The sequence below is a fragment of the Primulina tabacum genome, chromosome 11 (assembly GCF_025594145.1).
Source record: "Primulina tabacum isolate GXHZ01 chromosome 11, ASM2559414v2, whole genome shotgun sequence".
NCBI lineage: Eukaryota > Viridiplantae > Streptophyta > Magnoliopsida > Lamiales > Gesneriaceae > Primulina > Primulina tabacum.
This window is the reverse complement of record NC_134560.1, coordinates 1,197,488-1,300,334: the sequence shown is the minus strand read 5'-3', so window position 1 is coordinate 1,300,334 and position 102,847 is coordinate 1,197,488. Positions and strand designations below refer to the sequence as shown.

Sequence of the window (102,847 nt, the reverse complement as noted above, 5' to 3'; positions counted from 1 at the left end):
ACACCAGCGAAGTAAAACATTTTTTACTTCAAAATTTAAAAAACACGGATTTCACTTCTAATTTTTTGTAACATTTCACTTCAACAGAGTAGTTTTGATGAAGTAAAAAGTTAAAAAAATTAAAATTTATATTTAGTGAAGTAAAAAAATGAATCATACTTAACTTTTAATTTCTTTTAATTACTCTGTAAAAGATGAGCCGATATTTAACTTTTAATACAACTCAATAATTGTGAAGTAATTCTTTATTAATTACTTCACTATAATACAAAAAAAATGAAGTCTTTCAAATGGACTACTTCGTCAATAAATGTAAATTGTGAAGCAACAAAATACCAAATACTTCAATAAATAAAAATTATGGAGAAGTTATAAAATATGTTTAATTCATTATAGTTCCATAACAACGAAGTCATTCGCATCAATTACTTAACCAAAATACAAAACCTATGAAGTTATACAAAACATTTACTTCAATCAATGTAAACTATGAATTCACTAAAAAAAATTAGGAGGTAAAATCGGAAAATTTTACGACGGTTGTTACTTAAACCGTCGCTAAGTAGCGCACTTATCGACGATTTAACTATAAATAGCGAAGGTTTTTGAAAAAACCGTCTTCATTAGCGACAGTTTATTATAATCGTCGTTATATTTAACAACAATTAATTGAAACGTCGTTATAATTAGCTATGGTTGTAATCGTTGCTATATTTAACAACAATTAATTGAAATGTCGCTATAATTAAATGTCGCTAAAGGAGCAACTGTTTAAATAAACCGTTGCTCATTGCGACGGTTTGGCCAAAAACCGTCGCTAATCGCGACGATTTTTTCGAAAACCGTCGCAAATTGTCTATATATACCCCACTCGATCTATATCCTCCACACCACTTCACATCTGTGATAAATATCTCTTTAGGCGATTTTAGTTTCGATTTACGATAAGTTTTTTTTAGCTTCAATTTTTGGTAAATTTTTTAATGTTGGGATCATGAATTTTGTTAGCATGTATCTACAAATAATTATAAAACTAAATTTTTTTATTAAATTATAAAACAATATATATATATATATAAATATTTTTGTTTTATAATTTAATAAAAAAATTCCGTCGCTAATGAGCGACAATTTTTGATATATTCAGTCGCTAATTAGCGATGATTTATGTCAAAACCCGTCGCCAATTAGCGACGGTTTATATCTCTAAACCGTCGTTAATTAGTGATGGTTTTTGAAACAAAACCGTCGCAAACACTTTAATGTTCCGTCGCTAATTACAATTTTTTTGATATTTTTATATAAGCTATTACTTCTGCACTTTACGAAATCGATAAAATAAAATATGTTGTTGTACTTAGCAACGGTCTAATTCTGGACCGGTTTTCTCTCATTGAACCGGCCAAATACTTCGCTAATTTCTTGGATACGACTTCGATTATAATGCGAAGTAAAATGGTACCATATTACTTCACGTGCGTCTTTTTTGAAAATTATCTACATATGACTTCATTGAATATGCGAAGTAAATCAAGGAAATTCTACTAGTTCCCGGGGAGATAATGTCTCGGACATTCACTTGCTCGACTATTATCAGATTAGCCCAAAACTTCTTATAACCTGATCCATGACCCGGACATCTCCGGAGGTATCAGTAAATTATAAATATCTTGCGATAAATATATTGTAGTAACTAATACTCACTGTCACGTATTATTTAACATTTATAACTATCACTTCTTATTTCACTAGGATAAGATAATATATGGTATTTATTTTGCGATAGATTAGGTTGTGTATGTATATAGAGATACCCATTCCAAGTTTGAATAACTTTGATAATATTTTTAGTTAACCTGTTTACAAGAAAATCAAAACATTAATGCAAAAAACAAAGTATACATGAAAAATACATAAAATTAGCTCACGTGAACAAAAAGAAAAAAAGAAAAAAGAAACAGAAAAACAGAAATCAAAACGTAGCCGACCAAGTCAAGGATTACTGCAACCAAACAAAAGTCAAACTAAGCTTAAAAACTCACAAAGAGTTCATATAAAAATACAGATTTCAATAGTTCAACACATAATCAACCAAGTCAAATATTTAATCAACCAAGTCAAATATTTAATCAACCAAGTCAAAGATTCAATCAACATACGAAGAGAAATGGAGAAAACAATACACACCTTAACAAGAATTACCAACATAATGAAATAGTCATATAACCTTCAAACACTTGGGAATATGCCACTTTTATCCTTCATATACTCGTGTATCTCGATTTTAGCTTTTGTCCATATCCCCCTTGCAATCCATCCCGGCGTAACTCTTACTGTATCCATATCATTTCTTGCTCCAACAATTTCTAGGCTTCGTAAATATGGGGCATTTTTTAAGAATAGCCTGGCCATTGATACATGCATCCCCTTGAGAGTAAAGCCCTTTATTTTGACAGATCCGAGGAGTGGAAATGTTGGGCCAAATGACATAAAAAAATTCTTCCCATGATGCTCCCAAAATACACTCTCCGCAAAAGCATATTTTCCAAGCTGCAAAATAGAAAATCAATTAGAAAAATGATTTTAGAAATGGTCAAACATTATTATTTTCGTAAATTACATCAATTAAAACCCTCTCAACACAGGGGCATTTCTTGAGAAAAATGGCAATATCAAGAGGGTTAATGTGGCTATCTCCTCCAACAAACAACTGAAATTCTTTCAATTTCCAAAGCAAAAAGTCCATTCCCTCGTATCCATGCTCCCCAAACCTCGCACAAAGAGCCTGAATATCGATTTGGCACACAGCAATTATCTTTAGTATTTAATATAAGAAATATATGAAAAGAGATTAATAAATTTAAAATACCATGATAAATTTATACCTCAAGAAAAGTATGGTTGACAGCGAGCGTTGTGACATTAGCAAGAGCATTGATCACATTGTTTCTATGAGGAAGCAACTGGAAAGCTCGGGGAGAAGTAATATTAAGGACTACATCACTCAGATTCGGCAGATCACTCTCAAACTTGAACTCGCACATTTTGCCTTCATAATGAATTGAATGAAGACTAGGTGCATTAATCCTCATTAACAGAAGACCGGTACAGTTTTTCACAACCAACACAGTAAACCCTTTTAAATCTTGAGCCAAAATCTTCAAATTGTAGAGAATTTCGCAATTTGTCAATTCTAAGGTCCTTAGCTTTAGACAGTTTGAAAATATTGCTTCCAATGTAAAGGAGGGGACTCTAACATTTTGCAACGTTATTTGCAGCAAAGGGCACGAACCATCTGGCTTAGGTATGAAATCTAGCTCACATTTATTGAGTTTCAAAAGTTTTAAATTCTCAATATTTGTAAGGAAAAAACTTAGCATGTAGGTCTGCTCCGCTACGGTGAAATCTAATTCTAACTCAGTTATTCCACATTGAATTGCCTTGTGTACCCAATTCTGCACCAGATCGATTTGATCCGTTGGATCAAAATATAAAGAAAATCGATGCATGTTTTTTTCGGAAAAATTGAGCACTAAATTATTAATAAATTTTACGAATTCTTCTTTTGAAAATTTCCTTGAAATCTTTTTTGTGAAGGAGAGATTGCGGCATAATTTCCAAGAATTCACAAATCTTTTTGATAAATAGATAGACAAGCCGCATCCTTGATCGGCAAATAAGCCAAGATTTCTTCAATGACTTCTTCAGGGACATAAAAATATTTGGTTCTCTCTTGGCTTGATGGTGAATCTGTACGACTTCTTGCTTCTTTAGAAGCCATTTTTTAAATGGTGTAAGGAAGAACTATTATATGGTTTGATTTTGGGTGGGTTGATCTGCTGAAAAGAACTGCGACGAGATTCAATATCTCTGGTGGGCATTTATAGGAGGTGAGACGGCAAGTTTGAGATTGCGAGATTAGGTTTTTGAAATTGCAACAATCATTCAGATTTCGTAGAATTTGATTTAATCTTATTTTCGTCATAGGATTCCACTTTGTATTTTAGGCAAATTGGATTATATGTTATACATCTACCATAGAAAACCATACTTTCAATTTTTTTTAATAATTATAATTTTAAAATATAGTTTACAATTTTGAATAGAGCGGTCAAAAGAACTTTATTAGAAAAAATGAAAAAGATCATATTTCAAATAATTAGCATAAAGGTACACACGTGGCGTGTTCGTTATACATATTAACTACTAAAGTTATCATCTATCTATTACTATTATTAAGAAGAATATGTCTAATAGAGCCAAAATATTGATCTGTTTTTGGATCTTTCAACTTTGCCCTTGGTTTGTTTGTTGCTTTCCCAATTTTTCTCTCATTTGGTATCAAAATTACATTTTTTTTTTAATTTCAAAAAACATTTTTGTTTTTATTTTTTTTAAATTACAACTATTCAAATAGCACTTTAGTCCCTCCATAATTTGTCAAATTTTACATTAGTCTATAAAAATTTATAAAAAAAACTGTAGTGTAAATTAAATATCCGATTTAGATTGCATAAAAAAATACATAAATCCAATTTATTTATTTGTTTTTGTTGTCGGTATTATTAACATAAATAATAATAATAATAATATTATTATTAAATCGGAAAACATCAGGGGCGGGAGAGGCCGTCGGTGTCCGCATTCAACAACCTGTTGCCTGGTGGGTGTCATTACGTTGTCACTTTATGATGCTTTCCACGTAGAAAATTGAGTTTTAGATTTAAATCAATTTTAAAAATTAGATTAAGATAAAAATTGTTCGAGTTCATATATATAATTCTCAATTAATTAATTTAGTTTATATAAAGTTTGAGTAAGCTATAAAAAAATTAATGGCAATAATTACCACTTAATTTGTAAAGTGAGATGGAGATTATGAGTAGAATAGGACATTGTGTGTAGTTTAAAAATAGGTACAAAATTACAATATAACCAGTTTTATTTATTACATCTTTATTATTAAGGTCTAATTTTGTACTACAACTTAAATATATAAAATTGTTTTCTATATGACACTCTTGATTTAGTAAATAATAATAAATAATAAAAATATATAAATAATTTTATTTTGGTGCAGTAAGTCGTCCAATTTATTTTATTTTGGTCTATTAACTAGTCCAATTTTTTGTTTAGTCAATTAACTTGTCAAACATTGGTTTGAGTGCATCAAATTTTGATTCCAGCTATTTCTGGTCCAATTACGTCAACATTTTCCGACTTTGGCTTAAGCAAATTTTCAATGTCATGCCGATATTTTCTCTCGTTATATTAATATTCTTTGGTGTCATATTAGCTTTTCGACAAAATAAGATTAAAAACAAATAAAAATTCAAAGTTACATCACCAACTTTAGATCAAAACAAAAAATATAACATGTTAGTGGAAAAAAATAGATATGTAACACTTATATATCGTGTATGCTGTAAACAAGTGTTGTTACAATTCGAAGAATCTATGTTGATAATCCCAACTACCACTGCCATATATTGTTAATTCAAATAAATGTTATAATTTGAAGAATAGTTGTGATAATCCGACTACCATCATCTCTACTGTTGATTTCAAAATTAATGTGGATAAAATAAATAAAATTAATAGAAACTAAAGTAGATATATTTGTGGATTCTTGAAACAACGTTTTAAGTACAGTCAAACTATAAAAAGAAATAAATGAGGATGATGAAAAAAAATCAGACGTCTTGTGAACTAAAATTCCATCTTTAAATGAAAAAAATCCCACGAAAAAACAAATTAATTTTCACAAGAAAACAAATTTTTGTATTTTCATCACCTAATTGTTGTAATGAGTCGAATATATGAAAAATTGCAATTTTAGTTCTATAAGTTTGTATGTTTTTTGTTTTTGTACTGGTACTTGTCAAAATTACTTGGATTTTTTTGTTCGAAACCACCAAATCCAATTAATATTATTTATTTTACAGCGATACTCTCTTATGTGACTCATGTGATAAGAATAAAAGAATATTTTACAGATTAAAATCTACCAAAATAAAAAATAAAGAAAATGACATTTTTTCCTTTCATTTTGAAATATTTGGGGTTGTTCTGATTTATTTGCTCCTTACGTTTTGCTTATAATTTTAATATGTGAATATTGATTTTATTCTCACGACATGGGCCAAGCAAAGAGTATCAGTAATAGATAAATCATATTCGATGTATCTAATGATTTTTATAAAAAAAATGATCAAAACGATAAAAATCTAAGTTACCAAATGAAAACCAACCAGATTCACATGTAATACTATTACCTCAAATGATACACGACCAAAAGGACATCATTCACGGTTTGTACATATGAGACTGGAGCAAAAGTAAAATTAAATCTTGTAAAAATGCACAGAAAAGGTTTGAAGTATAAATGGGAAAAATAGCTGAGTTCTTGAATGCTATATAACCCGAAACTAACGACTGTAGGAGTTAAGACACATGCAAACTTGATAAGAAAATTTCATACAAAGCTAATTGCCGTTGTTTGTTTCCAAGAATAGTTGAATGTTGATCAGAGTCTCGACCAGGGCGATCGATCAATGAACCTCAAATCTTCTAATAGATTTGTTGAATTTTGCACATATACACAGATACCGAGCCAAAGGGGCTGGTGGATGCGACTGTCTCCCTCAATTTTTTTTAATTTAATTGATTAAAGGTTTAAGATTAATTAATTTTTTTATCTTCTCTCCTAATATTTGTGTTTGCCCCCTAAAATTTTTAAAATTGTTTTTGGCCTCCCAACTTCTATGTTCTGTCTCCGTCCCTATATATATATATATGTTGGGTGCAATAATTGTCCCTGCTTGGTAGAGCGATCGAATCGTGGTGTTTGAGCTGTTGTGCGGTTTAAAAGCTTTGAGTTGCACCATTATCACTAGCTATAGTTTTTGGTAAAGCGGTAAGCACTCGATCCTATAATACATATATTTTATATATATTAAATTTGGGAAAATTATTCACTACAATAGTGAAACATATATAAGTACTTCTTGCATCGAAAAACAAAACAATTAATTAATTAATGAAAAACACGAGTGAATTACTACGCAAACTTTTAATTCAAACAAAGATGGTATTCAAAATGCCAAGTACCAGAACGTAAAGTTCACAAACTCCAAGGAACCTCAAAAAATTTAAAAACCATAGAGAAACTTGGTTTATTCAAGATTCTGGAGAAGGCAACGGACTATCATTAAAAAAACTAGTGAAAATTAAGCTTTTTCTATATGATTTTTCTAATAGTTATATTGAAATAAAAACTTTATAAATAAATATCTATGTGATTTTTTACTAACTAATTAGATGATTATCTAAGTAAGATAATTTTTAGTATTTTTAACTTCTGTTTTTTAATAATTATTTTTATAGTAGGAATGATACGATTATATCAAAGTTTTTTTTAAAAAAAAAGTTATTTTAAGACTAATTTGATTATTTAATAATTTACAAATAAAAAATAAATAATTGAATTATCTTAATAAATAACTAAAATAATTATATTTTATATTTTTATTATTTATAAAACTATAGAGATAAATTTTGTATTTTATCAATAATATTATTTTTATATTTGATATAAAATAGATGTTTTATTTAAATTAATTACATAAATATTGTAAATATACTAGAAATGATTATTCTTTTATAGTTGAATTTAAATTTGATGAGTTAGAGATAAATTTGTTTTTATGCAAAAGATTTATTAAGTTTGTATTTGATGCTCAAATTATTCTTTGTTAAAGTCATTAATTAGAGATGTAAAAGAGTCGAGCCGAGTCGAGTCGAATCGAATCGAGCCGAACACTTTCAAGTTCGAGTTCGGCTCATTTAAGATATATATCAACTCTAGCTCATGCCATATAAACAAGCTCGAGCTCGCGAGCTTACTAGCCGAATACTATTAAGTTCGAGTTCAACTCGATAAAATTGTCAAGCTCGATTCGATAAGTTTAACGAACGATCTCGAGCAAATTTTTTATCGAGCTGAGTTTCGAACAGTTTGCGAATGATTTGGTTTGTTCACATCCATATCAATGGTGAGAAATAAAATAAAATGATGAGTTGGAACACAACGGTAAATATTTTTGGAAAAATTATGTTGAAATTTCCATCTTCTGTGCCCACGTTATATTTGGTAACTGCCTAACTGATTTTATATATATAAGAAAATAGCGAGAATAATCAATTGCCCTAAATCCCTAATGACTATCATCTGGTCTCTCGTCTGTGGCCTTTTCCTCTCCCGTCACCCTCCCACTGTGGCGCTCCGTCTTTTCGCCGTACCGACATCAATTATTCTATTAAGGTTTATAAATTGATTTCTTCTAATTCGATCAGTAAATTATCTGAAGAAATCAAGATCAGTTCATCCTGAAAGGTTAGACCTTCGTTTCAAGAAACAGCAATTAATGAGAAGTGAACTGATTATTACTCCTTTTTGTTTATGTTTCTTTGACTTTTGAGTTTAAACGTGGGTTTCTCTCTTTTATTTTATTTTTTATTGTAATTGTGGGTTTTGGTGAGGATTTGCTCTTACAATTGTAATCGATTGATATATAATTATGAACTCAGGGCTTCTTCTGATTTACTGCAATGGCTAATTTTACAGTTATTGCCCTTTTTAACGGAAGGACTTGTCGATATCTGAAGTCATCCAGCGGGTGTAGGACAATCAGAACTTGATGGATGACTGGGGTAATTTAAGTCGATCTTATCTGAATGTCAAAGTTTGTATTTTGGGTCATTATTTTTCTTGATAGTTCCCTAAACTATCATCTGTGCTTTTTCCTCCCTAAACGCCCCCTCCCTCGGAAACTATTTAGGGTGTTTTTTGCAAAGATGTTTTAATATATAAAGGTTAAATATACTAGACAAAAAAATATAGACAATCTACTTTTTGTAGCAAAATATGTGCATTAGACAAAGGCCGTAAGTTTAGTAATTTTTCTTGTTTTTCCTGTTGATTGTATGGGCCAACGATCAGTAGTAATAAGTCAGCTGAAGTCCCTCTGACCTATTCATGTAATTCTTTGGACTGCAAAAGTATATATGAGGTCTCCCTCCTTTTTTACCACTTACTGATTTCTGCAGCGACGATGATAAGATTCATCCTCATCAGTTATCTTCAAATGAATATGATAGCAGTTTATTGACGATTTTTGGTCTTTCAGAAGATGAAAATGTTCCAGATCTTATAAAAAAGGAGCAGCCGAAGAATAATTGGGATGATGAAGATTTGGAAGATGACGACGTGAAGGACTCTTGGGAAGATGATGATGATAAGCCTGCTGTGGTATATATAACTTTGTTATGTGATACATTTTTAAACACTTTTAAATGTTGATGAAAAGTGATCATATTGTTTTGTTTTTCACTCAGTTCATGATGTGCTGTCTGACACTTGTATATCCATTATTTTATTAGTGATGTATGGATTGTGGAATTACACTTCTGCCATCATCATTGATGGGTAAGGTTGTGCAGTTTGGTAATTCTGTATGATTTTTGTTCATGTAAAAGATGCATAACGTTGATTAAAAAATTGTTATATCATGACACTTGCTTTACTAAAAAGTTGAATTTACGGGGTATCTTTTGATTAAATGCAATGGAACAATGCTAGAAGGGCCCTTTGTATTTGCTTGGTTAGAAAGTTATTTATGTTGGATATAACATTTGTGGGGACATTTTTTTAATATAATATGTCATGTCAATTCATACTTTGTTGTGAATCATTTGAGAGGATACATTACAAATATAAAGATCTCATGGTATTCTATGATGTTGGACTATTTTTAGTGCATGTTTGATGTATTGGCCCATTGAATTGGATTCTCTTTCACTGAATGATTTTGTCAGGCACCTAAAGCTGAGCCTACTCCTGGAAAGGTCCCTAAGAAGGCACCATCTAAATTGGATGAAAAGAAAGGGAAAGTCATCGAGAAAGTTGTTGAAACTGCAAAGGAATCCTTAGATCCTATAGATGAAAAATTTCGCCAACAGAGGTATGGTTTTTCATATTTCAGTGTTGCAAGATGTTATGCTTTATAAAATCATCATTTGTAAGTTTTTTGGGTCTAATGTTGACATTGGGGCGAAGCAAATTAGGCTGAACGGTTATCTTATCATTTCTGTTTCATTACATGTTACTAGTTCAATTGCCTGTCAGGCTGTCAGTCAGAGCCATTTATTTTCATGTCTACACGGTTGGAGCTTGGGTTATTAACATGCCTGACCTTCAGTTGATTTGTCCACTTTGGATCGGTTCACCCTTGAAGACTTTCATCATCTGCTGCATATATTATTTTGTCACAGTCCTAAGCCATTCATTTAATGCTTATTTCCTTTACTATTGGAATGGAAGGCACGTGTGTTGATATAGTTGACAGGACCTTTTTAAAAATTCTATGATTAAAAATGGGATATGATGGTTTTTACAGACTTGTTGAAGAAGCTGATTTCAAGTCCACTGCAGAGTTGTTTGCCAAAAAGGATGATGAAAAAACACTCGATAATTTTATCCCCAAAAGTGAGAGCGATTTCTCAGAATATGCAGAACTTATCTCTCATATGCTTCGTCCATACGAGGTTTGTGATGTTTCTTCATTCCTTTTCATTGATTTGCTACTTAGGAATTATAACCATGTATTTTCTCATACGTCAGAAAAGTTATCATTATATTGGATTGCTGAAAGCTGTGATGAGATTGTCGATGACATCTTTGAAAGGCGCAGATGCCAAGGAAGTTGCGTCTTCGGTTACAGCAATTGCAAATGAAAAAATTAAAGCAGAAAAAGAAGCTAATGCCGGCAAAAAGAAGACAAGTATACCAATTTTCAGTTGTTTGATTCTAATATTATTGTGATAGATAATGTGATCGTTTCTTTTAACCAAGTATTCTCTTGTTTATAGCTGGGAAGAAGAAACAGCTTCATATTGGCAAAACAGATGATGAGGTGGTTGTCGATGATTATGATGGTTACGATGACTACGATTTTATGTGAAAAGGCTGTCATTCCCATATAGGAATCCGGGTAAAAAATTTCCATTACTAAAGGAGTCAGGCAAACACGAAAATGATTCTGCGGCTTGTTGTGTCCCTAATTCAGGAATGTTTTTTGAGTGTGAACTATTTTATTTTCTTGATGAACGAATAAGCATGTTTAGATCTTCAAATATGTTTAAAACTTCTCTTATTGGAGATTCATATTCATTTTTCTTTTTGGGTTTTTGGCTTATTGAATACCAGAGGTTTTTACTTGATCTTGGATTTTTGTAATATCAAAGAGTGTCAGTGTTGGCCAGATCCTTGTTTTTCCTTGCAACCATAGAAATGTTGAAGTCCTTTCTCCAACAATATCGGTAATGTTTTTTTACTGACTGCCTTATTTGCAACCACAGAAATGTTGAAGTCCTTTCTCCAACAATATCGGTAATGTATTTTTTTACTGACTGCCTTATTTTGGAGCACGGATAACCTACTGCATTTGATGATACAATTATTGCTTGTTTAACCCAAAATAATATAGGAAGAATTGTATCTATTACCTTGTGAAATCTCAGAAGCACTGAAAATTTTCATGAAAAATTATCTTTCAACTCTCGTGTTTGCAAACACGTATGAATAAGAGGGTGTGTTATCAAGATTTAAAAACATTAGAAATTCATAAATCATTTTTGTAATGGGGTTTTTTGCAATTAACCCAAAAATATAAAACAATATACCCCACATTCCTCAAGCATAAACATTTTTGGGTATGCGTTGGTTTAAAGGTAAAATCAGTTATTATATTTTCAGTGAAATATATTTTTTAAAGTTCCTCAGAAATAATTTTTTTTCCATATTTTCGGTGTAAATAATATTTAGAAACAGTAAGTTCTAAGAAGTAATATTTACTCTCACACTTCATTTTACTTTTTCATTTTACAAATCGACAATATTATCTTTACGTGTTATTTATTAAGGTTTAAATCATTTAAAATTTAAACACTTTCCTATATACTTAAATATTTTGACAAAATCATACTTAATATAAACTAAAATCCATAAATAGAAAAAGAATTTTACGATAGATAAAATCATGTTCAAACTAGATTTTTTTAATCATAAAAAGTCTTCAAATTCCATCGTGGAGAATTTTAAATTTTTTTATGCAATTGCAAACTGATCGAAATTTAAATGAATTTTATAATTATTGACCTAGTACAAAATTTTAAACATTTTTTTACCTCAATTTACATAATTAGGTATTTTAATTATCAAAGTAATAATATTATTTCGTAACAATATTATAGTATAACAAAAAAATATCGTCATATTATATTATGTAGAATCATAATATTTTTATTAAATATGCCGTAAATTCGTCAAATTGGCTTCGAGTATAAAAGAAATATGCCGTAAATTTTGTCATAATTTGTGTTTTGGGTAATTAAGCAGATTAAGATAGCTGAATGGAATCCAGAAAAGGATTTGCTAGCATTGGTCACGGAAGACTCGAAGCTTCTTCTTCATCGCTTCGTCCTAATTGCACTGGCATTTCTTGCATCATAGAAACAATAGGTTCCGAAACATTGTGTGCTCAATCCTGAAGGCCGCATTTGTTGCATTATGAATCATCGAACTGTCGATCAAAGTCTTACTGATTATTCATGACGTTTCTAAACATTACACGTTGCATCGGCATATGTAGAGGGATCATGCGTGATTTAGACAATTTAAAAGATCATCATACTTCGCTGGAAGCTGCATTGTTACGAGCTCCTGATGGATATGGCCGTGCAGATATTTCTCTGTAGTAAGTAAGTACAATAATGTTCTTGTCATCTACTCTAAATGGACTTCTCATGTCTCACTTATTCTATATAATCAGGATGCACAACTTGTCTTGTTGCTGAATGAAGCAACTTCCACTTCTGAGAGCTCAAGAAATGCTCGGATGATGATCATACAAGCAGCCGGCCTTCCGTTTGTGCGTATTTCAAGACCCTATTCTCTCAAATCTTGGAATTATTATGAACTTCAGGTATACTTTTCTTGTAACGTCATGGTATTTTTGTGATCGTTATAGACAGAAATTTATGCTGATGCAATGGTTGATGAATTCTTAACTATTTCTACAAAGAATCATATGACAGTTAACGTAGACGCATGCGTTGTGTATCTTATGCTAGGACTCTGTTGTAAGACCTGCAACTAGAGAATGAAAAGGTTCGAGAAATTCCTCATTCTGTGGTTGCTCCACTTGCAGTTAGTGGTGAGTGTCTTCTAAAACTGCAATTCATCTTGTGTTTTGGGCTTATTTTCAATTTCCGGATACTGGTATATTTTGTATATTTTTACACTGAAAAATGTTCCCTAAACACCATTAATTTGACCTGGATGGCATAATTCTGTACACAATTCATCTAGATTTTAGTTTTAATTCCCCACCAAAATGCGCATGCACTAATGTTTCTAGGTTTTAGCATTTATTTTCATATAAATCGTTCAAATTTACAGGTGCATGATATCCTGCACTCAAGCTTTTTTCCCTTGATAATAATAATAAATTAAGTTGTTGTATGCTCTCCGAAGACAGAGATATTGCTTTCAATAAACAATTAAACATAATGAGCTATTTGATGAATTAGTAACTAAAACTTTCTAGTTCATATCATGGAATCTACTAATAGTAGTTGAAGGATGTTCCTAGTGTTTGATACTTAGTGCAATTTAACGTTTCAGCATCAAGAGTTGTGGCTTGTGTTTTTGCTGCGGAAAAATGTGCATTGGTGTATATTCTAGAGGAAGACGAAGGTGAAATTACAGATACAGAATAAATGTCGAATCCGTTAAGTTCAGCTGGTGACATGTGGGGTATGAGCTACCTGTGCCTTCTATTAGTGTGTGTTCGTTCTTACTTTTTTGCACTATTTTGTTTTTATTTATGGTGGTTAGTTTCACTGGCTACCTCTATAATTTTAAACTCAACACAAAATTATTAAAAGTCGAAAACCAATACATTAATAATCTTCATCAGCTGTGGCAATCGGGTAATTAGGGTTCCGATCCGTCCCAAATCCTATTAGTATAAAAAAAATTGGATAATTTATAAGATAGTTCAGGTGGTACCTGATTTTAAATATTTTCAAATGTTTTTTTAACAGATAATATGATAAATTATTGAAATAGAGCTGTTTTTTAGTTATATTTTTGTTGATAATCATTCTTTTGTTTCGAATATATTTTAAGACAAAACTTGTGTGAGACGATCTCACGGATCGTATTTTGTGAGACGGAGACCGTCTTCGGGTTTGGCTACAGAAATAATATACCCAAAAATCGAAAATTTTATTAGCGTCCACCTCTACTCATCATTTAAGAAGAAAGAGAAAAAGAAGAAGACTTTTTTAACCTTAATATTGTTTAGACATTGTCCGATATAAACATTTTGTCTGACCTATAAAATATTACTTCGACTAGTAGGATCAGCATTGGTGGCATCCGCTTTATTTTCATTATTTATAATTCAAAAGAGTTATATATAAGTAATATATGAGGAAACAAAATTAGAAATGTTTGGTAAGAAGTTCTAGGAACATTTAACATGTCACGGTTATATATTTCTATTTCTAATCTATTAAAAAATGTACTCTTTAAAGTAAAAAGTATGGTAAATTTTGGAGTTTAAATGTGACCAAAGTTTAAATAATTTAAATTAAATGGAAAAAGTTTTGAGATTTGACATCGACGTCAATTTTATGAGATATATTTTTTAACATCATTGAAAAAAATCAAATCGAATTTTACCGATATAAATAGATAAAGACTTTCCAAAACACGAGCACCCCAGGTAGCACAAAGCAGCTGGTCTCACCCTCTTTTAGTATACCCAAAAATAATAATATAATATATTTAGAATGCTAAGCTGTGTTGTTATATTTTCACTCTTCGCTTCGTTTCTCCCTAAAATCTCAGTCCCCGGCTCTCTTCCCTGAGATTAATTTCCTATCTTTTCATGCTGTCATTGAACTCTCCGTGTTCAGTTGAATCTAGGGTTTTGCGTTTCAATTTGTTTTTTTTACGCCTCAGCATGAATATTTAACGATGGCTTTGTCTCAGAGTGCAAAAAAATTCCTTCTTGTGGCTATTTTCTGGAGGAAATCCTTGAATCTCATAGTTTCTGGTTAGGGACCTGTTTCTTGATGTCTTCTTCTTCGTGGAAGAATGTTTGCTTCAACTCAAACTGCAAAGAGGCATCTGAGAAGTGGAGAAATGGTTGGCGTCGCCGCACCGGCGAGTACGCCCACCTATGCGATCGTTGCGCGTATAACAATTGCCTTTCTTTTTTCTGTTATTTTTTTCCTGAATTCTCAATTTCTAGCACCGGTTTAAATTTGATGTTTTTTTGTTTAATTTCGTCGACCATTTCTTTTGGTGGTGGGGTGGTGTTTGACTAGTTAGCTTTACTTTGCGCAAATTTTTTTACTGTTTTCTTTTCTGCGTGATGGAGGTTTTGGATTGGAGATTGTAATGCAGTTAGCATTTTCTGGATTTTTTGGTTTATGGTACCCAACTGTATTCATGGTGTCTTGGATTTGGATTGTTATACTTCCTCGTCCATCCTTTGATTACATTTACATTCACGTGAAGCATTTTAGAATAGGAAAACGAGGATTGAGCTTGAGAAGGAGAAAAATCTTGAACTTTGGAACGGACATCGTGGTTAATTTGAATTGTTTGTTAAGTTTACATGGCTGTAGGATGGTCCAGAGTCGAAGCTCCGAGTTTGGAAATCTGCATTGAAAATATATCCATGTAGATTGCAAATTTCAGTAATTGAATATCGAAGTTTGGTGTCAGCATAGTTTATTTGGCATCACAACTTATATAATTAATTTACTTTAGTTTTTGTTAACTGCATTGTGTACCCAATTCTTATTGTTTGAAAGAATTTATTTGGAATATTCTGTTATATTGCTAACGTGGGGTTCAGTTTTGGCTTCCAGAATAAATTAATTGAAAACCTAAGATTATAGGTTTTGTCTAATTTTGATGATTCACCAACTGTGTGTAAATCTGTCACTTATTTGTTGATTTGATTTTCCCAATTAATGGAACATCTGCTAGCAATTGAAATTTAAGCTAGGTTTTGACTTTTGAGTCGTACTTCCTTCTCTCATTGTACGTGTGGAAGCTGCTTCTTCTTAACTCATTTTATTTAGTTTCTTTGAAAATTGATGTAGTTTAATTGAAATTCAGTTCTGCTTATGAGGAAGGAAAATTTTGTGAGGCTTTTCACTCGAGTACTTCTGGTTGGAGATGCTGTGAATCTTGTGGAAAGGTAAGGTAGCTTTAGGCTTTACCAAGAGTTTCGTAGAAAATTTTCATTTTCTGGTGTGTACAAATTGAAATTCTAGTTTCCTTTTTTTCATATAAATTTCTGAGAATGTGTACATGTTGAATGTCAAATCCTCATTGCAGCAAATACATTGTGGTTGTATAGTGTCGTTCCATATGTTCGTACTCTTGGATGCTGGAGGGATAGAGTGCCTAACATGTGCAAGAAAAAGTTTCGTTTTGGTAAGAGTGATTTGGTTCTTTATTTAATGGCTTTATTTCTCAAGATAGGATTATGTACACTGTCGTGGATGAATTTTTATTATATCTATGAATCTTGCATAAAACTTTTGATAAATTGAAAAACCCTGAACAATCTTTAGTTGTAACGACCTTTATGAATAGCTAAGTTTAATACAACCACTGGAGGAATAAATCATGCTTCACCAAACTAGGTTGTTCTCTTTCATATCTTTTAGCTATCACGTTCAGGAACATAACTTTTCCTTTTCCATTCTTCCAGACTCCAAATCCGGCGTGGCCGCCACCTTCACAATCCCTTCCTTCACAATTTGAAAGAAGGAAGGGTTTCTCGGTGAAAACATTAGGTTCCATAGTTGGCTCGGGCCCAGTTCCATGGAGAATCGCGCCCAGTTTGTTCAAGGAGTCTAATATCCAATCTGAAGCACAGACAAGAATGCCCTTCGAAATTGATGTATTAGGTGGCATTAATTTATTTGGCACTTCTGAGAGATTACCTACTGCTTCACCAGATAAAAAGCGAGAATTGCCTGATGAAAGATGTTTTAATGGAAAGTTGATAGTTGGCCCATTTGACACGTTTCAGAATGGGCATACTGGTAATTATAGTGGACTATTGAGAATTTATCATTTCCTGTCACTTCCTGAATTTGCATGGAATTTTTCTGTCACTCAGTTATGTTTTTTGTCTTGCTGCAGCACTTAATCCAAAAGAGCATCCATTTCTCTCCGTAAACAATATCCAGCCGATAATATTTCCCATAGATGATTCTTCAAATTTCAGTTTAACCACGGCATCTTCATCCAAAACTGAACAAGATGATACTGGACAGCTTTCTGCAACTTTTTCAACACAAAATACCATTTCAATTCCAGTGGATAAGAAGGTTGGCGGTCACTATCGAACGGATTCATGTGGCGAGACTCAGGTTCGTAATGGTAAGGTCCAAGGAGATGGTCGGAGCAGAAATCAGTTGCTTCCTCGGTATCGGCCCCAAATAACTGAGGAGGAACTTCTACAAATTTCAAGCTAGTATCCTATTGCGTCGAAGGGTTCATGTCACAGTTTTGTTTCCCAAGAATAATCATCACTAAATTCTTGAAGTCCAGTTTCTCTTTGTTATTCAGCTAATTTATTGTGGCATACCCTGCGATACTTGCTTAAAATCCATTTGAATATTATTAGGCAATTGTACTTGGTATTTCACCGATCTTTCCCTTGATTTTGCCTTAATTTATCATTAGCTCAAAGTCAGTTATTACCCCATTGTTTGAGAAAACTTTAAGTGCTAGTGATGCTGGACGTATCGGCCGCCTAGTGCTGCCAAAAAAGTGTGCAGAGGTCAGCCCTTATGTCTTACATAAGAACCGTTCTGATTAACTTACTTATTGCTTTTTACACTTTTGCTATTTATACTGTATACACGTGTAAATGTTTGAATTTGCTTTGTGGTTTGGTTTCTGAGTCAAGATTAGGCATGTGCTAGGGTGTCACAAAAACCCAGTGGACTGGATTCCTCTGAAGAGGGCTATGAAGCTAAAATGTTGGAGTATAGGGACTTAGATATTAGAAATTAGACATATGATGTGGATATGAGGAGTGTGTTTTCTTTTATATTGTTAAATTTGTGTTGTGGGTTTCTGTTGACTGTCTGGGTTGGTATCATCCCAGTAATGTCATTGCATAAACAAGGAAGACACTTGTCACGTGAGAGAAGAAATCCATCTTTCAATGAAGCTATTGGCTATCGTTTGTAATTTTTCCTGAAATTGTTACCCTGTAAACGGAAGCAAAGGACAGGAGACAATAATAATTTTTCATCTTTTATGATTGTATGATAGCCTGTGGTATTTTTAGCTTGATCTGATGTGAGGTCAGTGTGTTGCATCTCTCTTCACCTGGTATATCTTTCATTTCGATAGTGAACAATCTTTCCTAGTTTTCAAATTTTAAGAACTGAAAGAAGGTGCTTCATTTGTGGTGAGACAGGCCTATTTTCCACCAATCGCTCAGCCAGAAGGTTTACCTTTGAAAGTATTGGATGTGAAGGGAAAGGAATGGGTATTTCAGTTTCGATTCTGGCCAAACAATAATAGCCGAATGTATGTCCTGGAAGGAATCACTCCTTGTATACAATCTTTAAGACTGCAGGCTGGTGATGTTGGTAATTAATTAGCACCACTGTGTCCTGCATTTTGATCGAGCATATTCTTTCATCTTTCCGTTGCTTATGTGCAAAATCATTCATGACATTTCTTGGCAGTAACATTTAGTAGGCTGGAACCTGAAGGAAATCTGGTCATGGGGGGCAGAAAGTCTTCAAGCGTTCCATCCCCAGATCAGGTTTATTTTTCAATCAAACAGTATAATGTCTTAATTAATATTCATGTCAAAATGTGTTTCATGCAAAATTTTAATCTTGTCACTAATAAAATAAACATAATTTAACATTGATACATAAGTATTATTATTTTATTTATTTATTATCTTTTTATAAGATACTTGGCTTGGAATTTGGGGTGGTACATAATATGACATTACAATAATTTGAAACAACTCCAGGGTATCTTGTTGCATAAGTATGCTTTCTGCATTGCAAGCTGATTTATATTTATTTATTATGAGCGCTTGGATGGAGAAAGATCCATCTGTAATTACGCCCCATTGAATTTTCGTATGCATTTATACTAATGACATCGATTAAATATATAAATATTTCTTATTTATTTTTTATTGGACATTCATCATTATTGAGTTCAGTTTTGCTGTTCTGTTCAAAGGGAGACGGAGCTGTTATAAAAGGAAATAATGTTTTGATCCCAGCGAACTGTCAAGCTAAAAATAAATGTGTGGAAGGGATAACAGTAAACGGTCACATGAAAGGTAAATCACCTAGTAGCTTCCAGCCGATCAGCCATGTTTCCAAGGCAGATATAGGAAGCACCACTTCTGAAATACATGAAATTAAGCCTATTTATAGCAGCAAGGGGAAGGGGAGCATTTTGGTCTCAAAGTGTAAGCGCCTTAGAATTGAGAATGATATAGAGCTCAAGCTCAGTACGGATGAAGCTCAAGGATTGATGCGTCCGCCTGCAAAAATTGTTCCCTCAGTTTTTGTTGTAGACGGATGTGAATTTGAAGAATTCGAGGTACCAAGATTCTTGTTTGTAAAAGTACCATTGCTGCTCGGTATATAGCTACCAGTTTGTTTGGTATGGTGTAGCTCTTGCTTTACTTCTAGGTACATGTTGCACCTTCAGACTTGAGATTCTGACGAGCTGCATTTCTTGTGGAGCATACACAACCTCTTATATGAAATTAATTATCTTTTCAAACCCCGTGTGTTTAAAATCAAGCGTAAAGTCCCTGCAAATGGTATATATGTGTGTGATTTTTAAAAGCACATGGTTGTAAAATACCTTTTATTTATCATATGGGGTTTAATGCTTTTTGATATTTTGCCTTTCCTTGTGAGTTGGCATTGTAGGATACAAGGAGGGTTAATGCAATAAGCCACATCCTAGTTCTTTCTTTTTAGATATGGCATGTGCATGCAAACCTAATGGGGAGTGAGCTCCACATGGGAAGTTTTGATTTAATCTGCAGTATCTCTACCACAGTCTCCAGCTCTTTAGTTTTCTTTCCTGTAAATTTGTGCCTTGTCATGGGGTGCGTGTTTGAGATTTGGCATGTGCATGCAAACCTAATGGGGAGTGGGCTCCACATGGGACGTTTCGATTTAACCTGCAGTATCTCTACCATAGCCTCCAGTTCTTAAGTTTACTTTCCTGTAAATTTGTGCCTTTTCATGGGGACAAGTTTTAGATGTCTGATGATCAACTGTGATCATCATGCTTCGCCGGATTAGCAAGACTGAATCACACACACAAGTTTTTTCTTTGGTTTCATTTATTTTCTTCTCCAGCATCCTCATAGGATTCTCTCTTTAGGGAACTGCGCCAATTATTGGAAGGCCAACTATACTGGCAATAGATCCTTTCGGGTGCGTTCCTTTTTATTGGCGTAAATCTCTCTCTCTCACTCGTTCATTCACACTCATGTGCACATTCATATCCAGAGGAATGCTGAAATTGAGTCCTTTGATTTCTCAGAGAAAAGGTAAAGTGGGTTCAATGTGAGGACTGTTCTAAGTGGCGTAAAGTTCCCGAAGATGTTTTTCTTCCTTCTGGATGGATCTGTTCAGAGAATGTATGGGACCTTGACAGGTATAGTGGATTTCCATTTTGATTGTGAACCTTGAATTTTCTGTTCATATACTACAATGCTAAGTCAATAATTGCTCATCTGTTCCTTTTTCGTTGTAGACTGTTTTAAGCTTTTTCTAGTTTTTGTGTTAGTTTACGTTATTTCAATTTTTATATGGGTTATTCTACACCAGTACTGCAGTTTCTAAACCTGCCAGTGCCCTAGTTTTTACTACCCCAGCTCTCATTGGCAAACAAATACATCAAACTAAGCTCAAGGAAGAAGTTTGCTTTGGACTTTTCAGTCCTTTAGAACATACAAATCCACCTAGTTTAGTTCAAGGAAGTTTGTCTTGGAGCTTTTCAACTAATGTTTACCTGTCTTAGCCAGTTTACTGATTCCTTTATATCTTCCCATCTTTTATCCATCAGATCTCGATGTTTGGATGCTGAGGAATTAGCTGTAGAAAAGCTGGAAGATATTTTACCTGCCATCAACAAAGGTGCAACTTTTGTCTCTGAAATTGCCATAGTTATATATTCTCCTTCTATATTTCTTACATTTACATATTGTTTTCTTGATGTCATCTAGTTTCTTCGAAGAGAGGGGAGATAACCACAAAGGATGCAGATATGTCTGTCACTCAGGAAAGACTCGATACTCTTGCTAATTTGGCCACCCTAGGAGATGATGAGGGCATTTCAGCTTCATCGCACTTCAGGTCAAAGCGCCCATGGTTTCCCACTGAGGAAAGCTCTAAGCACAAACAATCATGTGATTGTGCGATCTGCAGTTCATCTAAACATCGTTTTCGAACTTTGATGGAGAGGTACGTGAAGCATCAATTGGAAGAAATTGGTGAATCTGCCTCCCAGAAGTCGCAGCCGCAACAATTCCCTGAACAAGTGTACAATGTTGACACACACACAGTCACTGACGCCAGAAATATTACCCCGACTCGGGGAGAGGTAAGCAAGATAGTCTGTCTTGACTATCATAATGGGCGAAAGTCTTCACCCTCGCCGTTGAAAAGTCAAATAGACCTTAATATTCATCCAGAGCGAGAGGAAGACTTTTCGCCTGTTTCAGAGTCTGGAACAATGAAACAGTTGCACCCACACGTCACAGAGAAATTTTTCATGCAGCAGATGCCATCAGGCTCAGGCATTGGAAATTTAGTCAGGACACGGATGCAACAAGATGGTATTGGTGGTGCAAATCTGATTAGTTTAGCTGCGGATGGAGGTAATCAAGAAAACTGACTAGCTTTGGCTTGGAGCTTCCTCCGAACTATGTATATAAAAAGGTAGGATGGATACTTGGTTTTTTGCATGACCATTAGTGTTAGTTTCGCAGATAGCAATGCACATTATGCAGTTAACTTATTTTTCAAGTCCTGAGTAATGATTTAATGCGCTTCACTACATCTTGGAGAAAACAAAATTGATGCCAGATGTGATTGATTCATAAAATTCCCTTTTGATTTGATAGGGTAGTTGCATTTATTTGGGAGTTAAAATTTGAGAAAATTTAATCTCAATTAAAAATAAGATGCCAACATTTGTCTGGTATGCTATGTCCAGGGATGAGTCCTATGGTAGTAACTAGTAAATTTATCAAATTTCTTGTACCATTTTCCCGGGCTCTGCTTCAGACCATAAAGTGATTTCTTTAGCAAACACAACTTATTTCTGTTGCTTGAGGATGAGTACCCTTCAGGTTGTTCCATGAAAATGGTTTCCTCAAGATCACCGTGCAAGAAGGTTGTCCTTTCCTGCCATTTTCATTGCCTGTTGAGAGGAATATCGAGTAAGAAATGAGATAATTATGATAGTGGTAATGAATCAATATTCCCATTAAATTAAAGGAGCTAGCTAGAAAGATTGACAATTAGTTATGCAACTGGAAGAAATAAATCGTTCATAAAGTTCTTTCTGTTCTAACTTCTGATCAGTGACAAATTTTCCATGAAAAATTCACAAACGTCTCGATCTAGCTGTGAATAATGCACTTTCATTCATGAAGGGTGAACAGTGCAAAAAGGATATACAATAAGAGAATAGCCCGAGAAATCTTGTTTGCATCCATGATTTGTAATTTAGACTATATGAAAATATATGTAGATGGGTTGTAGTATTCGGAATTTATTGCTCCTCTCAATAACTTGATATTTTGAGTAAGGTGTACAATTGAGGATTCATGGCCAATATTTTGGTACTCTCTCTAAATCTATTATCAAATTGTTTTTTTTCCCCGCAATCATGCATGGGCAAACTTTTAGATCAAAATTTAAGTAGTTCGATTGAGCGAAGTAATAATTTAAAATTGTTTGGCATGCATTACTATAAGAGAATTCACTTGAACTACTTTATTTGATTTTCACATTCAGCTTGATAGCTCATGCCTCATTTCTCTTGGACCAGTTCAAAGTAAATTACACGGGTATTATATCTGAATGTATTATACGATATCTTACTCATGTATTATAAAGTTTACTTAATTATATATCTATATAGATTTTATTTAATATTTTTAACATATTAAAATATACTGCAAATTATTTTTACTCAATTTAGAAACAACTTAAAAAAATATAAATTACAACTCATTTTATATAAATTTAATAATGAACAAAAGAAATGAGAAACGAGTCAGAAAATCATCATATTTCTCAACCAAAGATCTATGTTTATAAAGTATAACTGAATGATGCATATTTGGAAGGATGAGTTATTACACTAAGATAGTTATTTACATAAATATCATCAATCATAATCATCTACAATCTAACTATTTATAATATTCTATCAGATGATTATTCATTTTAGGACCGAGCGCTTGCCGCTTTACCAAAAGTTATAGCTGGTGGTAATGGTGTAACTCAAATCTTTTAAACCTGCATAGAAACTCAAGCAACATGGTTCGATCGCTCTACCAAGTAGGGACAATTATTGTACCTAACAATCTTTCTTCCAATAATTGCACTTCTTGCAATCAATAGGAATCGAACCCGTGACGTTGGCTCTGATACTAATTATAAGACCGAGCGATTGCCGCTTTACAAAAAGTTATAGCTGGTGGTAATGATGCAACTCAAATCTTATAAACCACGCAGCTCAAGCACCACGGTTTGATCGCTCTACCAAGCAGGGACACTTATTGCATCGGACAGATGTTATTTGGGGAATACACGGAGATCCAGATTTTATGATCTAGTTAAAATCTTGACAGGAAAATCCCATAGGAAAAATCTGACGACCATGCTAAAACTTTAATCGGAAAAATCCAATGGGATAAAAACTAGTTTAAGTAAAAGAATATGACATCCTCGCTGATAGTTGATTGATCCCTTTGTTGCGTTAACCAGCAGTATCCACCACCATTGTTGAGGGACTTCTTTCCTGAATCGGAAATCATGTGGTTCTGTATTGGAATGGCTAGATCGTAGGTGCCTTCAAGTATGTAATCTATAGCCTCCAGCAAGCTGAAAGTTCAGAAACAGTTCGTAATGGTACAACTCAGAACACTATAGTCAAGTAAAATGCTATTCTTGTTTTGATGATTGACAGCAGTAAAACGATTTGAATGGAATTTTTTCCACAGTGAAATTATCGTATATTTTAATGATAAACCAAGTGAAAACAGAAAAGTCAACAGATCTATAGCTTGCTTCAAGAACTCATGGACCCGTTGCATCAATGATTTTAAAAAAAATCAGAAACGGTTCTTCTTGAATCAAGCTATCGTATAACTCCTTAGAAATGTCATCCTGATCATATCAAAGAAGGAATTAATCACTTGTGTACCACAAATTAACCTGGAATTTGAATCCATGATGCTGATTGAGGAAACTCCTTTGTATAAAATTTGAGAAACAGGTGCCTCAAAAGCCTAGAATGGATTTCCTCTCTACAAAGGAAGAGAATGACATCCGTCATGCAAATTTTCCCTAGGCACGTACAGGAACGAATGACACACTCGTCGCCGCTTTTCCACACGCTGACGTATGTATCTTCGGACCTCATTAACACCTCAATGCATCGTAAAGGGTGGCGTCGCCGAACAGCTCCTGCTTTCCTAAACTCAATTATTTATATAAATTTTTTTTTTACATTAAACAAGATTCAATAACGTACGACCTATTTATTACACATAATTTAATAATACCACCAAATACAACTCATTAAAACCAAAAACTAATATAGTAGACATAAAATCACATGCGTGAAACTTGAACTCAATATATATCTATTCTAAAGACATCCTCTTCACTAAAGGTGTAAATGAGTCAAGTTACTCGTGACTGACTCGTGAATAGCTCGATCAAAATTTGACTCACCGAACTCGAGTCGAGTTCCAATTCTTTGTTCTTGAGTAGCTACTTGAATACTAACAAAAACATGAAAAATAATTGATATTTTTGTCAATATATATCCAAATTTGAGTACGAGTTTGAGCTCGAGATTTAAATGTTAGAATTTAGACTTTAGAACTTGTCGAACTCGAAATCAAGTAACTCAATATATACATGAGTTGAGCTCGAGTTTGAGTAAACAGAAAATAAATCGAGTCGAGTTCGAGAAGTATGATACTCGAGTTCGACTCGATGCGTTTACGCCCCTGCTCTTACCATCTAACTATGATATTCTTGTGTACTATTGTTGTTTACTTGTTTTTAGACGTATATAAATGATATAAATATAATACTCGTTTAAATAGTGTAATGAAATTTAACATTTAAGTGACATTCATAAAAATTTATTTAATAAAATAATTACGTATTATCCTCGTTCGAATGTATATTATTTATCACTAGAACAAATATGATTGATTTTCTAAATAGATGAACCTAGCTCTTATAAATAATCCCATTCACAAATTAAAAAATAATTAGAAAATAAAAATTCACAAAAAAAATCCCCATTTACCCCATATTTAATGAATATTTTAATAATTAAATGAATAAATTAGTAACTAAAAAAAGTAAACTAAATAAGAATAGATTGGTAAAAGAAAATATGAAAATTGGACTTGACAGATGAAAAAAAATGTACAATAAATACTTATGATGACATTCATAAATATCATTATATTCAATATTTAGTGACATTTAAGTTTTAGTGACACTTCCAACAAATGCTCTATATTCCAATGTCGTCTTAAATTTTCTGACATTTTTTATTGTCATTATAAGATGTTAATGACAACTTCACATGTCTTATTAATTATTCATGTAATAATAATTCATACCATGACAATTTTAAACGATAACTTCGTACTAGTTAACGATGATACCGATGTAACATATATATTTGATAATCAACAGATCGTTCACCCACGTGTATCTATGGTGTTGTATATCTATATAAAATAAGGAAAAGATGAGACTAAAGGGGATTTGCTGACTCAGCTAAGTGTCAACGGTCGCCTGAATCTAAGGTTTGTGGATAAGAAGCGTCCAAATTTGGACCAATTCCCATTTGTATTCATTTTTCCCAACAAATTGCTTTCTGAATCTTCTAATCTCAAAATCTTTTAATCTAATGGTTATTGGGGTGTGTGTGGATAAGATTGCCACGTAATTTTACTCTGCTACTTGTGCCTATAAATACTCGACCTCCCACCCAAAGTTTCCATAACCATTCCTACATTTCGCACAAGACCCTTCGTTTTCTACGTTAATCCGTTTAGATCTATACTGTTAGCATTACTTTTTTTTTCGTTAAAAGAGAGTGAAGAAAGGAGAAGGGAAGTGAAAGTAAGGGGAGAAAAAGCAAGGAAAAATGTTGTGTGCATTCAAGAATGGCGTGGTAGATCCACCAAAGGAGTTGCATAGCCAAGCCTCGTCACAGGCTTCTCGTAAACCCAAAACTCCGGAAGAGACTTTGAAGGATTTCTTGGCTTCAAATCCCAATAATGGCTTCTCTCTTGCATTTGCTGACAAGGCCAGTTTGGCCTACGCACCACCTCAAAGCTCAGTCATGTCACACAAAAGGTAAAATGCATGAAATTTTCGTCGTGAGAAATGGAGATTATATTGATATTCATTGAATCTGATTGGAGTCATTTATCGATTTACATCATGGGCGAAGCTTATCTTTTGAATGTTGAAGATTTTTACGTGTTTTGCGATAGGATATGTGATCCAAGATTGTATTTTGCAGGATGTTCTGTTCAACAGACGATATATACTGTATTTTCCTGGGGAATTTAAATAACTTGTGCACACTCAACAAACAATATGGGCTATCAAAGGGTGGCAATGAGGCCATGTTTGTGATTGAAGCTTATCGGACCCTCCGTGACCGGGGCCCTCTCCCAGCCCACCGAGTCATTAAAGATCTCGAGGGCAGTTTTGGATTTGTGATCTATGACAACAAAGCTGGATCTGTGTTTGCTGCGCTTGTACGTACAAACACGACGTGCAAAAATTTCTTTTTCTTTTTTATAATTTGGTGAGAAAAATATGATGAATTTGGGTCAAAATTGTCTGCAGGGTGCTGATAAAACAGTGAACCTGTATTGGGGCATAGCTGTTGATGGCTCTGTTATGATCTCAGACAATGTGGATCTCATAAAAGCAAGCTGCGGAAAATCATTTGCACCATTTCCTGCTGGTATGTCAATTTATTTCATGCTACTACACAGGATCACGATAATTGGAGGAATATAAGAATTGTCGAGCCGTTCGTTCTAAAACAAAGACAATTTTCTTGAACGTTTTCTAAGCAAAATGTCCAAGATTTAGGGTTCGATTGACATCGAAATAACGATTTCTTGGCATTTGATCTTGATATTGATTGGAATATTCGGGTGAAATGCACAGGGTGCATGTACCATAGTGAAGGAGGACTAATTAGCTTTGAGCATCCAACGTATAAAATTAAAGCAATGCCAAGAGTCGATAGTGAGGGGGCGATGTGTGGATCATATTTTGCAGTTGATGCTTATTCGAAAGCTAACAGCATGCCAAGGGTTGGTAGTGCAGCTAACTGGGCAACCTGGGGCTGACAGCAGCCTTCACGTGTTGCTTCACATTACTGACACGACAAGATTGCTGCTGTTTTTCCTCTGTTTATTGGTTTGTGTTAGTTTGATGTTATGTTCTGTTATTTTCTTGGTTTTATCTTTGGCTCTTTTCCCACTCGGCATGTAAATATGATTGCTGGGGGGTTTGGAGTTTGTAACTAAACAAGTGGGTTCGCAATTATGGTTGTAGTTTGATTGCGTTGTTGACATTATCTTTTACCGGAATACGTTTGCGTTGGGGCTTATACATAAAAATTATATAGGATTTACAAATATTCGATTCTGAGAGGATTTTAATTCATGAATAAAGGCTAAAGCTCGAACTACATCACCACCGTGTACATGATTCATTGTGTTAAATATTCAGAAAAATCTTTCGATAACTACGATGTTGGTCACTCATCATTCAGTACTTGGTGCTTGTAACACGCACCTTGATTTATCATATTTTTTTTGTTGCAATTATGGATACGATAATAACCTTTATAAACACATTAGGGGTACCATATCAAAAAGATTAAGTACTGGGTGGTATAACTTCATGAGTTAATAAGTTATTTTTAATTTGTTTTAATATTCAATATGAGACATTTGTAGAAGTCGAAATCCGCGGTGGCCCACTGTAAATGACTTTCACTTACCTTTCAGTATTTAATGTATTCAACATACACCTTAATCAAGCCTATAACACTGTTCTTTTTTCGATAATCGACATTGATCCGATGTCTACCCTTTTTATAGTTCGTCATTTCCTTTATATCGACTCTCAACGAGAACAACATTGTTAGGTTATAAATAAAGGGATTACAGATTAGAAAATTATTACTCTAAAAAAAGTCAAATAAATTTTATTTAAACATATAATTCCTAGTTAATAACGAAAAATAAAATAAAAAATTAGAAAATTATAAACCTAAAAAAAAGACATATCACAATGATCTTTTACAATATTTTATTCAAATAATTTATAAATGTAAACAAGAAAATATTGGTTGCAAAAAATATTTTTTTTTAAAACGCATAACCAACGTCACAAACAAAGGATTAGAAAATTAGAAACTCTCAAAAATGCATATAACAATGATCTTTTACCATGTTTTATTAAAGTGATTTATAAATATAAACCACAAAAAATATTGGTTGCAAATAAATTTTATTTAAACACATAAATTCTAGCAAACCAAATAAACAATACATAAACTAATTAATGAAGACACCAAAAAAAATTAATAAGAGACCAGAAAAAGCCACAATTTAACAATGAGTTAGTTCTAAATTTTAATTAATATAATTTACATAATGAAAAGTTAAATAAAAAAAATCAAAATCATTAAATAAGAAATATCATATTATAACGTGAATAGACATTAAAAAAACCAAATATTAATAATCACACGTATCCAAGCCATTAGTAAAAAGTTCAGAGATATAATACGACGTTTACATGTATCAAATAGACCGTCAACACGAAAATGTGTTGAAAGGGCTTTATAGTCAATACCCGACAGTCAAATAAATACATAAGCACGTGGATAAATAATATAAGAGTATATAATTATACCGAAGTTTGAAGGAAGCTAGCTAGAATGTTAGCTCATGTATCTTCCTCACACAGTCTCCCTGTTTCTCTCTCTCTCTCTCTCTCTCTCTCTCTCTCTCTCTCTATATATATATATATATATATATATATATATATTAATATTTCACCAAACACCATAGCAAGAAATGCCGCGGTCTGATAGATCATATGAATAAATGCCTCAACTCTCTAAAATTTGCGTTCATTCTTGAATACACAGCGTGTGATTAGTGATGAGGATTGGTTTCGATTTCTTGAGCTAGTTCTCTTGTCAGCTTATCAGCACGGTCATCATGCCCACCGGCAAACGAATAAACTCGGAAAGCGAATTGGAAGGCTCTCCAAAGCATTTTCGCGGATCCTTTTCTTTTTGCTTCATTTTCATTTCCTCTATCATTTGCATTTCTCTTCTCCTGCATTTGAATCCGATATAAATTTAATCATTGTTTTAGGATAAAAAAAAACGTAATGCACAATCTGAATGATTAAATGATGAGCTACCTTAATAGCAAGTTCCATGCAGCTTGAAGAGACATCGACCATAAGTTCTTTGATATGTACAATGATGTTGAAATCAAAGTTGATCTTGTGAGCCTTGAATTTCTTGGATTCTTCATCTTTAGTACGCTCCAGGGCATCCATTTCTCCCTTCATCTGGGTGCCATTGAGAAAAGTACTCAATCAGCGAAATGAACAGGGATTTTTCCGAATATAGTAAGAAGATGGATTCATTCGGTTAACAAACGTTAAGGCTCACCTTGTTGAAGTATCTCTCTGCCTTGTCCAGGAGTTGGGAAACAGGTGACAGTATTGGCCAGTTTTTTAAAGTACTGGCAACAGAATCCAACTTTGAGTAGAGAGCTGCTGCCATTCTCAAAGCTTCCAATTTCTTTGAAGGGAAATCTTCAAATCTTGCTAGAACCTACAAGATTTTGTAACTTTATAAGATATGACTGTCGAATGAACAATCGTGTTTCTGTGAAAATAATGAGTATGGGTAAACCTGAGTTTCATCGGTGAGTTTTTCAAGATGAGATTCTACATATTTGTGGAATTTCAGGAGCTCGGTCATGTCTGATGTTTGGAAAGAATTTATTGCTAATTTTACCTCCTTAATTGTTTTCTCGTAGCTCTTGACATCTTCTTCAATTTGTTGGAAGTATGCTGACCTGTTCATACATTTACACAAGAGTTGGGAAATTTTTTTAAAAAAATTCGTGTCTTGGAACCACAATCATGAATTCAAAAAATGATTTTGTGTCGTAAATGGATGAGAACAGAGGATTATACCTCTTCGTTATTTCTGCCAAAGCATCAGCCATTCCTTGCTTTCCTCCAGAGGCTGCTCCAACTTTACCTTTTTTCCCTGATGATTTAACATCTAAACTTGTTCCTTCTACTTTTCCTTTGAGAAGCCGATAAAGATTGCCCATCTGGGACGATCTCTTCAGTTTTGTCACAGCTTTCTTGGGACGGAGGTTTTTTGCACCAGCAAGCCCTGGAGGGGGTGGGGGAGCAGCCACATTTGCCATGTGCATTCCAGGTGGTGGTGGTGGAATTGGCCCCTTTGATCCACCAATAGGTGGGGGAGGGGGCGGTGGTGCTCCAGTCCTCACTACCATTGGTGGGGGAGGGGGTGGTGGTGCTCCAGTCCTTATTGCCGAGGGTGGAGGAGGAGGTGGTGGTAGCGGTTGTGATGTTGTGGTGGAAAACAATGGAGGAGGCGGAGGAGGCGGAATCGGTGCAAGCACAAAATGTGTTGGCGGCTGGGGTGATGGTACTGGTGGTGGTGGTGGTGGTGGTGGTGCAGGTGCAGGCACAGATAATGCTTGTGGGCAGAGTGTCACTGGTATTGCTTTCTTTCGAGCCTGTGGCTCTGGTATTTGAAATTTTACCTCATCATTGTGCAATGATGTAGGTGGAACACATACTACAGGCGTAACAAATTCTGTTACATTTGATCGTAATTTGGGAAGTGATGGCGGAGGCAGGATCACATCCATTTTTTGCTTTGTCAGCCCATCATGAGTAACATGTGCTTCATTATCCGGGATAGTAATCCAATGTCTGCCCTTATCCTCTGTTTTCTCAACCAACCCAGTTCTCGTGATCTTTGGCATTTCAGTTTTCTTATCATCTTCTCGCTCAACTTCCTCGATCTTGTCCATATGGTGTATCATCTCATAATCTTGGTCTCCTTCATTGATACTAAATGTTCCCTTCACTTCAGAACGCTTCCTTTCTTCTAACTCAAGCTGTTGTGCTCTCTCTGCCTTTTGGGTTTGAATATAATAATTAGAATCTTGTACGACAGCATGAGGGAACATGTGAAACGAAAGGCGTTTTACATCAATGGGGTTCAGTTTTTCAATTGCTTGAACCCTGAGTGGCAAGAGTAGCGGTGGAGAATAAGACCCTGTTTTCCCTCCTTTAGTCGAGGATTTCCATGCTTCGGGAAGAACTGAAGTAGGGGTTGCTGGAGAACCAGAAAGAGAATTCTTGTTATCTGAATATGATCCAAACGGAGACTTTCCAAATGCTTGGCTTGCTGGAGGACTACACTGTCCCATCTCTTCGTCTTCATCACTTTCGTCGAACAAACTCTCTCTTGCTAGCTTTATCATGTCCTCAAGCATCATCAGAGCTGATTTAAAAGCGCAACATTTCAAAAACCTTGGATGAAGAAAAATTACATTTAATATCTGAACTTGATTAAGACAGCATAAACAACATACTGATTTGCTCCAATTCAACGTGTCCCAGTTTCATATTCGAGTCATATTTACATTTGACCATCCACTCCTCTGTCGTCCACAAGGCTCCCAGTGATTTCATAGCATCACAGAAGAATTTAAGAGCCTGTTTTGATGAGTTCAAATTTGAAAATTATCTATTACCCCGATATAACAGTTAATCCCTTCAGTGTCCAAATATTTTCAAAAGTATTGATAACACAGCTAACCTCATGCATCGATGCACCTTCAACTTTTGAAACTGATAGGTCAGGTTTGATTCTAGGATGGAGTTTAAAGATATCGTTCAGGGTCAATATCAGCAGCTGTTGACGAGGAAACACCCCACAATTCCAATATGATTATTTACCAAGAAAGATACTAAAACTCTCAAAATTTAGAATTTGAGTTACCTCAGTTACGGTGGCGGAACCGCTGCAAGGAGCAAAATCAAGTAAGTCTCTAAAGGTGGAAATCTTGTTCTTGAGATCCGTCATTGTTACAAAGTTACCTGCCACCCCGCATGAATTGCTGATTTTTGAACCTTTTAGGCCTTTTATATTCTCTGATGCATCAAAGATTTTATTGTTCTCTGGTTGTGATTTCCCCTGCCATTTACAAAGTAACGTCAATATTTTTTGGCCTTTCTCATATCTATCTGTAACATTTTATTATCGTCAAGAAATGTCCGAATTAATTAAAGATGAAACAATTTTCGTGAAGCAAACATGCATACCTTCAATCCAGAAGCCTTCTTACGTAAAAAGAAAGGTGCCACCCCACAAAATGCCCTCGTCGCCATTGTCAACTGTACAAAACTTTTATAGAGTCCTCAATAAAAAAAGAATTTACCTGGTATATTTTAATGATTATTATCAAACCACTTGATAATCTGACAATTTCCGAGCATATACACAAAATATAAACAAGAAATACAAGAGGTGTTATTTTGTTGGAGACCATCAAATTCAATATTCTAAAATCAATAATAATGTACAACGTGCTTCCCAGTTCTTGATTTTGTCTCTTAAAGGTTCCTCAAAGGACAACTTCTTCTTCTCCCCTTGTTTCCAAAAGAGGGAGAGAGTGAGAGTCGAATTGGTGAGAAGGGATTCTCGATTATTTTAGGACAAAAACCGCGTGGTGCCGTTTTATGCGGGGATTCGATCATCTCTGAATCAGTCAAAAATTACGAGATAGGTTGAGGTGACAAGCAACCCATCAATCCCATTAAAAGGGGAGCATTAGCGACTCTAATTAATTCTCAAATATATATTGATTGCAACCACCATCGCCATATTGGTTCACTACATCGCCGGCGGAGATGGTTAATGTAGGATCGATTACATTAGACTAACAACAATATCATCATTCAAATGTCTTTAGTTTAATTCTTAATTGTTGTTTGTGATTGAGAAGGGTTTTCATATATGGTATGATGACCAACAATGTATTTTAAACTTTGCAGTACGTAAATTGAAAGGTATGTGGTCGTAGATACTTGAAAATAGAGACACGGCTCTTGATCTTGATATTCCCAGGCGGCGATCTGAAAGTGTCAAATTTCCGTATTCCTCAAACGATTTTAATTTGGAATTGTTTTCTGAAGCACTTTCAAACCAATTTCCAGTGGCTTTACTTGTTTCCCCGACAAATACTTTTTTCCCACACTTTTCTTGATGGCCAAATTAACAACACAAGTACGATTGAAGTTGAAATTACAATTTATGTGTTGATTAATAATATTCAACCTCACACAAAATCTTTATACAATAATAAATGAAAACGATATTAAATTCGACGCCTTAATTGTTATAATTTTCCCTGAAAATATGTAATGTAAAGACCGGAGAGAAATCAACCAACCAACCATCCACGTTGTAGTACTTGTCGATATATCGGTCAAGATTTCATTCTCGCTGATCAAATTCCGGACTTTTCTTTTTGTTTTGGAATAAAACCGTCGTTACTAATATTAATTAAATAAAATGTTGGACTGTTTCTACTTTGAAAGATTATCAGTTTCAACACAAATTTCAATTAAAGAAAAACAAAGACATGAGTAGTAAATTAGTTAATTCAGAATGTTCTCAGAGACATTCCTCTTTTACCTGAAACGAAATAAATAATTCACAGATATATTGACCTTGATATGTCTTACATGTAAATTAAAAAAGTTTGCTTGTAAACTTTGATTTTAACAATAAACTAGCATTTCACCCGTGCGATGTACGAAGTGTTGTTATATATAATTAATGATTAAAATTAGTAAGTATTAATGTTTGAATAATTATTTAAAATAATTAATATAATATAATGAATATATTTAAATTTTAAATATTATTATAAAAAGTTGTCATATCAAAATATTTATGTCATTTGAGATAACACTCAAATGATGATAACAGTATTCTGTCATTAAATTGACTTATTTATTTTGTTTAAGTGAAACTGTTATTAATAAATAAAAAATAAAAAATATTTTAAAAATCACATATTATATGTTTATCAAAATTTTAAATAATAAATAATTTTTTTTGAAAATTAAATTTTTATGTCACTTATTTAGATGAATAAATTTATTTAATTTTTGAAAATGGTAAAAATATTTAAATTAAATTTTTATTAAGATACATATATTAAAGTTCTATTAAGATATATAATAATAATAACATTTCACATGCAGTTAATATACCAAAAATTAATGGCACTTTTAAAAATAGTTGGAAAACTTAATATTATATTAAAATTTGATATTTTATTTAATATGATATAGCGTAGTAAAAATTAACTCTATAAAAATAACACACAACTAAAAAAACATAATTAGAATTAAATAGAATGATATAATCAATTCAAATACTTAAATGTAGTTTATCTTTTCAAAGAACATCAAATTTAAATTTAAATTTTAAAAAATAAATTGAAAAAAAAAATCACATTTCATTACATATTTATTTCTTATTTGTTTCAAATATTTAATATGATATGTCAATATATTAATAATTATCAACAATTTTTTTTATAACATATTAGTGTTGGCGGAAACTTTTTAAATAGAACAAAAACTATGTTTATATATATATATATATATATATATATATATGATATTATTTGAGAATATTTTTCACTTTTTTCATGATCGGACACTTGATTATTTCATATATGTGTGAACCCCATAAAATAAAGAAAATATAAATAATACATCTATATCAAAAAACTAAAATATATGGAAAAATTTGTAGCCTCTTGGTAATGAAAATAATAAGTTACATTTAAATTTATATAAAAATAATAAAATTCAAATTTGAATTACTAAAAAAATTGATATAATCAATGCAAATAATAATTGAAGTTATCATTTATTGCAGTACACCTATTTCGAGATTCATTATATCTGTATTTTTATTTTTTTAGCATTGTCATTTTGGCGAGAACTTGCTATTTTAATCAAAACTTGTTTATATATATATATATAGATTTCGAAATAATATGTATTTGGGATAAAAAATTTATGATTATTAAATAGTAAATTAATGTCCATTGGAAAACTTTGTTGTAATGATATTTTTTAACACTCAACAAATTTTATTTTTAGAAAATTTAAATAAACTAATTAAATATTGTATTTCTTTTTTAGTAAGTAATTTGGGCAGTAAATTACTTAAAATAGCAAAATTTATTTTTGGATGATTTACCTCATGAGTGATACTGAACATTGCAATCATTTTTATTTAAATTTATTTATACAATTTTTACTTAAAATGATTGATATAATTAATGCAAAATTTTTTAATATAGTTAACTTTTTCAATATAGTTTAGTTTTAATTTGAATAAAAAATAAAAAAACATATAATACATAAATTACATTTGAATTAATATAAAAATAAATTAAATTCGAAATTGAATTAAATAAATTGATATAATCAATGCAAACAATAATTGAAGTGATCATTTATTGCAGTGCACATATGTCAATATTGATGATAAATCTTTCCTTTTTTAGAAATGAAATTTTGGCGGAAAATTATTATTTTTGGCAAAAACTCTGTTTTTAAACATACTAGTTTTTCACTCGTGCGATGCACGGACAATTATTTTATCTAATTGATTATTAAAATTAGTATGTATGATAATTTGTCTACTTTATCTATAATGTGACTTTTTATCAAAGTGAAATGTTTATTGTTTTCATATACATATAGATCTTAACAATGAAATACTGAATAAAAGAGCCACTTTTGTATTTCGGTTGAAAATTAATATCACGCTTGTATTAGACAATGAATGACATAATGTGTTTATCAATTATATTGTATTCATATATAAATTTATGTACTATGTAGAAAACAATAACTGTAACAAAATAAAATGATAAACATGATACAAACTTTTAATGTGGTTTTAATTTCAATAAATAATTTAAATTAAAATACAAATAAACTAAATAGATTATAGATCATACAATTAGAAAACAAAAAGAAATTATAAATTTTGAAAAACTTCCTTAAATATAACATTTGTTGTTGAATTTTTCGGGTTGCTGTCACTATCACATATCAAAATTTTTAGATTCTTAGGATTCATAACTCTGGATACAGCAATGTACAACTGATCATGACTAAAAACAGAGTTCTTAAAAAGAATCATACATGAGACAATGATTGCCCCTGACTTTTGTTGATTATCATTGCATATGATACAATCAAAGAATACTGAACTGTCTTTGTTTTAAAAGGAAGCTTTAGATCAGAATGCGTCAATGACATTCTTGAAATAAACACTTTATGACATGCATTACTTCCAGTAAGAATTTATCCTACCAAAACATGGTTTCCGAGCCTTGTCACGATCAATCTAGTGTCATTGCATAATCTAAGAGAATGATATATCTATGTTGGAGATAAAGTACTTTATTTAATTAAAAGAAATCATACCATTTGTAATATCATTTAACTCTCAAATCCATATTTTCTGCTTAAATATTTACAACAAAAAATAATTAAAATAAATGGAACTAATTCTAAAAGAAACATTTATAATGATAACTCACAAGATAAATGTATTCAAGTATAAAAAATAGTAATTGGAATTTAATATAAATTTATTTAACAGTGATTATTAACAATATCCTACTAACAACACCATAATCAATTTTGGCATTGAAGTAAATTAACTAACAAAATTTGCCTGTTGAGTATGTCAAATATATTTTAATTCTAAATATGTTAATTAACAATTTTTCCTTGTTTGTATTATTTTGCATAAATAAAATAATAATAAAAATTGTAGTTTATATTAAATTGGCATGCTATTATTTTTTAATAATCTATAATAATTCGAGAATTGTTGGTCTAAGATTAAAGTTAATATATTGAAGAGAAAAATGATTTTATACTATCGTTGAAATAAATATATTAGATCTCAAAAATAAAATCAAATTAAAAATTAGTTCATCTAAAATATAGATGAAAATTTTTAATTATAATTACCTTACATATATATATATATATATATATATATATATATATTTCTGGATTTGAAATTTTAAATGTAATTTAATTTGGTTTGTAATTCCTAGGAGAGATTCAATTTTCAAGCAGACATTTATTATAATATATATTAGCACATTTTTCGTTTATTTTTTTTTAGAATGTCATTTAGGCGGGAACTTACTAAATTTAGCAACAACTCTGTCTATATATATATATATAGATTTCTTAATTTTTATGAAAAAACAAAAAAGGGATATATATATATATATATATATATATATATATATATATATTTGTGACATAAATTATCTAACACGTAATAAATGCTAAGATCTAGCCAAATAATAAATGTTGTGGCTATATGATGACAAAACATTTGACAACCTCTAGCTAGCTAGCTCCAACTATTAAATAAATTTGATTAGTCCTAAAAAATAAAGAAAAGGACACTATAAATTATCTAACACATAATAAAGACCGTTTGTTCTATAGTTATTACGTGACCAAGAAAGTCGTGCGGGTGTCCGAGATAGAAGGGTTCGATTTCTCCATTTGGGGAAAGACATCACATTAATTGATCAAAAGAATGCGTCTCTGCATCACATAGTCATTATATATCATGTACTTTGTAAACCCCATAATTTTAATTAAATTCTAGCTAGCAGTAGCACCGCATATATCAAATCGATCTGTTTAAAATTATATATATATTAAGACACAATACGTTTTAATTCAAAAATCGTATACGGCTATTGAAGATATGGGTAAATTAGCTAGAGTGGTGTATATTTTAGATATTAAAAAAGGCAAAAAAATATCATAGACGATTAGTGTATATATGTGTGTGTGTGTGTGTGTCAATTACTCAGGAGAGAGTTTATATTAATTATGAATGGACGTAATATATATGTGAGTTTGTGAAAATATTTGCATAATTTCAACTCTCTGAATTCTGATATATATGTTATTAAAATGTCAAAAAGCTCGTCCAAAAAAGATTAACTGAGCGTGTTTGAAGGATTACAAGTTCTGGACCTGAAGAGATGAAAGAAAGGCCTGTGGAGTCAATCTTTTTATTCAATTCCTTCATAATTTGTCAAAATATATGCCCCGTGGTTTTCATACAGTCCAACGTTCTGATTAGTACGTGCACAGCTAAATTTTTTCCATTCAAAATCAAACCCTAGACCTTTCTGCAACCCACTATAAATAACCTTCCCTTTCAGCGTTAAAAACAAAATTCATTAATTGATTCTAGCTTGCTAGCAACTTACAATTTGAAAACAGAAACTACCAACTTCTTTTTTGGGCAATGCAGCGTTCTTCAGCCGCCAGGATCAACGACATTTCCCGCCACATTCTGCGCGAGTTCCGCCGAAGAGCTCAGCCTTCTCTCCCGTGCAACGTTTTCATTAACCACCGTGGGGTCGACACAAAGAGGAACGTGGCGGGGCTGTTGTACCACCACCTCCACCGCCTAGGGCTCTGCCCGTTCTTGGATAGCAAGAGCATGAAGCCGGGGGACAAGCTTTTCGACAAGATTGACACAGCAATTCGTGAATGCAAGGTGGGGGTGGCCGTCTTTTCTCCCATGTATTGCGACTCCTACTTTTGTTTGCATGAGCTGAACCTCATGATGGAGTCTAGGAAAAAGGTCATCCCCATATTTTGTGATATAAAACCCTCGGAACTTCGGGTCAAGAATGACGGATCTTGCCCCGCTCACGAGCTCGACAAGTTTAGACGGGCCCTCGAAGAGGCAAAATATACTGTCGGGGTAACGTTTGACACGTCGAGAGGGTACGTATTGTATATATAACTGCCGGGCTCTCAAATTATGCATCTGACATGCTTCAATGAACTTTTTGTGATCTAACATTACATATTATATATGTGTAAATTAATCAGGGATTGGCCGGAATTTCTCGCAAGTACGACAAATGCGGTGATCGAGAATTTAATTGAAGTGGAAGAAGAGAGCATAATAAGGAAGACGAACAACCTTCATCGTTCTCCTGATCAAGAAAGCAATATTAATTCCACAAGATACAATGCGAAAGTGGCCAACCAACCAGCATAAACTTGGAATGAAATGAAAAGAAAATAAACGAACAAAAGCTACCAATAACAGTTTTTTATAATTCATTCATTCATTTGTTGTTAAATATTTTCCCTAAGCTGAGTTAGCTAGTGGTAGTTTATCCATAAATGGATTTCTTTGGACTATCTCTAGCTAAGCAGTATATAATACAGTTTGCTACCTGACACAGCTTGAAATATATATTCAGAATGAGTTCTATCCAGTTTCATTGATGAAATGGCAGTACTTGTGTGTACCTCTCGGTTGGGTTCCCAGAGAAGAAATGCTTTTATATTGGATCGCATAGTATGCCGATTCCATGCAATTTTGCGATTCTCTTTGGTACATATATTTTGCTGTGGTATGATATTTGCTTCTGATTGGCGCTGTGTTGTATTTTCGAACAATTCCGTTTTACTCCTTTAGATGATTTCATTATTTTAATTTAGTTAAGTTTTCGTTATTAATAATTGGAATGGATTTCAAATATTCCTAATAAATATTTACACACACATACATACAGAGGCGTAGCCAGAAAAAATTTTAACAGTGACATGAACTAGATATAAGCTACTGAAGATGTATCATATTGTTTTTCATCAAATAAAACTCGTCGATTGTTGATTTCTAAAATGAATATTTAAATCAAATCAAATTTTATTAGCACATGTCTAGGATGAGAAGATCACCACCAATGAAAGATGCAGAAGCTGTCACCAAATATTTTAAATGAGCATCAAATTTAACTTTGATAATTAATAACATCCAAGCACCTAAATAGGATAAATGAACACATATTGAGAATTTAATAACATTAAGACAATGATATAAGCATTTCACTTTACTAAAACCCTTGTAAAACCATTTATTATCGTCTCAAAAACTCAAATTAACTCAAAAATAATATGTCGTTGTCACTTAACAAATCATTGAAAAATCATTTATTAACTTCTGCGTGTGCACAAATTTAACACGATTTTACTTAAAAAAAAAAACAAAAAATCCAGAAACAACTAAAAATATACATCATACGAAAGTTAATATCAAGCTCTGTACATAACAAAAATCTAATCTTCTATGAATTCATCACTACATAAGCTAAAAAATAACTACAAACTCAACTAAACCATATTTTGAATCTTTCTGCATAATAAATGGAATAAACCAATTAAGTCGCAAAAAACAATCATTTCACCTTGTGCTAACTCAATCGAGGTCCACCGCCGTACAATCTTTTTCAGCTCAAAGTCTTTGCTTCCAAAATTATAGTTTATAGAGTAATTTGATTTTTCTTATGATTAAATGGGTTGAAAATTATTTTAGTGGGCTATGTTATTAAATATAATTATTTTATGGGTCCAACAAAACTATAATGTAGGTTAAAATTACATATATATTATAATTACTATTTTTTTTATCCAGGGCTGGCTCCGCCCCTGCATACATATGAATATGTTGTCGCCCCATGAGAAAAATTGAGGTAAGACTGCTGCATGCAGGGGGTGAATATGGAGTAATTTGTATTTTCTCAAGAGAATTACTACTACTCTACGATATAGTTTTATAATTAAATAACAATTTGTTTCTGAATTAATTCGGTTTGATTCAAAGTACTCTTGGGTGTTTGAATGATCGATTTTTTAATCAGGACTGATAAGGAGATTGAAGTTGAGGTTTATACGAAGACGCGAATTTATAGGCTAATTAATAAAGACTGTTGCCGAAGATTTGACCTAAAGGTTTAAATGTGAAGAAGTTATAGTAAATAAGCAAAATACATAATAATAAATTGATGAAGTTTGAAACCTCATAATTATATTGGCATGTTGGATTGCACGGCCGCACGACGATGGTAATATGCGCATGCGAAAATCTTGTGTTGAAAGACTACTAGTGAAATTCATGATTGAGCAAGAAAATGTGTCACTCGATAATTTACTTTCCCCTCATTGAGAGACTAATTATCATCTTCCATCGATGAAACAATTATAAGTTGGGACACAAACAAATTAAATATGCAACTTAAACGAAGTTGAGTAGCAAAGGAACAAGAGGTTCGTGTCGTGGATTGAAAGTATTTGGTTCTTGATCATTTCTCAGCAATTACAATTTCATTTTTAAAACTAGGAAAAACTAATTACATAAATCTCAGTTTCAACCACTTTCCTAAAATTATGTTTCCCATTACCGTAACAACGAATTTTCTTTAATGGTTTTTTTTAATATTGTGGATTGAAGAGTATAATCACACGGTGAGACTTTTTAATCACATAACAAATGATTCAAAAGTGTACAAATCTTTTATGTTTGAAAACGGCGAAAGAGATTCACTCTGTTTTCTCCTTATTTTTTTGCCACTGCTTTTGGTAAATCTCATGCTGCAAATTAACGATAATAATACGAACAGTTTAACTTATAAAATGAAGCATCCATTTCAAGAAGTCTTCTCAAATCTCTACAACTCAACCCATACAACATAAATCCAAATGCAGTTTTTGGACATTCCTGAATTTCGATCAGATGAAAAACTTTCGCTTCCTCCACTTCTTGACGACACCCATCGTCAAAATTCAAGGAGTAACTGTGAAGATCATACTGAAATTTGGAGTGCCGACGATTGTTGCCCCCATTTCTGATGGCCTTCTTCAATATCGCTTTCGTTCTCCAATATAAGCTTCTGCAATGTCTCGTGCCGCAGTTCTTCAACCACGGGAACCTTCTTATAAATCCCATTCTTCTGATTCTCTAGTGGGTTCTTCCAAGAATCACATTAAATGGTTGATACTTGCGCAATGAGAGATTCTTTGTATTTCTATTTTTTCTTTTTGGTAAATGAAAGAGTTGGGTATCCACAAATCTAAAAATAAACAAGGAAACAGTCACGATTTTTGCATAATGTAAATGGGGAGACACTCAAATACAGACAAACACCACAAATCACAATTCTTTTTGGTCTTTTAATTTGGCGAAATCTGCTTCGCTCTACTTTCTAGCTGCAGCCTTCTCGCCAGTAATAGTACTAGCTGCTACACTTTCTTTTTCATCGCCTAGGGGGATTCAAATTCCAACAATCCTCACACACTGTGCGTGAGAGAGGAGAGCAGTGGGAAAAAGAGCCCACATTTCAGGGTTACGTCACCATCAAATTTGTTACTATATATATATCTTGAAAGCTCCTCCGTTTCGCAGCAGTAAATGTGAAAACTCCCAATGCTTCGTAGTACCTTGTTTATCAACATCGTCATCATTTAATGCTGTTTTTAGCTTAGATTTGTGTACGCAGCTTTGGATCCACTGCATGCACAAGCCACTATCATGTATCCCTCCTAGTACCAACTTAGGAATGTGCTTTCTTGGTTGAATAATTATAATATAATAATAATATTAAAAAAATCAGTTAATATTGTGCTTAATAATTTTTTTGGCAAAAAATTGTGTAAGACGGTCTCACGGTCGTATTTTGTGAGACAAATCTCTTATTTAAGTCATCCATGAAAAAGTATTACTTTTTATGCTAAGATTATTATTTTTTATTGTGAATATCGGTAGGGTTGATCCGTCTCACTGATAAAAATTCGCGAGACCGTCTCACGAGAGACCTACTAAATTTTTTTTTTTAACATATTATGTGTTGATGGTGCATACAAGTAGTAAGTTGTATTTGATTGATCGAAAAAATTTCTTGTTCTTTTCAAGTTAATGATACAATATTCAACCGCATGAAACATAGAAAGATATAAAGTATATGGCTCCATCCTTTGTTGAAATAATGAATCAATGTTGTGATACATCAAATCAAATAACTTTTCTTTTTTCTTTTTTTGTATAGAACTTGTTTTCCTTAAAAAAAAAGGGTAATGCAGCAGAGAAAATTGCAAAAGTGGATTTTTATGTATCTCTCATTTTGTCTTTGAGCGTAAAGTCATTTATGCCTTCTATATATTCTCCCTCATTTCTGTCACGTTCTTATCAATTGAAACCACACCCCCATTTTCAGCATGGGACCCATCTTCCTCAGTTCTTAGCCTTCTGTAATTTCATATTTTAATAAATATTAAATAATTCGTTATAATTAAAAATATAGATTTAGTCCATTTTAAGTGTATGTTAAAAAAGAAATTTTTTTTATGTTATGCTTCAAGTATCAAAGTCTCCTACTTGGGCCAATACTTGTACCTGAGACTAATAAGATGAATTTTTTTAGTTTTTACAATTATTTTTTAAAGTTTATTTTATGATATACTTCTTTAAAAATTATGTTTTTTTTATTTACAATATATACTAATTATTAGGTTAGCATGTGTTGTGATACACAATATATTTTTTTGGCTGACAAGGTAGATTCAGAAGATCTAAATAATGTACTTTAATAACACAAGATAAAATAATAAATGGGACAACTTAGTACGAAACATATGTTTAATTAGCGCCGAATTAATGTTGGCTGAAAGAAAACAAAGTAATGAAATCCGAGATAAACAAATTATTGATTTTAATTAATAATATCTCATTTGGATTTGCTCCCACTTTTCAAAGTGGTAAATCCATGAATATGCATGCACGTGCCAGCAGCCTTGCCTTGGCTTGTAGTGTTAATTATCGTTCATTAACTACTTGTCTTAATTATATGCAGCACTCATTGCTTATATTTTTTTATTTATTTTTATTCCCTCTAGGTTAAATATGAAAAGTTACTGCATATGGGTAAGTATGACATCATTTCATCGCACTAAACATAGATTATTTCTTGGGGTATATGAGGATTTAACTAATTCTTCTTGAATTTCCCTTCATACTTGAATACCTCACCAAGTGTCGGGAGATGACATGACAGTACATAATCAATTAATTAAATTTTATTTTTAAACTTTTTTTATTTCATTTTCGAATTCAGTTTCATCCCAAAAATATAAGGTTACTGCTGGATAATGGATGGGTTCCCCGGGGTTCAACCTATCCGGTTTCACAGTAAAAACCGGTCTACAAAATAATTCTTCTTCTTCTTCTTTGGTTATTATGTAAAAAACGTTTGCGAGGCTGCTTCAATGTATGTGGGTATATACCATATGACCAGTGGGATTGTTGATGGTTTCATCAACGGTTGCAAGTGGTTTTAGGTAATTGGAGCAACGAAAGCCATTGATCAAAGGAGACAGTGAGGGGCAGATACGAATCCAGAAATTTTGTCGACAAGGCAAAGAGCCAGATATTGCACATATTTAATCATGCATAAAATATAATAAAAAAAATATAAATGATATATTTTTTAATTTCATATTGAACTTACAATATCCCTATAACTTACAAATGATTCTACCCGCTCCATTTGAATGGTCAAAGATTTAATACTAGAAAATATAGAAGAATTTTAATATTAGGCAAAAACTTGTGTGAGACGGTCTCACGAGTCGTATTTTGTGAGATGAATATCTTATTTGGGTCATCCATGAAAAAATATTACTTTTTATGCCAGAGTATTAATTTTTATTGTGAATATCAGTAGGATTGATCGGTCCCATAGATAAAGATTCGTGTGACCGTCTCACAAAAGACCTACTATTAATATTATTGTTCATCCGAAATTAAAGCAATCACATTATTCTTATCTATCTTTCTACAACTTCAATTACCACAATAAAACTTATCATTCAATGATTGTTATATAACTATCACTGTCCAGATTATATAAACTTCTTTTTTCATTGGAAAAACAAATTATATACAAATGTTTTATTTTATTCTTATTTAATACATTAAAAAATAGTTGTACGTTTTTCAAAATGTAGCTGATAGATGTATATTAGTATAAGAATAAAAAATAATTATTAAATATAGTATAAATTTATATATTTGATTAAAGAAGACAGAATTAAGAGTGCCCTGGATTCAAAATTGAGGAGGAAAGTAAAAGCAAAAAAGATTGGTAAAAGACGTCAACGGCATATAGCCTCTAAGTGAAAACCGAACCCTCTCGCTCGCTCAAATATACATAAGCGGAAGAAGGGTCCTCACTGAAAAGACGTTTCTTTCAACTGTCAGAAAACGGAGGTGAGATCATTTCCAACCCCTTTCTTCTCCTTTGTACACTTCATAAAGCAAGATTTATCCTATTTGTGGCAATCGATTTTTTTCAACTCTGGTCACGTCTTTCTCTACGTACTAAAGAATCTCGCGCTAGCTTCCATTTAAAGAGACTTGCTTTGATTACATTGTCGTCGAGAAATCCTACGGAAAAAGTTCACTACTGTCTTATAATCCACGATGAATGTTTCTAAATTTGTATTATGAAGTGTCCGTTTGTTTTGCTTTTTTCTGGAGATTGAAACTTGAGCACAACTCAATCTTAAGAACAAATTCAAAATAGAAGATTGTCGAAGTTTATATAAGACTCACAGAGATTTTATCCAATTAATATGAGACAGCTAACATATGTTCTGACGTCCAAAAATGAACATTTTATTAGACTGTGGGTGATCCAACTATGGTTGGGTCCAACATATAACGGCAACACTTTAGCTTTGATTAGGGATGTAAATGAACCAAACCGTTTGTGAGCTATTCGAAGCTCGATTCGATAAAAGCTTGTTTGAGCTTGTTTAATGAGGCTCGTTAAGATAAACGAACCAAGTTCAAGCTCTACAATATTCGAATCGTTAGCTTGTGAACATGTTCGTTAGTAAATTCACAAGTAATATCTTAGATGAAAAATAATAATTTTGATATTTAATTTATTGATTTAACATATTAATTATGAAATATATAGAAAAATTTATTAAATTTATTTATTATAATAAATTGACAAATTTTAATAAGAATATTATATTTTTTTAAATGTATAATTTATTTTTTAATAAATTTAATGAATATTTAAATGTACAATTCATATTTATTGAGCTCGTTTATGTTCAATAAATGCTTGAATAAGCTTGTGAGCCATGCATATATTCGTTAAATAAAGCTCGAGCTCGGCTCGATTATAAACAAGCCAAGCTCAAACCACTACAAGAAAAAAGCCATACGACAAAAACCGTTGTCGTAGCCCTTTTAAAACTGTTGTTAAAGCCAATGTTGTTAAATGGTTCGCTCAAAAACAACGGTTTTTCACCGTTGTCGTAGCTACAATTTGCGACGGTTTTCAAAACCGTCGCAAATGAAAAACCGTTGTCGTAGCTACAATTTGCGACTGTTTCAAAACCATCGCAAATGATATTTCCGTCGCGTCGCAAATGATATTTGCGATGGAAAGCATATATAAACCGTCGCTAATTAGCGACTGTTTGTTACACCGTCGATAAATTTAGCAATGGTTTATTAATCACCGTCGCTAAATGTAGCGATGGTATTCATGTGCAATTCGTCGCTAATATTTTAGGTAAAATAAAAAAAATTTAAGAATTTAATAAATCTGTGTTGTGAATTGGTACAATCGTATAAGAGATAAAAAAATTTAAGTGTCGTGAAGTGATAAAATCGTGTAAGAGATAAAAATTTTAATTGTTTTGAAGTGGTAAAAAAATCGTGTTAGAGATAAAAATTTTAAGTGTTGTGAAGTAGTAAAATCGTGTAAGTGAGAAAAATTTTAAGTGTTGTGAAGTGAAGTGGAAGAAAATGGAGCGAATTTACAGTTATTTATAGAGAGTAGTGGAAGAAAATGGAGGGAATTTTAGGCGGGATCGAATTTTTGAAATTTGCGACGGTTGTCTTTCAACCGTCCCGTCGCAAATATCAGCAACGGTTTTAGCTAAACCATCGCTAAGATTAGCGACGGTGTAATCTAAACCGTCGCTAAGTTCAAATTAGTGACGGTTGTACATGATACTGTTGCTAACTTTAACGACGGTTCAAATTAAACCGTCGCTAATGTGAAATTAGCGACGGTTTAGATAACACTGTCGCTAATACACCCTAATCGACAACGGTTTTCTAAAACCGTTGTCGATTGTCCAAAAAAACACGCTAATAGACAACGGTTCATGAAACCGTTGTGAACCGTTGTCATAAACGTTCAAAGACAACGGTTTTACAGAACCATTGTTATTGACCCTAAAAACCGTTGTCTTTGACCTCCAAAAGACAATGGTTTTATAAAAACCGTTGTCTTTTGCTTAAAAAATGATCTACGACAACGATTTTAACTAAAATCGTTGTTAAAAAACTAGCTCAAGGGGGGAGGATTGTCCAAGACCATATATACAACCCCCAGGTATTTTATCCAACCGATGTGGTACAACTAACACACCTGTCTCACGCCCAGGAATGAACATCTGGAGCGTGAAGTTTACAAATGACCTAATTATGGGTAGAAAAAGGTGACCCAACTATGGACAGTCCAAGACATAACGGTGGAACCTGAGCTCTAATATCATGTTAAGATTGAGACTTGGACCTAACTCAACCCCAAAAGCTAGCTCAAGGGGGGAGGATTGTTCAAGACCATATATACAACTCCCAGGTATTTTATCCAACCGATGTGAGACAACTAACACTAACATATAAAATCTCTTGATGTTACATATATGGACACGGTCAATCATCTCTTTGAGCTAGTTTTTAAAGTTGAGTTTTATTCAAATTTTAATCTTAACATAATATTAGTGGTCAAATTCTATTGATAGATTACTCATAGTTATATCACTTTAAATTTTATATTCCAAATGTTTATTTTTGGACGTTAAAAATATGTTAATTATATCACGTTAATAAAATAAAATCATTGAAAATTATATATAGACAAATAATTATTTTTTAAGATAGATTTTGAAATTAAGTTAGCTCAAATATTTTTTCAACACAATCTTTTAACACGTGAACTTGTGGTGAAATTTTTATCTTGCAAAGGGAATTTGTCATGGGAGGGGAAGGCGAGGGGTTGGGGGGTTTGCCACCAGCACCTAGTGGTTATCCGCTGTACCTGCAGAAAGAGGATAATTGGACGCAGTTTGATAACTCTGTGAATGCTATTTCTTTTGGGTTTGTAGCCACCGCTGTTCTCATTTCGATGTTTCTTGTCATGGCTATTTTCGAGAAGTTTCTTAGAACAACCTCGCCGGCGCTCTCTTCATCCGGTGGCCGCCGGTTACAATCAGACATCGAGGCTCATAATCGTGTTGGTGGCAATGCTAAACTTGGGTACCCATCTCAGAAAGTGAGTATTTTATCTTCAATTTAATCATTCATGTTAGTTATCGTGGTTTTTCCTCTCTTTTATTTTTTTCTTCTCCCTCTTCATTTTATTTGGGTCTTTCTTTATAGTTTTGCTCCATTTTTTGGCAATTTGGATGAACGATTTGTTTTTGCAGGCTGTGGTGATTGCTGTTCTGACAAAATCCAATAAATTCTTTATTATTCCTTTTTCTTTTTCAACTTTCTACACTGCAACTAAAGCATTTAGACAGTCTAGTTTTACGGGAACTTGATTGCAATAACATATAAATAAAAAATTCATTGAAAAGAGGAATTGTACATGTCGTTTTCTGCAGCGTAAATTTTAAAATAATTTAGTAAAGATAACAGCATGTGCTTGTTCCTGGGATTTTGTCAACACGAACTCACGAAGAATAATGTGTACTATAAAATTTTAAAACTTGGCTCATTCAAGAAGTTGTTAGTACCTCCATTGATGAGAAATCAAGCTGCAAGCCTAAATTATATATTCTTCTCTATTCCATGTTTCTACCCCACCCCTTTGTTTGTGAGCTCTTTTTGTCCCATCATAAGAAATATTGATGACTCTTTGCGTGGCAAATCCCTGGTCCGGGAACAGGCTGCGGGTCTTGAAATTCTTTGTTTTTGTGTTAGTTCATTGTCTTTCTTCCAGCTTTAATCATGTGCCCAGATTGGTTGGTTATGGGGAAAATCACTTTGGTATGAAAGTTGTATTTTTTCCATTTTTAGTGTGAATTTGTAATTTCTGTAGTGTAAGTTGATTGTCTTTTTTTTTTTTTAATCATTTTTGGTCTGAATTTTAATTTTTAGTATTATAACTTGTATATCTTTTTTTCATTTTTATCGTTTCACTTGTATGTTTTTTCATTTTTAGTCATTTTGACCGATAACCATGATGTAATTCGATCAAGATAGGACCAAAAGTGAAAAAAGTTACGCTACTAAAAATAAAAATTCATCGTAGGACAAAAAAAATGCCAGTTACATGAGTGAAAATTTAAATTAATTGTTAAAAAGTGAAAAAATTGTATGTTTTGCTTTTTTTCATGAATAACGACTTTGTCGACTTATCTAATACTTTCTCTAGACAATCTAAATTAGTTTATGCTATGCTTTTAGGGAGGAGTTCACTGAGATTTACCATGTCTAGAGAGAACTCCATTTCTCTGAGCGAAAAAAGCAGTACCCCAAAGTTTGAGCTTTAATCCCAAAAGCTTGGGCTTTAGCCTTTAGGTGTTATTCATTGAGTGGAGTGAGGTGACTTACGCTCGACGACGAACGTTTTAGAGGCATCTGATAGAGGCCTTGATCATATGATCCATAGTTATTTAAAAAAGTGTCACAATTGTCATTTGGTGTTTTTTTGTGACTATGAATTGTTATTCCGAGGTATAGCAGCTAGGAAAGGAACGTGGTTATAGTCTCATAGACATTCGCTGGGAACGTGTCTGGTGATCGTTACATACTTGTTATACATTTACTTCCCCCGATAGATAGTATATATGAAGTTTGGAAGTTTCTTGTTGCCTTTGCAACGGATCAAGTAGGGGTTATCACCTATTGATTGGTCTTTGAATAAAAGAATGTAATGGTTTCTCATTTATCTTCTTTATGCGTAGAAGTCAATAAGCAACCAACAGACATTTGCACTGCTCTGTCCTCGTCTAGGATATTAGAACAATCGAAATGATTGCTAAACATTCATTTCCTAGTTTTTGTCTCTATTTACCTGGCATTGTTTCGGATCAGATATTTGGTGAAACATGATCCAACAAGGGAATAAAGCTCAAGAACGTTGCTTTTTTTTTGCTCAGATAAGAGAGACTGGAGATTTTCCTTTGGTGATAATATGAAAAAGGTTAATTTGAACCACCCCCCCCCCCCCCCCCCCCCCCCGGGTTATCCTAAAAAAATAATTGATTTCATGTATCCATCGGTTATCCTAAAAAAATAAATTGATTTCATGTATCCATCAAAGGATAAATCCCTCATAAAGTTGTGAGTCGACTCCCACTGAGGGTATAAACAAGATCATGAATGTTTGGGACTTTAGAATAATTGGCATCCACGCACACACTAGGAATACTTTTTAGAGTGTTAGATTGACTGTTTGGTTGGTATTTCACTCCAAAAATGCTTGCTTATTTTTCTTGTCACACCAAATCATTTCACTTCATTTTCTCAGAGGCCAGTCAACGCCAGAGAAGTTTCGGTACTAATGCCGGGCGATAACGTTCCCAAATATATTGCACATCCAGCACCCTTTCCTTGTCCTCTGGAACGCATGCATTGGCCTTCACATCAGCAGCCATCCAACTTACATGAATGTCCCGCCTCTACCTGAACTCTAGAAGTCGTGCCATGCAAAACAAAATCAAACTCTTTCGTGACCATGCCGCTGGAACTAGTAAATTGAGCAGAAGACACACAGCTGGCACAGATGCGCATATTCAACTGGAAACCTGAAGGAAGGCAAGGGCTCCCGTGGTCTCTGAGTGTGGTGTGTATATGTTTGCTATGATCTTTATGCAGGATTTTGTAGACATGTATCATCGTTTGAAAAAACATATCTCCTTGTTTGAAACATATATTAAGGAGAGGCGAGGGCCATCTTGCAGGAGTAATTTTTTGCCAAAAGCAATGCAATTCGATTCTTTGGTCCAAAGAAGCTTCGAAGTCCTCTGTGCATACATATGGAATCTTATTTAAATAAATTGTAACAGCTCATTTGTTTCAGTTAATTACTATTTGAGTTACAATTGTACCAATTAATTTATGGTTGTTATGTACGTGAAATCAATGCATGTTTAAGGTAATATTGAACCAACTATTGTGGCACAGTCTGTGATTGGTAAGAGAGCATTTTAAATCTTTTAAACATTATCAGAAAATCAAATGTTATGTTGATCTATATAATTTATCACAAAATCTTTTGTAAAACATGTTTTTAATTTATCAATTTTGTAGATAGGTTTTCTGTTTGGGTCATTCATAAAAAAAAATTGTGTTTATATTAAAGATATTATTTTTATTGTAAATATGAGTATGATTTATCAATCTCTTAAATAAAAATATGTTACACTGTCTTATAAGATATTTACTCATAACATATTATGAAACGAGTGGTAAATGAATACGAGATTTTTGAAAATATTCATAAAAGGAAGCAAGTGCATGTATTGAGTTTATGTGAATAATTTGCTAGCCAAATTAATTATGTTTATGAATTTTTATTATGTGGTTTTAGAAATATATACATGTATTCTTCATATTATGGGATAAGATAAATTTGATTTTTTTATTAATTATTTTAAATATTTTCATGAAGTTATGGTGAGTTGAACAAGAATGATATATTAGGGCATCCGCATCCGTTGGAATTAATCCATGTTAATAGCTCTCCATCTCATAAAAAATGATGGGGTCCACGAGCCACATTCATTACATTAACACTTCCCCATTATTAACACACACCTACATTTATTTAATTTCAACTTTCATTACTTATGAGTCCCACTGTCCACTTATTCATTTTTTTTTATTTTTAATATTTCAATATCTTTCTAATATTTTTAAAATTTTACAACAAATATTACTAAAAATAAATAGTATTATTATTTTAAAAATAACTTAATTCAAATATTCATTAAAATATTATTAAGAAATGAAAAAAAAGTTGGACTCTTTTATTTAAAATATTATTCAACACAATCTCTTTAAAAAAAACACAAAATACAAAGAAAACGAATTACGATAATCGAATATAGCCGTTGGTGCATAATTTTGCCGTTTGAAAATAGCCGTTGGTAATAATTAGCGATGGTTTTTCAAAAACCGTCGCACATAGCGACGGGTGTTAAAAAACCGTCGCAAATAGCGACCTCTTTTTTAAAAAAAACAGACGTTTTTCACTTTGCGACGGTTTACGAAAAACCGTCGCAAATTTCGAAATAACGCCGTTCATTCTGATGAATTTCTTGGCTGCCATGTCAGCCAAGATTATTAATTCTTGCACCCACATTGGTGGGCGAAAATTAATGGATGTTATTAACACCCATTAACCAACCAACGTGGGTGTCTTTATATAAATTAAGTCTCCGTCTTTAATTTTTTCATCCTTCGTTGGATCTCACGTCATGGCTTAAATTAAATCTCAATGCGGAGGCGTCGAATCTCAATCCTTGACATACCTAAATTACTCTTTAGTATACTCGAAATTACATCCCAAACCAATCTTTTCTCTACAGAAATACAAAGCATTCCAAGAATATAAGTGGATTTTCAAGCGACTCGTCGCTCCGATTGGCCCCTGGTCTTCTCCAATGTCTTCCCCTCCATCCAACTTACGGATCTTTCCCCCTGAAACTGAGCCGGCCTGACCGGGAGACCTACTCATCTTCTTCTCATTGACTCCGAACAATATCATTTTTTGATGACCCAGAGTGCTGCTGCTCTTCTTACTGCTGCAGGACCCATGTCCTGATACAGGCCTGACCCGATCAGGTGAGGGCTCGGATATAGCACTTGGAGATCTCCCGATGTTTTTTGTATAACAACAAGTGCCGCAGGCTGCTCCTCGTTACCGGAAACCATTGAACATTTCTTGAAAACGTCGCCGTCTCGTTGTTTCATCTCATCTAGGGTGGTCTTGGAAACCATATGCATTAGCAAAGGCGAACACTTTATGAGAGTCGAGCTCGTGTTGTTTTCGAGGAAGGGAGGAATGTTTGAGAGGGCTTCTTTCACTGTTTTGCTTGTCTGAGGTGGAGATTTACTGGTATGTTTTCTTGCACTCTTTGGTGGAGTGTTATTCGTGCTGACACAGCAACCCACTGGCTTTTAAGGGTTGCTTTTAAGGTTAGTTATAACAAAAGACAATCTGTTTAGATTTCCTCAACGAGTTACAGCTCTGAGCCAGTTTGCATGGAACGATGGCGGGTTTACAGGGAATCGTTAATATGAGGAGTTGTTTCCAAGATGTTTTCCATAATTCACATGCATCAACGTATTTTTCTGGTCAACCACATCAATGTTATTGAATGGCTTTTATAGATTTGGATTATCAAATTCAAAGCGTGCATTTGCCTCTCTCTTCCTGCAACACACTGTACATACTCTCGCTACACGTGTCGGAGGAGCAGGTGAATCGAAACACAACTAAAACCAACACTAAACAATTTCACTTGCGTTTGGTCTATTGTCTAACTTGTTTAGATCGATGAAACATTTGAGAGTTATATATATGAATTTGGACAATTTTTCAATTTCGAGCTAGCTTTTGAGTATGATATCAGAACTCAGGTTATAACTTGTGTGCTGAATTGTCCATAGTTAGGACATCCGTTCTGTCCATAATTGGATCATTTGTAAACTTCATGTTTTAAATATTCATTCTTCCTGAGCGTGAGAAATGTATGTTAATTGTCGTGTAAGATGAGTATATGAACTTGGATAATCTTTTTTTTTTAATTAGTTTGTAAAATTAAATTAAATCCAAGTTTCATTTTTAACATGTTATATATTATAGACGTTGAAACTTGTTTTTCAACAAAAATTGCGGTAATAATAAAATAAAATAAAAGTTATTCAAAGGAAATCAATAGCGCGTTTTGTCTGACCAGCTGCCTCGCTTTCTAGAAGCTCTGTTCAACCTTTGAATCATAGATTGTCATAAATTTCTTCGTCCCCCTTCACCCCAAGCTTCAAACTTTTCTTCAAAATTTTCTACGTAAGTAGATTTTGAAGCTCTCTTTTGTTGTTGCTATACTAGATAATTTAATTTACTTGGGGAAGATGGCTGGCCGATATGATCGTAACCCATTTGATGAAGAAGAGGAAGTCAATCCCTTTGCTGTAAGTTCTATCTGTTAATTTCTGCATTTGTGTCTTGGGTTGCTTGTGGACACTGATTTTGGGTTCTAAAACGCGCAAAACCGAAGTTATTTTGGTGTTTTCATGGAAAGAATTTGTTTGGAGGAAGATAAGAGTTGGGGTTTTCTTTTGATGATTGGTTTGGATTCATGGCTTGATTAAATATGGATTCCTTGTGATTTTGAAGTCACTCGCTTCCTGAATATTGTTTGGCATGTAAAATCGTGTTTTCCCCCTAAGTTGTGTTTGCCGTCTATGTATTTTCAGTTGCTTTTTTCAATCAGTTTAGCTGAAATTTCCATTTAAGTTGCCCATGTACGTTAGTTACCAAAAGTTTGTCGATTACTCGATTAGACTTTGTAACTCTCAATTTTTGTCTATCATTTATTCAATTGACACGGCAATGTGCATATAAATGTAGGACGGTGGGGCAAGAGGTAAAGAAAGATCCAACTATAGCGGAGGCTCTTTCTATACGACGGTGAGTTCATCTGTTCCAAGGTTTAGAAAGAACTTTATTCCATTCTTAAAATCTAAGATACTCGATCTCTCGGCACCTTGATAATTTAATTGAGCAATATGAATTGCTGTATTATCATCAATTACATGAAACATTGATTTCTCTATTTTCAGACCGCCACGAACTCAAGACTTTCGCCCCTTCCTCCAGAACCTGCTGATTTCTACAATCCTACAGCTCCTGTTGATATTCCTATTGATAGTGCTGCGGTATGTGCAAGTTTTTAGTATTAACCTGCAACACTATATTTGTTTCTTCAATTATCTTTTTCTTCACTACGTCTTCTAATAAAATAACTACAAATACAGGACTTGAAAAAGAAAGAAAGAGAGCTACAAGCTAAGGAAAATGAATTGAAAAGGAGGGAACAGGTAACTGCATATGCAGAACGTGAATTTTTGGGCATCTTTTGGTCCCTGATGTGATATAAATTTATTCAGTGACTCGTCTCGCAGACCCTGCTAGAAATCCTTCTGAGCTATATTTAGTGACTCCAAAGGAGCAACCAATGGTAATTTGGAAAACTCAGCGCGAGAGTCCTTCTGAGCTCTTAACATCCATTTATATTGCGCCTCTATGCCTGCAGTAATTGCACTTCTCCATCAAGCATCAATCTTTAATTCTTCGAATAGAATACTTGGGAGGAGTTCCTAGATTGTATCCTAATATCTATGAGCAATTAAGCATAATATAAAAGGGTTTCTCGTGTGCATCATTTAACTTGTATATACGTGTCCACTGGACAAGATTTTACATCATGTCAATTATTTTTTACCTGTTGTGCCATGGAACACGCATATCTCTACAATGGTATGATATCATATACTTGTGTGCCATGAAAGTCACATATCCCCACAATGGTTTGATATCGTCCATTTTTTTGCATAAAGGACTTTATCCAAAAGTTTTTATACCAATAGAGATATAATTTCATCTTATTAACTCGTGATCTTCCGATGTATCTTCCAATATGGGACTTTGGTCGCTTTCCCAACAATCCTTCCCTCACACAAAGTTCCACTATTGTTCTCGTGGTCTGGGCCTTCCCTCAAGGCTTATTTGCCTCCAATCGAGTTCACTCTTCTTCACCGTGTTGGGGCGCACGCCTTACATGAAATATCAAGAGCATCACTCACCTCGAGAGCTTATCAAAGAATTTTACCGGAGCCCTCACTTCATTTGTTTAAGTATCAGAAGATTCCACCCACATGGCTCGATCTCGACCATGGCTCTGATAGCACTTGTTACTCTTGTTGCAACATGGAAGTCACATATCTCCACGATAATGGTTTTGCTTTTGGTCTTTATCCAAAAGACCTCATAGTAATAGAGATATTCTTCCATCTTATTAACCCATGATCTTCCTTTTGATATTCCAATATGGGACTTTGGTTGTGTTCTCAACAATCCTTCCCTCAAACAAAGTTCCACCATTAGTCTCATGGTACCGGATCCCCTCAAGTCTATGCTTCCTTCAATCGAGGTCATTCCTCTTCATTGTGTTAGGGCGCACACTTTACATGAAATACCGGGATCATAACACCTCGAGAGGTCATCACGGATTTACTGAGAACCCTCACCTCTTTCGTTTAAATATGTGAGGATTCAACCCACGTGACTCGATCTTGGCCATGACTCTGATACCACTTGTTGTGTCATGGAAGTCACATATCTCCACAATGGTACTATATTGTACACTTTGAACATAAACCTATGAATTTGCTTTTGAACTTTGCCCAAAAGGTCTCATACCAATGGAGATATCATTCCATCTTATTAACCAACGATCTTTCGTGTGCGACTTTTGTTGCATTCCCAACAGTGCATGATAGGCCCAACCCATTCCGAGCTAGAAACCCTCCCTCATTTTTCCAATTTTTGTGTATTATGTATAAGTTAAGGGTTGTAAATAATTTGATTTCGAGCTCAATTGAAAAACAATCGACCTTGAGCTCAAACCACGAGTTTGAGCACATGCGTGAAATTTATTTATAAATAAAATCAACAATAGTATTTTATATAATATTAAATATATATTTTTTTTCAAGAAATTTATCTCAGAGCGACTTACAAGCTCATGGACCACTAAGATTGAGTTTGTGCTCGAGTTCAAAATTTTCAACTCAATAGACCTGAGCCAGCCAGCTCGACACTCACCTTTCATTCCTATATGCACCCCAAAAAAATCGAATCATCACATATAAGATGTTTTTAGTTTGGAGTCTCCTAATACTTGTTAATGATGCCCTGCAGGAAGTTAGGAGGAAAGAAGAAGCTGCTGCACGAGGTGCCTTTTCTTATTTAATTGAATCTTCTTATTGTTTATTGTTTATAAAAAAAAATTCTTATTGTCTTGAATTCACACCTATAATGAAGATAAGATCATTGTTTCTCGTTTCTGTGCAGCTGGTATTGTTCTTGAGGAGAAAAATTGGCCTCCCTTTTTTCCCATCATTCATCATGACATTGCAAATGAAATACCAATTCATCTGCAGAGGCTACAATATGTTGCATTTACAACCTTGTTGGGTATGTAATTTGATAGCATTGTTTTGGAAGTTCTGTGTTTTTCTTGCCACTCATGCTATTCTGCTAAATTAATCCTGTAGTTTCTCATTCTCCTTTTTATAATCTTTTTACTATTCATTTTGTAAAGGGTTAAAAACGGTCACGAGTTGTCGTAATTTATCCAGATATAACAAATAGAAGTAATTTATTTTGCATGGCTGACATTTGTTTTCTACTTAAGAGAAATCTGTTTGTAAATTTCTGATTTCATCTATATGACTTAAGACTTTCATCATCCTTTCCTTTTTAAAATTGAAGTACTATGCATTTGGATGAAATTTATTCCAGACTAACTCATTGATTAGATAACGTCCGTTGAATTAGGCGCAAACATTTTTTCCTCTTAAAATTCAACTGGGGTTGACAGATTACTTTTGTGTATCAAAGAAAGCCATGACCATGCTACTACATGTAATATTGGAGATCCTGCATGTTTCTGTAGGATTGCAATTTTGAATACATCAAAGAATTCTTGTCATTTAGCCTAAAATCTGCAAGAGTTCCCTGTTACTTGTCATTGAGGATATGAGGAAGATTGTATAGGAATGCTACTAATTATCCTTGTGCTGTTGGTGATCAGGACTCACATTTGCCCTTTTCTGGAATTTAATTGCTGTGACTGCCGCGTGGATTAAACTTGGAGGTTAGTGTCCAGTCATGCTATTGTGTACTGTTATTGATGTCTGTGTTTTGGACTCATGTTTTAATTTTATAATCCGTCCCATAGATCCGAAGATCTGGTTTCTTGGTATTATTTACTTCATTTCTGGGGTTCCAGGAGCCTATGTGTTATGGTATCGTCCACTTTACCGAGCTTTTAGGTTTGTCCTTCTATCTTTTGCAAAACTAATTTTACAGTTATATACTCGAGAATGATTTATGGTGGAAAACGTGGGGATTGAAAAGGTTGTTACTAAAACTTGATATATGGACAGCTTTCTAGGTCAGAGAAATTCATCAATGTGGAGAGTTGAATTTCATTGAATGCCTGAATTTTTTTGTACCATACATGGATCAACTGCTGGCAATTTCTTCATAGAGGTTGACTTGTTATTCCTTTAAATATTACAGAACAGAGAGTGCGTTGAAGTTTGGGTGGTTTTTCTTGTTTTACTTGGTAAGTTTCTTATATGAATAGTCATGGATTTTTGCGTCTGAAACTAAACTGATCACAATGCTTCATTGCATATCCTTACAGCTTCACATTGGCTTTTGTATATTTGCGGCGGTTGCGCCTCCAATTGTTTTCAAAGGGAAATCCCTGACGTAAGTCTTTCCTTGAAATTTTTTCAACTGAGTTGCTTTTCACGATTTCCGCCAGCAAATCCGTATTCTCATAATTTGAATTATTTTATTTGAAACTGTGTTGTATTATTCTCAAAAGCTTTTCGATTGATATTTAAGTCTGATCATGGATGCTGGTTTTTACAGAGGTATCCTGCCAGCTATAGATATCATAGGCGATCATGCTATAGTCGGGGTGAGTTTTTAATCCCTGCTTAGCTGTAACAATGAGCACGGTAGTTAACATCTCTGAAGCAGATTAAGTTTATGATTTTATTGATACAAAAGGGATCCCTCCACTTTGTTCTGTAGCAGTAATCTGAGATAAAAAAATCGATTTCACAGGTTTTCTACTTCATTGGGTTCGGACTATTTTGCCTGGAATCAGTTCTAAGCCTTTGGGTTATTCAGGTCTGGCATTTTTTATCTGTTGATTTTCCAGATATTAATTCCATTCTATGCAATACAAGTGAGTCGTTTGGTCAGAAATCTTACTGTTGCTTCCGTTCGATTGTGCAGCAAGTATATATGTACTTCCGAGGCAGTGGCAAAGCAGCAGAAATGAAGCGTGAAGTCGCTAGGGGTGCCGTGAGAGCGGCAATATAACATCCAAAAACGTCCCACATCGATGCAGGATCCCCATTGATGACGTAGTAAAATTGGTTGTGACATGTAAATTTTATTCTATGAATTCGAGTGTTCTTTTTTAGGTGGCAAACTACAGTTACAGTATTTTTAGTTTTTTTTTTTTTTAATGAGATGAATCCGAGGGAAGGACATGAAACAGAACAGAAAGTTGATAGAATTAGAGCTGCTATATCCATAGAGATCATGTGTAATACTTTGAATTCTCCTAGATACTCGGTTGTTCCAGCCTAAACAGTTACTATATCCCTCTAATTGTGTCCCATGTTAACGTAGGTACTGTTCCAAAAACTGGATCCCCACCACCCAAAACGAGGTTATTTTTCAGAAGGTGGTGAATGCACCAAGCAACACGAGTAATCTAAGACCCAAAAAAATGCAAATCAATCATCTACCAACGTAATCAAAAGAAATCACATGTGACAATGGCAAATTGGCACAATGGTTATGTTACAGTGACTAATCCTCGTATATATTTTCTTTTTGAAAGGACTAGTATTTAATTGAATGGTTAAACTTGTCGGACGTTACGTGAAAACCATATCATATGTGGGGTGTTTTCAACTGTCGGAGGGGGCAGTGGTGAAAATGGAGGGGGAGATTTCCCATTTATTATTATTATTTTTTTAAAAGGTATATGATCATTGCACTTTTACGTTGATCTGTCAAACTTATTTATTTTTCTAATAACTTTTGATAAGGTGACGTCAGATATCATTATTTCTTCGTCAGATTCATGCACTTCATTAAAAAATAACAATATATATTTATTGAATTGATTGATTTAGATTATTCATAAAGAAAAGTTTTGAAACTGTGTATATACATAAAATTCTTTACCTACTACCCTAAATTAAAATAATTTTGGTGTATTGGTTCGATCCACACTAAAACATTATTTGATTTCAAAATCTCACAACCTAAAGTCCATTCAAAATTTTATAAAGCTAGGCTTGTGGGCATCGTGCTTTTTTTGTGGGACTTAAAAATTGTTTTGTTGACACGACTCGTGTTAATAATATATATAGAGCAAGTTCACTTTCCCATTTAAGTAGGATGATGATTCATTTCTTGAAGAATTATAGGATGATGATTCATTTCCCATTCAAAATTCATTAGCCATGAATGCATTGATTTCTTGAAATCCTTGTCATTCAACAAAGCTATTGTGCTTGTACACTCAACAAAATGGGGTGGTTGAGCGGAAATATAGACATATTTTGGAAATAGCCAGATTGCTCAAAATCCAAGCCTCTTTGCCTTCGAAGGTTTGGGGCGATCGCATTCTTACTGATGTATATTTGATCAACTGTATGTTTACTCCTCTTGTCTAACGAAACACCTTTTGAAATTTTGTTTCAATGACCTCCTCCTTATTCACATCTTTGTATCTTTGGATGATTATGTTACGCATCTATACTTCCTCGAGGTGATAAGTTTTCGCCTCGGGCTACCAAACGTATTTTTCTTGGTTATTCATAAAGCAAAAAGGTTACAAACTTCTTGTTCTCACGAATAACAAGTTCATCATTTCCAGATATGTCTCTTTACGTGATTCTATTTTTCTTTTTTCCCATCATGCACCTAACTTTCCATTATTCCTTCCTAATCTTCTCTGGAAGACGCCAGCCTTCCTGGACATACTTCACCTATACAATCTCCCCATTCTTCTAGCGACAGTTCCTCAAAACTCGGTCCATCCCCAGCTCCACAAATTAGACATTCTTTTCGGTTGTCTAGACCTCCCATTTGGACCCATGATTATGCATGTCCAACAATTAGAACTTTTGAGATCTTCGGTACATCCTATTGCAAATTACATTTCCTATTCTCATTTATCTCCATTCTTTCAAGCTTTATTGACCTCTATTTCCCATGTTAAGGAACCTAGTAGTTATCATGAGGCAATTGGTGATCCTCACTGGCAAGCATCTATGGATGCTGAAATTGATTTTTTGGAAGCTAATTAATCAAACATGGGAAATTGTCACACTTCCACCTGGAAAATCTGTGATTGGAAACAAATGGGTTTACAAGGTAAAGTATCATCCTAATGGGAGTGTGAACAGATTTAAGGTGAGACTTGTTGCTAAATGATACACTCAATTCTCGGGGGTTGACTACCCACCGAACGCTAGTTAAATAATGGTGTCAAGTGTGAACTAATGCACACAATCAACGGTCATGCCAATTCTATGAAGTGTGAACTAAGATAAATTTATTTGTTTACTTATGCTGTTTGACATACACTACAACAAAATAGATATTCAACTACACATAAAACACAACGGTTTTTTTATCAAAACCGTTGTGTTTGGGCGCAAAACCCAATCGGAAGAAGTTGATCAAAGTTTTCGTTGGATTCATATTTTATACGTGGAATCGAATGGAATGTCCACTCTCTGACCTTTAATAATAGTTTTTCCACCAAAAAGTCAAGCTTTAAGGATTATCCCATGTGATTTCAGCTCCCAAATTAACAAAAAAAAGATCCCGTGAAGCACTTTGGCAATTTGCACTGATTATTAGCAAAGTTGAGGGGCAATTTTGAAACTCAGTGCCTACATAGAGCATGTACACTTGCCCCGAGTATTAGCAAAGTGAAGAGGAGTTCCGATTCCAGCAAACAAAATAATTATATTAATTTCGAAGATGAAAGGAGGAGGAAAGATGGAGATCATGATCAACCGTGGGAATTCGTGGAGAAGAAAGGAGTAGGGGCGTCAGATACCAAAGAGAGGGCAAGTGAAGATCGCGATCGTATCTGGACTAGCGCATTCTATATCTCATATCTTCACGCTCGCCTCTCGGTCTCACTAATCATCGAGCTAGCTAGACCTCCCGAATTTTGGCTGTTTTGTTATCTACTTTCAAACATAGTTGTATGTACATATGGATGGAATTGAAGCTTCTGATTTCTGAGCAGTTGCAATGTTTTATGTAACCTTGTAACTTTCAAGTGCAGAAATTGATCTGATTTCGAGTTCCTGCAGGTTTCTTAAAGCATTATTTCTCAATACAACCCAAGCAATTTCTACGGTCCGAATTCACGAAAATAAAATTGGGAAAACGATGTTATATCGTAAATCGCCGTGCCACTGTGTAACTGTCTTGAAAGAGTAACAGTTGCTATTAAGCCCAAATGGTAGAAGGCCCATTCATTGCGTACACGCCTAGCCCACTCATGGGTGTAGCTTTGGTCCAAAATGGAAGGCTGCGAATTGACCGAATCACCCTCGTACCATGCACCTCAGCATCTGCTTCTTCCGACCGTCCCCCGCTCACTCTCTCCTTCCCCATTGTAATAGTCTCATCTTCCGATAATAATAATTAAATTCAAGCGTATGCACGGGAATCTGTGAGAAAGAAGTATGATTCCACAGCAATGGACGCCTCCGTGTAACAGTCAATGCACCAACAAATATGCTGCTCTCATGCAAATCCCATGTGAATTTGTTCTCTCTTCTTCCTTGTTACGACGTTAATTTGATTTGTGTATCCTTACAAAAAGTTATACACGTTTAAAATCTGGATTTTTCCCTTTCGTTGAAAGCTTGCTATTTTCTGTTTGGGGGAATTCCGGTCCTCTGTTATTTTCTGTGTTCATGTTCACGTGGGGATGTTTTATTCTTATATGGTGATCGTCTTGATTCTTGAAGATTCACCAATTTGGATACTTATGAGGGGGAATTCTGTGACAAGATGGTGTTTTCCCAAAGTCGATGATAAAGGATTTTTTGTGTCAAGTCACGCTTTTCTCATCGAATTCATCGAATTTTTTTTTTTTTTTTTGCGGCTGAAGCTGTCCTGTTGCAACTTTTTCATGATACTGAACTTTAGAGGAATGTAATGATTTTGTAGATATCCGGGGTTGTAAATGAGAGCAAAAGTTTCGAAAATTCTAATTTTATGCGTTTGTGTTTCAAATCTGTGGCTCTGTGCTATGAGCATAAATTGCAGTCTGATTCGTTCATGAGCTTCTGAGACATGGATCACAACATGAAAGCGTTATGCATCATTTTGCATTTATTTTATCTCAGAATGAATCTGAAAAGAATCCCATAATTTTGTTTTCCAATTATGTTTTGTTCGATTACAACATCTTGGCTTAGGTGCGTACTGCGTATCACCTAAACAGTGCAAAAGATCTTGCGGTCTTGGCCACGTCTTGCTTGACATTCAGTAAATTCTTCTTTAAAAAGCTAAGAAATTTTCAAACTTAAAAACTGAGGAAAAAGGAAATTTTTTTATGAGGGAAATATGTTACAAGAGATTTTACTTCAGCAAAACTTGGATATTTAATTCATTATAGAGTTCAGGTTTGGTAGTCATCTTCCTTGTACATATATAAATTCGACCATTGTTAGTTGGCTTTTTCCTTTATCATTCATGTTCTTGTGATTTGCATTTCATTGTTTATCTGCATTTACAGTTTTATGAAGCAAGATTGGACTAAACATTCTCTAGGTTCTTGTAGGGAGAGTGTTTTGCAAGAAGGGTTGCGATGCTGATGGTGACACATGGGATGAATGTAAGTTTTTGTTCAGTCTCAACCACTTTAATAAACTGCTATTTCTTAGTTATGGTTATTATCTTCTGCATACAGTTCCTTTTTATATGTATTCTTGTGATATGATTCTCTTATTCCATCATACTCGTATTTTTTTTCATCTCCATCAAATCTTTTTTAGGTGTACTTTTCTGAGTTGCTATGGCGCTGTTGTCATAAATAAATAATCCCACGGTAGTCCGTTTATTTCACTGGATATTATAGTCTATCAGCATCTTTAAAAACTTGACAACTAACTGGCCATTTGTGATCAGGTTTGAGTGAATGCGATGAAATATGCTACAAAGACCCAGTCCTCAAGGACCAGAAATGGAGTGCTTATATTGATCGTTCTCCTGGTTCTGTTAGCTACTCAGAGGCAATTCCCTGTCTTGAGTCTTTTTTTAACCATGTTTGTGCGTTTGTGTACACATGCATTTTCTCAGTCACTCATTTTCTAACTGGCAACTTCTGTATAAAAAGCAGTTAATAGTATAGTCGACTGGATGATGCCTTCCCTTAGTAACTTATGTTTACGGTGTCTTACATTTCGTTTACTCAAAATTACATGTATGTTGCTCCTCTTTCTCTGCTCGTAACAGGAATGCTTCCATGCATGCGTAGCTGGCTGTGGGTACAAGGTCAGTAACAATCTAAGCTTTGATAGTTTTTTAAATTTTAAATAGGCAATCTAGATTAAGAATATTAAGAATGTGAAAATGCTACCTTTTGGTTTTTTCCGTTATCAATGGAATGGCCTCCACTAACGTTTCTCCTGAAATAAAATAAGCACATGATTCTTGATTGGCTTCTACAAGAGCTAACCGTGCAATGGAAGCTCTGCTTTGATATCGCTAATAGAGAATGTGAATGTTTGAAGTTTAACGAGTATATTGTTCTTTCATTGCAGTTTGAGATTCCTTCAGATCAAATCAATCAAGTTAATTCTAGATCACCGAATCTGCCAATCGAAGAGAAACCAGCTGCCCCTCCTGCTCTCGAACCCAGACCACCTTGTAAATCCATTCTCACTAATGAAGATATACCTAGTACTTCTGCATAGTGTGAGAGCTAAAAACGATGTTATATCATCTCATATTTTTCCTGTGGTAGAACTACCTTGCTGCCGCCTAAAGTGTACCATGATCATTACCTGTGTCTGTTTCTTTCAGGCAAAATCAACATAAAAAACAGAAATGTCATATTTTGCTCATACTGTTCTCGTGAAATTAGCTGTTCCAGAGCAAGGATGATTTTAGGTATGTCTAGTGATTACGACAAATTAACGGGAGACGACCAAGTATTCAGCTTTACATATTTTTTCTAGCGTTAGCGGTTTAGTGTTGATCAATGAATTTTGCAGATGACTGTAATGAGTTTTCAAGAAGTATGCAAGGTTTCATAGTTTTCTAACCTTTTTGTTTTCAAAAAATTGAACACAACAAAATAGCATCAATGACCTATTTATTGTGTTCCAAAAATAACAACAAACCCTTTTTATGTTGTTAAATAAGATCTCTTGAAAAATATGAGTTGTAATATTTGAATGTTGAAAATAAGAGTTGTAAATATTTAAAACTAATGTGTGATGATGTATGTAATGATATATTTATTTTTGGATTATTTACAAATAAATTCTATAAATAGGTCTCTCAATGTGCGAAAAAAATCACAATTAAGTAGAGAGAAAATTTTATAAAGTGTATAGTTTGGTAAATTTTGAGAGTTTGAAATTTTTACTTTTTACCGTAAATTTTTACTTTTAACATATCATTTATTATCAAATTATTTGGCTTCGAAGTCACATATATTTTATGTGTCAATTATCAAATTATAATATCATCATTAATAAATAATATTATCAATATTTTATATTTATTGAAAAGATTTATCATCTTATATTAAATTTAATCAATAAAATCAAACAAGTTATTATTTATCAATCAAATCAATTATTATATTAACTATTTTTGTAATTAATTTTTCTTACATTAGATTACTTACCTACATGTTACTATATTATTTTTAATTCAAACGATGTCTTATTGTATTAGTTATCGCAAATAATGTGGTCTCTAAATTAATTGGCATTATTAATAATAGTTTCCTTGATTAGCACTGATACTTTTGTCATACTAAGCTTCAACTAAAATCGTGATTAAGCACCTAGACTGGTTCAAACCAACCAGCCACAAAATGCCCAAATCATTTTATTTGTTATTTTAATTTTTAATTTTTTATTTTTGTTTAAAAATTGTAAAAAATGTGGGATCTTTTCAATTGTAAACACAACTGGACAAATTCAGAGGGATGAAAATCTTTTAAAAAAAATTTAACGACTAGTTAACAACAATTTTAATAAAAAAAATTATATTTTCATCTATAAATATTCATCAGTTTTCACAATTATTTTATTTATCCAAACATATTATTCTACATCATAAATCTCTCCAAAATTCTTCTGTTTACTAATTCCGTATTTCATTTTTAATATTTATTTCTATAATACTATTTTTTATTCGAAATGAATGCAAATAACGAATGCTGTTTTTAGAGATTTTGTGAATTATCTAACAAAGCAAAGAGAAAATGCTTCTTTCCACAATTTACAAAAGCCAGCCAAATTATTAACCTGGAAAAAGGTTGAAAACGAGATCTTAGCGATATCGATTGCCACTATCGTCCTATGACTCAATCATCGGCAATGATCAGAAGACAAAATGCTTTATGGGGATGTGTTGCACGCTACTACAATGAAAATTGTCTCGCAGGTACACCCAACAGAAGTACATGTGTCATATGATCGCATTAACATAATACCATCAAAAAATATATATCGATTCAACGCAAATTACAATAATGTCTATAGTGCGTCTCGTAGGGTATTTGGGACCTCAAGAGGAGGTTGTTTAAGAAAAGATCAGAGACTACAATAAAAGGTATTGAATGGGCATTTGGGGTGCTCCAAGAACAATTGTCAGATGTCTAACTTGTTATTGGTACATAAAAAGTTAAAACATATTATTTAACATGCATTATTTTGCAAAAATGACTATCGAAGATGAAGGTTATCACGTGACAAATTGATACAACGAGAAAGTGACGAGCCCACATAATACGTTCATGGCTTAAACCGAGGATTTTATAATTATCATCGGATAAATTCAGAACTACGTGACAATAAGTAAGCTATCAATTTTGCGCCAATTTAGTAGGGTATATTTGGATAAAATACACCAATAAATTTTTAATTAGTATTTTACATATTTCAGAACGTTTACATGTTTTTTTAAATTTTTTATGCGAGTGTAATTTTTCTATGTTGTACTCTTCATTTCAGATATATAATTAGCCATGTAATTATTGGGATTGCTTTCCCTCGGATGAGACAAATTGGAAACTTTTATTATTTGCTGAAAATTTTAATAATAATAATATTCCACCCCAGTAGTTGTATGTACTGCAATATAAGTAAAAAAATTAAAAAAAATAAAATATTAAGAAAATTATATATATATAAGTAAAAAAATTTAAAAAATAAAAATATTAAGAAAATTATATATATATATATATATATATATTCGAAATTTAATAATAGAATCAACAGGGATTTTTTTATATACGTGCTGTGGAATCTTTGTATATTATTATGCGTAAAAGGAATCTTCTCCTACTTGAATGATGAATCTAATCTAATCTAATCTAACAAACAAACAAAAAATGTCAGGTGTAGCTGATGCCTGATGGTGGGTGACAGTCAAGCCTACGCATTTCGTGAACCTGTCCAAATACCGAAGGACCGGTTGGGGTTACCTTATCTTGGTTGATTTGGTTTCCATTTATTTTTCATTTTGCAAGTATAATCGCCTTATATGTACGACGTAATGTGTTGGATGAGAAATTTGTGACTTCTAGAAGTCAGGGTGGGCGAGTGGGGGTGACATAGGAGATGGAGTCTGGAAAGTTGAGGTTTCTGGCTCTGTTGCCGATTCTTGCGTCTCTCATTCTTCTCTATTTCGACATTTTTCCGCGGGTCTGTTCCCTTTATTCTCTGTTTGAATGGCGATATTTCCTATTTGGCTTTCTCCGTTTGCATATGATCTGTATGGTTTCCTTGGAATGCGGAAGTTCCCTCTCCAAGAAAAAACATGGGGGGAACACCCTTTGCATTGGTTTCTTGGAATCTTGCATATGTCTAGCGATAGATTTATGTTCTACTTGATTATTGGATATGCTCGATCACAGACATAAATAAAAATTCTTTCTTTACGCTTTTTTGTGGTGTTATTGGTATCCATTTTCTGGAATTCTTTGGAGTCATTGCCAACAGGAGATGAAAAATGGAGTGATTCATCATTACCACGTCAACAGTCACAATTGTTTGTTCGAATTCTTGATACTCGTGATACTGACGGAATATTGTTGCTGTTGTTTTCTACTTTAATTTCCTAGAATTCCAAGTTTAAGCTGTAACACGCTGACAAGTGACATCTACATAAGTTTCATGTATAATAATAAACTTTCATTTTTGTGCCTGCATGACTCAATTGAAAAAAAGTTCTGTACTGACCAAGGAAAGAGTTTGATTCGGTTTCTTTTCCGTGGAAAACCATGATAGATTTCTTTTTTTAATTGGAAATTTCAGGTTCGATGATTTCAAAAATGGTGATAACAAGGCTTTCTATTTGTGTTCAACCGATATTGAGGATATTTCTTGAACACATTTCATTTTCAAGGAAATGATCGACTGCCTTTTTATTTTTCTGTGAACTGTGGTTGGAATAATTTCAAGATAATGGAAAAACTTTCCATTCAATTGAACTTCTATATATTCATGTTATAGAGATTCTCTATACTTTTAGAGAGAGAGAAGATTCTGACGAAATGCTCATGATGCAATCATGTTTACCAATCCTGTTGGTGATAAATCCTTGATGTTGGAAGATGATGCTATCATTTCAACTTACTTCTTTGCCAATCAATCCATGGAGATTCTAAAATCCGATTTCTTTTATCAATAGCAGATTCATACATAATTTTTGTGTATTGATTCTGCTATTTTATACAACCCAAGAATCGCAGAATAGATTGTTGATTTCACCATTCTCTCTCTATTTCAAAAGAACTTTGTGTAGAAAATCTATTTCATCCTAGCTTCTTATCTGTGCCCTTGGAACGTTTCTGGTCATATTAAAGCTATAGTAATGCAGTTTATAAAGTTTTGTTCTGCAGTCCTACAGGACCAGGTGCAGCCTCATACCATATAGACACTATTGGATAACTAGTAAGCGCATCGTGACACCGAGTGCTGTAATATCTGGTGCAGGTTATCTATTCTGATTAAATCCGTCTTAACGATTTTTTTCTTCTCCAAAAAAGTTGTAAGCAGCTTCATTTTATTTCTCTGATAAATTGTTTCATGACTACAGAAAATGAGCAGTTGAAGTGAAAGGAGGGAAGATCATAGCTGTAGTTGAAGGAGATACTTGGCAAGGAAATGCTCGGAGAAAATACATCATTGATTATGGGCATTGGGCAGGCTGTTGTTATGCCTGGCTTGATTGACGTGTAAGACTGTAAAACTGTGCGTTTTCCTTATTTCTAGTTTAAATCAATTGTAATAAATGAAATTAAACTAAAACAGCAAGCCATTGAAATTGCAGCTTTCAGTCTATAATATGTACGTAGCCATGTGTAATGCATCTTATTGAACTTTTAGGTTCCATTTTTCAATAGATACTTATAGTTATGTCATCTTTAATATTTTGATGTTCTTTTCAAAGATTTTGGGGCAAATAATCTATCTATTTTTAATTCATGAAAGTCATGCACATATTGATGATCCTGGAAGAACAGAGTGGGAAGGATTTCCATCGGGGACAAGAGCAGCTGCTGTTGGTATGCAGATATACATTGGTTTATGTAATTTTGTGAAGAGATGCCATTCATTATGTGAAAAGAAATATTTATCTCATGATGGTGTCGCGGGTGGAATCACGACTTTGATTGACATGCCATTGAATAGTTTTCCATCCACAGTTTCAGAAGAAACTCTGAAACTTAAGGTACAGAGAAAAGATTAAAAGGCGGATCAGGATCACTTGTTTCCTTGCAGCATGCTCTATAAAGAGTAAATGACTCTTATTTTCTTGTCATCTTTTCTGACTATGAATCTCAGACCACAGCTGCTAAAGGGAGGATATTTGTTGATGTCGGTATGCTCTTCATACCTTTTTTTTGTACTAAATTTACTGCATGTCATTTAATTTTCTCTAAACAGGCTTTTGGGGAGGCCTGGTACCAGAAAATGCATTCAATGCAAGTTCTCTGGAGCTCCTTCTTGAGGCTGGAGTACTTGGCCTGAAGGTTCGATCATCATGCAGCATATTATTAGAATTACATATATGATCAGAATATAATTTTTAAAAGAAAATACAGTTGCACCAATAGTTTTTCAATTTGATTATTCACCGTTGTCTTCAATATGCCACTTGATTGTTGAAGGATTGCTGAGTCACCTTGGATGGCTCTCCCATGTCTCTGTTTCTGTTACCGATTCTCTTGAATCTTGAGTCCAACTACCTGTCTATCATGCATCATCTGTCTGACATTTGATGTATTTTTTGCTAGTCTTTTATGTGTCCTTCGGGAATCAATGACTTTCCAATGATCAATTCCAGCCATATAAAGGTAACCATTTGCTGTCTTTATACAATTTGTGGGAGAGTCAATGATATATGTAGTTTCCTGTAGGAAGGGCTCTCTGTACTGGCAAAATATAGAAGACCGCTGCTTGTACATGCTGAGATGCAACAAATCACAAATGACTGGGAAACCATAGATGATGCCGGAAATCCTCGATCATATGCCACTTATCTGAAAAGCAGGCCTGCTTCATGGTGAGATTCAGAGTGGCACTTTAAGTTAAATTATAAAATTCAAGCATCAGTTCATAAATTTTTCCAGGTCAGCATGACATATTTGTCTCAGGTTTTCCAGCCAAAAGCCATGATTTTGTCTGATTTATATAATATTAAACACAAAGATCTCAAATCCGGTGGCCTATTACATACATATCATCCGTATATTCAGGGAAGAAGCAGCAATACGAGAGCTGTTAACAGTAACAAAGGACACTAGAGCTGGAGGTTCTGCTGAAGGAGCTCATCTTCACATTGTTCATTTGGCTGATGCCAGATCTTCTTTGGAACTTATCAAGGTAAATTCTGTCATTACCTTTCCTAACGAATTTTGAATTCAGATTAACTTATCTTTCTTGCTTGCGATTTTTATGCAGCACTATATCTTGTTTAAACACGATGATTGAATGCTATCAAAACTCATCCACTTATGTTATTTTTTGAAATTAAGTAGAGGACAGATTGGTTATGATATTTGCAAAAAGTACAAGGAACTTTACAATTTATTTCTACACTCCCTTCCCCCATTACTTCTTCATTGTCAACCACGTGAATAGTTCTTAATTCGAGGTTGAATTCTCTTCTTTTCATCCCTTAGCATGGAATCTTTGTGTTTCCAGTATTCCAAGCGAAGGGGTGACAAAGTTAGCGTTGAAACATGCCCCCACTATTTGGCCTTTTCAGCTGAAGAGATCCCAGATGGAGATACTCGGTTTAAGTGTGCACCACCAATCCGTGATGCAGAAAATAAAGAAAAACTATGGACCGCTTTGCTGGTAAGACCGATTGTTTCAACTTCTTCTATCATTTTACCAGATTTTATTGAAATTGAATTTCAGGATGGGGACGTTGATATGTTGAGTTCTGATCACTCTCCCTCAGTTCCGGAACTTAAAACTCTTTAACGAGGGTAACTTCCTCAAGGCATGGGGCGGCATATCTTCTTTGCAGGTGCATTCCATTTGTCAATTAATCTAACATACATATAAATATACCACTTCAATTGTGAATTTCCTTATATGTCCTTGTTCATTTAAGTTGGCCAATTAAATTATTAGGTTATCTTAAGGGTTTTTTTTTTTTTTGTAATTCATTGTCAATCTTAAATGAATTTGGACATTAATACACATTTATCTTTATTTCTTAAATTAAGGGTTTTTTTGTGATTCATTGTCCATCTTAGATAGATTTGGACATTAATTCACATTCTTCTTTATTTTCTAAATTTTATGTTAAAAAATTATTTATTTACATTTCTTAGTCAATTTTTGTGATTCATTGTCCATCTTAGATATATTTGGACATTAATACACATTCTTCTTTTTTTTCCTAAATTTTAAAGTAAATTTATGATATAATCTTTAAAAAAAATTTAATCAATGTAATCCTTATAATAAATATGAATTATATTTATAGTTTATTATCATTTGTTATATATTACAATTTTACATATAAAATTTTTTAACTGAGTATTACATATTATTTTATTTATATATGTTTTTTACTATATATATTTACTTGAGTGGTATTATGTTAAAATTTTATTTCTCTTAAATTATTAATCACCAATATTAATTTATAAATGATTGATTCTAATATAAAATTAATTATCTTATGTCTTCTAAAAAAACATAGAAATTAAATAAAATCCGCAACGTGTTAAAAGTTAGCAAAAGCAAAAGTGATATTTACCTTAATAACAAGTTTAATGATATAATTTAGTAAATTAAGATAAATTTATTTGACGTTTGTCTATGTGTACTCTATTTAAGTAAATTTTAGTTTTGATTTTGGTAAAATTACTATTCTGTTAATTTTATTTTTATTGTTTTTTTTTCATTTTGAATGATATTTGAATGAAAAATATTTTTGCTGATTTATCATTTAAGAGAGCTGTATTATGTCGCGTATTGAAAAATGTCATATAAATAAGTGAATATATATGATTTATTGTCATGATATATTTTTATGCATTGTGTTTTGATATATTTAAATTGATAAATACTTATAAACATGATGTTATTCAAACGACTTTAAACATTATCTAATTCTCGTGATTATATTTTTCATTATTAGTCACCTACGTGCATCGCACGTGTACATTTCTAGTAAAAACTATGTTTGTCAGTTTATTGCAACTCTTCACAGGTTATTGTAAATCCTTTTCTGCTGTTTCAACCAAAATCTAATTATCATATATTCGAGCATATCATGCAGTTTGTTCTTCCTGTAACGTGGTCATATGGACGTACACATGGAATCAGTCTGAATCAATTAGTTTCCTGGTGGAGCGAGCAACCAGCCAAACGTTCGGGTCAAGATCTAAAGGTGATAATGATCAAACAGTTTGGGTCTAGATTTACAATAACTTCAGTAATTTACTAGTATGTAGAATTGTAATTCATGATGGATTTTATCGCTTGTGCAGGGGGCAATTGCAATAGGAAATCATGCAGATTTTGTTGTCTGGGAACCTGAAATAGAATTTGAGCTTGACGATAAGCACCATGTATACCTTAAGCATCGGGTATATACTCATATCGACCGATACTTCAAAGCTTAATACATAACCTTTTATATCAAGTAAACATGTTCTTTTGGCCCCATTTGAACATTAAAACCTAAACTACGCAGAATATCTCAGCATACATGGGATCAAAACTCGCTGGAAATGTTTTAGCAACTTTTGTTAGAGGGAACCTAGTTTTTGAAGAGGGGAAGCATGCTCCCTTTGCTTGCGGTGTCCCAATATTGGCAAGATGAAGGTGTGTGTGATTGAACATGTGTTCCTGGTTTGATTTCTTTCCCAAAATTCAGCTGAGATAAAATCTCTCATTTTTCTTTCTTTAGTAGCTAGACCAGGTTTTTGTGCTGGACATTGTTAATTAGCTGTTTGGATTAGTGAAGTATGGTCTACACAATCGCGGTTGTGAAGCCTAAACCTGAAATTGCAGGTGTCTCAATGTAAATACTTGTTCCAGTGACGTGAGCCACAAATAAATTTTCCTACGCATGCTCCTCTGTTTGTGCCACTCCATTGGCATGTAAAATTTGGTAGGAGCAATCGCCTTGTTGATAATATCTTTAAATTTTGCTCAATAGAACATTATGTGAAAATGTCTTATTCGTGGTACTAATCAAGGATTCTCCTGTTTACAAACAAATACATAAGAAACTTGATGAGTCTGTAGGATATATAATCAATATTTATCCAGCTTCTATCCAGATTCAGGGGATTTGGAACCAGTATTTTCCTTGGATTGATCATTTCCTACTGCATCGTTCGTAGTATCCTTCCCTGTAGCTGGTTTATTAGAAACAAAGTGAAACATAAATCCAGGACAGCCGTTGGGATTACCGCAGGTAATAGGTTGGCATCGGAATGGACCACCCATCCCGGGAACGAATCCTGGTGGATAAAATCCATCGTCGAAACCATGTCCACTACCATACCCATACCCTTCTCCTCCAGAACCACTGCTCCAGCCACCACCACCACCACCACCTCCAGTAGAGCCACCACCATGACCATAACCATACCCACTGCCACCACCGGGATTTCCACCATAACCACCACTACTCCATCCTCCACCACCCCCGCCGCCACCGCTGCCAGGCATGTTGGAGCCACCACTGCCTTGGCCAAAACCATAACCACCACTTCCATGACTTCCTCCACTGCTCCAACCTCCACCTCCTCCGCCACCACCGTCAGCGACTATATCTCCTCCACTTCCATGTTCATGATCATCCACTTCGGCGAGAATGTGACGGAGATTGGATTCATCGGAGCTGTCAGACATAGGGGAAGAAAATCTCAAACTCGTAACTCTGTGGGCGGAGCACATTGATAAGCTAAATAACACTGTCATCAATGCAACACAAAGCCATTTCGGTGCAGCCATTTTTGCCTAAAGAACCAACAATTAACAAATTAAGTACCCAAAATGCGATATAAGCGAATACTTTATATAGTGAAGTTCCCTCAAACGCGTGACAATTTGTATTTGGTTTGATGGAAGAGAAGTGCAAGAGAAGCGAAAAACTGGTCACACATTCTTGATTGTTTATTTTTCATAAATCAAGGAACATGGCGTTAGTGTGAGGAAATTATAAGCTCGATAGAACTTAGTGTTTGGGGATTGCTTCTAGCTAGGCCGGTCTAGTCTTCCACCATATACTTTTAACGTCGAACCCTGTCTGATAATAAAACACCTCCATACATATTCCAGAATATATTCTTTATATTTGTAGTATAAGCATCGACTTGAAATATAGGAATGATCACTTGTTTTTTTACCAAAAGTTATTTCTAGTGATAACGACATAACTCAAATATTTTATACAACAGATAAAGTACATTGTTTTGATTGATTTATTCAGCTGGGATATTGATTACACACAATCTCGTTATCGAACTCGTAACTCGACTCTGATACCATGATATTCGGACAGACATGACAATTTGTTATGTTCATGATATTCGTTAAGTCATTTTCTATGTTAGTTTAATATGATCATTAATAATGTATTTAACTCAATCAAGATAATTATTATTTTGGTTTTATTTTTAAATTTAATTTAATCACATGTATTTGTAAATTTAGTATTTTACCATTTTATTCGTTTTATAATTTGTTATAATCATGAGGTGTTTTAATTTATTTTCTACGTTAGTTTACTATTATAAATATATGACTTTTACTTGTACACTTAATATTTTACCATCTTTTTTCGTTTTATAATTTGTCAAGTTCATGAGGTTATTTAATTTATTTTCTCCGATAGTTTAATAGGATTATTAATAGAGTGCTTAACTCAATCAAGCTATTTTTATTTTAATTTTATTTTTACTTTTAAATTTTTGTAAACTTACAATTTTATCATTTTGTTTTTTTTTTATAATTTGTCATGTTCATGAGGTTTTTTAAGTTATTTTCTACGTTAGTTTATCTATTACTATTATAAATATATGACTTTTATTTGTAAACCTATTATTTTACTATTTTGTTTATTTTATAATTTGCCATGTCCATGAGGTTTTTTAAGTAATTTTCTACGTTAGTTTAATAAGATTATGAATATAATACTTAATTTAATAAAGTTATTTATTATTTTAATTTTACTTTTAAATTTAAATTTAATTACTTTAATTTATAGATTGACATAAAATGCATAAAAAATCACTATGTTATACATTAAAAAAAAATTAGTATTACAAACATTAAGATAATAATGGAAGACGAATGGAGATAAATGAGATTGAATAAAATTAAATTATTAATAAATATTAAAATCATATAAAATATACTTTTTCTCATTTAGAATAGAGATATTTTTAGACTACTTATGTATCAACATAAATACATGATTGAGAGAAAATGTTTGTATGTAAGTGATTTCAATACAAACATTTAATATATTTAGCCCATTTTCAATATATAATGCTAAATAAATATTACTAAATAATATATTATCTATTATAAATATATGACTTTCATTTGTTTGCTTACAATTTTACATTTTTTTGTTTTACAATTTTTCATGTTCATAATGTTATTTAAGTCATTTTTATGTTAGTTTAATATGACAATTAATAGTGTACTTAACTCAATCAAACTAATTATTATTTTAATTTACTTTTAAATACTTAAATTTTAATATTGCCGTCAAATTAATGAAAATTCTCTACCATATTGATAATAAGTAATAATGGGAAGATGAAGAGAAATGAGTCAAATTGAATAAAAATAAATTATAATAAATATTAAAGTCATATAAAATTTCTTTATCCCATTTAGAATAGAGATATTTTTAAACTCTTTATGTGTCAAGAAATACATAATTAAGAGAAATATTTGTATGTAAGTTATTTCAAACATTTTTAAGTTATTTAGCCAATTTTTTACACTACACACGTCATCGTCACATCGAAAAAATGACTAAAACTACCTCAAAAAAATTAAAAAAACGAACTGAAACTTAAATTTGATAACATGAATAACCTTCGTCTATTTGTGAATTTGGTTATTCTTGTTATCAAATTTAAGTTTCGATATACATATATATTTAATTTATGTTAAATAATTTTTTATTACTTTAAATTAATGATTTTTTATAATAAAAAATTTTATGTTATAAACTATGATTATGTAAAATTAAAAATTTAGATAAGAAATATTTTGGCAGTTATTAAAAACAGAATTCATTAAATACATAGAGGATTTTTTTATATTTCAAAAATTATACTACCTATATACCATCAACATACTAAAATTTTCTTTGTTAAACTGAAGTCACTGATATATCAGCGTGTGCACCTTTGTGTTCAACTTTTGATAAAAACAACTCAAAATTTTCAAAATCAACTCAAGGAAATTTAGGTATCCCGTGTACGAAGTGTAGTTGGTTTAATGTCATTATGTTGGCTAATGAGAAACCCTGAGTTGATAGCAAACTTGAATTGCCCTCTCTTGAAAGATGTGTGGCTTATCAAGTAAATTATACACTACATAAAAATCACCGCAGTTGCCAATTCAGAATGTAAAATTTATGAATCGATATCCTTCTTACGTTGTTCTTTTTCTGATATGCCATAGCATTAAAATTTAATATTTCATGGTTGTTAAAAGTTCTTCTAATGGAAATCATGCTCTGCCAAATATAAAGGGGCTACAATTACGGACATCACAATCTTGAAATACAAATTTAAACGGGACAGAATTCTCATCTTGTTTAAGCAGCCTACCGCGTTCGGCCTCGAATGGGACGGCGACGTCTCTGGGCCATTTGAACTGAAAGAGGAGGTCGGATGTTCTTTGCCTACACATTAAGATGAGAAGAAACCAGCGATGAACATACTTTCCAGCATGGATGTACATTTCGCTTTTAGAATATAGATGGACTCGAATATTAGAAACTCTGAAATGTATAAAAACTGAAGATTCAGCTGATCATTGATTCTCTATGGCATTATAAAATCAGAGTACTCCCTAATTCCATACATAAATTGGAGCATTACAAAATATGTTGCCTAAAAGTTAAAGAGGAACGTACACCAATTTCGGTGACGAAACTACAAGAAGTACATTGAACTGCTGGAGCCCCATGCGGGTACATAAGCAATACTGCGCAATTTCCACACTTAACTTGTCCGACTTCATGGGCTGCAAAAACATGAAAACAGATAGAGTGGTATCACTTCATCGAGAAGCTATTGATAAAAGAAAGAACTTCTAATTGAATTGTTACTTTGACGGAATGGAGGAACAAATGTTGAGATATCATTTTTCTATGTAACTCGGAATTCATTTTTGACTGATACAAATGTTGACAAAGGAATCCACAAATTTCATTAGAAATCATGAAGTAGAAGGCAAGGATTGCGGAAGACCTTCTAGGACAAAATTGACTTCTTGGCAGCCTGGACATTGAACCCATTTCGCTCCTCGTGGATACAACAGCAATTTCCGGCACGTACCACACACTAGCTGAGCCTTTTCTGAATCCAATACCATATCACATCTTGTTAGCACAAGTAATAATGAAAAAACAAAGCTGCTCTAGTTATACTTGCAACTCTAACATATTGTTTGCACAAAATTATTTTAAGTGTTTCAATGAAATGTTTGGAAATTATACATAGAAGTTGAGAAACACTTAAAATAAACTCTTGCAAACAATAACTAAATGTTTCAAATACCAACAAAATCCTGGAAGCAAAATTCAGTGTGCTATTTAGAATAGATTTTGACATGCAATGCGCATAAACTTACAGAAGGCATAGTTGATGAATCTCACCAAATCATGCCAAGTATAGCCAAGAAAAACTTTTGCTTTTTATCTTGTTGTGTGAGCATATAAGCAAATGAAACAGCACAAAAGTTTAGCATATTGCAAAACCTAGCCCACTTCCACAAAAATACAAGTCATATACTAAACAAAGAGGTACTGTACAGTTAATCCGTGTCTTCCAAGTTCCACAATGTTGTACCATCGGGTTTAGACCGTCCTTGCCAGAGAGAATGTGCTAGTGTGGTTTGATATTAGTTTAAACAATTTTTAGCATCTCCACCTCAAAATACAAGACTTGCAATATTTCATACAGCTGACATTCATTGGACGCTTAGATTAACTGTTATTTAAGACAACTAGCCTTCCAAAGGCAATAGATGGACTCAGTTGAGCAAAAATGACAATGCTTAAAATTAAAAAATTGACCATTCATGGGCATACCAGACGATGATGACCCCGCATTTGGTGTCGATGGATGCGAAGTAGAAGGAACAAATTGCTTCGGAGAAGCAGCTGGCACAGATTTGGGCCTTTTGTCCACATCCTTTGTGTTTTCTTTACTCCCAGATTCTATATATGGAGAACAAATTCGATAAAATATTTGAGAGGAAAGAGACAGATGCCAAGCACCTTCATTTATCACAGCTATCCTCTGGGAAAATGGTTTGAAATTTACTAGCACCATTTATGAAATTATAATCAAAATATAAAATGGATCAAGGTTTCTTTAGGCATGAGGCTGTATATATCTAGAAAACAAGAGTTCATTAAAACAATAATGTTGTGGAGTTAATAGTGAAGTATCTTGTTACGGTATCAAATTTGCAAAAATGGGATTCATTATAGAACAACAGAATATCAAGGAACCACATGCAAAGAAGGAAGAAGAATCAATTGAAGTCCACTGTATTTCTAAATTTTCACATTCATTGTTACTCATTTAAGGAATTCAGAAGACATACCAGCAGGAACAAATTGCTTTGGAGAAGCCATTGGCGCAGACGTGGGTCTTTTGTCCACATCATTTGTGTCTCCTTTGCTTCCAGATTCTAAACATGAAGAACAGAAATGATATACTATTCGAGAGGAAGGAAACAAATGCCAAGTACCTTCATTTATCATACAGCTATCCACTGGGAACGGTTTCAAAGTTACAAGTTCCATGTATGAAATTATAATCAAAATATAAAATGGATCAAGGTTTCATTAGGCACGAGGGATGTATATATCTGGAAAACCATTAAAAAGAAAACTTATTAAATAGAAAACACGAGTTCATTCAAACAGCAATGTTTTGGAGTTGATAGAGAAGTATCTTGTTACGTTATCAAATTTGCAAAAGAAGAATCATATTAGAACAACAGAGTATCAAGGAATTACAAGCAAAGAAGGATGAAGAATCAATTGTAGTCTACCGTACCAGCAGGAACAGATTGCTTTGGAGAAGCAGCTGGCACAGATGTGGGCCTTTTGTCCACATCCCTTGCATCTCCTTTACTCCCAGCTTCTAAATATGAATAACAAAAACAATAACTAGAGGAAGGAAACAAATGCCAAGCACCTTCATTTATCACACAGCTATCCTCTGGGAAAATGGTTCAAAAGTTACAAGCACCAATTATGAAATAATAATCAAAATATAAAATGGATCAAGGTTTTTTTAGGCATGAGGGCAGTATATATCTAGAAAACCATATAAAAAGAAAACTGGTAAAAAGAAAACAAGAGTTCATTAAAACAATAATGTTATGGAGTTAATAGTGAAGTATCTTGTTAAGGTATCAAATTTGCAAAAAAGGAATTTATGATAGAACAACAGAATATCAAAGAACCACATGCAAAGAAGGAAGAACAATCACTTGAAGTCTACTGTATTTTTAACACATCCGTGTGTACTCATCGCAAAGTTCAGGAATTCATAAGACGTACCAGCAGGAGATGCTGATGGTGGCAGCGGCTGTAATTGAGGTGTTGGTGGCATTGATTGCCCGAGTAAGGGCAACGGTGTCAATTGTGACTCCGATTGAGGCATTTCATAATTATTCTTCGAAGTTTCTTGTTTGCTCCCCATTTCACTGTCTAAAATACAAGTTAGGAAGGAAGAAATGACAGCAAGCATCAGTGTCAATTCAATGTCCACCAACTCTGGAGGTCGACTTTTTCTACTACAGGACATATATTTAATTTAGCCCACTTTTTGATAAACTGGAGTCTGGAAACATGTCTAGATAGATTACAAATATATAATCACATAAAAGACCGACGATTCTAGAATTCACAACCCTCCAGTCTACCAAATGAGAAAGACAAGAAAGTTCTAAACCTCATTAAATTTGAGTTGACCTAGATGCTCTCTAACCCTAATTAATAAGTCACGTCAAAACGTTCTGATTTGGGTTATATAATAGAAAAGTTGTACGTCAAAACTATGATGAGAAATCACCACTTCAAAAAGTCGTGTTACTAAGCACTGAAATTTTGAAATAACTTCCCCGGATTTAGTTCTCAATTTCAGTTGAATTCGACCTGAATTCTCAAGATGTCTCAGCAATTTAATCGTTTTGAACAAACACTCAATAATTTACATAAAATCAAGGAAAAATTCTGAGTTTCAAAAACAAGAGAAAACAGGAGCTATTGGAACTCACCTTTAAAGTCTGAAAAACTTGCAAACACCCCATTATATAATTAAGATTTGGTCCAGGTTTTTATAGTAGCAGAAGACCAATGGGAAAAAAAAGGTTGTTCGGGAAATGACTAAGGAGTAAATAGAATGCTAGAATACAGATGGATTTATTGCCCTGTTGTCAGATTCTACAGATTTGTCACATCAAAAAAAAAAGTAAAATGAAGAAAAAAACAAAATTGATTGCGGCATGATACCAACTTTAGTTCAAACAAGTGTAAAATAAAATTGACATCCATGTGTACAGTTCATCAATTGATTCTCACACTGATTATTCTAGTTAGGTTGAATAATTAGGTACAAGTAAAACTTAAAAAATTTAACCACTTAGTGGTGCTAGTTTAAATTATAATTACATGCTCATATTATTCCCAGCAAACACAAAACAATTATAACCACCAATGGGTAAAACTTGATGTCAAATTTGGTATGTCAAATGACCAAGAAAATACGCCGCTCCCACTTCATCACTTGACTTCCAAAATGTCACCATCCCATAGCATCAAGTTATCGGCATCACATTTGTTTGTGGGGAGCATAAAATTGAGCTACCATTTCAATTTATATGAAAAATACGCATGTACAAACCTTGTGCTTGTTAAAAACTAAGCACAAGGAAAAACTAAATGCATTGATTCCTTAATAACCTTTTTTAATGCATGTATTATCATCTAGGCCACAATAAATCAAATGAGACAGCATGGGAGTTATTAAAATCACTAATTAATCAAATTTGAAACATGTAAGTTGTATAGACGTCACGCAGTTCAGTTATTCACATGCCTGGAAATTTACAGGTTCAAAATATGCCTTCTGTGACACAGTATAACCGCCTTGATAACACTGAAAAACAGTGTGTAAACGAAAAGGGAAAAGGTTATGAGGAAAAACCCACCCTGAAGAAACTGCTTGTGATGGCTGCAATGGTGGGGTACATGATGGAGGCATTCGATGATGCGACACTTTTTCCCATCCAGGAGGAGGTCCCTCATCATCACTATCACCTTCACTTTCACCTTCATTTAGTTCGTCATTGCTCTCCAAATTTGCATCTGAGAAAACTAAGCATTTACAAATAAACCATGGAAATGAAAAGGTACAGTGTTCACATAGTTACCACGGCCTTCATATATTCACAAATTAATGACAATCTCAAATTTCAGAATATATATTATTAATCACAATCAATTTCTGGTATGGTGATTATGCTCATAAAACAGGTTTTAAGCAAATATATCCCACAACATTAGTGATTCTTGTTACATCGATCATAAATGCATGAAAACCTAAATCCATTGATGAAGAGAACTACAGCTAAACAGTAATGATGAGAAGTTGTAGGAGTTACATAACTAGAGCAGACACATTCAAAAGGGTTAACAAATTAAAACTCTTTAACAAAATAGGAAAATGAGAAAAAGTGACCTGCTGAGTTTGATGATAGTTTAGGTAATGCATTTGCCATAGAAAAAAACTCCCACCCTGGTGGCGGCCCAACATCGTCATCTTCCACATCTTCTTGTTTGCTGTCCTCATCTGATGAAAGCAATTATTCAACTCAACCATAGCAAGGAAATACGCTGGGGAAAAAGCTTTTATTTATATGCTACAAACATCAATGAAAAATAAGACATATCCCGTCCGTGCAATAAAGCTGAGACAATAAGTTAAGATGCGGGCCACCGAATTTATTTTTTTCCATCTGACGAAGAAAACCAGATACTACGATTGATAGTTCTCCATCCCATAAAAGGGTTCTGATATCATGATTCAAAGACGGGTGCAGCTTGAAATCTTCCGGAGCCTTCATTAATGAAAACTCCGTCGAACCTTATTGCAGCACTTTTAACACACCAATTAACAAGCAAAGGAAGTTCGTGTAAGATGCCGTTAAACATGATAGGTTCCTTTTTAAATTCAGAGTGAAGAAAATGCTTGCACCAATTGATCAACTGATTTGATGAATAGAAGGAAATATGCTCCAAAAACTCGGATAAAGACCTTACTCAACAAAATCAACCTAGACTCCCCCTGTAATACACTTGGGTACGCACCACAAAATTTATGCAACCATGCAATTATCCATCACATATGCATTAGTTCATCACCCATCACCCTCAACCACATTTAAGAGAAATGACACATAAATGAAGCGATAAGGTCCTTCGCCTGGCTTTTTCTTCATTTTTTAAAGAAAGATGTTTGCCATTTTCCGTTTAAAAAAACATTAAATAACATCAATCATAAACAATATCTATTCTAAAAATTATATCATCCACAATACTATGCCAAACCCTTCTCTTTCTTTTTTCCCCCTTTCTGTAACTTCTAGCATGTTCCTATAATACTCAAGATGAAGTGAGAGAAAGGACGGGCAACCCAGCACAGACTAAAACGTTTACAAAAGATTCATGTCTTGATATCTAATCAAAAAAGTATCTCGAGAAACCCAAATTATTGTGAAGATTGATGCGAAACAGGAAGTTTCCAGAAACGCAATCTTTTCAATACCGACCAAAATAGTAGATTATTGTAGATATAAACAGCAAGCAAGCTTATGCAATTAATTCTGCGATAGACGATAAACCAAATAAACTGGGATTTTCAAATGCAGGGGAAAAAACGAAACTACTTCATCCAACCAGAAGAATGAAACGCTGGCGAGGGTTTTGGAGCAGTGGAGTGAAACCCAGGCGGTGGGCCTTCATCGTCTTCTTCATCAACTTCGTCCTTTTCCGCATGGTATAACGGTCGAGTGATGACGCACTGAAATCCAGGTGGAGGCCCATCAGAGTCATCATCTTCTTCGACCATCTCGTCCAATTCTGGATTCTCTTCTTGCATGCTAATTTTGCTCTCCAGTTCTCTCCTTGTGTGTTAGTGTTTTTCTATGGTAGGTGCACGGGTTTTTATGCGAAAATACAACGCCAGCCGATCGTCATATGGTAAGTATTGCAGTGTGATGCGTTCCCTTGCAGCCATTTGCAGTTGCCCCCAACCCAACCACTGCCAAATGGAATTTACAACGCAGGCTTTCAAACACGAAACCAGTTACACACAACCCTTGTTCTCGAGAGAAGAAGACGTTAATTTCTTTCACCAGAGCGTCCTTTTTGCCAAATTAATACTTTTTTTTTAGAAAAAATGAGGATGATTAAGTGACAGATTTTATTTTAAACAAATAGAAAAACAATGTTTTTACTGAGGTCTAATAATATAACTCCTATTTTCTTTTTAAATTTCCACTCAAGGGACTCATTGATTTTAATCATGACTTGTATATCAAATTGGTCCAAAGTATGCATAAATTATTTTGAACTTTGTTTCCCATATGCACAGTTCTTAAATCAAAATTTCATGATGATTTCCAAAACTGGAATAAAATGGGCAATTGGTATGATAATTTTGATCATGCTGCTCCAACAAAAGTTGGTTCGGTCTACTGTACCAGAATGAAATGTTTCTTGGATTCAAATTCTACTTGGGAATAATTTACTTATGGATCGTATGCAACACAAGCTTCTCCATTTCACCCATCCATCACAGCTTTCAGTCCAAACTCAGGTTTTCAATGTTACGATACCGAATTATCCACAGCAGGATGAGGACATCAAGCTCCTTTCTTCTTTACATCTTTCGCTTGCTTGATATCCTTTGTCAGCATTCTTGGAGCTATAGCCATAGCTATTAGCTCCTGGAAAAGCAGCTTATAGGCATATATGGAATACGAACCTGCGGGGACAGAAAATGTTGGTTCGTGTTTCATGATTTTAAGATGGCAACCAATTATCGTACATATAGAAGTCCAAGATAACGTTGTCATGAGCTTGCAAGCACAGAGAAAAGAACGGAGATTCACAAGGAAATGAATACCTGAACTATATCAGTTATGTTTTTGCATCCTCTGCACTCAAATGAATTCTTTTTTAGATTTGCAATAGCTATCAATCCACACCGCTCACAAACATGGATCATGTAGCATCACTTTGGTGAAACAACCTTTGCTTCAAAAAGTGAGCAGCACCATGTGCAATCATGCAATCTCGTTCCATTTCACCAAATCGGAGACCACCCTCACGAGATCGTCCTTCAGCAGGTTGCCTTGTAAGGATTTGAACAGGGCCTCTACCACGAGAGTGTATTTTGTCATCAACCATGTGCTTCAGCCTCTGGTAGTAAGTGGGACTTAAAAATATCATAGATGAAAGCCTTCTTCCAGTATGCCCATTGTACATGGTCTCAAACCCACGCATCCGGTAACCACATTTATGAAGAGCTTTGCTTATGATATCCACCGTGACATCTGTAAATGGAGTGGCATCACCTTCCTTTCCCATGTGAGCTGCAACTTTGCCCATGATGCATTCAATAAGCTGACCAATCATCATGCGAGAGGGAATAGCATGTGGATTGACGATAATATCGGGAGTGATGCCTTCTACAGTCCATGGCATGTCTTCTTGTGTGTAAGTCATACCCACTGTTCCCTTTTGTCCATGCCTACTGCTGAAGTTGTCTCCTATTTGGGGTATTCGTACGGATCTCACTCTGACAAATCTTAACCCATCTGCATTTGTGGTCAGTAGGAACCTGATCCACAATCCCAGTTTCGCTGTGGCGTAAGCTTGTGCTGTGATCATGTTTCGTGTAACGAGCAGCTTGCCCTTGAGCATCTTCGGAAGATATGGGGGTTGTCTTCCCAATAATAACATCCACACCAGAAACTCTAGTTCCTGGAGGAGCAAGTCCATCATCATCCAGTTTATCACAGGAACCATGACGCATACCCATGGTGTTGGCTCTAACTGGACGTCCAAAATCCTCGTTGACCAGAGTCCCCATCTTTTTCTCTTCATCCCTATATGAACGGAAAAATAGGGAGCGAAAAAAGCCGCGGTCGATTGATGACTGATTCATAATGACAGAATCTTCTTGGTTGTACCAGAATAGCAGGAAATGGCAACAATGGCATTAATGCCAGCAGGTAACTGCCTAAAATGCAGATGCTCCATGGCCCGAGTGGTCATCACAAGAGGATTTTGGGGACAGTAAAGCACATAAGCCAAAGTATCCTGAAATAAAATGAAACAAAAGTTAATTTGATAGATATCAACCGGTGTAACAAAATATACAAAAATAAAAACCAGAAACCCTACCATCCGAAATTGAAAGTTAGTGACATAAATACCCATGGCTTGTTTACCCATAGCTGACTGGTATGTGTTACGTGGAGACTGAGGAGAAACAGATGTCAAACTATCAGAAAACAAATTGACTATGAGAGACAGATTGGTAGCTTAAAATCACTTGGTTATGATCTGGAAAGGGGATGATTGAAATGTACACACCCCAGTATCAAAGATGGATGAATCTCACAGTGAGTATAGGTATCAGAATAGCCCCACTTGGATTTAGCCTGGCAGACACAAGATCCTAAAGCGAAGTAAATCAGCATTTCAGCATCTCACATGAGTAAAATATGTTATGTGATGAAAATCTATCAGGCCTGCCGCCTGCTTAATACTCACATTAATTGTCATGGAAATCATAGTTGTTTTCTCTTCTTCAGTATCAATGTATTCTATGAATCCTTTTGCAACAAGTTCATTCCAGCCACCTTCATCAGGAGATTCCTGGAAACATGTATATATGAATGAGCAGAACACGCAAAGAATATGACTAGAGGCAATCATATCAACAGGGACAAAGGGCACGAGAACAAAAATGTAGCATACTCTTTGTTGCAAGACTTGTATATCCTTCTTTCTGATGAGCAATCTTTGCTCTTCAACAATAAACAATGGGCGACTGCAGCGATCACAATCTTTATATATCCGAAGTTCTTTCAAACGAATATCTCGAACAACACCAACCTCAGTATTAATATCAACCTGTCCACAAACAATAGACCAAAAAACATCAACAGGTTCATTGGCATCAAACATAACTACAGGAAAATAGAAACCACCGTGGCAGATGGCTTTCTGTGTGATTTACAAAGGAACTCATGGCATAAATTAGGAAATGACACCATAGTTGATCTGTAGTAGTGCAACTGCTACATGAAAACACTTACATGTCTCCTCAAACGTCTTAGAGTTGACACCAACATATCAGGGTTACGATGAATACCAACCCAACAACCATTCACAAAGATTTTTGTTGACTGAGGAATAACAGCAGGAGAGATTTCCTTGAATCAAAGAATAACAAAGAGTAAGTGTACGGAAGTATCAAATACCAATACCAACCCAACAAGGAATCTAAAAATAACAGCAACAGACACGTCATTCAGATAGTCCCTAACGCTGCTCACCTCAAAGTTCTCAGTACCCCATTCCTCTAAAAATTCTAAAATTGGATACGCTGCTGAACCAACTGTTATATAGACCATCAATGCAAGGTTCTTCACCGATCCACAAGCCTGAAGTTACAATGAAAAACAGCTGGTTTATCACATTACAAAAATAAATAAACTGTAAATGGACGAAAATGACCCAGTAAATGCTAAACAAAAAGAGCACCCACTTGTCCTTCTGGTGTTTCTTCCGGACACATCATTCCCCATTGTGAATTGTGCAACTGCCTTGGCTTAGCCAGTTTCCCTGAAAAAATATGACAGAGAAAGCTAAATTTTAAACAAAAGTAAAAGATATAACAATCATCACTAAAAAAACTAGAAGTGAAGTCATTTGAAACAAACTAGAAATAATAATCAGTGATTGACGCTATAAAATATAAACCCCAAAGGGAAAAACTTAAACTGTGGCATGTTACCTTCACGACCGATGGGAGAATTGAGTCTTCGTAGATGTGACAAGGTAGAGGCATAAGTCAGACGATTTAACACCTGCAATATAGTAGTCCAAACAATTCCGTTGACCGAAAAAGTATTTTTAAGGCACGTCTTATTGAAAATACATCCACGATAAAATAAAAGATGACTAGTCAGTCAACCTGGGAAACTCCAGCTCTTGTACCTGCCGCATTTGCTTGTCCCCAGTTTCCAGTGGCAAGAGAGTATTTCAGGCCACTGGTAATGGTTTTTGCTTTTATTGCAAATTGACGTCTTTCCCATTATCGACACACTGGCCAAGCACAAAAACAAGACATATATATAATTACAAAATATGATATTCATATATGCATATAACAGCAAGGCTTCATCGATCAAAACCTTCTGAACATAAGACCTAACATCCCTGGTCAACTTTCTGAATAACTGCATCCACAGATAGTTGCCAATGTTCAGATGAAGAACATTTCATTTCTTATGGTCAAATTAACCCCAGTCGCAATAACAAACCATTTGAAATAGGCCACCAAGCAAAGGACCAGCAAGATCCAGTCTCTTATTGCCATAGTGGTCTCTATGATCCTCGGCCCTTCAGCCAAGAGCACACAGCAGAAGCCGGTGGATGATATACCTAGAGGAAGGGAACTACATTAAGCGTCAACATCAAATTATGTAACATGACGTCCAGACAGGGAAGTAACTAACCAAAAATAATAAGCTTTCTTCGTCTCACAATACTCCCCAACACCAACATGAGGAAGCATTTCTTTCTGAAGAATCTCCTTGGCATACCTGCCCAAATAGCAAGAAGAATAAGATTTAGAAATAAATTGAAAAGTCATTGAACAAGGAAAGCGATTTTGGAAAAAAATACTTAATTCTTTTCTCCCAGGTGACACCTACAGTGACTCCTCTTTTCCCAATGTAGTCTAGAGCAACCTGCATCAGTATCAAATCATTAGCCAACTAGAAAAAGTATGGAACATTCAAAAGTAAAGTAGCATCGCAGCAAGTTCTCAAAATGGCATGGATCTTTGACAGGCAAGAACAATGCTGAAATTTATTTGGAACAGGAAACCAATGACAACTATATTTCTTTAATTGCTACAGGATAACACAATGATGTGAAAATAGCAAGCTCGATAGTAGTCAGGCTCATCTGTCAACAACAATATATTATTTTTTACTGTCTACAAAAAGAATTATTTTCTTTCACTTCCCATTGCCTCGTTAAGGTTTACTTTCTTATAGTTACCTGTTGATTTTGGATCACAAATGCTTCTTCCAAGGAGGGTCGCAGCAATTCCATCATTTATGTGTCCGAAAAATTGTAGCAGATGTGCTCTAATATATCTTTGTCAGCAACAAATCCTAGTACTTGGAACACAATAATGATAGGAATCTCTGTGCGAATGTATGGGAGGGTAGCACGTATATACTGACCAGATGAACCCTGCAGGTACAAACACACAATTACAACACACATATGAAAGATATCATGCATCCACAAGGGAAAGGAAAAAAATTTCATCTGCCTGGCATGTCCATTACCCCTTTGGCACTAGCACGAGAAAGCATCCCGACAAACATTGTACTGGGTGGCCTGTTTGGGGTCTCTGCCATGGACCGGACTTATGTGACATAATCATACTTGTTTGGTTGCCTCTTTTTAAATACATAGACTTGATTGGTGCTCATCTTCTCCTGAGCAATCAACACCTTTTCACTTCCATTTATGATGAAATAACCACCCTGGTCTTATGGACACTCTCCTAGTTCTGTAAAATCTTTCTCTGAATTCTGATATAGTGTACAATAACTCGACCGAAGCACAATAGGAACCTACACAGATTAACAAAGGAACTGTCAGTGTCACCTTTGGAAAAACCCTGAAATATTTACATTCTGAGACACATGTCAACTGCATCGATTCACCTTCCCAATGAAGACTTTAGTGAAATCCTGAGTCTCGGTAACTTCCTCGCCGTCATGACCTTTCTTGATAACTCTCTTGCTAACATCCACGTACAATGGAGCTGAATAAGTCAAATTCCTTAACCTTGCAGCCTTAGGAAACAAAGTTGCGGTTTCTCCATCAGACTGTCATCATTGGTTTACTCAGGTATATTTGGCCAAAACAAATCTTATAAATGGTCTGCTGAAGACACAAGCCAGGACAAAAAAGATAGATCTTTCTTTACCGGATTATAGGTTAACAGACAACATGAAAAATTTCTATTTTTCAAAACAAACATGCCTAATATTTCTCAAACAGAACAAATTCCTCATTTCATCTGAAATAATACAATATCAGTCTCAATCACTTAATTTGCAATCTATCTTGTGAAATGGCAGCTAGAAAACCCTAGATTTTTCCGTTCATATAAAAACCTATATCAAGCAACTTAAATTTCAGTTCTTTATATGACAATTACTAGCAAAAACACAATTTCACATGTCAAAAACCTACAAATCAAAGCAGGAAACATTATTGTTTTCCTTTTTGTACTGACGCCTTTTTGTATCGACGCCTTGCAATATTAAGATTGACAATCACTAGCCAATATTACTTTCACAAACACCCTTTAAATTGGTTATTTCACTCATAAACCCTTGGACTTTTACAGTGACAAAGACATGTCTCCTCTTCCCAATTGTCTCCTTTTACCGTATGCTCATTAAGAAACAAAACAAAACCTGAACCATCAGAGTGTTCGAACCATCACCGCCATTAACCTATAAAAAACACTTCCCGTGCTCCAAACGCTAAAAATCCATAAAGTGCTCCTTATTTTTCGAAGAATGTATATCAACACCGATAAAAATTCTCATACGCGAAACGACCTCAGCGAAGTCCGGCTGGTGACCCGGGTTGTGCTGCGACTCGGGTCGGATCTCGATGTCCGCGGACTCATCAACGATTTCTTGCATAGTGTTCTAAATAAACTCGTCGAAAGAGTCGAGTTGCTGCCGCACCAAACCCTTCTCCTCAAAATAAGCACTAATGACAGCCCAGGCGTCCTCCTGCGTAATGTCGTCGTCGTCTTCCTCTTCTTCGTTGTACGCGGGTTCGTAGTACTCTTCCTCCAAGTCCATATTTTTCTTGTTGATTTCTTGGGACTCAATTCAAGTCAAGTCAAGTCTACATACGCGGGTTTCGCCTCACAGAAAGTTACAGACGAGGAGCGGAGCGGACGCCCGTCAGAGAATGGAATCACAATTAACAAACGACGAGAGATACCCTTTTATAGTCGCGATGGGTTGATTGATTAAAATCCCAGCACCCGTTTTTTCTCTCTTTCCTTTTTTATTATTTTTCTGTTTTGGTAAGTCTATTTTATTTATAAACTAGTAATTATGCACACTGCGATGATGTACATTTTTTTTTATCATTATCGATGGATTTAAGTGTAATTTGATAATTTATGGAGTGACTAAATCGATATTTGAATTGTTAAAATAACAAAAATAAAAAATAAAAGTGTGTGTTGAAATTTAAAAAAACAAACAAAATAACAAAAAACAAAAGTGTAATATTAGTATCATATAAAAGTAAAATTGGAAGAAAAAATTGGTGTCCTCTCTAGATAGTTATTATCATCTCCTCACACTTAATAATATTGTATAGATGTATAGATGTATAGATATTAATTTGTATTTTAAACATATTTAAAATATATGTTTACTTGAGAAAAATAAACAAAATTATCGGTACATCTAAGAGAAAAATAATAAAAAAAGAGAGGTTGAAGGATAATATAAGAGCTAAACACATGTGATGCAATGCATAAACGTGATGTATTTTACCAATTTTGTGATATTGATAATCGATGTAATCCTTCTCGTGAAAATATTTTTTTTAGTGGATTTTTGTAAGACAGTCGCACTGATCTATATCTGCAAGACGATCTCACGATGCTATATATGTGAGATGGTCAGACTTGATCAATACCTGAAGTAAAAATAATAATACGTTTGACATAAAAAATTAATTTTTTTCACGGGTCGGGTTAGATAGGAGATTTATCTCACAAAATTTTTCCGCAAAAAGGTCTCAAATGAGTTTTTTTTATTTTTATGTCAAAAGTACTAATTTTCACTAAAAATATAGATCAGGTCGACATGTGAGACCGTCTCACAAGAGACTCACTCTCGGAATAAATACAAGCCATGTTTGTTCAATGGGAGGTGTATTTGGCTATGGTGGCTGGCTGGTGTAGGAGGGGTTTGGATTGTGTGTTATCGTGGAATAATGGGAGGGGACTCTGATCAGAACAGTACTCGAAGGAAAGATATAAGTTTCCTTACGAGTAAAAAAAAAATTCTTGATTGATTTGATACTCTCATTTTGCTTAATGCTTCTTCAGTTAACGGATGAAGGCGTTTTTCCTATCAGGAGTCTGGACTCTGGATGGAGTGTGGCATATCGCAGAAATGTCTGGAAACAACAGCTCTTTGACTGGTGGCTCATATATGATTTTCAAAGAGCCACTACTTCACTTTCTGAGATATTGCTGTCTTCACCAAAGAAGGTGACGATTGTACGACATGGTCTTAGCTCGTGGAATAAAGAAAGTAGAGTTCAGTTATGTTTCATCAAGACTCCAAAGTCCAAATCACGCGAAATGCATGGTTTTGTTTTGGGATATTCGGGGAAAAGTCTGAGGAAATTTTTTTGCGAAATATAATTATTACTCTAGTTGTCAAACCATGTTAGAAATGGCTGGTAAAAAAATTTCAGAATTATGAAATAACATTCTTTGATTTATGACACAATATTAATAGATTTTGGAAAATAACACCCCTAATTTTAAATACACGACCTTCTCAATATGATTTTATATTTTGTGTTAGAAATGTCGTGAATAAAAGAATTTTATTTAAAAATTAAATTTTTAATTGCCTCATTACGATAAACAATAGTTTGATAGAATTAAAACAAAAGGCGAGCCTTTATCCCACTAAGTTGGATATATTTTTCCAATTTATATTATATCTAATTGGTTAAACGTGCATATCACACGTATAGTTTTATTGTATTCTTCAAATAGACAGATCCTTTGAGACTTGATCGTATTAGGTGCTTTTGGCTGTCCATTCTGAAGTTATACTGCTGTAAACCATGTCCTTGTGTATATAGGGCAGCTCAAACCTGTCAGTCCTAACCGAGGCTGGGATAGCACAAGCGGAAAAGTGTAGAAAGGCCTTAGCTGGGATGCACTTTGACCAGTGTTTTTCAGTCCAATATCTCGTGCCATTTGTTGTGCATGATTAGGTTGGTCGATTCTCAACTATCAATACTTCATGAATATTTTAAATTTCCTGTGTTTATGCAGTCTACTACTGCCGAAATCTTATGGCAAGGGAGGGATCAACCTTTGGTTTATCATGACACGCTCAAGGAAGCTCACTTATATTTTCTTGAAGTCATGAAAAATGGAGGGTCTCTCTTGTGCCCTGTGTTATAACACTCACCTTGGCCGATAGGCGATAAGCCAAAGACAGAGTTCCTAATCCCTTAGGCATGAACTGATAATCATACTCTGATTCATGATGTTTTACTGTCGTGTAAGAAATTTGAAATAAAAAATACACACGGCTCTGCTTCCCTATGAATTTAGCCATCACCTGATAGATAAATCTGTCAGCGATATCCACTTAGTAAATCACGTTTATTGTGAAACCAAACCGAGGAATACATAAGTTAAAAGCATTCGTAAATGGTGCTAAATGAATTATTTTATTTGTACAAAAATATGCAACTTTTTTTAATGTTTTTAAAACAGTATTTTACTTGGCGTACCTTGTTGAAATGTTTTTCCTCTGTATAATATTTGTAAAAATTTCGTCATGTTATTGTCACGTATCTTCAGATGTTCAGTTCTTAGATGAAACAACAAGATGTGAGGAGCATCTTTACGACAATTCGTACGTGCAAAACATAACTTAAAAAAAAAAATGGGGTTATATAAATGATCCATAAATGGAAATAATGATCCATAAAAAATTGTGCAGAGAAGATTTGGTAGATATATAAATGGAGCACCACCTTTGCCAGGGGCTTATGTGATTTCTGTACATTAAAAAATGTACAAATGTGTTATTTGTAAATATTGTAAATAAAAATAATGAAAAGGCGAAAGAATACCCGATAAGAAATATCACTGCTACTCTTGACTTGCAAATTTCCCCAACGCCGTGGTTGACTAATCTTCAAAAAAATCTAGGGAAAGACTAAGAATACATCTACCCAAAATTTGAATAGCTATCCTCATCTTTACTATCAGCAACGATTTTCCGCTTACGCTAGGATTTCCTGATGCCTCGCTTCGTGGAAATTTTCTCAAGTGAACTACTTGTACTCTCGGGTGAAGTTTGGCTTAAATTTTCTTGGGTTATCGATGGTGGAGGAACATGAACAATTGCTTCTAGGGGTGGAGGAGGGAGCCCAGTGCTCAAGCAAGTCTCTATGGTACCCCTGCGAGAGTAAGACATTTGTGAAGTTGCATAAGCCAGAAAGGAATATGGTTAAAGCGAACATGGATTGAATACTGGACAAATCTTTAGAACACCACCTATATTACCTGAACGACAAAGTTGCGTCTTTCACAATCCAAGAACATATTGATAGTGTAATTAGTTTTGGACCAAATCTTGTCTCTTACGGTGGAAAAACTTAATTGATCTCTGGAAGTAAAGCGGTCGACTTCGTTAAACCAAAGACAAGTAAAAAGATTGGAGATAGGAATGTGCTCCCTTATTATTACACATCCTTCTGGAACATCTGGAAAATGAATGCCCGTGAGATATAAATTAGCATGCTATAACCAAAGAAAAAGGGGCAAAAAATACCATCTTAAACCTTGCCCTACCGCTGGTGATGGGTAATTTATCTACAGTATATGGTCTTAAACCCTCCTTTTTATAAAATTCAATTTGGAGATCGAAAGAAGTATTGTCATACTTCCCAGCGGCCTTATTAGCTTCAGCTTCTACAAAGACATCGAAGCGCTTGTAATGCCTCGATATGGCGAAACTCGCGTTTTTTCTCCACAAAGACCTAAACAATATTCAGAGAAAAATCATTGAAAAAACAGTTCACAGGAAGGAAAAAAAATACAATTAAACACATTAATCCAAGTGGAAATTATCATTATTTTACCCTTATCCAAAAGTATGCACACCGACTACTCCGGTGAAGGAAACAATAAAGTGGTAAACTGGTAAAGCCACTGATCTTGCTACCAGGTTATGTTACAGAAATTCTCACATACATGAACTATGGCAGATATTCAAGCAAGTTTACCAGCCATTAAACGTATTATTTGCCTGATAAGGGTGTACAATGATATCGTAGGTAAATAGTCAATAAACAAGAGAAACCAGGTACGTGGTGTTCCATATCTCAACCCAACATGACAGTGATGCATTTGGTATGGTCTGAAGTCCACTAACTTACCAGTAAATTTGAGCCATCCACACAAGTACCAAGACCCATAAGACAAGAGACATTCATACTGTTTAAACCAAAAAATTCATTAACAAGTCGGAGTACCTAAGTCATATGACCCACCAGATATTATAAGCCTCAAAACAATTACTAGCTACCCCTCTCTCATCTAATATCATTTACAAAAAAAGATGGGATGCGTGCTGGAAAAGGTTGTCTGAACTCTTATGGTAACCAGATTGATAACCTGACGTAAAACCACCAATGAACACATAATTGTAAGCCCAATGACCACCTATGTGGCTAATGTCTACGTTAGATGTACCTTTCCAGAATTTGAACAGGATCCACAACCAGCTCAAGTTTTGCATCAATCCACAATGAGTACCGGGCTTTCGGGAAAAGCCGATGGAGTAGAAGTTTTGGAATCTGTCATTATAAGAGCAAAATTAAGCAAAGAGATAGCAACGCTGTTTACAAGGCTGAATAGACGATAATACAGAGCCAACAGATAATTGAACGACCGTCAGATGATTTAAACTTCTTAACAGTGAAGTCCTTAAAAAAGATTGTTAGTTGCACACCTACGTGATATCCCTCCATCACAGTTTGCCTCCAAAACGTAAAGAGACTGGTTCTTTTAAAAATTAAACATCGAGTTAAGATATCAGTGGGGGTAGAAAACTATATTATGACAAATGAGCTTAAAATTGCTTGTCTGAGTTTGGTATTATCATGAACTGGAAATATGTGTAAGCAATCAAGGATCGACTTCAAATGATCAATAGACTAATTAATTCTATTTCGCATCGATCATAAAAGGTCAAATAACCAAATGAACAATAGTCATAGAGGCAAATGCGAAGTCGTAGTTTTTCTAAAATACAACAGTGAACACACCAAAAATTTTATTAGTTAGCTTTTGGAGCATTTACCTTTCCGTTTCGTCTCGGATCTGTATACGGTAGGTTTTGAACAACAATAATTCTCCACTGCCCAACCTTCTTATTATTGCCAATCTCACTCGAATTTCTGAGAAAAACTTCTGTTTCTTCATCCACAAACATATGGAAGCAGACATTGTTTTTCGAATAATGACTAATATTCTTTGGCTGACGTATTACATCGAAGTTCCCTGGTGAAGATGCATTTTTTACATCAATACAAAAGGATTTAAAGATCAAAGGGAAACTACATGTAGATCGGCCTGTACCAAATATTGCCGATGCAACAACGATTCCTTGACAAGTTTCCATCTCAAGAAGGTCAGAATCATCAATATCATAGCCTGTGTGTTGGCCTGGTTTTGCTCCTCTGACAAACCTTATGCACAGCAAACATCAGAAGAAAACGTATTATCTATTTAAAATCAAGAGGGACAGTTTTTGGTAGTAAAAGATAAATAATGCCAAATATACAAACTAAGAAAATTAGCATACCCACAGTGCACTTTCATGGACTCTTTGATATCAAACGAATCGTTTCTCTGTCTTAGTGAAGGGTACCCACCAAATTCTGAACCGCCAAATTCGGATTTAGTTGAAATTTCTTCATGGACATATGCAAGATTTTTAAGAACGGGGGAAAATGATGATGCATTTGGAATTCGAGCAATAGCATCTTCCATGGGTAGGTAGCATACTGGACATGCTGCAAGTGCAAAAGACCAGAAAACCCATCAAAAGGAACACCTTTGTAATAAAACAAATGTCAATATTAGAGTCCATCTGTGCTCCTACCAACAATTTTAAAAAATTAAAACCCAAACAAAATGGTACACAGATACAGCAATCAACTCACGCCGTGGCCCTATTCTCTTCTTATCAGCTGGTGGTGGAGGCAATGTAAAATGTTCACACTGGATTCCCAGGAGGGAGTTTGTACCCAGTAAAATAAACATGGGGAGGAACTGGAGTTGGAAACAGAGAGGGAGGTTGTTGAGTTACATTTGCAATTACTTGCACCTCTTCAATTTGAGGAGAGAAAGTTACATCAACACTATACTTTTCTTTCTGCTTCGAGATTGGACCGAACTCAATGCTTATACTTGGAATAATGGTTAGTTGAGCATCTTCGCCTGCAAGCACGCAAAGGTATTCATTCTTGTGATACATAACCGATCCACAACTTGATCCCCCAAAATCAAAAGAATCCAAGCAGATCAGATTCGAAAGCTGGCGTATATGCTTGTTTCTAACCATAGGCCTATTATAACCGTGTGAGACTGTGTAACTTGCATAATTACAAAGTTACACACAGATAAACTATATGAATCAGAAGCCTGCAATTTTCGAGTAAACTAGCAAACGAGATGAGCATAGGATTACTTGAAACACCAGGTTCAGTACCCAATTTCCAACAGTGTACTTTTAACTCAATAGTAAATGCCATGATTTCTCTTGTTTAGCGTTAAACGTACTTTCTTTAGTGCAACAAGCAGCATTCAAAGCAAGCAAAACGCCCAAAAAAGAAGAAGGTAATGACAGAAAAAGAGGAAGCCGAACCTTTGCCAACATACAAAACCCAGATGAAAACTGCTGCGGAAACAATAGATAAAAGCAGCATTCCAACCTTGTTCCGAGGGGCGAATTTACAGATCCAGTGGAACAATTTTTCCTTCTCCTTAAGCATCTTGGGAGGTTTTCTCGATGAAACTGGTGGTGTAGTCTGGACTGGCAACGATACTGAACTGTTCTGAATTTGCTGTAGAGATCCATAACTTCCCGAAGATCGAAGACCCAATGACCCTGTAGTCATTGTTGTCCCCTCAATCCCCAAATTTCGCCGCTCATCTCCCCCCTCCTCTCGTTCACTCTAAAACTATATCCGAGAGTTAAATCCAAAAGAGACGGATTTTGTCTATGTACAATGATTCCTCTATTGCCACACATCCAAATTCAGGCTAATATCATAGAAATTATTCCAAAGATTGAATCTTTATCACTTTCTGCTTCATGAATCAACTTTAAACAATCCAGTTGCGCCTGAAGAACCGAAAAAATGGTACATTCACCGAACCCACTTCATTAGATTCACTGTTGAATCCAATGCATAATTTAAAAAACAGAAAATATTTTTTGAGTCTTGAGTTCTAAGAAGACAACGCGAGTTCGATCTTATGGATAAAACCAAGAAAGTTCCAATTGTAACAAAGGAATAGGCCAATAGCCAATCAATCACCGAAACAACTATAAATTAAATCGAAACGTAACTCCCCAATACCGTTCCACCGATTAAAAAAAATGTTTAAATAAAATAAAAAAATATGTCCTCGATGTAGAATAAATTAAAGAAATCAACTATACAGGACCCCTGAATTGCGGGTGCGTGAAGGAGTTGAGTTTTAGGGTTCAAGTCCTTTCGATCAGAAAACTGATTCATTTTACTTTACACTGTTTTTGGTTCAAGTCTTGTGGAAGTAAATCGGGACAAGACTAACATGCGCGCGGTGCGCTCGGTACTATCTTGGACGGCAGGAAGACAATTATTGGCTAGAAAGATCGCCAATTTGCCGTATTTATGGGTGATGGACCCATTGCTTTTTACTATTAATCAATTAAATGAAATAGATATTTTAAATTAATTTTAAAAATTAGGGATATTGGGAAAAGAAAATGACCTGATTAACTATTTAAAAATTATATTTCTAAGTATATTTGAAATAAACTGCGAAAATCATTTTTTAAATGAAATACTTCTTTTAAATTATCATGAAGCAATTTGCTCAGCATTAGTTAAAGCTTAAATTTTAGTTAAATTCTTGGTAGATTAAATGCGTACCAGTCTATTTTTAAACTTATTTGACTTTTTAAATGAGGATGCTGGCCTTCCGTGTGAAATGGACGATTTTTTTTTATAGTAATTGTTTTAATATAAATTAAATTGAAAAAAAAAGGATCAAATTGTTATAGTTTGTAGTTTTATAATAAATCATTTTATAAATATAAAAATTATAAATTATGGATTATTTTTTAATCAAAATAATTTCACAGATATATTTTTTTTTGGTTAGCATATTTTAATCAAAATAATTTCATAGATATAATATTTTTTTTTGGTTGGCATACTAACTTTTATCAATTTTTTATAAATATAAATTTAATTTTGTTTGAATATTAATTTAAGATTATTAAAATTTTTAAATTTATTAAAACTAAGAAATGATGTTAAAATTTTATTATTTTTAATTCAAGAAATCAAGCTAATTTTTTTAATAGAAGAACAGTTATATTTTATGTTTTATGACTTTTTGATAAAAAAAATAAAAAGTGAAAGTTTTAGAATTAATGTTTTTAAAGGTAAGCATTATTTTATTTCTTAAAATTTATCATCAACAATTTTTATTTATATACATTATTTTATATACTACATATGTATTTTGGTATATTACTTATAAACAAAAATAAATAATTAAACAGATTTGATACGGATCCAGCTGATTAGATCAAAGACATTGAATATATATTTTTCCTTTTTATTTTATTCAAGAAATTATTGGAAAATCCATTTTTTTTAAAAGCGCATATTAAAATTTATTTTTATGTAAAGACAAAAATACAAAAGTAGATAGTTTTTGTTTATATAAAAATTACAATGATTTTTAGATATATATAATAAAAATATAACAAAATAAATATATTTATATTATAGATATATGATTATTTACCGTCTTGATATTACCATAATATTTTTAGTTACTAAATTTGCCTTTTTAATCCCCAGAATTTAATAAATATCATAAATTAGTCCCAACAATTACATTTAACCATAAAATTAATGGTGAGGACCAAAAGTGTTAAGTTGAAATGTTTAAGGACCAAATGTGCTTACTAAGAAAGTATGAGGACTAAAAGTGCATTTTTCTCCATATTCACAACAAATTCTTTCTCTTCATCAATATATTTTGATTTAAATCCTATGCTCACGAATCCACTGTTATTTTCACATTCATCAACTCCATGTATAAAGTTGGCTTTTGTTTTCAAGAACAACCTTGTAAATCCAAAATTGTTGGTGTTTCGCAAGTTGGTTTTAAGTCATGGTCCAATTGTGACACTCGGCCCCATTGCCATCTTTGAAAATAGAAAGGCCGCCAAAATATTTCTCCCTTGTCTACCATGTTAACAGCTGTTTATCTGTAAATGTTGCAATGAAACAGAGATCCCGAAGAAGCAAAAATCAAATGAAAAGTTCAATTTTAGATGTTATCCCAATGCCACCATGTAAAGGTATTTTGCCGGTTTATATTTGTGTCGGTTGACATGTGGGCATAAATCAATGCACATATAAGGGAAAACATGTGGAGATTGATATTATTAATATTAATATAATCAAAATATATTGTTTGACCTGTTGTACGATTTAAAATATTTGAGTTATTTTTTTGCCACCAGCTATAAGTTTTGGTAAATCGTCAAAAGTTTGGTCGTACAATTGTGATCATAGACAATGTCACATGTTCAATTCTAATTGGTTGAAAAGAGTGCAATTATTGAGAGAGTGATTGTGGATGTGCAATATTTATTCTTGTTGGATAGAGAAATCGAAACATGACGTTTAAGTTGTTTTACGATTTAAAAGATTTGAATTGCATTGTTGCCAGCTACTATAGTTTTTTTTTTAAATGACAAACGTTCGATCATATAATTAATATAAAAGACAAGATCATATATGTGATTCACATTTATTGCAAAGAATGAAATTATTGAATGAGAGATTATTGGGATATAATATACAATTTAAAATATTTTGTTGAGAATAATATTTATGTCATTATTGCATTATTCCGTATTTGACTTAAGTTTTATAGTGACTAGAGTTAAAAATCTTTCGTCCACATCCTATCACATGGCTCACATGGTGTTTAATGTATTAAATTTGTATTGATGATTAATAAGAGTTTTATTTTTATTAAAAAAAAACGAACACATAAGAGTTTTGACTATACAAATAATTTAAAATTCTATTTTCTAAATGTTTTGGAATTATTATAAATTGTGACTTAATATAATTTCTATGAGTATATTTGCCAAAGATAAATTTTTTTATCAGCAGTTTCACCGTTAAAATTCCAATCCATCATAATCATAATAGATTGAGTAGCCATCCATTTAAAATAATTTTAAAAAACAACAAAGGCAAAAACATCAGAATTGCTGCGAGGTAGTGGCATGTGATTTTCTGCAAACCATCCCCAAAGAACATTAATCCATATTGGTATCACATAATTTCCACTTCTTTGGAATTTTTTTGCATGAATAGTGATTCTCTATTCAGTTTTTGCTTTTTTTTCTATGACGTGTGTATAGATTTGACAAGTAATTTTTATGGTTTAATTGTCATATTGTATCTACATTGATTATAAGTATGTGTTGACGTGGATGAAGGTTTATTGAGGCTGCTTATTATTTGGTTGTGATGAATGAGTCCAGTTTGTTGCCCATGTCCCAGAGCTTTGATATGGTAACTGATGGCTTGAAGAACATCGGGAAACATGATTTAGCTAAAAGAATAGAACATTATTCAGAAATATCTTTGAGGGGTACGTAGATCTATCTCTCTCTCTATTCCTTCCTTGTTGGGAAGATGAATGGTGGAGGCGTGGAGCAGTGAGCAATGTAAAGTTTGAGGTTTGTGTTGCATTTAGGCAATTTTTCTTTTAACTTGTGAGTTGTTCTGAGCCTATATTGAAAACATGTAATGCTTTGTGACACTCGTTGAGCCTAATGGAAAATCGAGTGACTTAAACTCTTATTCGAATCATCATCAACTGTATTCAAGCCACATAATTCTAACATTGACAAAAAAAAAACAAGAGAAAAAATACTCATACCCTATGAGAGTATATATGTGAATCTAAATTATACTAGTTTCTT

At 33.8% G+C, this 102,847-nt stretch overlaps 9 protein-coding genes, 1 long non-coding RNA gene and 3 pseudogenes across 17 annotated transcripts; 8 read left to right on the top strand and 5 right to left on the bottom strand.

Annotated features, from left to right (window-relative positions):
- Positions 1-2,229: 2,229 nt before the first annotated feature.
- Positions 2,230-3,781, bottom strand: LOC142518380 (putative FBD-associated F-box protein At1g61330). The gene is given in 4 exon segments (XM_075621142.1): positions 2,230-2,550; positions 2,621-2,785; positions 2,886-3,646; positions 3,649-3,781. Coding segments are annotated over 4 exon segments (1,380 nt in total).
- A 4,412-nt stretch (positions 3,782-8,193) lies between these two features.
- Positions 8,194-11,247, top strand: LOC142519106 (uncharacterized). The gene is made up of 7 exons (XM_075622022.1): positions 8,194-8,395; positions 8,627-8,712; positions 9,189-9,310; positions 9,877-10,022; positions 10,458-10,605; positions 10,682-10,841; positions 10,930-11,247. The coding sequence occupies exons 2-7, from the start codon at positions 8,700-8,702 to the stop codon at positions 11,019-11,021; spliced, it is 681 nt and encodes a 226-aa protein (XP_075478137.1). The 5' UTR covers positions 8,194-8,395; positions 8,627-8,699; the 3' UTR covers positions 11,022-11,247.
- A 3,641-nt stretch (positions 11,248-14,888) lies between these two features.
- LOC142518031 (B3 domain-containing protein Os07g0563300-like) lies at positions 14,889-22,231 on the top strand. Of its 4 annotated transcripts, XM_075620613.1 has the most exons (14): positions 14,889-15,326; positions 16,262-16,343; positions 16,484-16,582; positions 16,863-17,199; positions 17,300-17,633; positions 17,846-17,942; positions 18,591-18,765; positions 18,865-18,944; positions 19,382-19,750; positions 20,552-20,604; positions 20,714-20,827; positions 21,239-21,309; positions 21,399-21,775; positions 21,956-22,231. In XM_075620613.1, the coding sequence occupies exons 1-14, from the start codon at positions 15,205-15,207 to the stop codon at positions 22,067-22,069; spliced, it is 2,424 nt and encodes an 807-aa protein (XP_075476728.1). In that variant the 5' UTR covers positions 14,889-15,204; the 3' UTR covers positions 22,070-22,231. The 4 variants fall into 4 exon arrangements, with proteins under 4 accessions (XP_075476728.1, XP_075476727.1, XP_075476730.1 ...); XM_075620612.1 differs by having other exon boundaries at positions 14,891-15,326; positions 21,399-22,231; XM_075620615.1 differs by having other exon boundaries at positions 14,892-15,326; positions 16,246-16,343; positions 16,506-16,582; positions 21,399-22,231.
- A 3,874-nt stretch (positions 22,232-26,105) lies between these two features.
- On the top strand, positions 26,106-28,048 carry LOC142519284 (stem-specific protein TSJT1-like). The gene is made up of 5 exons (XM_075622251.1): positions 26,106-26,246; positions 26,537-26,802; positions 26,972-27,212; positions 27,304-27,424; positions 27,634-28,048. Exons 2-5 carry the CDS (start codon positions 26,591-26,593, stop codon positions 27,816-27,818), a joined length of 759 nt encoding a protein of 252 aa, XP_075478366.1. The 5' UTR covers positions 26,106-26,246; positions 26,537-26,590; the 3' UTR covers positions 27,819-28,048.
- A 1,572-nt stretch (positions 28,049-29,620) lies between these two features.
- On the bottom strand, positions 29,621-33,404 carry LOC142519501 (uncharacterized). 2 transcript variants are annotated; one of them, XM_075622536.1, is made up of 10 exons: positions 32,884-33,404; positions 32,659-32,755; positions 32,561-32,582; positions 32,378-32,473; positions 32,151-32,274; positions 30,706-32,059; positions 30,419-30,584; positions 30,173-30,337; positions 29,917-30,069; positions 29,621-29,828 (listed from the first exon to the last, which is right to left on the bottom strand). In XM_075622536.1, exons 2-10 carry the CDS (start codon positions 32,670-32,672, stop codon positions 29,643-29,645), a joined length of 2,280 nt encoding a protein of 759 aa, XP_075478651.1. In that variant the 5' UTR covers positions 32,673-32,755; positions 32,884-33,404; the 3' UTR covers positions 29,621-29,642. The 2 variants fall into 2 exon arrangements, with proteins under 2 accessions (XP_075478651.1, XP_075478650.1); XM_075622535.1 differs by having other exon boundaries at positions 32,561-32,755; positions 32,884-33,402.
- A 5,552-nt stretch (positions 33,405-38,956) lies between these two features.
- Positions 38,957-39,724, top strand: LOC142518378 (putative 2' cyclic ADP-D-ribose synthase BdTIR). Its single transcript, XM_075621140.1, has 2 exons — positions 38,957-39,444; positions 39,553-39,724. Exons 1-2 carry the CDS (start codon positions 38,957-38,959, stop codon positions 39,722-39,724), a joined length of 660 nt encoding a protein of 219 aa, XP_075477255.1.
- Positions 39,725-48,471: 8,747 nt separating this feature from the next.
- LOC142519473 (uncharacterized) lies at positions 48,472-51,611 on the top strand. The gene is made up of 2 exons (XR_012813772.1): positions 48,472-48,869; positions 51,075-51,611. It is a non-coding gene; the product is annotated as an uncharacterized LOC142519473 (long non-coding RNA).
- A 2,880-nt stretch (positions 51,612-54,491) lies between these two features.
- Positions 54,492-59,959, top strand: LOC142518745 (secretory carrier-associated membrane protein 3-like). Its single transcript, XM_075621554.1, has 13 exons — positions 54,492-54,742; positions 55,182-55,241; positions 55,394-55,489; positions 55,589-55,651; positions 57,534-57,567; positions 57,687-57,809; positions 58,429-58,491; positions 58,576-58,669; positions 58,920-58,965; positions 59,047-59,114; positions 59,280-59,328; positions 59,478-59,543; positions 59,652-59,959. The coding sequence occupies exons 1-13, from the start codon at positions 54,683-54,685 to the stop codon at positions 59,736-59,738; spliced, it is 909 nt and encodes a 302-aa protein (XP_075477669.1). The 5' UTR covers positions 54,492-54,682; the 3' UTR covers positions 59,739-59,959.
- A 2,954-nt stretch (positions 59,960-62,913) lies between these two features.
- Positions 62,914-65,811, top strand: LOC142519395 (uncharacterized). Of its 2 annotated transcripts, XM_075622400.1 has the most exons (6): positions 62,914-63,224; positions 64,255-64,308; positions 64,602-64,705; positions 64,929-64,967; positions 65,237-65,390; positions 65,499-65,811. In XM_075622400.1, the coding sequence occupies exons 1-5, from the start codon at positions 63,149-63,151 to the stop codon at positions 65,387-65,389; spliced, it is 426 nt and encodes a 141-aa protein (XP_075478515.1). In that variant the 5' UTR covers positions 62,914-63,148; the 3' UTR covers position 65,390; positions 65,499-65,811. The 2 variants fall into 2 exon arrangements, with proteins under 2 accessions (XP_075478515.1, XP_075478514.1); XM_075622399.1 differs by having other exon boundaries at positions 65,237-65,806.
- A 2,244-nt stretch (positions 65,812-68,055) lies between these two features.
- Positions 68,056-74,226, top strand: LOC142518571 (allantoinase-like; annotated as a pseudogene).
- A 3,364-nt stretch (positions 74,227-77,590) lies between these two features.
- LOC142517742 (uncharacterized) lies at positions 77,591-84,870 on the bottom strand. Of its 3 annotated transcripts, XR_012813363.1 has the most exons (11): positions 84,369-84,868; positions 83,152-83,262; positions 82,625-82,778; positions 80,970-81,121; positions 80,461-80,547; positions 80,003-80,089; positions 79,482-79,610; positions 78,640-78,747; positions 78,303-78,412; positions 77,898-78,068; positions 77,591-77,697 (listed from the first exon to the last, which is right to left on the bottom strand). XR_012813363.1 is itself a non-coding variant. In XM_075620145.1 (10 exons), the coding sequence occupies exons 1-10, from the start codon at positions 84,568-84,570 to the stop codon at positions 77,991-77,993; spliced, it is 1,215 nt and encodes a 404-aa protein (XP_075476260.1). In that variant the 5' UTR covers positions 84,571-84,870; the 3' UTR covers positions 77,782-77,990. The 3 variants fall into 3 exon arrangements, 2 of the variants coding, with proteins under 2 accessions (XP_075476260.1, XP_075476259.1); XM_075620145.1 differs by lacking the exon at positions 77,591-77,697 and having other exon boundaries at positions 77,782-78,068; positions 80,461-80,544; positions 84,369-84,870; XM_075620144.1 differs by lacking the exon at positions 77,591-77,697 and having other exon boundaries at positions 77,782-78,068.
- A 299-nt stretch (positions 84,871-85,169) lies between these two features.
- On the bottom strand, positions 85,170-91,618 carry LOC142517743 (DNA-directed RNA polymerase II subunit RPB2-like; annotated as a pseudogene).
- A 2,934-nt stretch (positions 91,619-94,552) lies between these two features.
- Positions 94,553-99,361, bottom strand: LOC142517741 (putative hexosyltransferase MUCI70; annotated as a pseudogene).
- Between the last annotated feature and the right edge of the window lie 3,486 nt (positions 99,362-102,847).

Bases quoted from the DNA above. Each gene is read 5' to 3' on its own strand.
- LOC142518378 (XM_075621140.1), top strand. From the start codon at position 38,957: ATGCAGCGTTCTTCAGCCGCCAGGATCAACGACATTTCCCGCCACATT. The intron at 39,445-39,552 runs GTACGTATTGTA...TAAATTAATCAG, and splicing joins ACGTTTGACACGTCGAGAGG to GGATTGGCCGGAATTTCTCG.
- LOC142519284 (XM_075622251.1), top strand. From the start codon at position 26,591: ATGTTGTGTGCATTCAAGAATGGCGTGGTAGATCCACCAAAGGAGTTG. The intron at 27,213-27,303 runs GTACGTACAAAC...AATTGTCTGCAG, and splicing joins GATCTGTGTTTGCTGCGCTT to GGTGCTGATAAAACAGTGAA. The intron at 27,425-27,633 runs GTATGTCAATTT...TGAAATGCACAG, and splicing joins ATTTGCACCATTTCCTGCTG to GGTGCATGTACCATAGTGAA.
- LOC142519106 (XM_075622022.1), top strand. The intron at 10,023-10,457 runs GTATGGTTTTTC...TGGTTTTTACAG, and splicing joins GAAAAATTTCGCCAACAGAG to ACTTGTTGAAGAAGCTGATT. The intron at 10,842-10,929 runs GTATACCAATTT...TCTTGTTTATAG, and splicing joins TGCCGGCAAAAAGAAGACAA to CTGGGAAGAAGAAACAGCTT.
- LOC142519501 (XM_075622535.1), bottom strand. From the start codon at position 32,949: ATGGCGACGAGGGCATTTTGTGGGGTGGCACCTTTCTTTTTACGTAAG. The intron at 30,338-30,418 runs GTTTACCCATAC...AAAATCTTGTAG, and splicing joins AACTCACCGATGAAACTCAG to GTTCTAGCAAGATTTGAAGA. The intron at 30,070-30,172 runs GTGAGCCTTAAC...AATGGCACCCAG, and splicing joins CAGAGAGATACTTCAACAAG to ATGAAGGGAGAAATGGATGC.
- LOC142519395 (XM_075622400.1), top strand. From the start codon at position 63,149: ATGATTCCACAGCAATGGACGCCTCCGTGTAACAGTCAATGCACCAAC. The intron at 64,309-64,601 runs GTAAGTTTTTGT...ATTTGTGATCAG, and splicing joins TGGTGACACATGGGATGAAT to GTTTGAGTGAATGCGATGAA. The intron at 64,706-64,928 runs GCAATTCCCTGT...TGCTCGTAACAG, and splicing joins GTTCTGTTAGCTACTCAGAG to GAATGCTTCCATGCATGCGT.
- LOC142518745 (XM_075621554.1), top strand. From the start codon at position 54,683: ATGGCTGGCCGATATGATCGTAACCCATTTGATGAAGAAGAGGAAGTC. The intron at 55,242-55,393 runs GTGAGTTCATCT...CTCTATTTTCAG, and splicing joins GAGGCTCTTTCTATACGACG to ACCGCCACGAACTCAAGACT. The intron at 59,544-59,651 runs GTCTGGCATTTT...TCGATTGTGCAG, and splicing joins TAAGCCTTTGGGTTATTCAG to CAAGTATATATGTACTTCCG.
- LOC142518031 (XM_075620612.1), top strand. From the start codon at position 15,205: ATGTCTTCTTCTTCGTGGAAGAATGTTTGCTTCAACTCAAACTGCAAA. The intron at 17,943-18,590 runs GTCAGCCCTTAT...GTGGTGAGACAG, and splicing joins TGCCAAAAAAGTGTGCAGAG to GCCTATTTTCCACCAATCGC. The intron at 20,828-21,238 runs GTATAGTGGATT...TTTATCCATCAG, and splicing joins AATGTATGGGACCTTGACAG to ATCTCGATGTTTGGATGCTG.
- LOC142517742 (XM_075620144.1), bottom strand. From the start codon at position 84,570: ATGCAAGAAGAGAATCCAGAATTGGACGAGATGGTCGAAGAAGATGAT. The intron at 78,748-79,481 runs GTATGCCCATGA...TATTGGATTCAG, and splicing joins TGCGGGGTCATCATCGTCTG to AAAAGGCTCAGCTAGTGTGT. The intron at 78,069-78,302 runs GTACGTTCCTCT...CTTAATGTGTAG, and splicing joins GTTTCGTCACCGAAATTGGT to GCAAAGAACATCCGACCTCC.